At 42.0% G+C, this 106,667-nt stretch overlaps 3 protein-coding genes and 1 non-coding gene across 5 annotated transcripts; 2 read left to right on the top strand and 2 right to left on the bottom strand.

Moving 5' to 3' along the window:
* Positions 1-7,987: 7,987 nt before the first annotated feature.
* On the bottom strand, positions 7,988-29,273 carry rab8b (RAB8B, member RAS oncogene family). Its single transcript, XM_071897412.2, has 8 exons — positions 29,039-29,273; positions 17,346-17,406; positions 16,418-16,478; positions 12,396-12,473; positions 11,113-11,202; positions 9,569-9,634; positions 9,416-9,466; positions 7,988-8,643 (listed from the first exon to the last, which is right to left on the bottom strand). Exons 1-8 carry the CDS (start codon positions 29,160-29,162, stop codon positions 8,551-8,553), a joined length of 624 nt encoding a protein of 207 aa, XP_071753513.1. The 5' UTR covers positions 29,163-29,273; the 3' UTR covers positions 7,988-8,550.
* A 2,111-nt stretch (positions 29,274-31,384) lies between these two features.
* Positions 31,385-42,278, bottom strand: LOC139910188 (isocitrate dehydrogenase [NAD] subunit alpha, mitochondrial-like). The gene is made up of 11 exons (XM_071897410.2): positions 42,198-42,278; positions 40,985-41,047; positions 40,495-40,578; positions 39,597-39,711; positions 39,329-39,516; positions 36,807-36,940; positions 35,905-36,007; positions 35,023-35,087; positions 34,550-34,634; positions 33,791-33,943; positions 31,385-31,998 (listed from the first exon to the last, which is right to left on the bottom strand). Exons 1-11 carry the CDS (start codon positions 42,222-42,224, stop codon positions 31,915-31,917), a joined length of 1,101 nt encoding a protein of 366 aa, XP_071753511.1. The 5' UTR covers positions 42,225-42,278; the 3' UTR covers positions 31,385-31,914.
* A 2,518-nt stretch (positions 42,279-44,796) lies between these two features.
* LOC139910193 (calcium and integrin-binding family member 2-like) lies at positions 44,797-58,206 on the top strand. Of its 2 annotated transcripts, XM_071897414.2 has the most exons (6): positions 44,797-44,847; positions 45,303-45,337; positions 50,924-51,035; positions 54,083-54,230; positions 55,205-55,400; positions 58,026-58,206. In XM_071897414.2, exons 1-6 carry the CDS (start codon positions 44,797-44,799, stop codon positions 58,045-58,047), a joined length of 564 nt encoding a protein of 187 aa, XP_071753515.1. In that variant the 3' UTR covers positions 58,048-58,206. The 2 variants fall into 2 exon arrangements, with proteins under 2 accessions (XP_071753515.1, XP_071753517.1); XM_071897416.2 differs by lacking the exons at positions 45,303-45,337; positions 50,924-51,035.
* A 7,075-nt stretch (positions 58,207-65,281) lies between these two features.
* On the top strand, positions 65,282-65,353 carry trnaq-cug (transfer RNA glutamine (anticodon CUG)). The gene has a single exon. It is a non-coding gene; the product is annotated as a tRNA-Gln (tRNA).
* Positions 65,354-106,667: the final 41,314 nt, after the last annotated feature.

Here is a 106,667-nt window from a genome sequence, read left to right as displayed (position 1 = left end):
TTTCTTATTTCTGCTCATTAAAAGGATGACGAGGGCTGGTTTACAGGGACATATTTATCTAAACACCTGATGATGAATGCTTAAAGAACAATGAAGGAAAAAGAACACATTAAGGTTTCCTTTAAATAATTAAGACCATTTATGAAGTATCAGACCGGAGAGGAGTGTACAAACTGGTCATCCATGTCAGAGTCACTGAGAGCTGCACTAATACTGGACAGAGAATTTTGTCTGATCCATCTCATATTCTCCACGCCGAGTACGAGCTCGTACCCTCTGGCAGACGATATAGAGTACCCCAATGTAAACTCAACCGTTTTAAAAACTCATTTGTGCCTACCTCAATTAAAATTTTAAATAATGTTGCTTGAGGCTGCAGGGGTTGTGCGATAGCTTCATAGTGTTCTTATCACTGGTTGTGTAATATGTGCAATATGTGTAATATGTGCAATATGTGTAATGTGCAATATGTGTAATTTGTGGTTGTGATTTGCTACAGTATGTGTTGCTTTGTTATACGTTGTTTGTTTTTTACTATTACTACTATGGAGGCAGTTATATGTGTGCAGCATTTGTGTCCAAGACAAATTTCCCCATGGGGACAATAAAGTATATTGTATTGTATTGTATTGTATTGTATTGTATTGTACAGACATTCACTGTTACTTTTTTCAGGACTTTGCTAATGGCTGCTGGGTCTTTGATGGAGGGTTTTTGTGTTGCGGTTAATTCTGAATAACAACAAGTTTCCCATACCAGACATTTTACAATATTTGAATTGGGAAGAAAATCCACTTCTTCAATTGCTAAAGTTGAAATTGAATTCAACCTTGCTTTGGTATACTGTTGGTACACTGTTTGGTATACTGTATACTCTGGATCATTGGTTCATTAATCACACGGTTGCAACATAATTTTGTGGGGTCACAAGATGATTTATGGGATAGCAAAAAAGTGGTGCAGCTGAGTCGGGATTGGCTCTCCTATTAATAAATGACTTCTGATTGGTGGAGCTGATTTCAGGCTCTTAGGACTCTCCTACCCAGAATGCCTCTGTTGTGTCAGGAAGTTTGTCAGGAACTAACTATAGAGAGCCTAAGTCCCTCCCCTTCCGCTGTCCCCCATGGGACCTTATTTCGGAAAAAATATGTACGGTAGTCAACGGCGAGAGACAAATAATTGTTTGATCCCATTTGAATTGTGCCATGAATTACACATATGATGTTTTGTCAATTTAAAAGATAATTTTGCAAGTCAAGAAAGTCGCAGTTTGTCGTAAAACAGTAAAGTAACGTTTAGTTTTGTGTGAAACCGCTCAGTGAACTACATCTCTCGTCTCGCACGATATACGTCACCGACACAAACATGGAACGAAACATACGAAACACACAGGCATCGTTAACGTTAGCCCCCACTGTACTAAAACTATTCTAAACCAGTTTAAATCCGTTCTTGCTGTCTACCTTCCAGGTTGTGTATAATACTCCTGCTATCTGAGAGGGACTGAGCTTCAGCGGCTCTGGGTAGCTTGTGGAGAGAGAAAGTTACGTCACTTTTGGGTGTGTAGTCTTTCTAATTACGTATTTTCACAGTCTTATACTTCAACAGTCTTACGACAAACTGCGACTTTCTTGACTTGCAAAATTATCTTTTAAATTGACAAAACATCATATGTGTAATTCATGGCACAATTCAAACGGGATCAAACAATTATTTGTCTCTCGCCGTTGACTACCGTACATATTTTTTCCGAAATAAGGTCCCATGGTGGTCCACCGGAAGGGGAGGGACTTAGGCTCTCTATAGTAGAAGGCTGAGATTTAGGAACAAACAGAGACTGCATCTAGGCCTTTTTCAGTGACCTGTGTCTGACCTCTGACCATCCTGTTGAGAGGGGTAGGTGAGAAGATTCATTTCCCCCTCAAGGATCAACAGACTATCACAAAGAATAGGGCTTTCATGTGACATAATCCTGTCTGTGGAAGCCATATTGGACGTCCTCGATTTGTGAAGAGCTGATTGTGTTTGTAAACGTAGCCTACAACATCTCAACAGAATCGAATAGACACGGTTAATTTCTGTGCTGTGTTTGACTGGGAACTGATCATTTCATCACTGATCCATCTGATTGATTTAGTGTTTAGATTAGCTTGTTAGCTAGCTAACCATAGTATCTGGTCAGCTAACCATCACTGTCTTGTTGTTAACACACATGATTAGCACACTGGGTAACGTATCTTGTAGCAGCTAGCGTCTTTGCTAACTAGCTAGCTCTCTGTTTCTAGCCTGGTTGTCAGAGATTTAGGCCTTAATTGTCCACACTAATCTGGTAGTAGTCAAACAGGCTATATATTTTCCATGACTTTGGCAGTCTTGTAGTCGTTCAATTACTTTCAAAAGCAGCTCAACTTTGTGGTCTGTCCAGATAGAGAAGTCTTGCTTACTTTTGTCGTGATTTGGACATCTTGTTGGCGCTTAAGACTCTCTCTACGCTGCAGTAGCTTAACAACACTTCTGTAAACAGTGGTATGCTCAATAGGGTAGATTTCACCGTTTTCCTATCTTTTCAGTGTGGACGGGAAACTTTTAGAAAACGGCCTGGAAATGCTAGTGTAGACGGAAACGCAAATGACAAGAAAACGCCGTTTTCAAATTTACCCGGATTAGTGTGGACAAGGCCTGAGACTTTATTGACAGACAATTCTCCAATGTTCCTCCATGATGGCGTCAGCTGTGGATGCTGGGAGATTTGTGACGCAAGTACAACAGGTAAGAAATAGAAAAGACCCATAAGAAGTCTTCATGAGTCAAGAGTCACAGTGGATAGAAAAAAACAAGTTATTTAATCATTTTACAATCAGTTGACACTGCAATAATGCTCAATACGACACAGAGTAGACTGAGCAGAAAATGGAAGACGATATGAAAGCTGATGGTATGGTACAGATCTGAGAGGAATGTCAAAGCAATGGGGTGCTTTCATTGTTACAAAGCCATAGAAAATATTCTTTAATTAACAAGTGTATGCATTGTCCTACACACATGCGACTTGATGGTCCTGGTGGTAACTGATGACGTTATGATCATCACTGCATGAAAGAACAGGTCTATCAAACACACCAACAAAATGTAACTCAGGCAATCGTGTCATTCTTTGACGAGACAAGCTGAACATTTCTGATTCATAATTGCATACAAAGAAGTTAAGACCAAACATGACATGAAGGTCCACACTGCAAAAAACAGCCATTTTAGCAAGTTTGATTTCTTGTAATCTTGAAGTCTTGTAATCTTGTTTTTCAAAAAATAAATGGATAAAAGCAACCAAGGGAATTTTCTTCAAACATATTTTTTCACTTTCTCAAAGACAGATTGTCTGACTTAATGAGTTGAAACTGCTTGTAAATTCTGAATGAGATAAAACAGAATATAATTTTTTTAATGGATCTACCAGGAGACAGTACCAGATATATACCAAACATCTGATGAAAGGGCAGATAGAACATTTAGGAGTCGGCTTACAATAATAATAACTAATGATAACTATATTTGCATAGCACTTTTCTTAAAGTTACAAAGTGCTGTAAAATAAAAGGAACAAGACAAACATTTCAACATCCCATCGGCTATAATGAAGGGAAGTTTTGCACTGCCGGCTCCACTAACACCCAGAGCCTGTTAAAGCTGACTCAGCAAAATTCAGAAACCGTATTGGACTCCCAAGAAACAAATTAACAATACTATAAGTATAATGAAAGCTGTAACAAGTTATCAGTTAAATGCAAACTTATAAAACTGAGTTTTTTCAATTGTGCCTTCAAAGAAGATACAGAGTTCGCTAAATGTATTTCCTATTTTTTTTTTTACATTTATGTAATGATTTCAGTTTTATGTATTGAGCAGTGGAGCGCTGTGGAATAACACAGGGTTCCTACACAGATTCAATTAAAAAAAAATCAAGACTTCTTCCACACCTGAATTTCTGGATTTGATTTGAAGATTTTGAGTATGATTTACACACACAGCCGTCTTCAACAGCTCTACAAACCATATCACACTACAGATGAACATTATTCTTCACAGAGTTTCAGAATATGTAAGATGACAGAGGTCTAAGGTGCACTTTTTTGTATATCATGACAATACAACAATATTTTTCCATATATTTCCAGACTTTCCAGACCTGTGTAGGAACCCTAAATACAATACTGGATGGCTTTTAAAAACGACTGATCTCTTTCAACGATCATTACTTTAGCAAAATCTCTGGAAAATGCCCGCTGCCATTTGGACTCACAGTTCTCAGTCCTACAATCTGAAACTAATGACAAGTTTTGATTTCCTTCATTTAAACTCTGATTGACAACTGATTGATACTTTGCGTGTAATATGTATTTGTTAAAAGCACCTTTTATCAGAAAGCACATACGCACATACAGCGCACACACACACACACACACACACACACACACACACACACACACAGAGGACATAAAGTGCAGCTGGAGGAGGGACTAATACTGCTGCAGTGGGTTTGTAAACAATACACAATCGTTTAACACTAAAAAATGGAAGAGTAACAGAAGAACGAGAATTCACACACAGCGGCTGTATAGAATTCCTCTATGAAATGTAACAGAAATTAGTAATACACAACATATCTTTGCCACTGAAGAGCAAACAAGCATGCATCGAGTGGTTTTCCTATGGTTTCACGAGCAGAGTAATACGCCAGTCTGATATTTTCTAGGATAAAATACAAAAATAGAATACCATACTTAACTATACCAAAGTCTGCATTAACACACAAAAAGAAACAACAGAGGTTGTTTGTCTGCTGCCGCTTCATTAAGCACTTCATGAGTCCGCTCTTAACAAGGACGAGTCGTCTTCAACACATCAGTCTGCACAGACACACACCTGCAGTCACGTTTCAACATGCCAGTGACACACTGACACACTTTGTTATCACGGGTTTTGTTGAAAAGTGACACAGATATATGTTGTTCTGACCAACACACACCAACTGTAGCATCACTAGCCCAGTAAAGCTCATATTTAATGTCTAGCATCTCAGAAATGAAACAGATGGGGATTTTTTTTTTTTAGTCATGTTGATTCTGATTGTGTCGGATCATACATCATATATGTAGTTTAGTATAGCATAACTGTGATGAACTCTTTGGGAGTTTGGCTCACTGGTCTCCTTACCCAATATGTGACGAGAGGATTATGTGTCTCTGCTCTGTCATGCTAACACTTTAGCATACAGTATGTTAAGTAATCGTAGGTAACTAGCATTATCCAAACTATGAAGATAAACCTTTTAGTAATTTAAAGTTGGTACTGGTTTTTATTCTCTGGCCTGTAGATTCATAACTTCTGAAAACAAAATCTTAATCTTCATCATTAATGCAGTCCATTACAAATCAACAGCACAAAAACTTTAGTTGTCTAGCTAACTTTGTTCACTGTGTGAACAAAACAAGTTATGCTTGAAGTCTCGCGGGAAGAGAGATCTTCAGCCATTTAAAGTATTTCCTAATAGTTCATTCTTTTTGTGTATTTTACCAATTCAATAAACAAGCCTGGCAGGTTTAGATGTTCATTAAAAAAAAACTTAGAGCTGCTACAACTTCTCATTTTCTCACTCTTAGGATAATGCTAGTCATCTAAGATTACTTAACACACTGTGTGCTAAAGCGTTAGCATGCGCTCCAGACACACAGAGGATTTTGGTGCCGATCCTCAGATATTGGGTAAAGAGACCGATGGGACAAACTCCCACAAAGTCTGTGTTAGTCCTGTGATATCTCTGAGATCTGCATCATGGGCATGTTGGTGTGAATTTGCACTGTGCCCTCGCTGTGCTGAAAGTGACACATCATTTTTAAGAGTGTATCTGCTACCAAAGGTTGTTTGTACTGCTGACTCCGGGAGCCGAGGCAAGGCCTTTTCAGTGAATGGAATGCAATAAAGTCTTGGAGTCAAACACAAAAACAACATTCTGCTTTTAAGAAGACACTTAACGCCGGTTAGAAAACATCACTCAGCTCCCAAACTCACAGCTGTTAAGCGGATGTGGGCTGCCAGTGGTTTTAGCTCCTGTGAGTCTCTGATTGAGCGGCCTGCGGTCAGGAAGACTTGGACTTGTCTTTTAGTATTGCACGTTTTAAAAAACATCGGCTCTACAGTGTTTTATAGCTCCTGTTCAAACAGCTGCTGTCGGAATGAAAACCTAGCATCTCCAAAAAATAATTTCTCAGGAATTAAGATTAGTCATCTTATTTTCTGGTTGATGATTATACATTTTTGAAATTACACAATGGGTGCTGGTTGAGTTTGGTGAGCCGTCATTAAAGGTCCCATATTACAGGAATTCAAACTTTCCTCTATTGATATACAATTGATATATTGATCAAAGATGTTAAATGAAGACATCGTTAAATTGGATTTTGTTTGAGTGATTAAATTTAAAGTTATTACATTTTCAAAACCCCATCCTTTTTTTCCCAGTCAGTTTCAGTCTAACTCCAGGAAACGCATCACAGCTGGACTCGCTCCTGATTGGCTCGCTCACTAAAGAATGACTGAAATCCGGGCAATCAGGCCAGTTTGCAGCATTTGAACTGGAAAGCCTCCACTCAGCAGGTTTACCTCATTTGAATTTGGAGCTGCTACTGTCGGCCAATCAGGAGCCAGTATTGTGAGACTTGGTCTTCACATTCGTTCAGTTTAACTCAATTCAATTCAACTTTGAACTAAACTACTTTATCTGCAGAACATCATGAAGAACATTATTCTGATCCTGAGACAGAGGGGAGTTGAAAACTAAACCATGAAAACTGAATAATATGGAACCTTTAAACCTTTAAAATCACATGTAATCTGACCCATTAGGATAAAACATGAGGAGATACGAGGTTTGTCTCCTGACAGCAGCCAAATACAGTGCAATGAAAATGTGATGAGCAAGAAAATGCTTCTCATTTTCTAACATGGAGGTCAAATTAAAATGAAACTTCATATATTCCTACATGCATTCTGACAAAGATTTGAAATAACGACCGCAGAAACACAAACTGGTCCAAAATCTGAAGAGGTCATGAGTTCAGTCGAGGAAACCGCATCAACGTCCTCTACGCTGTTCTGACAGCAGCGGTTCTCAAGCTTTATGGATCATAACTAACCCTAAAAAAACAACAACAAAAATGTGATGCCTGCCCACAACCCCCCTGTTGTGGATGTAAACATGCTTTGACACCAAATGATGATTTGTTTTCATTTTACTCGATTAGGCTTGACACCACAAATATTCATTATTTCACAAGGAAAAGGCTTTTATCACAAATATTAAAAACACAATAGTAAATTTGTTGGAAAGTTAGTTTTTGCATCCCCAGGTTGAGAACCACTGTAACAGACTGATTGTGTTTCTGGGTTTTTCCACCAGGATCAAACTGACGCAGGTTGATGTGTAAAAGCCACACATTCACTCACTGAAGGGTTTCACTCCAATATGCTAGATATTTTTAATCCTTAACTTCTGTTAAGGATTAAGGATTTGTTCCACAAACGGGGTCATTTTTTGGAAGCAACGGCTACTTTAATAATATTCCAAAATGTGTTTTTTCTTCCTGCCAGCAATCATTTCATCAAGTTTCACTTTTTTCAAATAGTAGATACTCTCATTTTGGAATGAAACTCTTCAGTTGAATTTTCATTTCTAAGTCTCCAGTGCTATTGCAAAATGTAAATGATTATAGAAAGTTTATAGAAAATACACGAACACGCAAAAACACGAAAGACAGTTATTGACAGATATACTTCACCTCAACAAGTGGTTCGATCGGCTTTGGTAGAAAATAAAACCAACGTGACGTTTTTTCCCCTCTTGGTTTTTTGTCCCGTCAGATGGTTCAGTCCCCAGCTGCTGCTCTTCTTCAGTCTTTATCACGCATTTTCTTTTCAACAAGCAGAATTACGATATTAATTAGTACGTTGCATCTGCCGGGGTCATTTTCTTTTTGCTGAAATGACGGCAGTGGGAAAAAAAAAAAAAAAAAAAAAAAACAAGAAAGGGAGGGGCAGAGAAAAAGTGTGCAAAAAGTCAAAAAGTTAAGTAAAAGAGGCAGTTTTAGCTGAATGAAAAAGCACATAAAGACTTTCCTTAAGGGTTTTAGCAAACAAACTGGAGAGTCCACCGCCAGTCAGCTGATCTGGAGGGACACGGGGGGGGGGGGGGGGGACGATGAAACAAGACGGCGTTTGGGGTTCATTCCTTCTTTTCATTCCTTTTTTTTTCCGGTTCTCTGTATATTTATTTTTCTGTTGAAGCGGGAGTTGTAATACTCGTTCCTCTGGCGTTCGGAGCGGCCGTCCGCTCCGCCGCAGGGCGGGGGTCCTTCCCGGCCGGGGGGGTTCGCTCTGCGGCAGCCAGGCAGGCGGGAGGAGACGAGGAAGAGGAGGAGGAGGAGGAGGAGGAAGAGGAGACGGCAGCGGTCCGTACAGAGGCTCCGCCCACAGAGGCTCCGCCCACAGAGGCTCCGCCTACAGCAGCGAACACCGGAAGAAGCTGCTCTTCTTGGAGCGGCTCTCTGTGATTTTGACCGGCCCGCCGCCTCCTGACGGGTTGTTGTCGTTCTGCAGCGAACACAAAACACCAAGAACACGTGAGTCACACGCTTCATATGACAAAGAAACAAAACATTAAAGGTGTAATAACTAGGATTTTTATATTCAAGAGAGGTGCCAAGACAACTCTTCTTTGTGACAAAATGTTATGTCCATTACAGGCCACCGTACACTGAGCCAGAGAGCTGTTGCTGTTGTAATTCCTACTGGTCGCTGACAGAGGGCGATTAAAGTCATACATTACTTTATGTCCCTTTAAAATATTCTAAAATAAACTGTTCAATCTGACTTCAGCAATCAGAACTGTCAGATCGGATCTCAGATCAGGTCATTGATGTGTCCACATGACACTTGTATGTGAGTTCTGTGGTCAGGTACCAGATTGGATTTGTTTTTCCTGAAACATGTTGCTGTTTACATGACAAACTCTCCTTTTGTTCTTGTTTTTTCACATTTTTAGCAGTAGAACTCACAACAGGCGGCAGCTGTTGAGCGCAGATTTATGCGTTATGCACAAATCATATTCGTCAGCTCTTATGGTCCCAGAGAGGGAAATATGGTCTGAGAACGCAGCCAACATTGGTGGAAAAGCATTGCCTCTGAGGTCTTCTCACTGAGTGGCTGAATAACTTTCATAAGTGGAAACGTGCTTTCGACTTTGTCTGCCTCCAGTTTCCACGAGGAAATGAGGAGGCTTGGTTGCCATGGACGACAGAGAGAATGACACCTAGTCGCTGGTGGTGTGAACGGTTCATGTTTCATTTCTCGTGTAGAAACTCACCATTTTTCTGTTGAGTCTCGTCATGATGTCTCGTCCGAGTGTGAAAAAGCCCTGTGCGACAACACAAAAGGTATCAAATGAACATCAAACACTGAAAATCCATGAAAAAGCAGGAACAGATCGGGATCATCATGAAGACGGAGACTCACTCACCTCTTCCACATTGATGCTGGACTTGGCGCTGGTTTCCAAGAACTTAATCCCATAATCTATTGCCAACTGCACAAAGAAAAGACAAACTGCGATTATACTCAAAGAGTACAGTAATGAAATTCTTCATTTGCAATATCCATTGTTCACCATTTACCATGTTACATTATGTGCCTTATTATTTATGTAATCCGCAAAGTGTCTGGCTGAACTGCAAAGCCATTGGTGAACAGTTTTAAACCTTCATTTGTCCAGGAAAGAGTTTTACTGAGCATGCAGCTTCTTCTTCAGCACTGCTGTGATTCAGAATTAACACACAGGACAGGAAACCAGCTTCATCACCTGGCTAAAGACTGTAACAGCCCTGTCACTGTTTTATCAGCCAAAATGCCTCTTAAAGCAGAAAGGACGCTGGTTGGTGGAGGAACTAACTTCCCAGGCAGAGATCAAATTTACCAATATTTGGCTGGTGATAAATTTCCAGCAACAACCACAATACAACCACAGTCTTCTACTGTCAGTCAGTAGTAGCAGTTGGAGTTTAAAGTCGAGATGAAATGAAAAATGCCTTTTTAACCCTTTTAGATCACATCCTCATATTGTGTCATATTGTGCACCTATTTAACAATATATGCCAAAAAATTGTATTCTTATATCAAAATTCAATCATGTTTTCTTCCTGTAAAACAAAATATTCCGTGTGCTTACGTAAGCATGACTCAACCAATTTCAACCAATAATATCATGACATCCACCCATCAATCAATCTTCAACTTTTAGCGCACAGAGCTAAGATTCATTAGTTAGCTAGCTAGCAGCAGCACGGTACTTCGGTGTGTCTTCGGGTGTTATGACACGCCCACTTTTCAACGTTCAAATCAAATTCCTCCCAATGTTACGTCCCGCCTGTCTTTCCTGTTTCACTCGGAAATACGTCACGATACGGAAGTTAGATACTCTCGAAATGCCGTTTCATCTCGACTTGAAGTGCCTTGCTCAAGAGCATCTTGAAGGTAGTTGTTGATGGTTACTCATTCATTTTCCCCACACAGATTTTCTTATCTGGGGTTTCCAGCGGTGATCTACCAGCCACAACGCTGCTGACAATTCATATAATATTCAAAGTGTTGGAACTTCTCAACTATAAAACCACAGGTGACCCAGAGCTTCTGTACCAGACTGGGTTCACAAAAAAAACGAATGCACTAATGTAACTGAACTCCACCAAATGCCTTAAGAAAAAGGACACGACGATCAAAACGACGTAACTGTGTCCAAAATGCGTTGGAGTTGCAGCAGCGCGTCTGTCCAGGATCGGCTGAACAAAGAGAAACCGGAGCCGCTGGCTGACGGCGGTGTTTTCTTTCTTGTTGGGGACGTGGAGACATGAATTTCCCTACAGCGACACTAAAGTCCTGGAGTTTTCAGGCATGCGGTCGTCGAATAAAAAGGCACGTGGAAGGTAAGCGTGAACCAAGCCCTGTGCCGTGTCACGCATGTTCCATACAACACGGACAGGAACAGACGGCAGACAGAAAGCCACAGACCTTTTCTCCTCTCTCCTTGGACACTTGTCGCTTGTCGTTCATGTCACACTTGTTGCCGAGGATCATTCTCTCCACGTCCGAGGATGCATGCTGGGAAAACACAAATACAGGAAAGGGAATGCTGATACTGTTCATGCAGCTCTTGTGTCTTTTGCTAGAACTTTTCTATTGAATCATTCCATGATCATGATCATTCTACAGGTTACAGGAATCTACTCCATCCACCTACTGTCAGGGTGCTGTGACCTCTGACCTTTGACCTTTACTACTGGTTGCTTGTAATGTTGGTGATGAAGGAACTGAAGCTTGTTCCACTGTTCAACCATCGGAAGTTGCTCTGGATAAGAGAGTCAGATAAATGTCTAAAATGTAATGAATTATTTCAGATGACATAAAATCAAGCCGGCTCTTTCTCCTTTAGGAAAAAGAGACAGCATTCTTATATATCCTATAAAATACATAAATACATACATCCAACACGATCATTTGGTATTTCTAAGAAAAGTAATATGATTCATGTTTGTGTCAGCATGCTACAAACGTTTTAGGGTTTAACATCTGTCAACAACATGAAACTCAATCAGAACCACTTTAGTCACCAAGGACAATACATGCAGAGGGATTAGTCACATCGGCAGACATGTATAATATGTACAAAAACTGTTCGATAATTTCGTCATTTCATATCCAATCAATTGTGTCTTTGGCAATATTTTAGTTTTTACTTAAACTACTTTGTCATTTTTTTTCCTAATCTATATGCGCTGTTTGCTTTGTGGTGAACTGAAATGCTTTTTTGTCATTTTCTGTTCACACATTTAAAAAAAAAAAAAAAGAAAACTGACAAATTTTAAAAAAAAATGAAAAATTGATTACAGCTCACATAAAATCTAACCAACTCCTTCCTTTTAAGGGAAAAACAAATAAGCTTCTGTAAAAATATCTTATAACAGGCATTCAACATGTGCTATCATCTGGTGTTTTGAAGAAAAACAACTTTCAGGCTGTGTGTGTATTTTTGCAAAACCCATGCTAAACACCCACCGACCACAAGATGGCAGCACTCTAACATGGAATTTGCATCAGAAGTTATGACTACTTATGCAACCATTAGTCTAACAGGAATGTACGTATATGACTGCTCAGTATATGGGGAGAGCAAAGAGCAGGTTGGGGGTTCGATTCCCACTAATATCAGGAGCTTTGGATAAAAGTATCTACAGATGCTGTTGTGTTGTGTTGTGTTGTGTTGTGTTGTGTTGTGTTGTGAAACCTCTGCCTACCTCCTCGATGTTGCGTATCCAGTTCTTGATATTGTCGAAGGACTTCTCGTTGGTGATGTCATACACCAGCATGATGCCCTGGAACACAAAAGACAGGAAGTGATTCCAGAGGAAGTGACATGCAGCTTGACATTAGCAGGAAGCGCCCGGCCTACTGGCATTCACCTCCTGACCCCCGTTCAGAAAGGCAAGCAGCTGTCTGTTAGAGCTGCGGCTGGAGGTCGAGCTCACACACTGACAGAGACTTACATTTACATTTAGATTTTACATTTAGGCATTTAGCACCCGCTCTTATCCAGAGAGACTCACAATGAGGTCAACAGTAGAATAAGTTCCAATTCCTTGCTAACATTACAAGCAGCCAACAGTGAGTCCCAGCACCCAGTGAATGTAACCAATGTGTGATCAGGAAAAAAAACCAGAGGAAAAGCTGAAAACTCCCACCCTGAAACAGATGTTAAAAGTTATCTTGGACTATCTCACTTTAGCTTTAGTACACATGCATCACATACTTCAACTAAATTTAAAAATCAATCAAACAAAAGCGAGTTTTACGGTACATTTCTGTGTAGTATTTGCATAACCTGACTGGAATAAGAGTTGAAGAACAGTGAGAGCATGGTGAGGCGACACATGGTGAGGAGGAGCAGGCAGGGGGCGAGCAGAGCAGGGCGGGACGTCCCAGAGCCTGAGACAATACACACTGGCCTGGATCACAATAACACTAGATCCAAGGAGAATGACTAGCTACACAGCGCCAAGCCCAGCGCTCAGCTCAGACAGGAGTAATATACTGTATTTTATGTATGTATGTATGTACAGTATGTGTGTGTGTGTGTGTTGTATGTGTGAATGAAAGGGTATTTTATTTATGTGGAGTGTATTTTATATATGTGTATTGTATTTCATTATCTGTTCCTTATCCTTATCTGTCACTATTTTTGTCTTTTAATGTGAAGCACAGTGAGCTTACCTGTGTATGACATGCTATACAAATAAAACTGACTTGACTAGTAGTAGCAGCAGTAGTAGTAGTAGTAATAGTAGTAATAGCAGTAGTTGTAGTAGTACTAGTAGAAGTAGTAGCAGTAGCAGAAGTGGTAATAGAAGCAGTAGAAGTAGTAGGCAGTATTAGTAGTGGTAGTGATAGCAGTAGTAGTAGTACTACACTAGTAACAATAGTAGTAGTAATGGTAGAAGTAGTAATTGTTTAATCGTAATGGCAGTAGTAGTAGCAAGTGTTATTATTATTAATAGTAATAACAGTAGTTGTATTAGTAGTAAGTACGGTAGTGGTAGTAGCAATAGTAGTTATAGCAGTAGTGATCGTAATAGTAGTAGCAGATGAATAACCAGTAGTAGTAGCTACTAGTAGCAGCTGTAGTAGTAGTACTGCTACTAGTAGTAGTAGTAGTAGTTGTAGTAGTTTTTGTAGTAGTGGTGGTAGTGGTAGTAGTAGTAATTCTTGTAGCAGTAGTAGTAATAGAAGTAGTAGTAGCAGATGACTAAGCAGTAGTACTCATCAGTAATAAGTAGCAGTAGTAGTAGCAGACAGTAATAGTAGTAGCAGTAGTTGTTGTTATAGTAGTAGTAATACTAGCAGCAATACTACTTATATCAGTGAATACAAGGATCTCACTGTTGAAAATGCTGCTGTTCTTGCGGATGAGTTTGTGCTGCTGACCCATAAAAACACAGAGAAACAATCAGGTTCTCCCACAACAGGCTGAAGACAAAGCAGTCCCAGATGGAAAAGAGATACCAAATCCTTGTAGGACGCCGAGAGTGGAGAAACCTGACGGAGGAGTCAGGAGAGTTTTCCTCATGTATTTTCGGCTCATGCTGTTACACGTTGTGTCCAAGAGGCTCTCCAGGTGAGGCTGAAGAGGTCGACAGTGATCCTAAAATTATCAACCTGACTGAGACCTTCATGTGTGATCCTAACCTCAGTAAACCTCATGAATTAAGACTAATTTATACTTCTGTGTCAAAGTGTCCCCGTAGCTTACTGCACCTCCCCAAAAATGTAACTGTATGTACGGCAATGCAAGACCGCAAGAACTGTGATTGGCCCGCTTGGGTCACTTCGCTTTTCCTCCTACATGTATCTGTTTTGTGCCCGCCGATAGTGAAGACAACATGAAGCAGGTCGAGGAGAGACTAGATGAGGAGGTTTGCATATATGTTAATTTGTAGGACACCTCATCCCAAAATTATAAAGATTACCAGAATTCATGAGAAATAACCCAGAACATGAGTTTCAGAGAAAGTAAACACTACTACTTCTGTTGTTGTTACTTCTGCGCTAACAAAGCACCACACTGCCATCTAGTGTTTCAGTGGTCTAGGCGCAGAATCACCAACGAAGAAGTGCTTGCACCGCCGTAGACACCTACGGCGTAGCTATAGCAGAACCATAAATCAGTCTAGGGAGCAACTGATCGCTGAGCAAAGGAGAGATTCTTCACTGTCCCCTCTGTATGCTGAGGTACGTCCAGAGTGTGATGTAGTGGCTACAGGTGACTGTGATGGGGATGGTGTTTTGATGAGGAAGTGGTCTTCCTGTGCCAGAGAAAGATGACAGGTTTAGAGTATCTGAAATTGCTTTTCCTATGAACCTCCAACATCAGATATTGAGGTTGGCTCATGATGGTAGAATGGCAGAACAAAACCTATGACCGTATTTTGTGGAACATTTTCTGGCCTGGGTTAAAGGAATAGTTCACTATCTACTCATCCTCATGCCAGCTGAAACACAGGTGAAGTCCCTGTTGTGCCAGCACAACTCTGTAGCAGCTTTCTCCAAAATAACTGAAATTATTGGGGACCGGTTCTTTAGAGTTCCAAAAAGGACCATAAAATTACATACAGCTTGTGCAGCATAATCCAAGTCTTCTGAAGCCAAACGATTGCACAGTGAGTGGAAATTACCTATATTTACACTATCATTTGGTGCAAAGCTTCACTACAGCTGTTGTTTCTTTCGAAAACGTTCACGCTTGCGCACACGCAGACCTTGCGTGTTCATGCTCTGCTCGACGAGAACGCACAACCTTCCCCACTTCCATATGTGCTTTGTACACAGACGATGCAGGAGAAGTTCTCCCCGTCAAACTCGCTACTTCACCATCGAGAAGGAGACACTCGCCTTGATGTGTCGAAGTTTATGAGGTTTATGTGTTGCCTCTAGCCCTCTCATTGTGTACACAGACCGTTATCCTCTTGTCTTCCTGCAAAGGAATAGCTCTACAAGTCAAAGACTCTTCACTGGAGTCTTACTCTGCAGGAGTTTCCCTGGAGATTCGACACATGCCTGGTGGGGACAACTTGGTGGCTGCTGTCTTTCGCAGTTGGGCAAATAATCAAATAATGTTTTGCTTATACTTATGTAAATCTATGGTTGTGTTTAGTTAAAGGCAGCTGTCGTATTTAATGTGATGTAGTGTAATCTGACAGCCAAGCTTCATTGAGTCATGCGGTGCCCAGGGCAGCTTATAGAGGGATTTTGAGTTGAAGACATGTAAAATATATTTATTGTCCTAAAGGAGGGAGGTGTTATGGGTGCAAGTGTCGCTGGCTGTGCTCACAGGTGTGGAAGCTACCCCATTTCTGTGGGAGGTTACCTTGTTGGTGTGGAGGTTACCTTGTTGGTGTGGAGGTTACCTCGTTAGTGTGGAGGCTACCTCGTTATAGGCAATAGAGAACAGCTGGACAGAGGTTAGATAAGCCTCCTAGTCGTCTCTGGTCAGACCTTCTGAGATGAAAGAGAGAGAGCACACAGTTTCTGTGTTCTCCCTAACTTTCCTTTCCTTGGACAAACTTTCTGTTGATCTCCCTGCTCTTCTGTTGTTTTTTCTGCCTTTGTCCACTTTATAGGACAGATTAGTGGGCACACATTGTGTGTGTCTTTCAGAACCCCTTTTCTGGTTAAGCAATGTGAGCCGATTATCATGCATCTCTTCCTATTGACTGTTTGATTGACACATTGTCGAATGACTGAGAAGGAAGGGGGAGGGTCTTACCATGGCCCCTCTGTAATAGGCTGTTGTGATGGTCCTGAACCTCTCCTGGCCCGCTGTGTCCCTGCAGGGAAGAGACAGACAGGACCAGAGCTGAGTCACCATCAGTACCGTCAGCCGTCCAGTCACAGGACTCATATAGAGAGATCAGTGCCAGCAGAGACTGGATTTGAACTACATAAAATTTGATTTGCCGTGCTCATATTGAACTGTTGAGTTCAAACAATGAGAGCACCAGCTTGAAATTGAATACGATTATTACTGAATTTAACTTTTAACTATAATTTCAAATTCAGTTTTCTGAATCCAGTTTTTTCAATTCAGATTGAGCACACTGAGACACATCCGGGGTCTTAGGAAAGTTAGCAAAAACAAGCAAAAATTCAATCCAATAATCAGAGAGCTCAATCTGAATTGGGAAAACTGAATTTGAAATTATAGTTTATGGAGTTATAGGTTCAATTCATTAATAATTACATTCAATTTCAAGCCATTGCATTAAATTTCAAATTGTGCCTTACAAAATTCAATTTTTGAATTGATTTATTAAAAAAATTATAATTAAATGGTTCAATATCAGCTTGACAAAATGCAAATGTATGCAATTCAAATACAATCTCTGCTGGCACGAATCCCTTTCCATACACACTGACCCGTTTCCACCTGACATTAACATAACATGTATTCTGCTTGTTCAGATTGTGTTCAGAGATAAAACATAAAAAAACAAAACAGGTTTAAATGCACAGTGAAGATCTTAATGGCCAAACCTCCGCAGGCGCCAGAGATCCATTTGGCCTCTTTAACAACAAAGAGCAAATGCATTCCTTCTCCAACATACAACTACACAGACAGAAAGGCACTCGCTCTCTCTCTCTCTCTCTCTCTCTCTCTCTCTCTCTCTCTCTCTTACTCGTTCGCCCAGGCTCACCATATCTGAAGCTTGATTTTCTTGCCATCCAGCTCTATCGTCCTGATTTTGAAGTCAATTCCTGAAACAGAGGAGACAGACAGGACTGACGTTAGAAAACACATTTAAACCAAGCTGACCGGCTGTCAGTTGGCATGTCAGTCATTTTCTCACAGTGTCTGGGTCTGGATGGATGGATGGATGGATGGATGGATGGATGGATACTGTTAAAACTCACATGGCCTGTGTCTTCCTACTGAAGCTGTCACAACCTCTCCTGTATTCCCACAATAAATAAATATGACATCTTTGTCCAACAAGGGTTTGTATCCCGCCTCCATCCTAATGAGGTGGGAATACTGATCCTATGTTGTTTTTTGCCGCTGTCTTTGTTTTTTTTGTCTTTTGTTTGTCTTGATTGTGAAGTGCTTTGTAAACTTTGTTATACAAATATATTTCTTATACAAATAAAGTTATGAATCTATTACTGTCAGTCACATGTTTTGTTCTTTTTGAGAATCAAAAGCATTAACATTAAACACATTCGTCATAAACTGTTAAAATGGTAACTGAATGGTTAACGAACGCTGGTCACATGTGACACAATCATATTTCTTTAATATGTTATCTGTTTTTGGAGAGTTTTATGTAGCGGGAAGCATTTTCAAAATTGGACCCACAAAAAGTTGGGGGGTTCGTTAGCTTGTCAGTTCTCATTTTGACGTCATTATCATTTGATGTCAAAACTCTGCACCTTACTTCCTGTTGTGACCCTGAATCAAGTCACTTTTTATGGTTGAACATTTATCTGACGACAGAAACAGAAAGATGTTGATGAAAACAAGTTTCAAACTCAAAACAAGTGATGACTGAGTCAGAGGTACAGATATGAGTCTCATTTTTACTGCAGGTTTGCAACTGCTGCTGCACTTTGGCTCCGTTCCAAAGAGGAATTGTTTGAATCTTTTCAGCTGTTTAAGATAAGATAAGATTAGATTAGATAAAATAAGATAACACTTTATTAATCCCTTGGGGAAATTCAGTTTGAAGGTACAGTGAATAGTGTAGCAACTAGCTGGTTGACAGACACTAAAGTTTTTGTTACTTCGGATTGCACCATTAATTATAGATAATTGTATATCGCAATTTTATGTTTACATGATTAATAATCATGTAATCCGGTGATATTGAAGTGTTTGCTATATTTCCTGGTGTGCATCAAGCGCTTATTACAGCTGACCAATCACAACCTTTTGAATGCCCAACATGCATCATGTGACCAAAACCAAAGTTGAGATGAAGCAGCAGAGAAACCTGACGGAGAATCTGTGGGACAGAACGGATCGGAGGAAAGTCCTGAAAGTTCCTGGAAGTGGATCATCGTCTCATCTGGAGACTCTTTGGCTTGAAACCAGAAGACAAACAAAAACAGATTCTGGACAGTTTGTCTTCAGGTTGTAATTGAGCAACAAAGTAAATTATTGATTATTTGAATTCTGTAAACAAGGGCACAGTTGGGATTATGATTGTTGGTTCTGCTAGTGTGAATGCAGAGTAGATGGAGGATAAACAGATTAAAGTGAACTTCATGCTTGGCTGAAGCTGTATGAGGTTTAACTACAGAACTCTGAAGTCATGCTGACGGTTTCCATGCTGCAGGGAGGCCAAGAGAAGGCTCATATAACACACACACACACACACACACACACACACACACAGAGAGAGAGAGATCAGTTACACACCAGAGCTGGCCAGGCCTTGATAAACACTGAACATAACGTATACGCAACACACACCCACATAAACACTGACACACTCCCTCCCTCCCTCAGTCACTAGTAATAACGCTCTCCTCTACATCTGCCTGTAGGGACACCCCCCCCACACACACACACACACACACACACACAGGGAGGTCACAGGTCAGTGTCTGGAGCTGGTGTGGATCCAGTGTCTTGCTCAGGGACACTTCAGCAGGGCGGAGGTTTGAACCCGAGTCATCCTGCTGCCAAGTGGTTTCCTTACTTCCTCTCTCACTCACTTCCTCACTCATCCACTCTCTCGATCGACCGCTCCCTCCTTCTCTCTCTCTCACTCTGTCAGTCTTGGTTTCTTCTCCCTCTCAAAAAGAATGAAAAAAAAAACTTGGCAAAAATTCAGTGACTGTTTTAGAGGGAAAACTCAACATCTTTGTACTCCACAGCCTTTCCCAGCATCAGTCTGAGCTTCACACACAGAGACAGGAGCGCTCTATGGTTAGTGTGGTGCTTAATGCATAATCTATCTATAATCTATCTCATAACCTAACTCCTTCCTGGTTTGTTAATGTTGTTCCCTTCCTGTTCTTCCCTCTCAAAACTCCAGAAAAAAAGATATTCCAGAAATGTCTTGACCAGTGGGAACGCTGTTGAGGAAATCAACCGGTTCTGTTTAAGACTCTGATTTGTTAAAATAAAAAAAAACTGGCAAATCAGAATTAAAAACCTCATGTGATTCTTAAAAAGTTCTCTTAAATCAGCTGGTTTGGAATATTTCACACATTTTAAAAGGATCTTTACAGCATTAACGTCCCGTTTTAATTTATTGTTTCATAATGCGGCGTTGCGAAGCCCTTTGAGACTGTAACTTGGATTAAGGGCAACACAAATAAACTTAACTTAACTTAAACACAAGGTGAGAGTCTGCAGGTTACAGCAGTCGGCTCGTGATGCCTAAGAGACGCAGGTTTGAATCCCAGGACCGGTTGGGGAAAATATGAGTGATGAAAGTTTTAGTTAATACTGAAAGCTGTTGTTCTGTCTCACCTTCCACTCCTCCACACTGAAAGCAAAGCTGTGATGTTCAATAGATTCCAGCAGTTATTTAGTCATGAAGTGTTTACTTTACTTTCCCTCAACCTGCCTCGTCTTCTTCTACTGCAGTTAGTGGCTTCCTACATTTCCCAGAATGCCTGTTGACTACCACAATTCTGAGGGACTGACACCAAAACCTGACGTTTACCGCTGATGTTTCAGATCCTGAAACATTTTCTCATATCAAACTCCACTGTAGCTGCTGGGAAACATCTGGAGGTGACGTCACCTCGTCTACGATTGGCCGGTTATCCAAGAAGAAGAAAAACACAACAAACTGCTGGATGGAGCCAGAGTTTAGTCTCAGATAAATGAAGCGATGCAGAACCTGACACACAGAAAGCATCAACTCAAACACAAGTGATGAGAGAAGAACAGAGAGAGAGAATATACTGGATATATTCAGATTTTAATGCATTTCTGTTGCTGCCATTCTTTTAGCATTTTCTTTTGTCAGTTTTATTAACTTATTATCATTATTAGAGAGAGAGAGGGAGAGAGAGGGAGAGAGAGAGAGAGAGGGAGAGAGAGAGAGAGAGAGAGAGAGAGAGAGAGAAAGAGAGAGAGAGAGAGAGAGAGAGAGAGTCTATGTAATATTCATCACAAAGCCAACTGAATTGAATAGTAATTGACAGACAGAGCTGAACACTGCGGCCTGCATCCCAGAGCCGTCTAAGGAATTATTCAGAGAGTCGGTGCGGCTCTTTGCGTGCGGTAATCTGCAGGAGAGAGAAGAGAAGAGAGAGAGGAGCAGTAACCCAGACCCAGATCCAGATCCAGATCCAGATCCAGATCCAGAGCAGCCGGCTGAACGCTGACGTTAAGACGGGAAACCGGAGACGACAGGCCGCTCCGCTCGGCAGGTTCGCTATCTGGGCCTGGAAACACGGCATGCTGGGTAGCAAAAGACGATACCTGTCAGCACTATATTGATGTTTGGTGTTGGTATTGATTTGATGGCATCAGACCAGTCAAAACTGTAACACTGTGACCCTGATGCAAAATTCCATGACTTTTTTCCATGACGAATTCGTTCATTAATGTTGTTGAACAGTCGAGAAAAAGCATTTCCACTCCAGATGGGCTGAAAACCCAACGAGTGACACATGTTGTAAAATACACTCTGCTGTATTCAAGTCATATTTCCCCGACTTCCCTGGAGAATTCATCTACTTCCCCGACTTTCCCTCTCTGGAATGCACTTCTCAAAACTCCATGATATTTACCAGAAATGACTTCTACATCAGTGGGAATTCAGCTGAGGGAATCAGCTGGTTCTGTTTGAAAGCTAGATGACATGTAAGGAAACACAGAAGCAGGCTGCTGTGTTGCGTAATGAAACAAGACGCCGCCTGATGAAGAGCTTTGAGTTTGAAAGGCGTCACACGGCTCGACTGTTCATGTTCGTCCCTCGTTTTTTGCATTCAAGGAACTCCCATTGTTCATATTTATTTGTGTGTTTGGAAGACCTTTCCCCGCTGTGTTAACATGTCTGCTGATGAAACTGCTCAGCAGCAGCTGTCAGGTCAGTCCGCTCTGGAAAACAAGTGTCTGCATTAAAGCGTAATGAGGCGTCCTGCTGGGCTTTGATGATGCTGCTGGTGGAGAGCGGAGCGCGCTGACAGGAAGTGATGACATCACCGCATCTTTCAAACGCTCACAGGAGGCCGGCGTTCTCCGTCAGAACCTGCTCTTCTACAACGCGGTTCCCCCAAGAGATCAGGCTGAATCCCTGTTCTCGTCCCGGCTCTTCAAGGAAAGTTTTTCTTTCCACACGGCGCTGACATGTACTGAGTGATTCAACTGTAATCACATACTGCAGCACAAAAAATGCATAAAATCCAGGTGTAAATGCAGCCAAGACGCTTTTAAGTTCTGATCATCAAAACAAGGTCAGAGATGCATTCAACAACATTAACAACAAAGTGGAAATGAGAGTCTCCGGTCCACATGCAGGAGCCGAGTGAACAGAAACAAACTTTAGCACGTGGATCCAACCAGGAAGCGGTTCAGATGGTTCATACTGGTCAGACTGGACTGTCAGGACACTGGTGGGGAACCAGAGAGACGAGGCGTTCACTGTCAGTTTTAAAGGATGTTAATATTATGAGAGGAAGGAACGGACTGTTTTCAGCCTGGCTCAAATTAAAATGTGCAAATAACTCCCAGGTGTTTGTTTTAATCCAGTTCTTCAGTCCTGCACGTCAAACCCCACCCACCCGGTACTCCAAGGAGTTTAAAACAAACACCCGAGAATTATTTGCACAGATTCCATCTGACCCAGGTCTGCTTAGCTTCTAGCGCCGCATGCTAATGCTAATGCTAGCTAACCAGCAGGACTGGGTGTTTCCTTCTGCCTGGTGAACAGGAACTGAAAGATATTTTTAACAAACAAATGTGACCAACTTTCCTTCCTGCCTCCGCAGAAAGAAAATCAGTTTTCAAGAACCTGCGGATACGGCTGCTAGCTTTCTGTTTCCTCCGTCTCTTCCTGCTGCGCTCAGAGCGGCGGCTCGCTGTTCCAGTCCAACACAGAAGTTACTGCTGTTACTGTACTGAGCTGCTTTTTTGTGTACTTGTACTTTTTTGAGTATTTTTTAAAGTCAGTAATTTTACTTTTACTTAAGTCCATTTTTACTGAATTATTGTAGTTCACTACATTTTAAATCCCATCCATCACAGCAGTGATTCTCAACCTTTTTCATATCAAGGACCCTAATTTAGTCCACATTAAGGACACAGAGCCCATCTGATGAGATTTTGTCTCTCGGACCCAAACCTGAGAATATTTTTATTGTCAGATATGATTTTGTCCAGAACTCCAGACTGTCTGTGTTGCAGGTAGAGAGATAACAGAGAAACTGATCAGAACATCATTCTTTTATATTCTCTAACTGTGTTAACTTCTAGTAAATTAAATAATGGTGAAGTTTAATGATTCAACTGGGACCCCTGGTGGTCCCCGGACCCCACGTTGAGCACCACTGCATCACAGAACAGATTGAGTCTCTCCATCAGCAGCAGAAACTGACAAACTGTGGATCCATTCACAGTGAGAAGAGGAATCTGACTTTACTTTGTTTCTGCACTTTATTTTCTCATTTCTAATGTTTCCAGTGAAAAGAATCCAGTTTGAACTCTGACCTCTCTCCTGTTAGAATCACATGGAAAAGATCACAGCTAACAACGCTCTCTGTTCTAAAGAGGAACTCAGGAACTTTTACTCTGACGACATTTTAAATCACACACTTTGTACTTTTGCTGCAGTAGATTTCCGAGGTTCGATCCCAGGTGGAAACATCTGAGGAAGAATCCCTCAGTAAGACTCTTAACCCCGGACTGACCCAGGACCGCCTCGACCAGAGGATTAATAAAGTTTATCAACTTACAAAAACACTTTCCCATATTCCTCCCTCTCTCTCTCTTTCCTTTTCCAGGAGTCTCTCCTCTTCCTTCCCTCACTTCCTCTCTCTCTTTGTCTCTCATCATCCATCCCTCTCTCTTTTTAATCTTATTTGCTCTTTCTCACTCTGTCCTCTCCCTCTCTCTCCCTCTCTCTCCCTCTCTCTCTCTCACACCAGGAAGTGAAACCAGGCTGCTGCTGGTCGCTACGGAAACGTGCAGCAGAGCAGGTCAGTGACCTCTCCTCCCTCCATCCTCCAACACACAGGCAGACTTACTACAGCTCAGAAACTCAGAACTCAACTCATTTTTATCCTCCACAGATTCAGAAAGTCATCCAGGTTTAGTCTCTCTCTCTCTCCCTCCTTCTTCTTCTTCTCAACTATTCTGATTCTTGTTGAAAGTATTGAATGTTTATAAAAGTGAAAACACACAACAGCATTGAAGTAGTATCGAAATTTCGGTTACAGCGACATCATGACAACTGAGAAACGAGTCGTTTTTATCCTCCACACATCTGGAGACGGCAGGTCAGTTTTCACCTGCAACTTTCAACCTCTTTTCATTTCAGTGTGTTGAGATGTGAGCGAGCAGCCGCAGAGACATTTAGACTGACGTGAACAGGAAAACACATTACACAGGCTGAAAACACCAAATACCACAGACACACACACACACACACACACACACACACACACACACACGGTCTGCAAAGCTGCAGTGCGTATCCGAAGGCAAACTGATAGAACGCTTTGAACAATAAGTGATTAACCTTTAATAACAAGGTCACTAGTGCTCAGGTAGGAGGTAGTGTGTGTGTGTGTGTGTGTGTGTGTGTGTGTGTGTTCTCTCTCTCTCTCACACACACACACGCACACACACAATGGCATTTCCATATGACTGACATACAATTTGCTGGCCATGGGCAAACAGAAAAAAACCTCTGCCACTTCCCCCTTCTGAATGTCCAAAACACACACACACACACACTTACACACACACACACAAACACCATGACAAACACACACACACACCATGACAAACACACACACACACCATGACAAACACACACTCACACAACAGCTGGTCAGCTGACGCTCACGAGACTCCAGCAGCCTGGTGACAGTGCGGCCTCTGTCCGGACAGAGCAGTGGAGGATTGTGGGAGCTCATTTAAAATTCAGCCACCGTCCAGTTCCCAGCAGCCAAACTGGGAGGGGGGAGGGGGCGGGTGTCTACTCATAACCAGGGAGGCCAGGGTTTAGCATTCATTCATATTCCATACTCGCTTATTCCTATTCAGGGTCACGGGGGGCTGGAGCGTATCCCAGCATGCACTGGGCGGAAGGCAGGGAGACGCCCTGGACAGAGAGCCTCAGCCTGAGTGCAACGACTGCAAGTCAGTCAGGAAAGTCTGCAGAATTCTGTTTATTTCTGAGACTCAAATCTTTCTAGCGATGCCATTGGCTGCTAGAATGTAAACAACAATTTAAAAATGTCATTACAAAGTGACAATAATATAATTTGGATGGAGAGCTTGTGAAACTGTGATGGTCAAGAGTCTCATTAGTGATTACTACAGCAGAATAACATGGAGCTGATATCACCATTCATGTTCCTGACAGCAGAATAACATGGAGCTGATATCACCATTCATGTTCCTGACAGCAGAATAACATGGAGCTGATATCACCATTCATGTTCCTGACAGCAGAATAACATGGAGCTGATATCACCATTCATGTTCCTGACAGCAGAATAACATGGAGCTGATATCACCATTCATGTTCCTGACAGCAGAATAACATGGAGCTGATATCACCATTCATGTTCCTGACACACCAGACAGACTGACACATTTCTGTATTGAGATGTATTGAGTTTCAATACATCGTCCCGTCACTACCGGCGTTGGGACTTCAGCACCCAGCAACAATGGTGGAGATTTTGTCTGACAGACTACGGGACACCTCATTAACTATGCATACTGTCGGCCAATCAGAGCATTCATTAAAACCCGGGTGTACTGGAAATCTAAATCTGTTTGATTCGTCTGAAATGTGTGATTTGTGATTTCCACAATGCTGTTAAAATAATCTGTTAACTTTACAGCTTCTTTGTTAAATTCTACTGTGAGATTGAGAAAGCAGTTTCTCTTTGCACCGGACCTTTAAACTTCCTACACTGATCAGCAGGTCGACATGACGGTGAACCGGTCCGTCATCACGGTCCAGTCTGACCGCTGACAGCTCGCCACGCAATACTTTTTCTCCCAAGATGCCGCTGTGTTTTCAGAAAAGTTCAAAGTTCAGGCTCCTCAGAAACACACAGGATGAGTTTCTCCTCTCAGTCTCATCAGCAGCACTTTGAAAACTCAACACACGTGTTTAGAGTTGAAACAGTTTGAACTTTGGTCGCAGCGGCCGGAGGAAACAAACACAAAGCTGCATCATGTGTAGAAACCTTCAGAGTCTCCAGTCCAGCTGACCTGCTGAGTTTAACAGGAGAACAAGAGGAGAACATCTAAACGCCACACCGAGTATCCTGGTAAGACCGTCCTGATCCTGATCACGTGACCTCACATCCTGTTTCGCTCCAGGATCAGTCTGGACTTCCAGCCGCCCACAACGATTTCCTGACATTACAATGTAACCGGGCCAATCAGGGACTGCGTCGTAGTTGATGACGTGAAATACAGGCCGCCGCGTCTCCCGAAGCAACGAGCGGTAACGTTAACGTCAGCAGAGTAAACACAGCCATAAGTGCAGTTATTGCAGAAATAGACTCAATAACAACAATTAAACAAGAACCAGAGTACGCACTAGCGGAGTTTCTCGGCGGAAAAGACGTTTTCGCCGTTCTTCCGACCGGATTTGAATTTGGATTCGCTGATTGGCTGAAGGAGTTTGTCTGTCAAGGCGAGTACTCCCGCCCACTGAAATCGATGCGGGCGGCAGGAAGTCCGGACTGATCCGTGGAGCGAAACAGGATGTGAGGTCACGTGATCAGGATGGTCTTACCAGGCTGCACACAGAGAGGAGCGGGGCTGAGATTCAAACCCACAACCTTCGTGCTGAAGGGACAGTGTGAACCACTGAGCCACCATACCCCCCCCCCACCCCCCCCCCCCCCCCCCCCCCGTCGGGCGTCACCACCATTCAGGAACCTCTGCTGATGTTTACTGGTCATATTACGCTTCAGTAAAGCAGAAATATTACACATTTAACCTTTTAATGTAGATATGTTTTCTTGGGCAGGTCCATCTTGTAAAAGAGATCTTGTATCTCTATTCCTGGTTAAATAATGGTTAAATAAATAAAAACATATAGAGTGATACACTGTAGAGCGTCCTGATCGTCCTGGTCTCTACCAGCAGCCAGCAGAGTGTTGTGTAGCGTAAATAAAGGCCGGTCTGCAATAAAAGTCAGATAAAAAAAATCCGGCAGAATAACCAGTCTAAATTCATACAATATTCATAACCTAAAATATCATTCCAATCACTAAAATATCACAAACTACACCAAAAGCGGACGCAGCATGCAGTGGGACACGCTGACATGTTTATCTGGTTGCCACGGTTACAGCTGCACCAAACAAAACTGTCCCGCTGGATCGCTGTGTAACCTATTGTTCTGTGAAGCTCTTTCACTTTGTTTTGAAAAGTGCTCTATAAATAAAGTTTATTATTATTATTATATCATCTGTTGTCAGGGAGCTGTGACCTCTGACCTCTGACCTCCTTGTTGTCCTTGTTGTTTGTGATGTTGGTGATGTCAGAGCCGTTCAGTTCACTCTCCCTCCACTGTAACAGGACTGCCGATATCTAATATCTAATCTAATATCTCACTCACGGCTCGACAGATTTTATTTTCCCGGCCGTCTGTCTGCGTCAGGAAAATCTAAAGTTTTTCACTCTGATCGGTTCTGCTGCTGTCAGCCTGCAGCTCATCAATACTGCTGCTGTGTTTCTGTTTAACGAATGAATCCATAAAATCGAGTTGTTTGCAGTTCAGCTGCCAGCAGTTCTTTCTGCTGAATTTCAGCGATACATCATCTGTCAGCCGGTGGAGGATTTTATCAAACACGTCTCCCATGCTGTGCAGCAGGGAGCTGAACCCTCACAGAGCCAGGCAGGGTGACTGCAGACTGACACTGACCGGACGCTCAGTGTTTACTGTTCCTTCTCATAAGCACAGACAGCAGCAAACAGGTCTGTGGTGTGTGTGTGTGTGTGTGTGTGTGTGTGTGTGCAGTGTGTCGACCTATAGAGAGAAAAAGAAAGACAGTTTCACTTCCTGTTTCCATCAGGAAGACTGAAGAGCGACACACACTCTGCCCACTCACTCTGACGCACAGGAAACACACAGGCTCCGTGTGTGTGTGAGTGTGTGTGTGTGTGTGTGTGTGTGTGTGTGTGTTTGTCAGAAAAGGCACAATCTAGAGAGATTAAAGTGAAAGTGTGTGTGCAGTGAATCTCCCAGTGACTCGTGTCAAACATGAAGCCATGCTGGACGCTCAGCAGACAGAACTGAGCAGGGATCAGATTCTCTGTTCCTCATCCAGACAAACAGCTTCAGAGGTTCAGAGCAGCACTGACCCCAGACCAGCCGCTCTCCTCCCTCTCTACTCAGTCACTTCACCTCCTCAGCTCTTATTTCCTTACTCAGCACTTCTCTATCATCAGGAGTATCTGATGCATCTGTGACCTCTGACCTTTCACCTCTGTGCTCCAGTTTGCAGTGTGACAAAACACTCACAGTGTGTTGCTACACGTGTGTATGGATATTAATTAGTATTACAGTATTACAGTGTATTAACAATACTTTGTATTAACAATACTAAAGAGAGATAACTATAGTTATCTCTCTTTTTGAGGTCGCTCCCAGCTTATTGAATAAACAGATGTTAATAATGGATTAATAATAATTAATAATAAAAGGAGACCAGGTGACACCTTCATGTCTCCTGTGTACCAAAAATTACTTTTTGTTCATATTTTGATTAAGTACTAACAGTATTATTAAGTTAATAGGGTCATTTAAAGAAAAAACAATACTGCTCCGAAAATATAATTGATTTTCAACCAGATTTTCATCCAGAACAGTGTTATTGAGCGTTAATAACACTTTTCCACAAGTTAATAGAGCCATTTAAAGAAAAAGAAAGAGTGTGTAATTGGTTTTTGTTCATCCTGGTGTTTGCTCAGTGGCTGCAGGTCAAAGGTCACCTGGCTGTGATGCGATGTGGCTGTCAGTCTCACCCACATCTGTACCCCCCCCCCCCCCCCCCCCCCCCCCCCCCCCCCCCCCGCCATCCTTCCTCATGCTTTCAGTTTCGCTGTCAGCTGCCAGCATTCCCCAACACTCTCCACTAACCCACACTGTCTGTCCGCAGCTCGCTGACAATAGAACCAGTCTCTACTCCAACAGTAGAAACGGTATCCTCCAGCAGCGGGACTCACCTATCGTGGAGATGAAGGTTGTGTTGAAGGCGTCTTCGCTGAACCGGAACAGCAGGCAGGTTTTACCGACGCCGCTGTCACCGATCAGCAGCAGTTTGAACAGGTAGTCGTACGTTTTGGCCATTTCCCGCCTCTGTCCGTTATCACCGGGAGTTTCCCTGAACCTCCGACCCGCACAGACACGGTGAGACCCGCTACAGACACTGGGATCACTGGGCAGACTGGGTTATGCTGCTGTAACGGTCCGGACGGCAGGAAACGCTCCGGCGTCAGCAGCGTCAAGCTCGACGGAATGAGCGGCACGACACTTCCGGGCGGCGTTTTACAAAATAAAAGTCTTACCGGAGAACAGAAGACAACGTTCCTGGGGTAATATACCAGTGATGGAGTGGTGAATAATAAGTGTAAACTATGACCTCCAGTGTGTGTGATCATCATCAAGCAAACATCCTCCCATACAAGGAAAAAGTTATCGGAAAATTAATTAAGCTTTCATTTAAAAGGCCCCATCCTCATATAAATTCCTTTTGACACCACTCACTGTGATGTTTGCTATGAATTTATGTCAATAAAATTCATGGCTAATAAAAAGGAGGGTAAACTGACCTAAGGTGGTGTAGCCTCTCCTACATTCCTGGGTATTAAATGCGTAAATGAGAAAGTGAAAATAAAGAGCCTATTTGAGGAATATAGTAAATGAGAGTAGTTTTCTCTCCAAAATGTTCACAGCATATATTCACAGCCATAACGACTTGTGTAAAATGACATACAGCCATATGTAGGGCTGTCAAAATAACAATAATAATAATAATAATCCAATGTTAACATAACATTGACACAATTATGCCTGCTATCAAGTCAGAATAGCCACCAGTGAAACAAACTGTGATCGTCAAATACAGTAGATTGGACTAACAACTATGAGTCAAAATTGACTTTTGTAAGATAATACATCCTGCCAGGTTGACTGGTACAAGCTTTGTGTTTGAGTCTTGGTTTGTGGATTTATGATAATCAAACATTAATCACATGGCATTCCAGATGCGGCTCATTCTGGCCTCAAGTGGTGGAGCTTTTATTGTGAAGGTAAAACCGCCTATCTTCCGGCCTTGTGCTGCCTCTGTGTGGCAGCTTGACGCAGTGAGGAAACGGGGAGGCGTGGGCCTGTGACGTCAGCTCCAGGGCGGGGAGGACGGGGCGCGTCCTCTCTGACGGGTTGCCAGGTCGGTCGGACAAATCCCCTCTTTGGGACGAGCAGCTTCTGTCCATATCAGAATACACACATGCCGTGTCTGGATTGTCCCGCTAGAGGGCGCAGGGTCAGAGGTCACAACTAGACCCTACTGCACTGTACTGTACTGTACAGTGTACAACTACTAAAGACAGGAAAGACGTCATATATATATATATACTGTATATATATATACATAAATACATGTATTATATTCATGCATAACTGTCTGTCCTGCTCCGCTCTCTGCTCTAACTCAACAGCGATCCAAACTATATTCAGTTCATAAAGCTTTTGTGAGTTTGTTTGGAATAAACAGAAGAAGAACTGGGTAGTTAGTGTGAGCAGCGACAGCCACCGTGACTGAACAAAGAGAAGAAAAACTCAAACTGCAGCAACAGAGAATAATAAGAAGAAACAAGAACTGTCAGATTTCCAGTTTAAATATGAAGCGTGTCTGTGAAGCCGGGGCTCTCGGTCCCTTCACGCCCTGCTGCTGATCAGAGCAGCAGTTTAGTAAAGACTCGTTTCAGATGCATCATCCTGCCGGTCTGAACATGCTTCCCTCTTCTGAATCAGGCTCAGCTGGTTTCAGACTTCAGGCTGTGATGTTCTGAGGGACGCCGTCACAGGATGAAACAACACCCAGGAAACATATCGAACCCCATGAATGCTGCAGAGTTTTAGTGAGGCAAGAAGTAGAAAATCTGTTTCCTTCATGTTTCTGGACCGTCTGCAGCAGGGAAACAGGAAGAGGAGGAGCTGTTCATCGGCGTCTCAGATTTTGTGCGTGACGTACAGATAAGTAAACGCTGTGGCGCCCCCGTTAGGACAATCAGTGTAATTTTGAACGCGGCAGAACACAGCAACAAGTTTCGTGAAAATCCAATCAGCAGCATCTGAGATACTGAGCGAGACGTACAGACAGTTAAACAAACGTTGCAGCGCCCCCCTTAGAGCGTTTAGTGTAATTTAAAAAACGCTGCAATGGACGAATGAGACGCATCATTCCCCAAAAATTCATCAAAATCCAATCAGTGGCGTCTGACCCACAGCCCCTCCCCTCATATCATGATGGACAGACTTCTCTGAAAGAACTGAGACACGGAGGACAGTCAGGATCTAGCTTCCTTTATATATGGATCTCAAACTGAAATGAGCTGCATGAGACGACATCCACCGACAGGAAGTAGAAATAATAAATAGAGGAACATTAAAGCGGGTTACATTGATTTACCATTAAAAAAATAGCAAATATCCAAACTGTCAGACAGCAGGGTCGGACTGCGGAGCGGCTTGAGCACGAACGCTCTGAAATGACTTCACTCCATCTTGGTAATGTGGTGGAAATTTGTGCGTATGTTTACTGTGAATGTGACTTTCTGCTTGATCTGTTGAATGAACTACACTGGCAGCCTCTGTAGAAGCCCCGCCCCTTCATGCAGTCGCCGCCCACCTGTCCCTTTAAACACAGCAGACATTATCTGTTACCAAATGTTATACAGCAGAAACAAAACCAGAATACTGTAACAATAAACTCTCTGTTCCCTGGAAGTCCAGAGGACAAAGCTGGATTTCTCCACACAGTCGGACAGTTTGCAGCGGCAGCAGACACGCGGGGAGCGGCAGGACTTCCACAGCGGCTTCACTCCTGATCCAGAACCCGGCGGCAGATCTCAGCTGTAAACTCTGAACACTTGGAGTTCCCGCCGAGGTCCTTCGTCAGCACCTGGGACACAGACAGACACGCAGATATCAGGAAGGCTGCAGGATACTGTCCAAATTAAAAGTTTTAGATAGATTTACCATTAAAAACAAAAACACAAACATCCAAACTGTCAGGCAACACATGGAGAGCGCATATTGTAAGAACATGATTCATATCACTTTAATTGTTAGTTTAACTGATTTTGTGAGCCTTAGGATTTGTTATCAAGTCTCATGCTGTGGCCGGAATGGATCACTGTCTGTGTTTTAGGGCACTGATACGTACGTCAGACAGTTTTTGTTAGTGTCCGAATCGTAAAATGATATTGTGGAATGATTTTGAGGGCACTACATATTTCCCACAATGCACTGTAATATCTAGCGAACAAGCCCGGTCACTAAAACGGTGAAAGTATACCACAATGCATTGCGAGTCTGTCGTCACCTGGCCGTTACCAAGCAACGAAGCTGTAACCCTTCCGTGGTTTTATAATGACGGCATCCTCTTCTTCACCAAACCTCGTTTACAAATGCAAGTAAATAAACTTTTTTTGGTACCAAAAAGATGTCAAGCTATTCTAAAGATGTTTTCTTTTAACTGCCAATTCATAACTAATTATAAGTGCACGTTTTGTTATGCTAATTTGAGCTCGTTAACGCTAACATTAACATTAAGGTCTGCTGTTCAGGAAGGTTTTTATCTCTAGCTGCAAGTTATATGGTACATAGCTTATTGTAACGTGTGTTTTTAATGTCAGCTTTGAAGGAATATTGGTAACTTGTCAAATGTTACTTGAAACATTTATTTATGTGACTGGTGAATGCAGACGCAGGTCGATGATGAATGATGATGAATTAAGTGTCCGAATTCACTCATTAATCATGTGTGATTTACCGCTAATTAGTGCACTAATAGAGCAGCACTATGTAGGGAAATACAGATGAGGGAACAGCGATCCATTCCGGCCACAGTCTCTGTCTCTGGTAGTTTCAGAGTTCTGGCTAAAAAACGATAATCATCTAATAGCAGAAACCCCAGATCAACACCAAAATCTAATCAATAGTTTCTTGGCTCAAGGCCGATCTGTCCACCAGATTTCATGGAAAAGTTGGAAAGATTTTTCTGGATGTCCTGCTGACAGATAATACTTTAACTATCAGGGTGAGAACAGAAGGTCCTTGGTGAAGGTTCAGTATTTAAGAGGCAGGACATTTCCTGTCCTGTATCACAAACAGACCATAAAATATCTGTAGAGAGATGATGACTCAACGATAACTTATCCAGGTGCTGAGATCAAACATACATTTTATACTTTTATAAAAGTATAAACGGCTTCTCAAGACACTTACTGATTTGCTTTATGTAATTACTCTTCTTGTTTATAATCTTGTGTTGTTGCCGTTCATTTTCCATTACTGTCTGTGGTTTGTGTCTTGTTTCTCTTTCTGTCTGTTGAGCACTTTGTAAACTCTGTAAAGTTTATTATCAGTTATTTAAGTGACTGACAGCTCAACATTAAACTAAGTGACGACCAAAATAGTTTTTACAGGATCACAGATAACTGAAGACAAAATCAGAATTCTTCCACACTGGATCCTCTGGAGTTTAGAGACACTGACTGGATTTTTATTTCCCCAGAATGGATAAATAGCATCTTGGAAATGAACTCTTCATGTATTTACCACCAGCACATCTGTGGTAAATCCTGTATAAGAATGGCTGCCGGGTTTCACTGTCGTCTCACAGTCAGTTCGACACAGACCGACCAGGCGAGTCTCCTCCGGGTCTCGTGTGTTTCATCAGGAACGCTCACCTTCTTCTCTCTGATGGTGTCGAAGCAAGCCGTCTCGATCTTCTTGCCGTAACCATGGAGACCCATGTGGCGCAGCATCATGACGGCGCTCAGCAGCAGAGCGGTGGGGTTCGCCATGTCCAGGCCGGCGATGTCCGGCGCCGTGCCGTGGACCTGCGGGGGACGGACAGACGCTCGGTTACCTGAGAGACCGAGGACCGGGGAGGCGGAGAGGCGGCTTCTCTCTCACCCGATCCTTCAAATACACGAGGCAGGCTCACTCTGTGATGTTTAATACGCCGGGAGTTATTTAGTCATGTGTGTTGCGATTTACTTTTCTTTCCCTCAACCTGCCTCGTCCTAAAGACCTTTTCTGAATCAACAGGATCCACTCTTCAATTCGGCAGATATCAATCCACTAAGCTTATTCCAATAATATTTCCACATTTATGACCCGTTTGTTTCTTATTCCTTCAACTTTTTACACCAAATACATGAGTAACAAGGAACACAAATCAGTTTTACAAGTTGCTGAAGGTAAACACAAGGTGTCATGTACAGGAGGACAGACTCAGGACAGCGGCTCTCCTCCCATTTTATAACACAATTAGGAATTCTTCTATGCGTTTAAATTCTGGAGACCCGACCAAGACTTGCAAAGCGTAGATGAGACCAAACAAGAGCTTACACCCCCCCCCCCCCCCCCAAAAAAAAACAACAACAGAAAGACTTAAACTCACAACACACCAGAACAGAAAAACAACAGAAAAGAACACAAACCGATTCAAAGATGGCGACGCCGTTGGCTCCGATGTTCCCACTGGGAGTCACACCCAGTCCTCCAATCAGACCGGCACACAGGTCACTGCAACACACACACACACACACACACACACACACACACACAGATGAAGAGTTAATCAGATATCCATTGTCTGAAAAAAGTGACACTCAAGGACTCTAATAAAAGATTGAGGCCACAAAATTTAGAATAAACACTTTTTAAAGAAAAGAAAGTAACTCAAGTCCTTGGTTGACCAGGTGAGAAGGGATTCTCTGGATTTTAAAAATATTAAATTATAATCTTCACACGTGATTTAAAAAATGAATAATCAGTTTTGTCCCCAGGGGAGTGATAACTGTTCAGGGAAACGAGTTTAAGAGTCTTCAGAGTGAATTCACACAGAAAACTAGGAATGACTGTTTGATATAGATGCAAAGAACAAAATAATTTATTGACAGTATAAACCGACCTCAGAATATCACCGTACAGGTTGGGCATGACCAGCACGTCGAACTGGGTGGGATCCTGCACCATCTGCAAGTCAAGAGCAACTTCAGTGTTTACAGAGAAAACCTGAACAGCTCAGGGAAGAAGATTTAGGAAGATCTGAGAAAATGACTCTGAAAAGTAGAAAAGAATCTTAAAAGTAGAATACTGCTGTCATGTGATGTTACAGCCCGTCTACTACTGCGTCTACTTTACATTTCCCCCCATCTTTTAGCATTTACTCGTTTTTAAAACCCAAACTTTCCGGTGTCAAACCTAGAGGAGACGTAATGCAGCGCTGGGATGAAAACACTCGACTCAGCTCAGTGAAATGAGGAGAAAACAGAAAGTTTGGCTTCATGTTTCCTGTGATGGATTCTCTCGCTCTGTGGAAGTTTGTTCTTCATACCGGACGAGAAGGAACGAAGGAGGAGAACGAGCGCTGATATCTGAACTACGCTGACTGAGAGGAGGCTGGAGCGCTGACTGTAAAACAGCGGTATGATCCTTTATCTTCTGCATGTGCACATTCTTTCAGTTTCATAGTCGGCATGAATGTTTTAGTTTTTGTAGGATGATATGCTGCCTGACTGGAAACACCACTGAACCTTGTTTGTTTACATTCAGCAGGCATTTAGCCGACGCTTTTATCTACAATGACGTCCAGACAGACACAGCGTTGGGCAGTAATGTGATTACTTTTGTCAGTAACACTAGTGTAAGGGATTACAATCATCTTCAGTAATTACATTCCAGTTACTAATCCCGGTAACGCTCCGTTGCTTCAACCTGAACCACTGCAACCTTTTCTTTTCTCTCCTTTGACATTTTCAACGTTTTTTGTTTTTGTTTGCCGTCTACTTACATTGAGACACACGGTGTCCAGGTACATCTCAGTGAACTTGATGTCCTTGAAGTTCTCCGCCACCTCACGACATTTCCTCAGAAACAAACCGTCTGACATTCGCCTGGAGAGAGAGAGAGAGAGAGAGAGAGAGAGGGAGAGAGAGAGAGAGGGAGAGAGGGAGAGAGAGAGGGAGAGAGGGAGAGAGAGAGGGAGAGAGAGAGAGACAGAGAGAAAAATGTACAGTATTTGCTTTTTATCTTTCATTTAGACAAGAGAATTTTGTACCACAGTATCTCACAATATACAATATTATTTTCCACTGAAAGCCAATAAATAAAATTGAATTATGGCCCAGCCCCATTTCACAGTGCTATGACTCAGGTTTTCAACACAGAATGATAATTTAAACCTGGAATCCGGGACTTTCTTCCAGTAATAAATAGTTATTTTATCCATCTGAACTATTGAAACTATTGAAATGTTTGACCCGGTAGGACGAAAGTCTGCTAACTACCCAGCTAGCTAGTTAGCAGACTAACTTACAGAGCTTACACTGAAAATAGTTTTTGGCCAACCTGACTGATAAGCTGCAGCACACTGTCTGTCGGCTGCTGTTTCACACCATCAGTGATGTTATCGCCTGATCTCTTTACAACAGTTACAATCATTGAAAGTCAAGACCAGGTCCGGGGAAGACATTTTTACTGAGGTGGGGTGGGAACGGTTTACTGGTGAGCCAACTGGCTGCTGCACCCTCTCTGATAACATATTGATAATATAATACTTCTGTGGTTGTTTGGTTGTAGTCCGAACATTATTTCAAATACTTTCTGCCACCAGAGGGGGAGACGAAGCAAGCAAAGTGCTGAGAAGAGAAATGAAAATGAGAGCAGAGTTAAATCAGAGAAGCTCATGCTTACATGATGTTGGCTTTGTGCACGGCGGTCACGCTGGTTCTTTGGTTGTTCCTGGCGTATTCGAAGGCGTACTCGGCGATGCGTCTGCTGGCGTCCTCGGTGATCAGTTTGATGCTCTGCACCACGCCGTCCACGATCTGCAACATCCAGCACACATCCGGCCGGGGTCAGACACACGAACGGGCGTGGGCGATATCCAAAACTTAACATCGCGATGCCGTCCCGCCTAAATATCGCGATATAAGATCGTGATCTAAGCAACACAGGGTGCCGCGGCCGGTCGGGCCGGGGGCGATGTTCCATACTGCGGGAAATATCGCAATATTCACAAAATAGCGTGACATTCAATATTATCGAATATCGATAATATTAAGGCACAGAGACAAAAAGCGGTCGATTCCACTCAGGGAACAGAAAGGAAAAACACAAAAACCAACAGCCAGGTAGGACAGAGGGTCGAGACGCTCATCACAGACGCCAGCTACGATGGGACAGTGCAGGAAGTGACATCAGACGCACGCCGGAGGGAGGACTTCACTGCCAGCTGAACTCTGAACAGATTTCAGCTTTTCTTCCATTTGTTAGTCATTTAGCCGACTCTTCTCCAGAGTGACGGACAGGTGGCGGTTCAGCGTCTTGCTCAAGGACACTCTAACAGGAACACAGCTGCATGCTGGGATTGAACCTGCGGGGCGGTCGCTCTCTGCTAGGCGACCCCCAACCTAACTGTTATTTACTGTTAAATTATTGTAGTTGACTTATTTTATTTTTTTATTTATTAATATGTTAAAATTCTTTGCCTTTGCAATAAAAAAGGAATTCTTTAATGTCATTTTTTGTGCTTTATATTAAAGAAAGAATCGGTTCAGGCACCGGTCCGGTTTAAAGTATCGTTTTAGCACCGGTATCGAAAAAAATCTAAACGATACCCATCCCTAATGTCAGCAGGGTTTCCTAGCAGTTAGAGACATCGTCCTTAAACCAGAGGATCTGACAGCAAGCGTCCTCCCTGCTTTAGTGTCCTCGAGCGAGACACTGAACCCCTCCCAGCTCCAGACGCTGACCTCTGACCTCCCTGTGGAAGGGAAGCGAGTTCAACATCACATTATCATTAATGTGCCACACAGGACGATGCAGTGAGTGCCAGAAAGTTCGGACAATCTCAGGAAAGGATGTGAAATGTGTTGCATCATCTGACACCATGTGCATCGTCCTGATGCAAAACAGGAACCAAAGATCTGAATCACTGAGGCTGACAAGCTTCCAGACTTGAGCTGACAGTGTAAACGCAGCGCCGTGGCAACACAACAGGAGGCTGGAGAGAGTGATGGGCATGTGGTACATACAGTGAGGGGGGGGGGGGGGGGGGGGTGTCTTCCTCCTCATTCTTACCCTGAAGACAACATGGAGGAACAAGGACCGGACTGTCCTGTCCGATCCAGCTAGTCAGCCTATGGGAACAGAAGTTAAAGTCCCAATGAAACGTTTTGAGAGAATCTTTCTTCCTTAATGTGCCGAATTTCGATGTTGGAGCGGGACAGAGCGCAGGGAGGGATCGTTCAAAAGTCTAAACCAATGGGATACTGGTTAGGGAGAAAGAGGCAGTTTTATTGGATGGGAGGGGCGGGATGTTTTCTCCTGGTGCAGCGTGATGTCACCATTAAAGATACTCAGGAAGGAAAAGTAAAGGGATTCTGATATAAAAATACAAGAAAATAAAAAAGTTGTAAATGTTTTGGTATTTATTGTTTAATAGGTGTATATTATGACATGGACAAAGACCTAATGAGGTGAAAAAGTCATTTAGTTGTGACTTTAATACAGCAAAGGAGTTGCATAGAGATAACAGCAGCTGCAGCCTTGAGACTTGAGTCTTATCAAGAGTCGAGGACCAGGAGTCAGAATCCAAACAAATCCTCAGAGCGTCCAGAAACCCTTTTAAACCCCAGAGACTCCACATCTGAAATGTTCTGCAGCAGCGTGATGCTAATAAAGACCGTGGCGTTGGTCAAAACAGAAATCTCACTTTTTTTACAGATAGAAGACACTTGGTCACGTTCTTGTACCTTATTACAAATTCTGCTTCAGTATTTTACCCATTTTGTTGACGTTTGATGCTTTTGCTGCTCTAGTTTTTTAGGACTTTTAGGAAACCAGAACTACCGGCTGATTCTGGTGGGGTCGTTCTTGTTGGAGAGCCGAATGTTCCGGCATCGCCACTAAAGGTTTCAGGCTGCGGTCGCCATGAGAAACATGAGAAGTGTGAATGTCACGGGTCACGGGGGTCACGGACGACACGTCTGCAGCTGCCGCACGTCCAGCAAGCCTGCAGCTCTGCAGCTCTGCAGCTCTGCAGCTCTGCAGCGCACTGCGACCGACTCCGCCCGCCTGCAGGGAGCGCTCTGCAGCTCTGAGGGCATTTGTCATTATTTTTGACATTTTATAGACTAAATGATTAATCGAAAAAATTATCAATAGATTAACGGATAATGAAAATAGTTGTTCGTTGCGCACGGTGCACCTACCACGTGTTCGATGCCGCTGTACTCGCCCTCGGTGTTCTCGCGGATGGTGACCAGGTTGACGTCGGTGTAGGGAGTCCTGTAGCCCTCGATGGACACGCAGGGACGCACGTTGGCATAAAGGTCAAAGGTCTTTCTGAGCAGCAGGTTCATGGAGGGATGACCTGCAGCGATGGGCGTCTTCAGAGGTCCTGAGAGAGAGAGAGAGAGACTTTAGATGAGTTTTCAGCCGAAGCGGACAGACAGCTACAGCTACTGGAACACAACTTACCTTTCAGTCCAATCTTGCTCTTGTCCATGGACTCTTTAGCGTCAGGAGGGATCATCCACTTCCCTCCCGGCCCCTTTATCGCCGTGACGTTCCTCTCTTCCCACTGGATCGGAGCCTACGGTTAAAAACAATCACATCAGCAAAGAGTTAAACAGAATATTGTAAATAACCATGCAACAAGTAAATGGGCTAAAAAGACAATTCCAAACTATGAAGAAGAGTAGTTTTCAATTGATGCTGCGTTCCAGAGATGTCGGAAAGTCAGACATTTTGACTTTCTACTAGAAAAATGTAACAGAACGGCCCTTCAAGTCAAAATTCCAGCTATGCAGGTATCTGTCGTCACGTCAACATGGCGGCAAACACTGTAAACTCTACACAGCATTACTGTTAACATGTTTAAAATCCTCAAAATACACGCAAGTTTGATTTTCAGCATCACGCGACCTTAAATCTATCAAAACACCTGCGTGGTAAATGTTTAAAAAGATACATTTGAAATGTACTCGCACTTACACTTCCTAACGTTCTATGCTAACTAGCTAGCTAACGCTGCTAAAAATCATTGACATAACATCAGCTGTTGCATGGGGAACAGGATTTTACGTTGGGCAAATTAAATCTTGTGGACAATTTCTGACTTTGAAACGCAGCATTAGTCCCAAGAGAAAAGACCTGAACACTGACAAAAGTATTTTTTACAATCTGATTAAAAGATATCCCAAGACTGAAACAAAATACGGTGCTTTTAAAGGGGATAATAGATAACTTAAGTCCTTGGTTGACAGAAGTTTATCATTCAAAACCAGGAGGATCCAGTCTGTCTGTTAATGGATAAAGAGTCTTTTGTAAATTAACTCTAAAATTAACTCTTGAGTTTCAGATTTATCAAACTTACTTTTGCAGCCTCAAAGATCTTCATGACGGCGGTGGAAATCTCCGGTCCGATTCCGTCTCCAGGAATCAGAGTGACAGTCTGCATCTGTGGAGCCAACAGGAGCTTCACATCATTCACCGCCATCAGGTCACACTGCCCAAGGTCGGACATTTTAACATGAACAGTCACAGTCCAGACGGAGCTAAACCCCATTCAGAAAGACACAGGTCCAAGCAACACATGCTGTACTGTAACTGTTGGGTTTACTGGTATAAAATCTAATGAAAAGTCATTAGTATTCCTATAGGGACTAACAGTGTCTGTGGCAGGACACGCACTAGTGAGTTTATAGTGACATACTGTATTCTTATCTCCTATGGGGTCTCTATAATATTCCTACAGGGAATAGGTACAGGGAACAGTTTTGGTATGATATTTGTATTGTATCCTAACATTTATTATAGAATGACTGTACTTCTTTTAATAGTTTGTGGTTTTCAGAGCTACTCACCCCCCTGGAGAAGGATCTGGACCCCAGACTGGGTCTCCTCACCGCCCCCACCACCTGGGACAGCTGGAGGAAGTGACGTCAAGGTTAATTAAGACAATTAAATCTGTCCTTTACAGTGGTTTCACAACTGTTATTAAATATGAAATACTGCTAATCTTCAATAAAACTATGATTGTATTGATCATAGTTAAGATAGTTAAAATATGCCAAAAATTAAATGTTATTCTCCCATCATGCAGTAGGCTCTAATTCTTGAACAGCAGCTAAACGAAGCGGTTGCTAAGCAACACAGTGTTGTATTTAAAATAACGGGTATCTTGTCACAGATTTGCGTTCATCTGATAGTTTCTAACGGCTACAAGCCTAGATACATGCCGTTGTCTTGTGTAGAGAAATTGTTCTGCGAAACTCCATTCAAAAATCTGCAGTTTTATGTTGCTTCGCTTATCAACAAATAAACATACCTCCTAAATCAGAATTTAAGATCTTTTCTGAATGATACTGTCATTCTTCATTTCGGCATACCAAGCAGCACTTATTTAATTAAATTCTAACATTTTACACCTGGTTCGCCTGTTAATTCCCACTATCTTCTTCCACTAAATTATACTGCGGAGGGCGGTAGCGAGCAGGGTAAACCAATTATAAAGTTGAAATGTTACTGAAATTAACTGATACATGGCGGATCATATGTATGCCGAATTTACCAGTGGACACTTAGAATTCGTTTAAGCTCTTACATCATGTTATATGAGGTATGTACATTTGCCAACAAGCAAGGTAACATTAAATTGCCAGATTTTGACTGGGGTTTGGCCTAACTGTCTCTGCACACCAGAGAGAACGGCACGTATCAGAGCAAGTAGGCTTCGAACGTGTGTCAGCCAATCAGAAATGGGAAAAACAACCATCCGTTTTTAAACCAGAAATTACTGACACCGCGGTAAATCGATTTATTACAGCCGCAGATGGTTAGAGGACGGCGGAAGAGCTGAAAACACGCGGATAAGCTTAATGATAAGGTCACACTGCGGAAACTGTAACTGTACGTTAGTCTCGCTGAAGGACACACACAGCAAGGCCGCTTAGAAAAGCCTGATGAGAAAAGTAGAGGAACAGCAAGACAAGAGACATTCAGCTCACACGGGAAACAGACTTCGGTCAGAACGAGCGTCAGACTCGTTTCTCAGTTTGTCATCTAACGTTTTCTCACCATTGACCTCCACGCGCTGCCGGCCATGCTGGTAGATAAATTGGTCCCGCACTGATCTGCTGCTGAGGACGAGCCGGGACGAAGATCATCTACTGAGAAGATGAGTCACTCTGTAAGATTTGGGTCTGCCTCCCTTCCACTTCCCGTCTACAGAAGTGGGCGTTAACCCTCACACATGCGCTGTCCTTCTGCAGCTTGTGCGTTCATGTGCTATCAAATGTATCGGAAAAAAACGAATTTCCTACTTGGTAATTTCACATGATCGCCCCCCCCCAAATTCGGATGATTAAGTCGCAAAAATGTCAAAGTTTAAAAGTGAACTCCCACTGTCACAGACCAGAAGGCGGACCAGGTTTTTACTACTGCGTGATTAATCTTCCCACGTATAGACGATCTTCGGTCCCGCACTGCCGCTGGGGGACGAGCATGAGAAGTGAGGACGAGCCAGGGAGGAAGTGGATGACGTCACTTGCGGAAAGAGTACCTCACGGCGACGATTGTCAAGGTTGCCAGGTCTGATGGAGATCGGCCAGTTTGTACCGCTGCTGGAGAGTTTACTTTACTTCTACTTTACTTTTACTTTACTTTTACTTTTGTTCGAAATGTATGAGAGGTGGAAATAACAAAAACTGAATGATACATATAGATGTCACGGAAAAGAAAACGAGTTGAATATGATGCTTTGGTGGTAAGATAAGAAGGTTAATGAGGTAATATTCACTTTCTCTTCCCTCACTGATGGACAGAAGCATCGTATTTCTCACAGGAAGAGTCTGTATCTGTGATCTTGTAGAGAAACATTCAACACTAAAAAAAAACGAGCCAGCAAAACCCACATGAAGAAGAACTGCAGTAATCCTGTGATACATTTTATACTGTAGAAATATCACAGCAAAGACACAAGTTCCTATAGGAATATGATATTATATTACAGTGATACCATAGGAGTTCAGAAATACCATCAAGTTTGATAAAGTCACTAGAAACTCACCACAATATATATACTACGAGTCTCTACAGGGATATTGTAAATATTAGTATTGTATATAATAATGTATTATATTTCGGGCAGAATGTATTGTATTCCAGCGGTGTGGAGACAGTATGCTCTGTGTGAGCAGATGACGCCACCTGGCGGCAGTGTGAACTGAACCTGAGCTTTCTGTTCTGCAACATCCTGAACGATCCAACATGCTGCCTTCAGGTGCTGCTGGGAAAATTAACCGTAACATTTAGTGCTTAGAAAGAAATGAAGATGGTCACTAGATGCTTCTGAATATTCACGTGATATTCACAGTTTCATTATTCACTGATATTGTCGTTCATGTGTTTTTTGTGTATCTCGTTTACTATGTAAAGCATCTTTGAGTATTTAGAAAAGCACTATACAAAAAAATATATTCTTATTATGATTGTTATGATTATGATTATTATTATTAGTGGCTAAGATCGCATCACATCCCGGTAAATACTGGAGGAAATAATCGCACCCACACACTCTGTCCTGATGAGGTTTATCAAACTCTACAGATGTTTCATCTTGACGTCCTGCGAGCTGCAGCGCTGCTGTTAGTGCTGAGTCTGCACTATTCATTAAAAACATCCAAAATCTACAGCAACTGACACTCCCCTGTCTGTTGTGTGTTGATGACTGTGACACTGTTGTTGCACTGTGAAAGTCTGTGTTGTATATGAAGCTACAACTGAGAATAAAAATGAAATTAGAAATAGAAAGGATGGAAACCATGTCAGCAGTGTAATATTGTATCACTACAGCTTATCGCTTCTGTGTAAAACAAAAAATCAGTATTGGTGTATGTTTCAGATTTCTTTCTTTTAGTGTCACTTTTGTCCCAGTTGTCCTGTTGCTGTTGAAGAGACTCCAGCTGCAAACAGGATCTAACTTAGAGTTTCTTTACATCGCTGCAAAAGATGTACAGCAAGTTTTGTCTAATAAATATATCGAAACATGAGTCACATCATGGCGTCATGCTGCCGCTGTCTGCAGCACCAAGTCGCTCTGTGGCGCCTGATTTCTAAAACAAGAAGGTAAACTTTATTTATATCACACATTTCTAAATTGTGGCTACAACGTGTTTCACAATGGATACCAGGAATATAACACACAAAACAGTAGAATTGTAAAAACATGAGTAAAACAAGGAGAACACATAGAACAAGAAATAAAACACCAGAAAGTAAAATCGATCTTACGCCATTGCTCAAAAATACAACAACAGGCACCAAAAATACTTTTATTCCACGGTGGGTCCATTACGTTCCTATTTCCAGCCTCAGACACTTGAATGCGGCAACAAGTCACACTCACCACCTGCCAAGGATTTTACGAGCGGCCGTGAAGGCAGCACGCTGCCCCGCACCGCCTCTCTGATGCGCACAAAGCTTTTTTCTTCCTGCGCTAAAACAAAAAAAGCCGCTCGGCGCCTGGAAGCTTTACTGCGACCTGGAGGAAAAGCGAGCAGCTGGTCCCAGATCAGCTGCGTCCAGGAAGATGTCGAGCTGAACGAACGGAACAGGAACCAGCAGCAGGAGCCTCCAGTGTAATGCGGCTGTGTGATGGGAAAACCTCTCGACTAGGATGGGTAACAAGCAAACCACCTTTACCGATGAGCAGTTCGAGGCATACCAGGTGAGAATCTGCTGCGGTTAGGAGCTGAAACCGGTTTATTTCCCCATAGGAAGATAATTAACCCAATTAGGACTCATGTTTTGCTGGGGAACAATATTACAGAATATGGATGTTCTGAAGATGTGGAGAGTTTTAATAAATCAAACTCATCAGTGAAGATAACAGGCTATTATGAATCTTATTTCCCTTGAAGGCAACCTGTTTGTCTCTACCTGACCAGCAGAACAGAACAGAATAGAACAGAATAGAACAGAATAGAATAGAATAGAATAGAACAGGTCATTCAGCGTCTCTCTCTCTCCTGTTGCTGATTGGCTGCGCTCCAGCCTCTGCCTCTCCCGCATGATGCTGCTGTCCGGCTGACTGATGGGCTGAAAGCAGATCCTCCCTGTGGATCGGCTCACAGATGTAATTCCTCTTCAGTCTGACGCTCTCTGTCTCTCTTCTCTTTGCAGGACTGCACCTTCTTCACCCGGAAAGAAATCCTGCGGTGAGTTACCGGCATGTAGTCCGTCTTCTGTCTGCAGGTTTTCACTCCAACCAAGTCACAGCAGGTGTCCGTCCCCCATGATGAAACCTGGGGAGGGGCTGCAGGTCGGCCCGGTCCGTCCGTCCGTCACGCGTGAAACTTCGGGGAAAGATGCGCGTCATTGTTCAGTTTCAGCGTTTTAAAACATTGCACTGACTGGCCTGAGGAGGGCGCTACAACATCTGGTTAACTGTCTGTATGTCACGCACAATATTTCGGATCTTATTGGATTTTCATGAAACTCAAGGGAATGAGGCGTTTTCATTGGTCCATCCAAAATTACATTGGGTGCTCTAAGGGGGGCGCTATAACGTTTGTTTAATTGTAAGTCGCACAATATCTTGGACGCTGCTGTACAAATTTTCACGAAAGTAGCAGAATGATCCGTCTCTTTGCTCCGTTGCAGCATTTTCAAAATGACACTGATTGCTCTGAGGGGGGCGCTACGTTTGTTTAAGGCGGCGTTCACATGAGCATTTGTGATACGTCAAAAAACATCCCATGTGTTTCAATGAGGCCGATGTGTTGACTGGACTGACGGAGCGCAGCGACCCAGTCCGTCAAAAAAGTTGAAACGAGTTGAACTTTTGACGGAGCTTCAGGTAAACGTCATCTGCTAACGGACTTCATCAGCCAATGAAATTTGTCCAGACTGCTTCAGAAGGTTTGGAGCCCCACCCACAACAACACAGACCGGCTGGTTTCAACACAGTCTGTCTGTCAACGTGACGGACGCCAGATGTCCCATGTTGAACGCCACCTGACTGTCCGTATGTCACGCACAACATCTCGGACGCCGCCGATCGCATTTTGACGAAACTTAGTGGAACGATGCGTCTCGCTGCTGTGCTCAGCCATTCTCAACATGACGCTGACTGTCCTAAGGGGGGCGCTGCAGCGTTTAGTTATCTGTACGTCACGCACAAAATCTCAGACGCCAATGAACAGCTCCTCCTCTTCCTCTTTCTCTGCTTCAGACAATCCAGAAACATGAGGAAACATACTTTCTTATTGCTTCACTACAGTTCTGCAGCGTCAGTGAGGTTCGACATGCCGACTGTTTACTGGTTTCACTGATTAACAACCTTCAGCCAGAGAGGACGAAGTGACCGGTGACATCAGCTGCTGTAGGGTTTGGTTGGAGTGAAAACCTGCAGACTCTCGGCTCTTCATGGCTCAGGTTGCCGATCTCTGATCTAGTAGAGCTGATTGGACTGCAGATGATCCGTGGCAGCTGATCTGAGGACCAGGATGCTGTCCGGTGAGGTTTGACAGGTTTTCAGCAGGTCAAGAAGAGGAGAAATTCCTCAACGCACGGAGAAGCATAGAGTGAAAACATGAAAATCACCAAGATTGGAGCTACAAGGTTTTCACAGGACAACAGCGATATGAGTGATTGTTTGAGGTCATGAATGTTGCCAATAGTGCAGGCAACAGGGAGGGAAACTAACTGAGACAAAGACTGACCAAACAGCTGCTGGTTTCTTCGGGTGAATCGTACGACAACATTACACAGCAGTGGACACCTTCACACTAATTTACTGTGGCATGAAAAAGCCTTAAAAAACATCAAGGAGCTAAGAGAGCAGAAAGAGTTCTTGAGTAGGACAAGGTGCTCAAAAATAGCAAAGTAGTGAAGACTAATTACAGCAGGCGTTTCCACCCGTCAGGCAAAGATCGTTCTTGAAGAGAATCAGCATGAAGAAATCCTGTTGCTCAGAGCTTTTAGAGTAAAATGTTCTTTTCCTCAAAATGTGGCTCAGGTGTCACGGACCTTTGGGTTGGTTGATTCGCTTCGGAGAGCAGCAGGGTGGTGAGAGTCCGTGCTTCAACCTGAGGAGCCGGTTATGGGTCAAGTTTTGATCCTGAAGGAGAAATAGTTTTCAGCGCTTTTCACTTGATGTTTCTTTACTTTGAGTTTGATCATTGTGATGAAAATTTCTTTGATACTTTGATTTACTACTATAACGAGTTTGATATGAGAAAATGTTTCAGGATGTAAAACATCAGCGGTAAACGTCAGGTTTTGGTGTCAGTTCCTCAGAATCAAAGAGCGAGGGCTTCTTTCTAGAGCCGCCATTTTGCACCAAGAGACGTTCAACAATCATACAGGGAGAAATCCATCGTAGAAGAGGAGAGAGACCAGTTTCTCCACCACAGGAGCAGGAGAGAGACCAGAATGCACTGCAGCAGAGAGACAGGTTGGGGTTTGAGGAAGAGGAGACTCACTTTTTCTCGCCTGGACAAACTTGCCATCTCTCTCCACCTACATGCAAAACCCAGAGCTGGATGCAAGAAGTTCCCGCCCCTTCTCTAGAGGTTGTTGAAAGGCATTCTGGGAAACGTAGGAAACCACTAGCTGCAGTAGAAGTAGACGAGGCAGGTTGAGGGAAAGCGGGTTCACCAAAAAAGAGAATTAAAACACTTCATCACTAAATGACTCCTCAGTGAACATCACAGACTGGTGAGATCTGACAGTGGAGGAGTTTTCTTCTTCTTCCTGGTCGTACGTCATCAGATCCACTGCCTGTGAATCTGCTGCTCTCAGATCAGCTCTCCTCCTCTAACCTGGAGTTCATCCAGACCTGCTGAATCTCCGTCTCTGGCTTGTTTTCGCCGCCTCAGTCCTCTGAAGCTATTAAACCGCTGCAGCGTTGCCAGCGGCTGCCAGACAGACTTATGGGATGAAATCTCTCCGACTACAATTATAAACCTGGAGGGCCGCTGGGGTTTTTTTTCCCTTCGGCCATTTGTTTTGCTGAAGCGTACAGTAGGTCAGGGTTATTTCAACGGCGCTGTCCAAATGGCAGCGCTATTTCCCCAGCATTGCTCTGACTGAATGAGATTTATGTGTGTTATTAACGCTTATGGCTTTGTAATGAATACTAGATTGCGGCGCATGGCTGGCACAGGTAGTTGTTACGTTCCCTCGGTTGATCAGCTCAGTGTTTCCTCCTGCACTGCTGGGGTGCGTTCAGGTTTACACTCGTATATCGATTAACTCGTCAATCAAGATGATTACGGCAAAGTAGACTCTCCTCCATCTGCACACAGCCGCACTGTTTGAACTCCATTCAGTTCCTGCTCTCTGTCTGACAAACCTGCACTTTGCTGGACTTTAAAGGAAAACTCTTCCACTGTTAGATCTCATCCGTCTGTGATGTTTAAGACATTCCAGGAGTTATTTTGTGTGTAAATTATCATTTTGGGTGAACCCACTTTCCCTCAACCGGCCTCGTCTATTTCTACTTCAGTTAGTGATTTACTATGTTTCCCAGAATGCCTTTCAGCAACCTGCAGAGAAGGGGAGAGAAGCTGTGGGTTTTACATGCAGGTGGATAGCAGAGCAAGACTCCAGACCAGTCGAAACAAAGTGAGTCCTTACTCAAACCCCATCCTGTCTCTCTGCTGCAGTGCATTCTGGTCTCTCTCCTGCTCCTGTGGTGGAGAAACTGGTCTCTCTCCTCTTCTACGATGGATTTCTCCCTGTATGATTGTTGAACGTCTCTCGGTGCAAAATGGCGGCTCAAGAAAGAAGCCCTCGCTCTTTGATTCTGAGGGACTGACACCAAAACCTGACGTTTACCGCTGATGTTTTACATCCTGAAACATTTTCTCATATCAAACTCCACTGTAGCTGCTGGAAACATCTGGAGGTGACGTCACCTCGTCTATGATTGGCCGGTTATCCACCAAGAAGAAAAACACAACAAACTACTGAATGGAGCCAGGAATGCAAAGTCCATCACCAGTAGCTGTTAAGAGTTAAAGTGTTTTAGGGCGGAGTTTTCCTTTAATTCACACTCTCAGTAACATGAGTGGAAACATTTTCAGATATCAGTCCAAATCTAATCCTGAATACGACTCTATGGGGAAATGCAGTAGCATCTAGAATACTTTCTGCATTTAAACCCATCCACCAACCAGCCTGGTGAAAATACTGCACACATCTGTTTTCCAATACAATCCAAAACGACAAATCTGATCCACGTCCAAATTCCCCGGTGATAACTGATGTCAGGAGCAGAGAGAGCTTGTACAAAACTTGCCACAAAGTGATCCATGTGCTGTGATTGTTTTGTTCCTGCATCTGCTACGGAGATTTATCCTCTTATGGATTTAGTATCAGGCAGCCCGTCTGCCAAGGCACCCACAATGCCCCGGGGGCCTTCCCATGCCCGGCTGCTTTATTAGACAGACAGCGGTGCCAAATGCTATGCTAATGCCGGGCCAGAGAGCTCCATCACTCAGCTTTTACTGCTGGAAATCACTCACCTTGGATCACACCGCTCTGTGCCTCTGGTTGGGTTTTGCATAATGTGTTGGTGTCGGTCCCAGTCAACAGGAGCCGCTTATTTTACCGTTGGTACAGAAAGTGCCATCCAGCAGCATGAGCAGACAGATAATCAGGGGAACTGAACCCCTGACTGCGTGGGACAGCAGGCTGACTGGACCTGGAACAGGACTTTTGTAAAAACATTAGATTATGGCGACTTGGACAAACACTGAATGTACAAAACATTCGTAACTCTCCCTCTTTTCCTGAAGTCGGCTGATCAGGTGAATCCAGGTAAATCTTTTGTAACTGACCAATCAGACGGTCCCACTACTACTACTTCCTGTTTCATGTACACCGACACTGGCGAGGCTCTGACAGGTGAAATGTCTGTCTAATAAATTAGAGTTTGATCTGCAGAATTCCTCCTCTAGACAGATTTTTGAAGTTTTATGATCCACTTTGATGCTTTTTTATTGATACAGATACCAAAAAGTATCCTATATGTTATCATATGAAGTGCCCACCTCCACTGCCAAAGTTCCCTTGAGCAACACACTGAACCTCAAAGCTGTTTTGTGGTTCACTGAAAGACAGTCTGAACCCTCTGAGGAAATACATGTGTGTAGAGAGTGTGAGTTTATCTGGTAGGGATAGATTCCTCTTATTTTCTGGTGTAAATTGGCCAATAAAGTAATTGTCATTTCCTTCTTCTTCTTCTTCTTCTTATCTTCCTTTGCTCCTTCATCTCAAGTAGTTTGACTTCTCTACACTCTTAAAAAGAATGTTTAATTTTCAACACACTGCTGTTGTCGGGTGAAGAGCTCGCATCGCCAAAATATCAACTTCTCAGGAGAACAGAAAAATAAATAAATAAATAAATAAATAAATAAATAAAAGACATTTTATTTAGCTTTTATTTAGCTTGACCACCATGAATTTAATAAGTAAGAAGAAAATAATAAGACCAAAGGCTGCAGAGTTTTCTCAACCCATAGAGGAGCATGTAATCCTTCAATTCTTCAATTGAGGTTTAAACATGAAAATCACCAAAATTCAACACATATTAACACAATGTCTCATGTCAATATGCATTTCTATTAACTGATATTGTTTTAATAGTCCTAAACCACATACAAGGATGATAATGTTAAAAATGACACAGTTGTCAGTTGTAATGTCCTTCTGTCTGGAGAAAAGATGATTGAGTGTGTGTGTGTGTGTGTGTGTGTGTGTGTGTGTGTGTGTGTGTGTGTGTGTGTGTGTTGCAGGTTACATGGCCGATACCGTGAGTTGGCTCCACATTTAGTGCCACTTGACTACACCAACGACCCGGACATCAAACTGCCGCTGGCTCTGATCGTCACCATGCCAGAACTGAAGGTACCGAACTGTTCAGCAGAGGATGCTACTCTCTCCTCAGCTCCTGTTTCCTTATCTACCACTTCTCTATTATTAATTATCCTTCTTGGGTCAAAGGAATATTTTCTTCCATCTGTTGTCTGGGTGCTGTGACCTCTGACCCTTGACCTCCTTACTGTTGGTTGCTTGTAATGTTGCTGACCTAATGAACCAAAGCTGATTAGAATCAGCTTCAGTTGAGCTCATTGTACAGTGAGTGCCTCACAGTAACATCAGTGCGGGAAACCCCTAACTCTGGTAATGGTAGGGTTGTCATTACCATAACACACCATGTGGCGGCCATATTGGAGGTCCTCACCTCTCGGTTAACAGTGGCTGTGAACAGCTGGTGGTGTTTCTAAACATACAACTTGTCCGTCTCAACAGAATTGAACAGACGGTTAAATTCTGTGCTGTTTTTGACTGATAATTTCATCAGATTTTTACTGTTTTTAATGTGTCTAGAAGAAGCTAGCGTTAGCAGAGGCTAGTTGTCGGATGTTAACATTGCAATGCTGCTTTGCTAAATTAGTTTTGGCTTTCCCACATACAACTTGTAGTAGATTGGAGTATTGACTAGTTCCAAAGAGACTAGGGCTAAAGACAAGGCAGTTTCCTGTGTCACAGTAACCTACATTTGGAAACAACTGACTAACGGCACGCTGTCATGTGTGAAAAGGAGCCGGTGTCAAAATGCCAGTAAATCAGTTCTGCCAATTTAACCGCTCAAGGCGTTATAATGTTACAGGTATAGTTCCGTATTGACCGTGTGTGAACAGCACAACGTTTGGACGCCCTTTACTTTTTTGATGGAGAGATTAGCCTCCGTGTTTTCAAACTGCCTTAAACGTAATTTCCAGGAAATGACAACAGTGGAATTTAACGGTATTGCCAGTATTGTGTGAATGGCAGCATTACGTTAAAAAAGCAGAAAGGCATGTCAAAGGCAGTGCTACCTTTACCGGAAAATTAAAACAGCAATTTTAGGGGTTTCATGTGTGAAAGGGGCTATTATTTGGGCATTTGTGGAGCCAGATGTGGCTGCTGGGAGATTTGTGACAAAACAGCAAATCCTCTAAACAGTAAACTATAATTTTACACAGAGACAGAGTATGGTACAGAGACAACAGGACATCACACAGTGCAAAAGGCCTGTGCAAGATGTATTATGAGTGGTAGATACATATAGATGAGTTTCCGAGCAACGTCACATAAAGTGTGCGTGTGCATCTCAGGGGCAATCAGTTCATGTTAGTAATCTGAGTTCCCAGAAGTGATAGCAAAGATTTTAGTTTAGTAAGTGGCCATATATTTTAACATCATGCCTCGCAGTTGCTAGTTGCTAGTTGCTAGTCACAGTTGCACCCTAGACTGGAAAGAATAAAAGCAACCCCCGAAATCAGCAGTTACAGTAGAGTCCAGCTGCAGCCCCGGAGAAGCCCCAGGCCTGGCAGCACACTCACCCTAACCCCGATCCCTAACTTCGCCTGTCCTGGCCAGGGGCTTCTCCGGTCTGCAGCTGGGTGCTGTTGGAGTAGTGATCCAGCTACCTCAGTTAGCTATCTTCATAGTAAACCCCCTGGTTGACACTTACCGGCCATACGTGCACAATTTGTTGTCAGGATGTCGCCTTTTTCAGTCCGTACACCCAGGCATCTCAGGGCTTTGCCTTCACACTTTGATGCTGGCTGGTCAGATCTCTGCTCTGAACACACAAAACTCACCAGAGATGTAATGTCTAATTTGTTGCACATGCCCACATAGCTACTATGTAATTTACAGCATCGAGAGATGTGTATGCTCGGAGGCTGTCTGTTGTATACGCTAGGCTTTTCAATCAGATACAGATATGTCTGGCCATTGGATCGGTGGCCACTTGGCCATGTCTACAAGCCATTCATCAACTGGGGTTGAATAAGGGTCCGGCAGTCATTCACCAGAACTTAAAACAAGTTTTTCTATATAATCTGCACGATCAGAGTCTGACAAACTAGCCCGGTACGCCGTTGTTGTACGTTTGTTTGTTGTTATCAGTGTGAAAATGACAGCCAAGCCATTGCTCCGATAGCCACAGCGGCTTTTCTGCCCATCCTCGACTGTTTGTAAACGGGGAACTCATCTGTATCACTGCACACTGTACTCAACATTTCAGGACTACATACATGTAGAGGCAAAGTGACCCGCTGTGTCCTTTAATAATCTTTGTAATGGGATGCAGTACAGCCACAGTCTGCTGGTGGCCACTGAGCAGTTTCATTGGAGCAGTTGTGCCCTAAATGCCTTGCTCAAGGGAACCTCAGCAGTAATTGTTGTGGGAAGGGAGAGCATTTTAAATTTCCCACGCAGTTCTTCCCAGATGTCGGAAGATTCAAACCAGTGAACTTCCAATTGCGAGCCTGCTTCTCTAACCTCTAGTCTGCTGCCGCCCGTTCATACCAGAAGACATGATCGGTGTGTAAATCTGTAAATCCCCCGTGTCTGGCTCACTGCGGTGACTGATGGTCCGCCGACGGGCCAAACTGGCACCAAAGGCCACAGTGTTGTAAATCTACATTTCACCTCCACAGAGGCCGGCATTAATTAACTTAGCATAGTGTAGCCTGGAACACCGAGCTGATTTACGACAGGACCGAGTCCGACGGCAACCAAACAGACTGTGTAGAACCACAGATGACTCTGGGTAATGAATGGAGTCTGGGTCACTGAGTGGGGTGTGTGTGTGTATTTGACTGGGTGTGTTGATGTGTGTGCCCATACAAAAACTATTCATCTACTGTCCGATGTATATGGGCCATTAGGACATATTCTCTCATTTTAGGGTTAAGAGCTTTTTTAATTTTAATTGCTAGTTTCATTTATTTTATTCCCCTTTTTTGTTATTCATGAATTCTGTTTTGGTTCCACTCTCCTCTGTGTTCAGTTTTGATGGCATTTGGTCTCTGTCCAATTCACAGCATCCGGCAATATGTTGCTATATTGATTCTGTAAACAAGTAATCCCAGTTCTGTCCTCTATGTTGTCCCTCGTAGGAAAATCCGTTCAGAGACAGGATAGTGGAGACGTTCTCGGAGGACGGCCTGGGGAACCTGAGCTTCAGCGACTTTGTCGACATGTTCTCTGCTCTCTGTGAAACTTCCCCGAGAGAGCTCAAGACGATATATGCCTTCAAGATATACGGTAATTCACAAGTTTGTGACGTGTCATGTGATGCTGTATTGATCCCTGAGGTAGAAATCCTCTGTTCATTCCCCCTTCACAAGGAGGAAACATTGGTTGCAATGGCAGTTTGCACATTTTCGCTTTTCAGTTGTTTGAGCTAACAGCACAGAGTTTTCATCTTATTCACCAAAAGATTTAGGCAAATCACGTTGTAGCACAAACAAGCCATCGAATAGAGAACTGTGCAAGCTAGTAGCCTCTTTATCACCAATTGCAAGTGCAAATGGCTTCAGCTGTAAGACCAATCCACCAAGGCTGCACCCTTGTGCCTGAAAGCCCCTTTGTAACTGGAGCGGACCTGATCTGATCTGAGGTTCCTGGCCGGTGATGCAGCGTCTTGCAGCGATGACAGCAGCCAGTCTGGATGGACAAACTCTCAGTCTTCATGCCACTTTTCAAAGGATCTTATGGTCCACAGTAATTTGTGGGAGTTGTGTTCAAGTGTCAGTGAATTAGGCGCAATCTCGATTTGCATGGCCTCGCCTACAAATAAATATTATGTGGGAAAAATAATAAGGTATATATGCATGACAGGTACAGAGGCTTTATTTTTTGACCAAAGCTATTAGGAAGCTTTCCACTCATGATTTGGTCTTTTTGTGCGCTCTTCCCTGCACAAACCTTTGGTGAATCTGTACTTCAGTGTCTTGCCCAAGGACACTAACAGGGTTTCTGCTTGTCAACACAAACCTGGTTCCTCCAGGTGAAAGGCGGTCTCCCTACTCACCACACCACCTGCTGTCCCAAATCATACTTTACTTTGTGTGACATTACTATATGTAAAATGACTTAGCTAACATTAAATGAAACGAAGGGGTTTATAAATCAAACAAACTTCAGACAGAGAGAGACGGACTTCTGTCACATGTATTTGGTAGGTTCTTGTGTGTTCATCGGGTGTTGCTGAATGCTTCTTGCTTGTTCTTGTCTAGACTTCAACAGGGACAGCTTCATCTGTAAGGAGGACCTGCAGAAGACGCTGAACAAGCTGGCCAAAGGGGAGCTGACTCCGGAGGAAGTCACGCTGGTGTGCGACAAGGCCGTCGAGGAGGCCGACCTGGACGGAGACAACAAGCTCTCCTTCGCCGACTTCGAGAACATGATCTCCAAAGCTCCCGATTTTTTAAGGTATGGTGACGCCGTTAAAGGCAGATAAGAATTGTTTTCATTTATTTATCTGGTTTAATGGATTCGATTATTACTTGGCAGATTAATATGTTAATTTTATTAACTGTAATGTGTTTTTGTACTTAGGTGATAGTGAAGTAGAACTTAAAAAGTAAAACTTGTGAGTGCCTTTAGAAATGCAATCAGCTGTTCACAGCTGTTGTCGCCCAAAAGCTGAGGACCTCCAATATGGCCGACAGAGGGTGTGTTACATCACCTGAAAGCCCTCTGCAGCCTACTGTACATTCAGGCTGTTCACCAGCTGGTAGATCACCGCTCCACACTGATGTTTTAGGTTTTGAGCAGAAGAGCGAAAGAAGCCGGTGAGTCTGAGAGGGGAATGGAGGTCAGCTGAGTCCTCGTCTGTGTTCTGCTGTTCTGCATAACACTGCTGCCCACAGAGAGATAAAACCCACAAAACCAATAGTGCTTGCTTGATCAAAGTCCTTTTATTGCCGGACAATCCATCACTGTGTGGTAAACGGTTTTCATTCGACTTCCCAAACCATGCAGAAAGAACACGCCCGTAAAAAAGTTCCCTCATTTCTGAAGGCTTGATTTAGCCGGCCAATGATTTCAGTCATAAATCCGTCTATCACACTGGACCGGCTGTAGATTGGCTGGAACGCGGTTATTGGTTGATAGGGTTGCCTTGGCAACCAGGTCAGATAAACTGTAATAATGGTCTGGACTAGATAGTGTTGCCGTAGCTGTGTGTGAGCGCTGATAGAGGCAACAGCTCGTCTATCAAATCAGGATTAAGGTTGAGAATACATGAGGAAGGACAGTGTGATCTTCTGTGTAATGAGGGGGAAGGAGTATTCATTCATTCACTGTCAGAGTCTGAGTGGTGCTACATATCCTGTACCTCATGTTTCTGCCATTATATATATATTTTTTTACTTTTTTACGATTTTAAATGAGAATACCGGTGTCATTTAGAGTTTCCACCAGTCATTTGGCAATGCATGCAATATATAATAACATTTTTTACTGAATGGCAGCAAATGGCTTCTTCTGAAGGGAGGAAAATGAGTGCTGATATTTCCAACTATGCTGACTGTGTGCAGAAACAGAGAGGAAGCTGGACAGCTGCTATTAACTTAAAAAAAACCACTGCAATTATCCTTTAAATTGCATCATTAACTATGGTAATGCAACATAAGGTTATTTTTCCTTATTACAGAAACAGTACAGTATACTCTTGTGTCCTGTCCTCAGATCTGGTCACTGCACTTTTCTCCCTCTGAAGCAGCTCATTCTAAATATCGTCATCTGCCAGTAAAGCTCCTGCCATGCTGTGAGGTGTGCTGCAGTGTGACACTTACAGTGTAATAGTCTGCTGCCCAGCCTTTGTTAAATGGCAGTACAGTGCCACTATCTCACTTTAAGTAGCACTATTAGCAGCACTTGTAGGCTGTATTAGAGAATATTAGAGGTCTGCTCTGTGTTACAACCACAGGCTTGTACTGCTGGACACTGAGCAGCTCCACTGGAGAAGTTGGGATTTGAGAACCTTGCTTAAAGGTTAAGTTTGGCGATTTTGGACCTATGAATAATGAGTCTCTTCCATAACTGTAGTACTTGGACCCACAGACAGTATTGTCTGTAGTTGTTGGACCCACAGACAGTATTGTCTGTAGCTGTTGGACCCACAGACAGTATTGTCTGTAGCTGTTGGACCCACAGACAGTATTGTCTCCAGTCAGCTGTCAGTTGAAGCTCCACTGCCTCTTGCTGCAACAACGAGTCCAAACTGTTTGTCAGAATATCTCCAGAAAAGCCGTTTGTGAAAACGATCCGGAGAGCGACCGACGTATTTCTCTCCGCGGCCCGGAAAGCGGCGGCACCGACCGTTTCCGCTCGGCGGATCGTCTTCTACCGAACTCTACCGTTTACGATCTGACCCGACCGTCCGGAACCAGATCACTCCGCCTGGAACCGCCTTTCACCCCACAGCGCTCTGTGCTGCGCAGAGAAAAATGGTTCTGATTAATGGAGGAACTGAGTCTGTTTCCTCTCGACTCTGTGGAGACACAAACGGCTTTTCTGGAATATTCTGACAAACAGTTTGGACTCGTTGCAGCAAGAGGCAGCGGAGCTCGCTGCTTCAACTGACAGCTGACTGGAGACAAGACTGTCTGTGGGTCCAACAACTACAGACAATACTGTCTGTGGGTCCAACAACTACAGACAATACTGTCTGTGGGTCCAAGTACTGCAGGGATGGAAGACACTCATTATATATAGGTCCAAAATTGCCAAACTTATCCTTTAAGGGCATCTTGGCAGTAGTCAAGGGAAGGGGGAAGTTCATTCAGTATTCATTCACTTCCCTCCAACCAGATTTTCCCGGATCGCCTAGGGTGGTGGTGTCCAATCATGTGTCATGGAGGGCCAAGAGGCTGCAGGTTTTCCTTCCAACCAATCACTATACTAGAGGATTTCACAAGTTTCTGTGTGCTAATCGGTGAAATAAGCTGGTGTAGTGTTTGGTTGGAAGGAAAACCTGCAGACTCAGATAATTCTCTAATATGAATGTAATCAGTGTTTCTTCTCACTGTGTCCTGTGTCTCCTGCCTCCAGCACCTTCCATATACGAATCTGAGAAGCGTCCCAGCAGCTGAGGTCCTGTAAGGGAAGGACGTCACGCTTTGTCCAGTTCCCTGGTTCAACCGGTGTTCATCTTCCAGATCCTTTGGCTCGGGACTCTGACTTCAGACAGACCGGAGTCAGACGGAGCCCCCCCCGATAACCTCAGCCTCACCTCAACACAGTGCCTGTCCTTTCCAACACTAGCGGAGAGGTTTCTCCAGGTCGTATCTTCAGTGGAACCCCGGAGCCGACTCCAGCGGCCGTGCGCTTTGGATCCGGTTCGGAGTCCCGTCTGTACTATGTGGTCTTTTTCTCACAGAAGCACAGGCGTTTCTTGCCAATTTGCATCTTACGGAAAGTGACAACCGAGACGTTTTGAAAGAGAAAGTCATTACTGCATGATCCTTTTCTCTATAATTAAGTCTAACTATTTGGAGTCGGACAGCGAGGAGCTCTGTCCAGCAGTGAAGGAATGGGTGTGATAAACCAAGACGGGCTAATTTTGATACCAAGAGAGCTTATCTGCACCGTGTGTGATGTCTTCTGTGGTGGAGCTGGAACGTCTTTGCGGATTTTCTGTTCCTCTGAAATACGTTTCGGTGCAGAAATCAGATGGATCCTGGGAAGAACATGACGAGGAGGAACAGATTAGGGCTTTTCTCTCTGAAGTGCTTTGCGGAAAAGAAAGGCCAGATCCGTTGACAATATTTTGAAAAAGCACAGTTTTAGTACTAAGGGCAAAACAGTCAAGAGCTATGCAATCTTTCTTCATGAAGTGCATGGGTGCAATGTAAATTGCTTCTAGCTGTTGTTAATTTTTATCATCCGGTATTGTGAAAAGTACTGGTGCATAATGACAATCATAGTTAACTGTTGTTCAGTTGATGGAAGGGCTCTCTCATCTCCACCGTAATGTTACGCTTTGATACCTTTTCCTGCCTCTAAAACTTGATATAATGGCTTCCGCTCATTTAAGAATAATGTTTTCTGTATGATAGAGCGTTTGGCTAGGCTTGAAATAAATGATTTTTCTGTTGCTCGATGCTCCATGAACCTTCTTACCAAAGCAATTGATTCTCCTTACATTTTGCAGTTTGGGGTAATGGCTTTGTCTTGCAACATTACCTCACTGTAGGTGAAACTCAAGAAGACAAAAGGCTCCTCCGCAGTGGATAAGCTGAGGAAAACTTAATCAGATCCATCACAGTCTGACTCTGTTCATCTCATGTACCATTAACTGTCTCCGAGTAAGAATATGTGGCTTCTGCTTTTATGCATTTCTATAATTCATGAAAGTTCTCATATTCTAATCTATTCAGTGTGCATATAGGTGCACCACATTTTGAATTATGCATTATAAAAAAGTGCCTTATCTCTGGGATGTGTTGTCTATGCTATTCATGCCATTAGGAGTCATACTGCTAATGCACGCTGTAAACTTATCTCCTGTGAATTACCTGAGCACTTGGTGTGTGTGCATTAAAGCCATTAGAAATAAGATTTCACTGAGCAGTGCGCCAGTAAATCTCGCTCTGCTGAAACCTCTCCTGTCTATAAAAAGCAGAGAGGGGCGTCATGTAGCTGTAAAATATGAACTTCCCCTGTAGGCAGCGCAGTGGAAAAGGATTGTAGTTTGAAAATGAACAATAAGCAAATTTCTACCAGGACGGCTCTTAAAGGAAAACTCCTCTGATCCTCTTCTGTGATGTTCAACACATTCCATGATTTATTTAGTGATGAAGTGTTGTGATTTACTTTTTTGGTGAACCCACTTTCCCTCAACCTGCCTCGTCTACTTCTATTGCAGTTAGTGATTTCCTACATTTCCCATAATGCCTTTCAACCACCCTCAGAGAAGGGGCGTGGACTTGTTGCATTCAGCTGTTGGTTATTCATGAAGGTGAATAACCAGAGAGCAATAACGATAGTGATAGTAACAGTAAGACAGTGAGAGTTTCCAGTCGCCCCTTCCTCAAACCCAGCCTGTCTCTCTGCTGCAATGCATGCTGGTCTCTCTCCTGCTCCTGTGGGTGGAGAAACTGGTCTCTCTCCTCTTCTACGATGGATTTCTCCCTGTATGATTGTTGAACGTCTCTTGGTGCAAAATGGCGGCTCTAGAAAGAAGCCCTCGCTCTTTGATTCTGAGGGACTGACACCAAAACCTGACGTTTACCGCTGATGTTTTACATCCTGAAACATTTTCTCATATCAAACTCCATCGTAGCTGCTGGAAACATCTGGAGGTGACGTCACCTCGTCTACGATTGGCCGGTTATCCACCAAGAAGAAAAACACAACAAACTGCTAAATGGAGCCAGGAATGAAAAGAACAGAGTTAAAGCATTTTAGGGGCGATTTTTCCTTTAAATATAATTGAACAGATTGATCCTCAGGACTTATAGATATGACTGGAGGATAAAGAGTGGGATAAAGACATAATAGTAAAGAGGGAGAGGAAACTGTTCCAAGCTGCTCCTCCAGCATGGCTTCAAACAGACTTAATTCTTCATCTCCTGTATGAGCTCCTGTCACACAGTCGGACCTGGACATCACACCGATGCTGTCGCTCCTGTTAATTGCCTCTTCTCTCCCTCGGCGAGCATCTGACGGGTTTAGGTTTCTTTATCCGGCACACAGGCGGCCGTACAGCGGCGGGCCGGGAGGCAGAGAGCGCCGCAGCACTAAAACACCATCAGGACATTGATTCTAATTACGCCGGCCAGCCGGGTGTGGTGACGACACCGTGTTCCCGCTGCCGCAGACCGCCGGCCCTTTACTGTGTCACTGTCGCTGTTGGCGACTGTAATCCACCTTACATAAGGTCCAGCAGAGACCACTTAGGGGTCTGAGGAAAATCACTCCTCAAGGAGATATCCACAGTTTCAATAACCTGATTCCAATATTGACAACATGATTGAGAGTGAAAATTGTGGTACCTGTGAAGGATAGTACTGTAGGTAAGAAACCTTGAAGAAACCCTTTACAGACTGCATCCTCTAGATTTTGGAGATATTGAATGAAAAAGTTCAGGTGAAGATGTTTTTAGTGATTTGTGAATGCCTTTCGAAATAGAATCAGACCGCTCTCACCTTTCATCAGTGCAGACGTCTATACAGCCAAAAAAGCCTGAGATATATAGTATAGTGGACATATGGATCTATAGTCTGTTGGAATATTGAACTGAACTATACTGACCAGACTTTCCATTCACTACAGCAGCAAAGTTCTCAAAATTTTCATGTCACCAATCCTGAAACACACACACACACACACACTGCGTATGGGAAGATTTATCTTGTTAATTTAGCATTTGAATTGTGTAACTGTCTACACTGCACAGGGAGAGATAACAGTGGTGAGAGTGAATCTAGGATTACAATAAGTCAGTTTTATACATTCTCCAATTGGGATAATTTCTAGTGAATTAAATTATAGTGAAATTAAACTCTTCCTCATTTTGCTGGGGACCTCCTGGAACCACTTCAAGGACCCCTATAGGAGTCCTTGGACCCCGTTTTGAGAACCACTGCACTATGGGAACTGGAATAACACACTAATGAAGTGCAGGTGATGTCTGAACTGCAGAGCTGACGCCTCTGAAAGCGTCACTGTCCCTAAAACCATCTGTGAATGTTTCCCGTCACTTCCCTGCAGATCGATCACATTACGGTCTGATGTGATCGACACCCGGCCGCTTCCCAGTCTGAACTCATCTGTGGAATTGATTCTGGGCTTCGGTTACAACTGAATCCAATATCAGCCACTTTAGCCTGGCGATGTGCAGTGTAAGGTGTGTATATAAAGAAACAGAGGCAGCGGCTGGTGTGTGTTCCTAAATCTCAGCCTGTAGTTTGTTCCTGACACATCAGAGGGCATTCTGGGTAGGAGAGTCCCAAGAGCCTGTAGTCAGCTCAGCCAATCAGAGGTCATGTACCACCACAGGATAAGTTTGGGGATTTTGGACCTATATATAATTTGTCTCTTACACCCTGTTTACACTTGGTTTTAAAATGCGTCTCGGGCGATCGGATCACAAGTGGACAGCGCTGAATACAAGTGTAAACGACCACCAAGACGCATCGTGATCCGATCACTCAAACCACTTGCCGAGGTGGTCCGGGACGCATTTGACCACATATCTTTTGTAGTGTAAACACTAATGCGTCCTGATGCGTCCCCGACAAGGACGTAACAAGAAAATACGTCATCAATGCAGGACGTGGCGGTTGTTTTGGTGACAGGGCGCCAACGGTCCTGTCAGTCTCAACAGTTGGAAGAGCCCGTACATGTATATTAGTTCTTGAAACATTGTTGTTTTCTTAGCTAGCCCGTGCTAAACAAATCTGGCTCTGGCTCTGGATCTGACGTAATAACTGTGCGCGGCGCCCTTTGACCTTCTAGCGGAAGTGACGTAGGCAGATCTGAACACAAGCGGTCAGCCGGACACCTTGGAGACGCATGATAAACACAGGTGTAAACGGCGATGTGTCTCGGCTGTCCGCTTGTGATCCGATCGCCCAAGACGCATTTTAAAACCAAGTGTAAACAGGGTCTTACATACCTTAGTAGTGAGGTAGAGGTAGTACTTGGACCTGCAGGCAGGTTGTAAATTGTTGGTTATTCTTCATAAATGGGTCATCATGAGTTTAGACTTGAATCCTGATGTAGCTCATCACGCAGGTTTTACAGTTTTTTTTCTACACGGATGGAGCTTAAATCCTCTTATGCCCTGCTGGTTCTACCGGCGGATCCGTCATTACAAATTCAGGTTGCACGGCCGTGCTTTGTTCAAACCCACAGAACGTAATTTTAAATTCTAGTCAAGATCTCAAGGTTTGTCATGCCGAATTACAGGGAAACGTGTAGAAAATGAAGCACAACACATGTCGATTTTTTCCATTTGATGTAATGTTGCAGCGTCTTGGGTTTGAACATTTCTCTCAGTATCAGCAGCTGGAGCTCCAGTGAAGAGTTGAACAACAGAGACACAATATGGATGTGAGGTTGGTGTACAGTATGGAAGAAATGTTTTTCTAACTTTGAAGCTTAAGGGTTATTTTCCCCTTAAGTAGCTTCAAAGTTAGAAAAAACATTTCTTCCATACTGTAAAACAACTTTGTAGAGTGCAAAGAGGTTAAAAAAAACATAGAGAATAGGGAGTTTCCCAATGGCGATCAATAAGGTCTGGCTGTCATTCATATCATGGACTTTTTTTTAATACCAACACTACTTCCAATATTTTGATTTCGATGCCAGTTGTTTAAAGATTATTTTTTTCTGTGCCTTTCTTTGTTGAATGAACGCACTTTCATTTCAGTTTGCAACACATTAAATGATTTGCACTTTAACATGTGAACACGTCATGTGCTTCTCTAAATGTAATCAGACCACACAGCTGATTTCCAAGGTAAAAATACCCCTAAACAAGAAAACAAACTTCAGTTCTTGTGGTAAGATCGACCAACACCAGCCACTGTTCCCAAATCCTGGATGACTGATGCAAACGTTCAGCTCCATTTTAGTGTTTTCTCTGTCTAGCTGTGTGTGCAGGTTGTGTTTAAGGAGGAATAGCTGTGTGTGCAGGTTGTGTTTAAGGAGGAATAGCTGTGTGTGCAGGTTGTGTTTAAGGAGGAATGGCTGTGTGTGTAGGTTGTGTTTAAGGAGGAATAGCTGTGTGTGCAGGTTGTGTTTAAGGGGGAATAGCTGTGTGTGTGCAGGTTGTGTTTAAGGGGGAATAGCTGTGTGTGCAGGTTGTGTTTAAGGGGGAATAGCTGTGTGTGCAGGTTGTGTTTAAGGAGGAATAGCTGTGTGTGCAGGTTGTGTTTAAGGAGGAATAGCTGTGTGTGCAGGTTGTGTTTAAGGAGGAATAGCTGTGTGTGCAGGTTGTGTTTAAGGAGGAATAGCTGTGTGTGCAGGTTGTGTTTAAGGAGGAATAGCTGTGTGTGCAGGTTGTGTTTAAGGGGGAATAGCTGTGTGTGTAGGTTGTGTTTAAGGAGGAATAGCTGTGTGTGCAGGTTGTGTTTAAGGAGGAATAGCTGTGTGTGTAGGTTGTGTTTAAGGAGGAATAGCTGTGTGTGCAGGTTGTGTTTAAGGAGGAATGGCTGTGTGTGTAGGTTGTGTTTAAGGAGGAATAGCTGTGTGTGCAGGTTGTGTTTAAGGGGGAATAGCTGTGTGTGTGCAGGTTGTGTTTAAGGGGGAATAGCTGTGTGTGCAGGTTGTGTTTAAGGGGGAATAGCTGTGTGTGCAGGTTGTGTTTAAGGAGGAATAGCTGTGTGTGTAGGTTGTGTTTAAGGAGGAATAGCTGTGTGTGCAGGTTGTGTTTAAGGAGGAATAGCTGTGTGTGCAGGTTGTGTTTAAGGAGGAATAGCTGTGTGTGCAGGTTGTGTTTAAGGAGGAATAGCTGTGTGTGCAGGTTGTGTTTAAGGGGGAATAGCTGTGTGTGTAGGTTGTGTTTAAGGAGGAATAGCTGTGTGTGCAGGTTGTGTTTAAGGAGGAATAGCTGTGTGTGCAGGTTGTGTTTAAGGAGGAATAGCTGTGTGTGCAGGTTGTGTTTAAGGAGGAATAGCTGTGTGTGTAGGTTGTGTTTAAGGAGGAATAGCTGTGTGTGCAGGTTGTGTTTAAGGGGGAATAGCTGTGTGTGCAGGTTGTGTGGAGGAACAGGCTGTAACAGGCCTGTCAGCCTTTGACCCGGTCGTTTTGGTACAAATGGCGAGGGAAGCGGTTACGGTAAGAGATGAGAAACGGTCCGGTCCTGCCTGCTGGGGGAGAAAATAACACTTCACACACCTCACTGCATCCCTGCCACCTCATCTGTGTGTGTGTGTGTGTGTGTGTGTGTGACCTAATGTGTTTTATTACACTATGTTTTATGAGCTTGTGTGTGTGCATGTGACAGTTCAGCCCCAAACACACATCAGCCTGGACTCAGCAGTAGGACTAAACCTTCATTTCATGCGTTTATTTTCTTTCTTTCTTTCCTTTTTCTCTTTCTTTCTTTTCTCAGAAGGTGTAGTAGCTCCACTGTCCAGCAGGTGGCAGTGAACATATTGTTCTTTCCTCACGTTTATTTCCTTGTTACTGGAGCTGATTTACTGTCCAGAGAGCATCTGCCGGTCGGATTTCACATTGTAAATTGGTGAAAAGAATCACATTGTGCAGGGGGAAAAAACGACAAAAACATATAGACTTATTTATAAGTGCAGTGCAGTTATAATTAAAGTCCTTACTTTTTGCAGAAGGGGTCACATGGTTCCATGGTGTAATGGTTAGCACTCTGGACTCTGAATCCAGCGATCCGAGTTCAAATCTCGGTGGAACCTGAAGTTTTCCTTCCGTCTGTTTTGTTCAAGATCAATCCAACAATGAAAAGACCGTGAAAGAACACGACTAAGATAAAGTAAGAGTAAGATAAAACGAACCCATATTAACTGGGTGAGGTAATAGGACACAGCAGGGAACAAAAGAACAATAGAATTTAAAAAAACAAAAAAAACGGAATATAATGTACATAATAAAGACAATAACAACACTACAAACAAAAGCAATAGAAGTAGGCCATAAACACTTGGGGTTGCATATCGTTGCAGTCGGGTAAAAACCTTGCATATGCAAAATGTCAACTTTTCAAGAGCTAAGAAAAGTAGCCTTGTTTTTAGCTTGACCACCGTGTATTTGAGTTTATTCAACAGAAAGGGCAACAGCGATATGAAGCCGTCAAAATCTACTGAAAGAGTGGCAAGTATGGGAGAATATGGTTTAATGTCACCTCAAAATATTTACTTAAGTGTATCTGGTGTTGTAATATAACAATAGTTTATATAAATAGCCATTAATACAATTTTCAATATAATTATTAGGCTATCAACATCATGCCCTGCTGGAACACCCCCCTGATTTAGCTGTGTAGAAAATGGTTTAGCCCGGTGTAGGTGACGCGGAAACGGCTTTTCGGCGGGAGAATCGACTCAGTAGAAAATAAAAGACCAGTAAGAGAGAGTCACATGAAATAAAACTGACAGTCGTGGCATCATGCCTCCTCCAAATAAGCCTTGTTTTCAGAAGAGAAAACAAGGAAAGGAACTAGAGGAAAAAGAAAAAAGGAGAGACTCGGACTTACATGCTAGTTTTTCGCCATTAAAGGTGAGTTGACGTCCATGCTAAGCTAGCTGTCCTACTTTCCATAGACTAACGTTACACAGCTACAGCTAGCAACTGTTGGCTTTCTGTTGTTTCAGTTGAAGTGTTGCTGCTGAAAGGACTTCATTCCCAGTAAGCTGACTTCATTCCCAGTAAGCTGAATTTTCCCAGCAGATTCACATAAAGCAACGACCTGATGAGGTGAGCTCAGTGTGATGGGAGTTTATTTTGAACTCTATAGGCTAAATGTTAAAAATAAGATTTTCTTAAGAGATTAAATAAATCTCTGCAGCAACATGGTGTAACATGATTTGTTGACCTCTTCATATAAACAACTATTCATTAAATTGTGCTAGATAAACACCTATCACTAAAATAATTAAACTGTGATATATGGCTTGTAGTAGCTTATAATAATAATAATAATGATAATACAACTTGATTTGTGTAGCACTTTGCAAAACAGTTGTTACAAAGTGCTTTACAAAACAAATATATAAAATACATTGATAAAACAATAGAATAGTAACAGCACAATAAGAATTAATTGACAAAATGAGAATTAGAGGACATACAAGAAGAAAAGGAATAAAAACAACAACAAACACAAGGAGTGTTTTAAAAGTTGAGTTTGACAAAGGTCCTGATGTTGCTAAACTACTTTCCATAATATTGATGAGAGAAATCACATACTGTGCATGGCTCTGACCAAATACTTGCCCTCTCTGTGATTTTCTGCATTTTGTACATTTGTCACATTTAATTTGATCAGTATGTTGTCATGGGGCCCAGAATTCAAAACGGCTACACTGTTATTTACAGTATTGATTGCTTAATTAAAGGTAAGTAAAATTTTCACTTTAATCGTGCCTACGCACTTCTCAGTAGGTGAAAAGATATGGTGGAAGGATAAACTTCTAATCTCTTAATCCTACATTTGGTTTGTTGTTGTCCCCTGTATTCAATTTAGTGTATTTTTGGGGCTGTAAACAAGCTCCTCCCCTATTTCTGGAGCCCCTCCCACCCCTTATAGCTGTTCAGGCTCCAGCTCCTACGACAACAACAGGTGTGGAGTGCAAAATATTGCCGAGGAGCAGCCAGTGGTAAGACCAAAAAATATGCCTCCCACGTTGACTTTGATAGAGCAAAACAAATATAAACATTGGTATTGCTGTTGAAAGATGGAGGAACCTGAGACAGGCCAAAGGAATGAGAGCTGATAGAGTTAAATGTTTTTCTCCTAGACAGGTAAGTACAATCTACTTTATCTAGGCTAACGCTAGATAGACTATTACTATCTGGGAAACTGGTCTAGCCCTGCTAACTAGATCTAATAACTCATTTCCATTACTCAGATCCACAGCTGTGCCAAGCTGTGCAGGGCTGAGCCTGATAAAGGCAAAGCCCAGTTGCTTTGTAGTGTGTTTCCATTATATACAGCGCTAACCAGGCTAATGCTATCTTTGTTGCCATGCTGCACCGCTGCAGTGGCAGGATGCTGCTAACATGATAAGCTGTTCACTGTTACGCTACCTGTGGCTAAGGTTAGCTGTCCGATTTTTTGAGAAATTATGAATCAAGGACTTAGATTTGGTGTAGTTTTATGTTGTCTTCTGTATTCTGTGTACAGAGAGCAGAGATTTAGTAAAGTGTATGTGCTAGCTAAAGTATTGTCAATGTGCTAGGTTTGGAAATGTACTGTAATGACTAATAGATCATACAGTGTGCTATTGTACTTAGTCACAAAAGTTAGTCTACATTATGTTTGCTAGCTAGGAGAAAAAGACTGGGGCTGTGGCCGGAATGGATCACTATTCCCTCATTTGTATTTCCCTATATAGTGCTGCTCTATTAGTGCACTAATTAGCGGTAAATCACACATGATTAATGAGTGAATTCGGACACTTAATTCATCATCATTCATCATCGACCTGCGTCTGCATTCACCAGTCACATAAATAAATGTTTCAACTAACATTTGACAAGTTACCAATATTCCTTCAAAGCTGACATTAACAAAACACACGTTACAATAAGCTATGTACCATATAACTTGCTAGAGCTAGAGATAAATACCTTCCTGAACAACAGACCTTAATGTTAATGTTAGCGTTAACGAGCTCAAATTTGCGTAACAAAACGTGCACTTCTAATTAGTTATGAATTGGCAGTTAAAAGAAAACATCTTTAGAATAGCTTGACATCTTTTGGGTACCAAAAAAAGTTTATTTACTTGCATTTGTAAACGAGGTTTGGTGAAGAAGAGGATGCCATCATTATAAAACCACTGAAGGGTTACAGCTTCGTTGCTTGGTAACGGCCAGGTGACGACAGACTCGCAATGCATTGTGGTATACTTTCACCGTTTTAGTGACCGGGCTTGTTCACTAGATATTACAGTGCATTGTGGGAAATATGTAGTGCCCTCAAAATCATTCCACAATATCATTTTACGATTCGGACACTAACAAAAAATGTCTGACGTACGTATTAGTGCCCTAAAACGCAGATAGTGATCCATTCCGGCCACAGCCAGGGTTTAAAGTTTTTGTGACATCACCCTGAGTCGCATTTTGTTTATTACTATGTTCATTTTACAATCCTCCTTCTTTCCTCCTTTCTAGGGAACAACTGTCTTGCTCTCTAAGCCCTCATGCCCTATCAGACGGCTTGTGAAGGTAAGGTCTTTGGGCAGCATGAAGCTGTGCTGCTTAGTCTGGAGGAGATGGCTTCATTTGTTTCTTCTGACACGCAAACAACTGCAAGAGGGCTGCTGGCCTGAATTCAAAAGGGCACACAGTGCTTGCCTCTGAAATCCTCAAGGAACTAGAGTGCATAAATCTGTCTCTACAGAATAAAACTGGAGTCCTTACAGACATGCTGACAGCAGTGGATTGTGTTAAGAAAACACTGAAGACGAAGAGGTCGGATCAGAGGTTTCATCAGATTTATGTGAAAGTCACTGGCATGATCACTGAGACAGGTGTTGAGGCAATCCAGATGCCTCACATTAGAAGACCACCAAACGCTTCACAGGGAATAGAGCTGTGTTCATTCCAGCATCCTCTGAGGAACACCACAGGGTAGAAGAAGACTGCAAAGTTCTGGATGCTGTTGATGTGCAGTTGAGAGCGTTTTGACCAGAGCGCCCTACACATTCTAGAGAGGTTAGAAAAGGTCTGGAAAGGGTAATCCTCACTTGACACATGGAGGATGTTATTTATTATATACCAGTACTGAGAACTGGATCTTAATTCACTTGAAGGGTAGCTGGCAGTGTTCAAAATGCATTATGAGTGTGGCACCACTACTGAAGCAGCAAACATTTTCAGAATAGGCTGTGGACTCTTCACGCAAGTAGAAGAGTTAAACTTTTTCTGGTTGTGCTTTCTTCCTCTGCTGAAGCAGAGAAGTTTCAGTGCTGTAAGAAGACTGGAGACATGGCTCACGATTACAACGTGGCGATTTGTATCCATCAAAACAGATCGGTCACTTTAGACCCTGCAAAATTTGGTCAGTTCTTTGTCTCTGCAAATGACTAAGGGAAATATGTTTGGGCCCTTCAGTTAGGAACAGGATTAAGAAAAGAAGTAGGGATGGTCAGTGATGAAAGAGGTCCATAAATCCTTTACGTTTTTATTATACATTTTTTATTTGAATCTTTACTCTGCATACATCTACGTTGACGTGTCCTTGATGAATAATTGTCTTAGCATGAGTAAAGTGCTGTAAATAAATAATTCAGTGTTAAGAGTAATGTGATTGATTGAACATTTATTTAAACCTCGGAAACACATTGAGTGAAGACATCAACATCAGCAGCAGTAACAAAAGAAAACATTTGTTAAAAACATTTACAATCAGAAAGATTTAAGAAAGATTTAAGATAAAGTCCTGGAATTGCCGAAACGGCAACAGTGAGTCCATTTTGCAAGTGCAAGCAAAACGCAGTCTTTCCCAGTTCAGAATTAAATTTAGGAACCTGAAGTATGAGCCGGTCTTGAGAGCGGATATGCTGAGCACTAACACTCCAAACCAACAATGATGAGATATAAGATGGTAATTTATTAATTTATTAAGGATTTTTTGTGATTATTGCGGCCAAAAATGCTTGATTTTGCTGCGGCTTTTCTCAAAAATTGCGATACAATTTGCGAGGTTTTATGTGCTCTTTTTGCGGTAAAATTGTGGGAATTGGGAAAAATTGCAAGCAAAGGAAAAAAAAAATGTTTTCTCTCTCTCACTCACACACACACACACACACACACACACACACACACACACAGCCTCCCCTTATTCTCTCCCACTCTCTGTTTAAGCCATTAACTCTTCCAAGAGCTTGAATTTTGCACTCACCTCGATTCTTGCTGCTTTTCTTTTGTTTTGCACGGTCTATGGCAGTAATTTTTGTTGGCAGGTGAGTTTTGTTCATCTTCCACCTGAATGCGCGCTGCGATGACGTCAGTTACCACGCCACCGAATGCGACAATTGGTCCAAATCACAAGCGGTCTGTTGATTTGGCCATTTCATGCGGAAAAGTTGCGGCAATTTTGCAAAACTGCAAGCTCTCGCAAATATTGCGGAGATTTCTTGAATTTGCGTTAATTATTGCGATCGCAAAATCGCAAGTTCCTGGAGGGACTGCATAATGCACATAATGCAGACAGTGTGTACTGATTGTTGACTAAACAGAAACACACTCCAAATAGAGATTCAAAGCTACAGATTTGTTCCAATGTAGCAGGACAACTAGGTTTGACAAATAGCAGAAGATACATACATAAATACAACTAGATTCATAAATAATCAGAATAGTTTCTTAAAATGTCCTTGTGCAATCATCAGTCAGTCTGTCAGTCCCAGGTGTGTGTTGTGTGTGGTGAGCAATAGTAGCCTAAGAGTTTTTTTCAGGAAAGTGGCCCCAGATCCAGGTTAGTTTGGGCAAGTCCAGTTGGTAGTCTGATGTCTTTTGTACCAGTTCTATTGGTAGCCTCCACACTTAAGTTTCCTACATGGTCTCTAGGAGGGCAGTTCTATGGTTTCTCCATATGAGGTGCTGGTTGGTTTATGTGTTGCTTCCATCTGGTGGCAGCACAGAGAATTGCACGTTAGGAGGAGGAAAATTACTGAATCTGTTACATGTTCTTATCTGCTAGGTAGGATATTGCATTTTATATGAGTCAGTTATATAATGCCATAATAATAAATAATATTGTTTGACTGATCTCTAAGCAAAATTTGCACAAAATGTTATATTTAATATTTGTGTAATGATTTTTTTCAAAGGTGACACTGACTTGTGACTATATAATATCGCTGTGTCTGTGGGCTACAGTCAATCTTTTGAAACAGTGTTGTTTAGCTTTATATATATTATACACATAGTCATGAAATAAGTGGCAGTCGTGTTCATTAGCCCACAAATGAGCAGCAGTTTTACCGTTTTCATTTTAGGATAGAGGTGATTTAGATATGGCCAACAATTATGTGCTTGGCTTGCTAACTTACTGGTAATGTTTTGTGAAACAAGTTAGCACCATGTAGTTTAACAAAAAGGAGGATTGAGAGCCCCTTGTTACATGGAAGTTGGAGATTTTATAGAAATATTGAGGGACAGTTGATACTACGTTTTGCTCTAGCCGCTATCTTGATTTAGATTTTTCTAGCAAAACGACATGGCATGCTTTCAGAGCAGAGCAGCAATGGTCATGTCAGTAGTCACTAATTCACTGATACATGTAGCCCACTAGTTGATAATGTTAATAATGTGATAATCATGTTTTCCTGCTAATAACTTTCATTTACAATATCTTGGATGTACTGTACAGACATAGTGCGGAGCAAATAGTGAGACAGGTCCGTGAATGTAAGGGAATGCCGCTATTCATTTTGAACACCATATCCACCGATAACCAGTTGTTTATAAAACCTATCGCCCCCAATTAATCGGCCAAACTGATAAATCGGTCGACCCCTAGTTGGTGCATTACAATATTGCTAAGTGCATTTCTTTGTTTTAATCTTCGGACAGCATGAAATATGCCCAACATTATGTGACAAAAACAGTACTAATCAATTCTTGTGAATACTCTCCATTTTCCCGGTGGCTCTTTCTTTTTTCTGATGTTTAGGAAGCCTATTTATTGGCTTCAATCCAGTTGATGGAAACACACCTAATTCGCTTTTTTTTTTTTTTCGAAATTTGAGAACTTTGCTCAAAATTAGCTTGAGTTAGATGGAAACAGAGCTACATGATTACCTGATTGGCCTTTGGTGTATCCAGGTCCAGGTGCCCATTGGCTGCAACACTTGGGCTCCGTCTCAAACTCAAAGAAGCTTCCTGTTTAGGCAGCATTTCTAGGTAGGAAGTCAAAATGTTCAAGTTATAGTACTGTCTCATTCGGTTAGGTTAGATTTTGCTGGTGAATAAATTAATTGGTTATGCAGTATCCAGTGTATATATAAAAAAGACACAGCTTATTTTTCATAGCCAACAAGTACAGAAAGCTAGCCATCATATTTTTATAATTTCTTTTAATCTGTTTTGAAAAAACACTTTGATCATAGTGGCTGTTAGTTGAGTGTAACATTAACTGCAGTCACATGACATTGCCTAGCAAGGCTGTCTGTCTCACGATCTATTTCTCTGCTACCTACAGTCAAACAAGATATCTTAGGAAGGTTCCTAGTTGGGTATCAAGGAAGTAGGAAGCTACCTTCTGAATGAGACACAGCCTTGGACTACCTTGCCTCTTTCACTTCACCCGGCCTGAGCTTGAGGAACTGTCCTCGGTACTGAAGTGGTTCTGTGTTGTTGAAGTGGTTTACTATTTCCCCAAATGTCCGCTGCCAGCCAGATAACCAATTAATTAATTCTATGGGCCGTTCAGCATTGTTGTCACACATTGCACAGACCTATCTCCACACTTCATTTTAGCACTATGCCATGCAGGAGAAAGGAACTTTGCTTTCTGCTACTGCTTTCAGTAGCAGTAGAGTGTAGCATTCCTCACCCTGTGAGTGAGTAAAATGGCTTGCAGCCTATAAACAGAACAGTGATTCAAGACAAGGGGAGCAAAATCTTGATACTGCAGACATGTCTGAGCACCATTTGTTGTTGATGAAAAAGCAAACACCATCTCCCTTAGCTGCTGAGTTCTGTATCTTGGTTGGCCTGAATTAGGTGGAAATCCTGCAGTTCCACTGCACTGTCTGGGATGGCAGGGGAGAGCAAGATTTCAAATGAAAAAAAGAATGAATTTTGGAAGAAGTCCATGTTGGTCAGAAGTTGAAATGCATCCATTTGGCACTCAAGAGAGTAAACATTGGAAATAGAGATGAAGTAGAGCTACATGTCTTCCAGAGATGGATCTTACACTCAGAGTGCAGGGGGAAAGGAGTTCCATTGGCCTGAGGCATGAGGAAGCTCGGAAATTTGGCATGTGTGGTGTCTCTTATATTCAAAAGCATACTGTATCTTAACTGATGGAAAAGCACTGATTCACACATAACATCAATATTAACACAAATGCAAACAAAACACGAGTGCTTTCGGGGTTTAATGTGTCATCCTTGACAGTTTATAGATGCATTATATGAAACAGATCAAAGTACAAAATTATGTTAAATTTGGATTACGGTCAGTTCAATTCCGAGTTTTGAAGCACGCAACATAAACTTAGACTAAGACACAGTGTGCTAATTAGGGCTTCCACAAACAAGATATTCCTTCATGGATTAAAAACTTCAAAATTACAATAAAAAGAAGAAGCAAATGTCCCATTGGAACTAATCTTGCTTTATTGGGCTCTGTTCTGCAAGAACATAAATGTCAGAGGTTCATGGGAAGTATGACAGGCTAATCAAACTGTCATCAGAATTGCCTCTATTTTAAGTTGATTCAAAAAGAGTGTGCGTGGTGCATGGTGTGCATGTGCAGAAAAAATCTCAGTTTTAGTTTGATACACAAGCGTTCCCGTGTGGAGGGCCAAATGTGACATAATAAAATAAATACATGTGCCTTAATAAAAAAAATAACTATAGAAATAGATGTATAAATGAGAAAGTGAATTGGTAAATAACTAGAGAAATAATATTTCCTTTTTATCTCTAAATAATAAAATAATACCCAATTTGCTATTACATTTTATTTCTTGACAATTTTCACAGTAATATTATGTTTAAGCCAGCCTATACTCTGTCAGCACCATGGTGAAAAGTGTCATAAATGGGGATAAAGGAAAAAAGGGAGGAAATCCAATTGGTAGTCTGATGTCTTTTGCAAATCTGTCATTTGCAAAAGTATCATTATGAAATGAAAATAGTTTATAACAAAAAGCCATTTGGAGATTAGACCTGTTAATATGAAATCAAAATGAAATTAGATAAAATCACATTGCAGCCAGTAGTAAAGAGTGTAAGGGTCAAAGTCACACGCCATGAAAATACATGGAACAAGTTTTCCTATGTCCCTTGAATGATCTTGTAAGATAGAGGTGTTAAGAAAGTACTAGGTAAAGAAATAAGTTCAATAAGTGCTATGGTAAATCAACCCAGTGTTTCCTGAATGTGCAATGAGCTCCGGTTGTCCAGTCCTATATTCTTGTAGTGCCAAGTGTATTAGTTCATCTACAGCCAACTTTTCTGTGCCAGCAAATGAGGAAATGAGGTGTTGAACATCGACCCATTGTTTCTCAGGTCACAGAAAATGGACAGAGCTCTAGTGACTGGTCTGTTGTTTAAGTAGTCACATTTAAATTTTTGTTTAGTTTGAGTCAGCAAAATCAGATTTTTTCTAGTTTTTGTAAGATTCATTTCAGTCTATATTTTTGTCCTATTTCTCTTGTGTAGCATCTACAGTATATTGGCTGCAATAGGCCCACCGCTCCTTAGAGTGGGTGTCACTGCTTTATGAGAGAGGTAAGAGCAGACCTGCGAACAGCTTGAGCTCCATTCTTATCAAAGCCTCGAATCAGTTCATTTTCTTTGACGAGGTTTCTCTCAAGGCTCTGGGCTGACAGGGATTTGGCCTCAGCAGGAGTTGGAACAAGTCAAGTGAGGCGAGCGCAGAGAAAGTGGGGGGATTATCATTTGGAGCGGACAATAATAAATTAAGTGTGCTGTGTGTGGATTTGTGTGCTTGTTGAGTGTGTGTGAGAAGGAGAGAGGGAGAGAAAGAGAGAAAGTTCAACCCTGCCTAAACTCAGTGACACGGTGACAAGGCCAGCTAATATTCCTCAGTGCTTAGAACAATGTGAGTTATTTCCATTGCTTGGCTTAAGTAATAGGCTGGGGGATAGTGGGCAGTTACTGAGGCTTCTATCTGTACCAGAGATTTAATCAAGGGGAACGTTTTGACTCCTCTCATTCTCAATGGAATCAAGCTGGATTTCCTTCAGCAGTAGGAAATCCAACACATGAAGTAAATACAAACACACATTTGGTAAAATTTCAATACACACACTGGTTTGTTTTGTGGATGCCAGTAAGAAGCTGCTAGGTTGATCACAGGGGAAATGTGTGTCAGCGCTGTACTCCCATGAACCTGCTGACACCACAACCCACTGACATCATTGTTCTGGTCACTGGCCATGGGACATTTGAGGACAGACACCTGCTTTTATCAAACTAACTTGCATAATTTCATAAGAAGTACCAAAAAGAGCTTTCAGATAAGATACTGGGAAATCTTAATGATCCCTGTGGGGAAACTGGGTCTTATATAAAAGTAGGCAAGCTGGTTTTTGTTGATTTTTGAACATACTTGGAATCTGTGAGACATTTTCTTTCTGTTTGCTACATAATTTCTGTGCAAAATCTGGAGGAAAGTTTGGGTGCATGTGTATCCATGAGTGTGCATGTTTCTTTGTGTGTGTGCATTTGCATATCACTGCTGTCATGTGAAAACCCTGTAACTCCAATCTTGGTGATTTTTCATGTTTAACTTGAAAGGATTCCATGCTCCTTTACGGGTTGAGAAAATTATACCATCCTTGGTTTCAAAACCCTACCTGATAAACTCAAAAATGCATTGTGGTCAAGATGAAAAGTTGACATTTTGGTTGTCAATAGTATATGTGCCTTTGCATGCATGTATTCATGTGCATGTGTGTATGCGCTTGTGCATGCAAATGTGTTTGCATGTGTGTGTGTGTGTGTTTTTGTATAGGCAGGTTGGTCAGAGAAGATGAGGTAACCGAGGCATGAGTCTTACCGACCTCAGCCTCAGACTGCTTAAGGGAATTTATAGTGAGGAAATCAGCTGAGCATTGTCTTATGGCATGGCACAATGTCCACAGACACTCTATTGAATAATAAAATGTGCTTTTCTTAACTCAAGAAAGTATCCAGAAAAGGTATGGTTTTACAACCAGAGCGATGATAGCAAGCTTTAGTGGTGACATGTTTTACTCCATCAGCATGGCTCTTCAGTTTTTCGTGTGACTGAGATGGAGACCTGAGTCACTGAATCATCTTGTAATATCGAGTTAACAGCCCACTAATCCTACTGGCATTGCAGTATTTCATCACTACTGTATGCCTCCTCTCTTTAGTACAGTTGACCATTTACTGCAGCTCCAATTTTATCTGGTTTATCAAAGCCACAGCCCGACATCCCCTATCCCTTATCTGATCTCAGACACATACAGTAAGGGCTTGCAAAGCCCAGAGGAAGGAAGAGGTAGGCCACGGGGGACTTTAACAAACAATGTTCAGATCCTCTTCACATTTTCCCCAGGAAAGAGCGCTTTCCAACACAAATGCTCTTGTGATAAACTGCGGTTGATCCCAGAGGCCAAAGGAGGGGTCCTGTGCTTGGGTTGGACTGCAGAGAGCTGAGCATTTCCTAAACCTTCAGTGTTTGTCAGGATGTTGAACACCATACAGCAACACCAGAATTAAAACACCCACCTTGATTTGATACAAGATTAAAGATACAATAATGGTCACCACTTTTTGCACAGTTGTAATTTTGTTGATATGTAGATTTTTTCTTTAAGGAGTAAGAATCAGTGCATGAGGTAATTGACTCCCTGCTAAATTAGAGAGTGAATTTTTTTTTTTCACATGAAAGCACAAAGTAAACCATTAGCATAACAGTTTGTGTCAATATAACTAATTACATCTAATGACATTTTGAATGACAAATTCTACATTACATTACATACATTGTACATTAATAATTACTTCTGAAATATTGTCAGTCCAAATAATTAAACTTGTTGAATAAAAAATGTTTTGTCACCAAAAGGCAATGGGTTCCAATAATATTGAGCAGTATCTGCATTCCCTGACTTTTGTCTGGCTGAATAGGATCATGAATGCTTCTAGTAATTTGACTGTTTGACAATGAACAGTATTCTGCTTTAGATCAAATGCTCCATGGAGAAATGGGAGAGAAGTGAGGCAATTAAAAAGGACATGTCGTAAAGCTGAACATCAGTGGAAGAAAACAAAACTTCTGGATCACTTAGACATCTATAAGGATTGTCTTGCTAACTACTATAAAGAGCTGAGTAAATTCAGGAAATCATACTTTTCAAAGATCAGAACTGACCACAAAAATAATGCAAAGATCCTATGAGGAATTTGTCTTTTTTCATAACAAATGCTGGTATTAGGCTTAATATTACCCAGACTATCGCTGGCCAGAAAAAATAAGTTCTTTTGTTGAGTCTACAATGTTCAAGAAAGTTTTGACTCGTTAGATCCTCCACCTGCTATCTGGACACTATTCCCGCTTCATATTTTTTAACTGTTGCCTCTCATATGATCTTATATCTTATCCATAGTCAACTGCTCCTTTAGCCTGGTTCCAGACTCCTGAATCGCAACCCGCCCACTCTCAGATTTGGTCGAGCGATTCAGAGAGTCTGGTGTTGCTCTATTCAACGGCAATTTCTCGATCGGAAAAACGATCGGGCCTTTGTGGGCAGGACTAAAGTTTGAACTGTTTGTGCAACGTTTTTTTATTGGCGTTTCAGCAGAATAATATTTGTTGAAATCATTCCTTAACCAGAACTGATTTACTGGCATTTTGACACCGGCTCCTTTTCACACATGGCGGTGTGCTGTTACATTTACAAAACGGGTTGCATGTGTGAAAGGAGCTACTGTCTCTGTATCTCCCTTTGTCTTCCTTTTCTACCGATGTGGCTGCTAGCCAGTGTTGGGCAAGCTTGGAAAATGGAGTGGAGCTAAGCTACCAGTTACTCTACATTAAATGAAGCTCCGCTACATTGAAGCTATCCCCCAGAGAAATGTGGCTAGCTAAGCTACAAGCAACATGGCAAAAATAGTTTGCTACATCGAAGGTACTTTTTTTATTTTTTATTTTTTTTACATTGAACCAACTTAATGCCAAATCAATGTTATCTCAGTGATCAAGAAAAACTGTCAGTCAAACAAATAGGCAGGCAAAAAAATGTTCAGTTCAATTGTTTATTATAAAACAAGTAGTGCCTTTGCGAGCAACTGATCTTATAACAATACCAATTTGGCAACAAAAACAAACAAACAAAAAAACATGTGCTCCACATTATAACATAAAGCAAAGTGTTGTATGTTCATCTATGTTTGTTTGCATGTGTGCGTGTGTGTGTGTGTACACCTGTGTTTGCATGTGTATGCTCAATCTAGTGGAAATTTGGGCACATTTGGATAAAGCTGTGGAGACTTTAACAAACTCTTAACTCTCACGTGTTAACTGTATTCCCCTGCACCAGAGACGTTGTAGGCATCAGCCCAAGGATTGGTATGTGATGTCACCGTCATATGGAAGTGCTTCCGTCGGCTACACATACACAATTCCTCCATGTATGCCGTGTCACATACCTATCCTTAGCAGTTTTATTCCAGACCACAGCAGAAATCCTCCGCTGCGCTTGAGCTTTAGAAATGCTGGGAAAATGTAGCTTTTGTGGACGCTACCGCACTACTTGATCAATAAAACAGCTTTGCTACTGAAAACGCTATTTGATTCAGAAAACAGCAATGCTACCACCACGCTACTGAGAACTGTAGTTAAACTAGTAGCGCCGCTACTTGTAGCGATGCCACTGCCCAACACTGCTGCTAGCTTAGCTAGCTAACAGTAGCTAGTGCTTCAGAAAGCTAACGTTTTAGTGGGTGAACCAGCAAGTAGCCTTGTTTGAGCCTAAAATCCTATCTTACCTTTCTTTATTATTGTGAAAAAGTGACATTGTCATTAACTTTAAGAAAATTTCCTATTTCCTGGCTTGTGTGCAATTATCACTACTCATTCAGGACGATGTGGCTGAAAGGTAGATTTTGATTGGTCGTTACTGACACATTGACGTTTGTGATTGGATGGGAAATAGAACCTTAGTGCCAAGCTGAAGTGTTCTTTGAGATAGAACTTTCCTTTTAAATATTTGACCCCAAAAGGCTCTTTTAAAAAAAAAACCACAAGCATAAACATTCAAAGATTAAGAATATATGGATGACTCTTTTGATAATAATAAAGTCAGATATAATTCCTAGTACTGGTATGTAATAGTTGTTTATAAAGGACTGGAGGTGGAACTGCACTGTCAACAGCTATAATGTTATCACTGGCTTGATGCTTTGGCTTATTTTTGAAGCTTGTAAAATCTGGAACAAAATGTAAGTATGTGCTTCCAAAGAAAATTTTTAAAGACATTCCCAGACCAACCCATTCACCATATGAGCAGCATGTGACCTACTGAGTGTTCAACCCTCAGTTAATAGCTTTCCTCACCCATCACACTCTTATGTGAAGAGAGCAGTCTTTAAAGACCGTGCTACCACTTAATGTATTCTTGGTAATGTTGGTAACCCTGTACTTTACAGCCTCCTAATAACTACACAATAAGAGTTAGAATTGGCGACATATCTCTCTCGTAAACACATACTGAATGTCCAGGGGTAATTTCCAGGATCTGCACATAGTCTAGTTACTCACTAACAATTCAGGTTTTGTCTACTACCACGACATGCACATAGGATGCAAGTTAAGTGCTTGTATTGACATGAGCCTTACTTATATTCCAGCCCAATTCTGTCTTGGACCATCCCACATGTATAGAGTGTGTTTTATCAGATTTCTTCAGTTGTATTTCTGCTGGCAGTATGACCATAGTCCAGTGAGCATGTTATAGGAAACAGAACTAATAACAGAAGATCAGGGAATGGGGAAAAAGGTAAAAGAAAAACCCAGAGAAAAAGAATGGAATGGAAAAAAGGAATAAAGACAATATTATCACACGTCACCCCTGTCTGTCACTAATGCACATAACTGCCGCTATTCTGATCCACTCAGAATCAAACTTCACAGATATCTTCATAGTTAGGCAAGGACGTGCACTATTGTCTTTTTTTTCCCAAATTGGGCAAAGATTGTTGATGCAGTCCACCAAACTTGTAAGTAATCTTATTGGACCAACGCAGCCATGTTGTTTCGAGGCATTGCCCCATGATGCCTTGCACATAGTGTTTTAGCAATGTATTGAGGTTAAAGGTTTTGTTGTTGTTGGTCTAACTTAGGGAGACCAGACGTCCCGTTCCGGGGACAGTCCCCAGATTTGGTGCTTTGTCCCTGACTGACGCTGTTCCTGAATTTCCCCCTCTGTTACTATTACCATGGGTGTCTGGTGATTGTCATTTTTACATCAGAACTACAGGAATTTTATTCTGCCCGGCTGTCTGGATGATTAGTATTGCATTATTATTTTAATGCAATCTGGTCCGCATATATGTATTAATTTGTTTCTCCTATAAATTACAAAGAGGGCGTACCATTTCTGTCAGATTTCACAATATGCTTATGTGCAAAGTATTAGTAATTTCTGAATCACATAGCATAGACGATAGCCTACTAGAATTGAGTTTCCTGTAAAACACAGGGTTATTATCCACACAGGATTGAAATCCTGTTAAAACCTATGTTACAAGACCTAATATCAATTGTCAGTATCTTTTCTCCAGCTCCCCTGGTAAAACTTCCATCTGAAATTACCTACCAACTGTATTGTATGAGTGAACGCTGACATCCTGGGGTAATTTTAATCCCATCTGGATTGACGTTGCACATGAATGACATTTTTATTCCCAAAAATCTGGTCACGGTCTAATTATGCTTTCCAGTACTTCTGTTTTAGCATAGTATAATCCTGTGTATTAGATGACCAATGTAGTGATTGTTAAATCATTGTTTATACATTTTACACGTTGTTTTGTGTGGGCTACCAACCTTTCACAGACTTGCACTATAATCATAATTTACAGGCCCTTTACTTGCGGTGGCAGCTCGTTCTTGGCTCGCAAAATCTCCTCAGCAGTGTATTGTGGTTCATACAAGAATGTCTGAAGTGTAGACTCTGATAAAATGTGGCTGAGAATGTTGTCAATACATTTTCAACAGTGGCATTCCTCTCTGCAGCCATAGTTACCTCGGCTTTTGGAAATAAGCAGAGTTTACTAGCTAACTGGCAAATATGCTAGCCTTCAGTTTTTGTACACTCCCATAAGAAAAGAGCCCCGCCCCTGAGAGGGGGAGGCTTGGAGCCAACAGAAAGCTGTCCCCTAACTGCCTTTTCAGAATCACTGCACTAGGATTTGTAACCCAATGTTGGCAAAGCAAATCCTGAAACCCAGCAAAAATAGCAAAAATACTCAAGCAGAGTTGGTATTTCTAATCGGAGCGTTTGACACAGTCAATCATGATGTACTGTTGTCTAAATTGTCAACATAATATATCACCAAATACAATGAAATGGATGACTTCATACTTTAACAACAGACAGTATTGCACTAGAATTAATAGACATTTATCTCCTTTCTTAGAGTGTTACATAGGGGTTCCTCAAGGTTCCATTTTAGGTCTGCTTTTGTTTAGTATTTATATAAATGATTTACCATCTGTTGCTCCAGAGGTTAAAATACAGATGTACGCAGATGACTCAGTGATCTATGTACATGCTAAGTCTAAACATCAAGCTGCATCTGTACTCACAGTAGCAATGGAGAAAATTGTGAATTGGCTGAATCAATCTTGTCTAACACTGAATATCTCCAAAACCGTTAGTATGTTCTTTTCTATAAGAAAAAATGACACTCCTCCACCTGACATTATAGTGAAAGGACAGCGGGTGGAAGTTGTCCACCGCTTTAAATATCTAGGTGTCATTATTGATAGTAACTTAACCTTTAAAAAACATTTCAAAAAAATTATAGGGACTGACAAACACAACTTAGCTCAATTCAAATTTATTCACAACCAACTAAGTACTCTATGATACTATCCCATCTTTCCTACTGTGTCACAACTTGGTCTCAGGCAAGTTATACAACTATGCAACCACTTCATAAACTCTATAAACAGACATTGAAGGTACTGGACAAAAACCCCAATTCCTATCATCAGTATAATCTATTGACATTTGAAAATGTTCTGTTTATGGCTAATGTCTGTTTACTATACAAGATCTTTTATGGCCTTGCCCCACCACCGCTTAAACAATTTGTAACCCATTCTAACACTGGTACAATATCAACAAGATCCTCCACAAGAGGAGACTGTTATGTAAAGTTTCGGTCCACAAAGTTTAGCAGGACGGCTGAAAGCATCCGAGCTGTGGAACACCTTGCCGACTAGTACCAGAGAGTGCAGTACGTTTAAGAATTTTACATTTTGTATTAAAAAATGGCTGAAAGGAAAACAGTCTTGCAGCCATTAGTTACTGTATGTAATACAGTAATAATGTAATAACCCCATGCAATGATATGATTTCTGCTTATTGCTTGTGTGTGTGTGTGTGTGTGTGTGTGTGTGTGCATGCAGGTGAGTGTGAAATGGATTGATGATGTATGTGATCGAAATGTTTTATCTCATTTATTTGATTCTGTGTTTTTTTGTTTTTGTTTTTGTTTTGTAATGTTTGCATTCTAGATTGTAATTTCATTGTGCCTTTTAAATTGTTTTTGGTGTGCGACTGACGACCAGCCCAAGGACTATGGATGGAAATTAGCTTACAGGTACAGTATATCTGGCACAATATATTTATTGAGCATTGTCCCTTTCAAATAAACAAATTTAAAAAAAACAAAACACTGATACTCTATGGTGTCCCAAGTACCTACTAAATTAGATGTATGATGTTTTTCCCATAGAAATAAAAGGCAGAGAGTGAATAGTGACATCTGTTGGTTTAATCGTAAACAGCTTTAAAAGATTAACTCCTTCTAATGAATACAACTTTTTAGCCTTTCAAGATAAAGCAAGGACACATTTTCTCTCGGAAATATACTTTTATAGTCACATATGGTATGTGACAGTAGAAATGTTTGGACATCAGAAAGAAAGAGGAAAGCAAGCTCAGTTGGAGTTAAAAATGTTTGAAAGTACAACAAACAGAGGGGAGTTTCATGCAAGAAATGACAGTGATGGAGAAAAGTAGAACACAACAGCGATCAATAGACTGAATGTTCGCAGTATCCTTTGTGCTTCCTGTGGCATGCTGTTCTGTTCTTATGGACAAGCACACACAGACACACTTTGGTCTCTCCTGCTGGGTCATAATGAACACAGCAACAATGGGAACGCTTGGTGAGAAGAGTGGGTCGGCTTTCCCAAAACTCTTCTGGACAATGCCTCGCGGGGCATCACAGCGTGTTCCTTCATCTGTTTGCTTGTCCACTATAACCTCTGACAATCCACACACCCCACAGTACATTACTACATCTTCCTCCTTTGCTGGTAAACCGCACTCCCTGCTGTGATATAGTCAGTAAGAACTTGACTTCAAAATAATTCAAGTGAAATAATGAGTGATCTAATGAAATGAAAATTAAGTTTCAGGGTAATACTGAAAACTGCAGCAGCCAGTCAGACCGCTAACCATTGTTCTCCACATGAAACCTAGCCACTCCTTCACATGGACGATGTATCATCTAGTGTTCCCGCACAGACCGCCTGCTTTGTGGTTTGTGCTGTCCTGTGGGAGTGGGGTCCAGATGTACAGCCTGTGAGAGCCGAGGGGAGCTTCCAAGAAATATGCAGACCGCACAAAACTAACTTTGCACTAGTTTTTCTCAGCTGCCAGAGTTCTGCGAAATTTCTGGAGCCAAAGCAATCAGATTTTTCCCACCTCATCTGCAACCATTGTCACTTATAATAGCAAAAATATTCACTGATTCAGTTTTCCCATAAAATACACTCAGTTCACCTCGCACATGTCCATTTCGGAGCAGGCATATATTTCTCTGTAGAGTAAGCTTCTCAAAAAGGAACCACTAGGATTTGCCTTGGGCTTTCCTTTCCTCACACATCTATTAGTAATTTTCCCCTTTTAAACCATAGAGGAGAGCAATCTTATAGAAATGGCTGGAATACCACAAAACCTGGTTTCTGCTTAACAGGTCCTCTGTGGCTTACCCATAACCCAACATTAGGGGGATGCTCTCATTTGATTACAGTGGAGGAAAATCAGCTGCCTTGGTAAACTGTTCCAATTCTCCAGGAGTGCCAGGATCTCAGTCCATGTACTTGGTATGGTCTCTAGGGCTCTGTAAGCCAGGCCTTTTGGCAGAGGCAGCACGGCAGAGCGTCTGCTGTACCCTGGGCTTTCAACAGGCTCTTCACACTCTACAGACATCAAGGAGCTAGATTTGATCACTTCTGTTAAGCAACTTAACGAAAAGGAAGCTGTCAACAGGAGTTTCATGGTTAGCTGTCCAAATGTTGTGAAATGATTACATGATTACCAGGGGGCCCGGTCAACAGAGTTTATGATTCCCTGTGCATGGGTAGCTGTTTGGATCTGGGATGGGATGACCTCTGTGAGGACATTGTCATGAACTGAACAGTTTTTACAGACCAGTTTAACATGGCTTGGACAGGCACTATGGATAATCCACAGATGTTCAAATCAGTCAGGACGTTTTTAAGCACAGATCTGTTTTTATATAACTCAGTTCAAATGTTATGGTTAAAGATGCATTGCAAAGCATTTTCTTTGAAGGAATTCTACATGCAAAGAAGTTTAACAAGTTTTTAGGCCTTTTCAGGAAAATAGGAAACAAACAATTGAACAGCCTGTGTTTATTAAATTTTATGAGATTTTTTTTAGAGCTGGTTGTGTATATACTAGTCAGACGTGATTGAAAAATTTCAGCCCCCGTGTCTACTGAACCTCTTTTTTAGAAACACTAAGCAGTTACTGAATGGCTCCTATGCTTGCTAAGAGCCTATTAAATACCTACAGTATGTGAAAGGTAGTGCTCTTTTTCTACTAGCTAGTGTCTAGTAGAAATTTTTCTAAATTTCTTGTGGCTGTGGCTCTTCGTGCTGTGGTATTGTGGTATTCTAGCAATTTTTGTCCTTTCCATTGGAAATAGTAAAGAGAGGTTCCCAGTAGACACACAGCCTTAATGATCATGATCATTAAACTATGTGACTTGAATTGTGTCCTGCCATGTCATTCCGCCCCGTCAGCCCCTACCACCGCCAAAACCCCCAAACTTTTCAGGTCCAGTTTCCCTGGGTAGACTGAGGCATCCATGCTGTGTTGACATGTTTCAGTTGCCCATGGCAGAAAACAATGTAGGTTTTGTCTAATGTTCATGATGCAGTTTACTGCCCGGCATGGCACTCCGTGCCCCACTGTGCACTCTGAAAAGGTTGCTGTCATAAAAGCTGTGACCACGCCACATTGCGGCGGGGTCAGTGAAAAGAGACAGCTATGGTAATCAACTGTCCCTCACTGTCACACATTGGCCACTGCTTCCAATGTCCGAGAGGCCTGTGTCAGTAGGAAAGCATGCAGCCTCTGTGTTGATGCACTGAACATTTTGTCTCTCTAGTCTGTTTTGAACTGAATGCTGCGGAACGTAACCTGATTGTTCAGTGGTAAAGGAGGCAATGGGAACAAACATGAATGGCACGCAAACACAAAGACATAGGGAAGCGCATGTGAGAGAGAGGCATTGGAGAGGCCGTGAGAGTGAACCATCAGGTTTACTAAACCATAGTGTGACACTTTAATATTGTGAAGAATATGTAAGTTTATAAAATGTTTTGTGTGATCTAATGTCCAGAGCCTAGCCAGCCAAATCAATAACACAAAGAAACGTCGACATTGCAGGACATTGATCCAGCTGATGACTCCATTACAATAATTCTGACCTTGCCACGGTACCAACTCTGACACTGCATCACTGATGGATCTTTGGCAGGATCAACATGTTCTCTTGACTTTGAGACTTTCCCTAGGCCAGGGATTTTGTCTTCTTAGCATTCTTCCTCTCCGTAAGTTTTAAGCACAAGGCTGCAGCTGGGCCTGAAGGTTTATAGCTGGCTAGGGAACTTGACTGGGGGGCGTGTGAGGACAGCCTTTATACCTCATACCACGGTGGGAGGGCTGTCAGTGTGGTTTTATAGGGCAATTAACTTTTGAAGTTCAGTCTATTGTTGTATTATAACAGTAGGAGCCATCACAGATCTACAATACAGATGTAAACAACTATATAGACTAACAAACAATGTTCCTATAGTTTTTGATTAAGGACAATCAATTTTCTTTTTTAAGTATAATCTGCATGAATCATTAACATTTGAGCCTAAAACAATAAGGTGATGAATGGCCAAACTACAATTCAATATGCTTTGGGTTGAGGACTTAACCTCTTATGCTGCATTCACATTGTGGCCTAAAAAATCCTTAATGGTAAGCTATTCATCAGTATTTTGACTGTTAATTTTCAGTGTTTTATTTCAAATATCTATTAGGTTATATTTCCAGAAATAATTAAATATGAGTCACACCGTAATTGAAAAGGAAGCCAGGCAGGGAAATGGAATATTTTTTCCTGGAAAGTGGCACTTTACACCAGCGTTGGCAGAGTTTACCATTGATCTCCTATCGAAAACAATGAGCATCCAGTCTACTGCATACCACCACAATGGTGGTATGCGAACTAAAATGTCAAATTCCTAGATTCAAATGATTGGGAATAATAAAGACTGCATTTTTCCAGGAAGGAAAATGATTTGTTATGTCCTTGTGGTGGAACAAGCTCATAACTCATTAGTTCGGCTTTGAGAGCTTGCATCCATTACAGAGCTGGGTGAGCATGATTGTCATCAGCTGCCCATATCAATCATTGTTTGTAGCTGTGAAGCAATGAAAAGAGCAATTTTAACAGAATGTTACAGCTGTATTTGGTAAAGTTATTTGGGGTTAGGGTTAAAACCTCTCTGTTCCCAATTATTTTCTTGGAAGGGCAACTTGGCATCACAGAGGGACAAGAAACACTGGATGATTGGGGTGAGGTTTTGTCCAAAGCTTAACCCTGTGTCTAACTCTAGCCCTAATGCTAACCCTAAAGGATCGCTGGATGCTTACCTACTGGCTACCTGCACATTGACAGGGACAAAACTTTCCTGAAAAAAATGTCATACTGTTGACATTGATACATATCTGTACCTGTACCTTACTGTACCTAAAATTATTTAAAAGAATCAAAACTTATCTTAGTTAACTTAATATTCTTCACTTTCTGCTGGGATCTTTCATGTCTGATATACAGTATTTGTCATATACATACACTTTTATTAATTCTGATCAACATTATCATAATTGTGTACACTTTTGCACCATCCTGAGTGGTTTGAGATCCATTTGGAGAGATCGGAGAAAGCTGATGTTGTTTGCCAATGAAAGCTGCCGATGAGAGCCTCTCAAGCCTCACTTTGTTGAAAGAAGATACAGAACAGCATGCTTCCAGGGAGAGGCCCCCCTTTCAGTTCTTTTATTTCTGAGTCACAGTGACCCAGGTAAGTAGCTAAGAGCCTAATCTCCATTCAGATGAGGCAAATGGACCCATTTCAGTCTTCAAATGAAACCATCAAACCAAAGCTTGGTTCACCATCAACATTAGTCTTCATTCAATGTCCTTTACCAAGGCTGCAGAGCCTCTCTCCTTATCCACGGCTAGTGAACTTCTATGGAAGCTAGCTGGCAAAGAAACGGCAGATACCACAGTAGGGAAAGTCAAAAGGAGGAATTTGGATGTTTTTGTTTTCACAATGTGCTTACTTAAAGGGGAACCCCTCTGAATTTCAGTATTGGTATGTTTTTCCTGCCTGAGGATTCTTCTGTCTGCATTAGCTTATATTACCTACCTTTTGTGTTTTTGCCCTGTGCTTCCTATTACTGTCTGTCTTCTGTATTGCTGTCTATTGTTATTATTATTATTATTATTATTATTATTATTACTGTCCTGTATAGCCAGCAACAGCAAAAAATAGCTTTTCTCATCTCATTATCTGGAGTCATATCCATGTACAGATTCATTGAAAATAGTTGGGAGAATATCTTGATGGTATCACAGAGGAGAGTCATGGTTTTCTGGTTTCTTGCTTAGGGGGAAAGTATAAAATGTTGATATAACTGTTCTAGGCCACAGGAATAATATAATGAAAAGTTTGGTTCCAAAATGCAAATTTAACTGCTCATATGAAATAATTGATGGCACAAAACACAAAAGACATTATAATAATTTTAAAGGATAGCAAGTAAATGACATAACCAGTGGAGATACTTAGTGGTGAAGTTTTTCATTAAGTTTGTCTACATCGCTCCCCAACTCAAAAAATCCAAGGCACTCCATGTGTAGATAAAAGCGCTATAAAGTCTTCGTTATAGTGGCGACAGTTAAAAACCAAAACCAGTGCATATTGCCCAAATGTGAAGTTCTTCAATGAACTGTGGGCTGTTTGGACCACCTGGGTCTGAAATGAGTCCTGGCTTATCCCCTTGGACGGGCTTCCCTACCTTACTGTGTAATTAGCCATGTTTCCGTCCATAAAAAGGGATCTGCTCCAGTGTAATGGAGCCTCATTTGCAGGAATTTTTAATAAAGGCGCCAGATGGTCATACCATCCTAATCCCATGAAAGGCTAATTATTACTAGTAACATTTACAGGGGAGCACAAAAAATTCAGAGAGAAAAGTTTCACCGCAAATGACTTTGCTGTTTGTAACAGCTGGAACGTAAGTCTGAATTGTAAAAATATCTTTCAGGACGCTTACATGTTGCAGATCTTGCAGTTGTGTGTATTTGTGTATCTGTGTTTCTGCGTGTGTGTGTGTGTGTGTGTGTGTGTGTGTGACGCAGCGGACGGTTTGTCTGTCTCAGCTCTAATGCTGCTAGCTGTACCAAGACAGAACCACAACCACAACGTAACCCTAAACCCTAAACCAACATCCACAGCAACCAGACAGCTCCAGCCAGGGCCTAAGAAGGCAAAGCTACACACACACGCACACACACACACACACACACACACACACACACACACACTCTCATTCTCTCACTCTCTCTCTCTTTTCTTTTTTTTCTCTCTCTCTTTTCTCATCCCCATCTTTTCACACATCTCCATTTGATATCATTCACCACCATACATGTTTCTGAAATATAAGTAAGCTATTATTAAGTTCATGACTGCATTGAATTCTAATGTGTAAAAACAACGGTAGGGTATCTTCAGCTGTGTTCTCCTGGAACTGCAGACAATTCAAACAAACAATGGTTGTTGTGTACATGCCATGTGAAAACGTGTTATAGTATACTTTGGTTCGATCACTTTGTTAATCTTCGCTTAACAGGCCTAACGGTGTTGTGACAGAGATTTATGTATTATGCTGTTCCATGAAATATAGCATATTCCTGGCTTATTTGCTCTGAGGACGCTCTTGCTAATTTCCTTGGATGTCAAAATTACTTCTTTATTATCTTTGTGAGACCAGAAGAAGAAGACAACATTTTCTGTGTGTTTCCACCGCCAGCAGCTCCAGAACCCAGTCACCAGATGTCCATAGTGACCGATTATTAAATGAATCCATGTAAATCGGGTTATGAGAGAAACAGCGTTACTTCGAACCATGTAAACATTGTAATCTAAATATTGCGTTGAACTCTCAGTAGACAGTGTCGGTGTGCATGTAAACGTACTCATTGCCTACAGTTAGTGATTCTGTGTAACTGAAAATGATGGCAATACAAATGTCTGCAAAACATTGTTTATCCTCACTATATAATAGTAAGCGAACCTTAAAAAATACTTTATGGAATGATTGAGGCATAATTGCACAATTCCCCATAGCACTCATTTTCTCTATCTACTATGGCCAAAGTTTAGTCTTCAGCTGGGATCAGTTTTGGATTCCTGTTGCTGCTTTGTAACATATCCTTAAGTTCAAGCTGCTTAGTGCTAGTATCAGCTATCTGTAGACCTGTGGTAATACAGGGGGATCAGAGCAGGGCAGCCAGAGAACACAGCATCTGCTCTCAATTATCTGTGTGTGTGCGTGTGTGTGGTGTGTGTGTGTGTGTGTGTGTGTGTGTGTGTGTGTGTGTGTGTGTGTGTATGTGTGTGGACTAGGGTGGGGGCAGCATTGTAGATTATGAATGAATGTGCAATCAAGTGTGACTTCTGGAACATTGTGCTTGTGTACTTTTTGCAAACAACACACACACACATGTTCCTTGGGAATGACGCTGTGTACACACACACACACACACACACATCTGCAGCTTTCTGGCATTTTGTCATGGAGTAACTGCATGTGCGTACGCGTTGGAGAGTCTGAACTTGTGCTATGTAACATGAAACTATGTGCATAGAGCACAAGGAGTAAACATCCCAAGTCAATTCCTGTCAGTGGGAAAATGAATCAGACTTGACAGTGACATGAGTGTGTTGATGTTTATGGTGATGAGAGTGCAGTAGTCTGTACACGTCTCTATGTTGTGTTTACCATATGTATTATGTTAAATATCACATGCCTCGCCACAACATGACCTCAACAACATTTTCCCAGGAGGAGAGTAAAGTTAATGAAATAGTGATGTCACTGATATCAAAGAAGTTCTGCGTCTTAATGGAGAAATCCACCCTAAAACACGTTAACACTTTAAAACAGATACTGGTGATGTACCTTGCATTTCTGGGTCCATTTTGTTGTTTGGTGTATTTTTCTTATTCCTGTGGATAACTGGGAACAGGGAGAAATCCATTGTAAAAGAGGCAGTGACCACTTTGTCCAACTACAGTAACCTTAACAGACTATAGGGCATATGGCCATACACCATATGAATATACAACTATGAATATACATACTATAATATACTTTACTGAGAGAGAGGAGTGATTGGTTACCAACTGGACAGGGGTTGCTGCGTCGCCTCTAAACCCTGCAGCTGTCCCACACCTCCTCTGCTGTAAACTCTAATACTACATGTCCTACATATCCTGGATAGGTCCTGTGCAGCTCAATGTGTAGAGCAAGGCACTAACACCGCCAGGGTTAGGGGTGCTGTTATCACTGGGGCCACCCACACTAAAAATGTATGCAGCCATGGGCACTGTAAGGCAGTTTGGATAAAAGCCTCCACCAAATGTCAGACGGTCGACAGGCGGGTTGTTTTTCTCCTGAAGGAAGAATTCAACCCACATGAAAGAAAGATATGGCTGTTTTCACATGCATGGCCTGTCTCTCACCTGCTCTGTCATCCGTGGAAGGAGATGAACGGTGGATGGTACGCTGCTGAGAATCTGGGCTGGGGTGACGGTGGTGGTTAGAGGGGAGTGCAGCTGAAAATAGAACATATCTTTCTCATCTCTTCTGTTGTTTTGATTTCCAGGACAAGTTTTGGCATTGGCTGGTTGTAAAACAGCTGTTGACCAGCAGTTAGCAACGGCTGTTGATGTGTTTGTTAGTGGAAAACACACCACCTATTACCCCCTTCAGTTTCAATTACTTTATTGGCATGGCTGTTGAACACAAACAAAAAAGGTTTAATAACACTTTTTGCTCACGGTGGATCCATGTATTTACATTTATTCCTCTGCAATGCAGTTTTAGCATTTTTATTATTTCTTATTGGCTTTTTTATAATTTATTTTGTGTTTATAAAGCATCTTGTGTTTGCTATAAAACTAGATTGCTATTATATTCAGGTAATTGCCAACAGGAAGGAAACAGCAGCATAACGTGTGGTAAGGACCTTTGTGTCCCCCAAGACCGGGACATACATGACAAATTTAATTATGTCCTGTTTAGTTTGATTATGGAAAATACTCTCTCAGTGCTGTCTCTCATATCAGAATCTTCTACAGGTGTTCAGGTGTGTGATATCTGGTCATGTATTATAGAGGAAACAGCAAAAGTATTGCATGCCAAGGCTTTGCTTTGGCTAAGGGTCTGTAGAGCTTTGAAACTCTAACAAGCCTGAGTTTGTTAACTTACACACAATCAAAAGACAACACCCGCTCTGATGTTGACTGCACTAAAAATGCCAATCAGGAACCAGGTTTTTTTTATACATAATTGAACATGTGACTGTCATCAAATCCCAACCATCCCCGTAAATATGTCACAAGCCTCCTCTAGCTGCAGAAAAGTCTAGGAGGTAGAGAGGATCTAGAAGGTCAAGGTGTGTTATAATAAGTAAGGCCAACTGAAGCCTGGGCCTAACCCAAACCCAAACCATAGACACTGGCTCACCTCATTACAAACTAAGCTAAATGAAAGCAATGCCACACTGACTAACTGGCCCTCACAGAAGATCTAAGTTGTTAGTTCATGTTTGTAGTTATAGTGGAATCTGAAAGTTATTTTTCTTTAGTGAAACCGGCCCTGAAAGAACCATTATTGACAAATTCCCAAAAAATCCCGGATTGGGCCTGTAGACTGTAGTCACTATACTTTAAATTTTCAGAGCATGTGATTCGTTTGTTCTCAGGTTTTCTGTAATGTGGTTCAAATGCTTTCTGATGTAGATGAATCCTGTGGTGTATTTGGGTGGATTTGTTCCACTGTATTAGAGGCCAGATGAATGGACTCGGCTACTCTCTGCCTCATTTTCTCGTCCACAGTCAGCTGAACATTTTGGAACAATTAGCACATTATGATTAGGATTATGGTACATAAGAGGTCCATAATGCCATTCCTCGTGCAAACTCATGATCAGTCGTATGCGGGTCAGAATGCTCAGTCCAGTAGTTTAACAGTGTCAGGTCAAGGAGTGATGGAAAGGAGAGAGTGGCTTTTCAAATGTCAGCTGCCAAAAGATCCCATGACATTACTAAACTTTTATTTATCCAGAGATCGGTTGATGAGCATGCACGCTCTTTCATCACTGCATTGCTTCACATCCATACCTGGGAACTCCCCAGCAAAGCTACAGGCTTCTACTATTGATCATTGAACAGTTTTAGGGTTAAATACCTTGCCCGAAGGTGCTGACAGTAGTTGTTGAGGGAAGGAAAGCGTTACTCATGTACTTTTTCTCCTTGGATTTTCACAGACATGGATTATACTATATATTATATTACTGGCAACCCTCCAGTCTCGAACCTTTAGGCTACGCCACCCCCTCTCTGTTAAGGCGTCTTTGCCATTTACAACAAAGTACAAGGCTCTTTTTTTAAGTAATCCATATTGTTTACCATTGATCCTATTCACAAGTTAGTGTTGTAATATGGAATTGTGCCTATCTCTGGCTCCATTTACCCAACACATTCACACACAGTCACCAGGTGCTCATGAGATTTTAGCACTCAGTTGGGATATTACACACAGTCTGTTCAGGAATTAAAGGAAAAATCCACCCTAAAACATTTCAACACTGTTAAAAAGTGTCAATTTACCTTGCATTTATTGGCTCCATTTACTAGTTTTTGTTGTATTTTTCTTCTTGGTGGATAACTATCCAATCGTAGACGAGGTGACGTCACCTCCAGATGTTTCCAGCAGCTACAGTGGAGTTTGATATGAGAAAATGTTTCAGGATGTAAAACATCAGCGGTAAACGTCAGGTTTTGGTGTCAGTCCCTCAGAATCAAAGAGCGAGGGCTTCTTTCTAGAGCCGCCATTTTGCACCGAGAGACGTTCAACAATCATACAGGGAGAAATCCACCACAGGAGCAGGAGAGAGACCAGAATGCACTGCAGCAGAGAGACAGGCTGGGGTTTGAGGAAGGGGCGTGACTCTCACTTTACTTGACTGGAAAAACTCACTGTCTTGCTCTTACTATGTTGTCGCCATCACTATTTGCTCTGTGAAACAGAGCTGAATACAACAAGTCCAGGCACAGTCTTTGGGGGTTGTTGAAAAGCATTCTGGGAAACTTAGGAAATCACTAACTGAAAGAGTAGGTGAGGCAGGTTGAGGGAAAGTGGGTTCACCAAAAAAGTAAATTGCAACACTTCATCACAAAATAACTCCTGGCATGTATTGAACATCACAGATTGATGATACATGACAGTGTAAGAGTATCTGAGCGTGGTCTTTTCCTTTAATTTCTTGGCATATCAAACCATGTCTCTAACCACCAGTCTGTTCTGCTGCCAAATGTGAAATAAATACAGTATATTTGTAATATAAAAACATATGATCATATTTGTGATAAATGTTTTCTTTGAAGTAATTAACATTTGCAGCCACTACGCCCCCTTGAATAATTAGTAAGTGAAACAAACTGAAAACAACACAACAAAACTCATGGTGTCAATGTTTAAAAGAGTCAGTGTCCCTGGTCTTACTCTGTGCTGTATATTTAAAAATACCATTTTCATCCCAAAATATTCCCCAAAATTACAAGGATTCAGTGTTTCCCCCAAAATGTTATTCTTGCTAAAGAAATTCTGGGGTGGGTTAGCAGCTCCTTAAAGCAGGTGAGACAGTTTTCAATGCATGTTTTACAGACTGCAACTCCTGAAGTTGTGGAGTAAAATCATTTACTCACCTGTATCATACTGGCAAACCAACATATTGGCAATATGTTTGTAACCCTAGTATACAGGAAATTAAACAGGTAGGGTCATTATGCTACTCTACTGAACATACCTGATTTGGAGTGGGATTATTACACCTCTGCTATGCTTTTATAGTCCTGAATTGGGGCTGTTCCTCCCAATCCCAGGCGGCTCACACGGTGTGACATACATGAGCAGCAGGCAGGTTGCATCACATGGCTCAACACGCCTGTCAAACTCAAAATAAGGCTATTTTTCTAATTTTCTAAAAAGGCTTTGTTGGCTGGTTTTGACCACCCACCGAGATAAAATATGTCTGCCATGATGGCCATATGTAGATTGTGTTTGTATTTCATTTGTGTAATTATTAACATTTACGTGTACACTTTGTTATACAAACAATGTTTTCTCTACAAATACACACACACACACACATGCACACACACACACGCACACACACACCACAATGTAAACAGCAAACCTGTAATCTTAGCTCTTTCTACATACTGTAACTAAATGCCCCTATTAATCCATCTCCATGTCATGTGGTGTGGGCCCCCAGCACTGCCCCCCACCCCCACCCCCTCCCTGCCCTCCCACCCATCCCCACCCCTCCAAGGCTGTTCCAGAGACACGTTTCAGCCCCACAACAAACTGCTGTTCAGATCATGCCCGAGCCAACAGTGCTTATGTAAAGTGTCGGCATGTCACAGGAAATATACAGTAATAAGATTAATGGGGTGCGCATGAAGGTCTTGCACAACCAGACGTTCAGCTAGTGGCAGCACTTGGTATAAAAAGCCTGAATAGTCAAACTTTAAATACTGACATAGAGAAAGGAGTGTTTTGGTTATAATCACTGTGTTAACAGCAGAAATTATAATCCTTCTGGATGTTGTAAGTGTTTATCAGCAGTGGTGGAAATGGGCCGGAGCATAAACTGATTCCATCTTTCAACTATTAACTATTTAAAATTTAAGATTTTGAATGAAAGAGATCATTGGAAACCTTGTGCATTGTTTTGTTTCCTGAATGCAAAAAGCCAACTGGAGGGCAGCAGCTTGTCTTTAATATTGTTGTATGTATTAATCATCCTAATGTCTGCTAACCCAACTACATGATGGCCTTCTGGCCTTCCTTTACTAACTGACTGTCTCTTTGGCTGTACTTGTTTGAGAGCTCCCAGGACCCTCATGGGCACGTGTTGGTGGACATCGGCAAGGGCAAAGGGTACTTCCATATTGTGGAAGTATTCAGTGAGTGACTGTATTCATAAAATAGCAATATCAGTATATCTATAGAATATGTACACAGCTTTCTTATAAACTCGAGAGAAAATGTATTTTAACAAGTCAAGCGATAAGGAAATATACACAGACTGAATATTTCTTTTGCTGCATTTGTCCACTGATTCCAATCAAGAGTGAAATAGAGCAACACGGTCAATACAAGACAAAACAGTGCAATGCACTTCTACAGGTGTTCAGGTGTGTGATGTCATGACTTGTTTGTGACAGTTGCGACAACAAAACTAGAGGGATTTTCAAGTTTAGTTGCACAACGTATTTGCACCTTCTTTGCCCTTATTAAAAATAGACAAGTGAAGCATTAGGTACACATGTAGGTGTGTGAAATTAACAAAATTAGCATGGTTTTGGGGTCAGTTTGATTACGTATAATCCCATACGTAATCGTACGGATAAACGTCTGAGCAGAACAGGACTGTGCATGGGTCAGAAAGAAACTACAAAACCCTGCACAGTGACATGGCGAGGTGTGATGCAGTATGTTCTTATTGTATATCCATAGAAGCTGATGAGTGTTTTAGGACATGTTGACTTCTCTGGTATTGAAAGTGCTGCTGTTCCTTCTCAACAAGAGAAGAGGTGTTGGGGTCCTAAGTGAACTGGCTTCCAAGGAAATTGAAGCTGCTCACTCTCTTCATTGCGGTTCTGTTGAAGTGTACAGGTTTAACAATCAACTCCTTTGTTTTGTCGATAAGAGGCAGACTTGTCTGCACACCAAGCTTCAAGGTGTTTCACCTCCTCCCTGTAGGCTGACTCATTACTGTCTGTGCTGAGCCCACCACTGTCGTGTACTCAGCGAACTTAATGATGGCGTTGGAGTCATGCACATCTCAGACATGTGCCTGGGATGCTAGCCTTGATGTGTGTTGGTGGTCTTGAAGCAGGTGTTGACAACAGCCTGGGCAGGGACCAAGGTTATGATTTATGGTTTGACTGATAAAGGAAATAAGATGAACCTTATTGATCCTCGAGGGAGGATATACTGTAGATGGCATAGAATACAGTAGTTAAAGAAATGTTGAAGATTAAAGATGAAAATCCTCCTCATCATTATGGTAACACTGGAATCCTATTTGCTACAAAGAATTCTTGCTATGTTGACCACTGACACATTTACGGATGTTTGCATTTTACAGATTTACAAATCTACAGTCCAGTGGAAGGGTACATACACAGAATGTGCAAATGTACGTTGTTGGATATTCACATGATCCGATTTTAACAAAGGAATGCCTGAGACTCTCCCTGGTTCACCCTGGGGTGAACACAGTCTCATAAAATATTGTGAAATGAGCACGAGCTCTTGAAACGCAGATTACGTGATGTGGACATGAATAATGTGAAGATTATGCTCCTCCACCATGAACTGGATTATGTGACAACAGCATGCATTAGACACGCCATTTTCACCTGTTCATCAAATGAAAGTGTAAAACATTTTAGCTGAGGTCAGGGTAAGGCTTTGGTCATAGTTAAATAAGAAACACGCTAAAAATTACCGCAGGAAACTTGAGTTGGGAACTGAACCCAGGTCATCGCTCATCCACCCCCCCGACCTCCACACCTTTACTTTCCACCGCGCTACTTCAATGTCAGTCTACAGCCTGTTTCTTGTGTCCTTCACCTCCTTTTGTGGTGGGAAACAAATTTCTCTCATTTTTCATATATAGAGCACATACTTGCTAAAATGTAAGCATATTTCAGGGCTTCTCAAACTCCGGACCAAGGTCCGGACCGGACCTTGTGTCACATTAGACATAAGTTAATAATGTAGGAATATATTTTCTTGTGTCCGACGTGTTGTGTGATTGAACGTGCATATATTTACTTGTGTGCGTGAGCCCATGTGTGACACGCATTGCAGAGCGCAAGTTAACCATGCGTTCACTCTGGTCCAATCACACGAAGCGTAATGTCATTGCTATGACAACGAATTGTTACTGTCAGTCAGAGACCCGGGACCTGCGAACGTTATTGCTATTCCACATATCGATGTGAGTCTGGATTTTCCACGATGAACATTGTCATACTCCTACCGCAGCAGTTTGACCAATGAACACTTGGCTCAGTGCCTCCGCCTGGCAACCACAGCTTGTGCCCAGGTTCAAGGCAGCGGTTACAGGCAAACAGCCATTTCTCCCACTGATTCAAGCCACCATACTGTACTATCGAATGTGTGTAGTTGAAGTTATGTTATGGACAAGTTATGAGCGTTGATTTATCTCGGTGCGTTTTACTGGCATTGTTCCGGACCATTGAACTTGTGTAAAATTCATAAGTGGACCTTTAATAAAAACGTTTTTGTACCCCTAGCATATTTGCTCAAATATTTGCCAGCAAAAAATATTTTTTGTTATGCACAGACTGAATGATCACCTGACTGACCTGAATTTGGCTGCTGATAATCACGTCTTGTGCCGTGGGAAAAAGAACTCACATCCTTACGCAAGTGTATTCCAGTCCCATTATTCAGTTTGTATTATGATCATTTCACTTCACCTCTTCTGTATTTGTCTTCTCTCTGCAGTATGCCGGGGGGATTTCATGCTCTTAAATGCACAGCTAAAATGCAACTAAACCGGAACCAGTGTGACAACACAAATGGAGGTCTTGCGCGTGTTGCTTACTTGCTGCTGGCGTGTCTTGTCTGGTGTAGACTATGGGTTAGTCATTGTGATCGACCACAGATCTGTAGCAGCACTCTTCTTTTACGTCTGTTTTTCCCAAAGCGTCCAGAAATGTGCTGAACCAGCTCTGGGCAAGTCTGGAAGAATAGCAGCGCTTTTGTGTGGTAGAGAAGGTTGTGAAGCAACATGGATGTCGGTCTGACAGAGCCTTGACACATTTCCAATTGCTGCTGCAAGCCTGTATTAATCTGTTGAACATGGGATCACACTGCTCATTCCTTCAACATATTGTAGCATAACTGACTTCATATGCTTTCTCAAACAACATAATAAATGCACCAAGTTTGTCTCGTTTGTGTATTTAAAAAATATAAAAAGCCTTCAGCTAATAAATAACCATCTGGAAAGTGACATTATGCTCAACACAGTCTCATTAACAGCACAAACTATGAAAGTCAGATTACATGTGATGTGAATTATATCAAAATTACATTCCTCCACCATGATTTAGATTATGTGACAATCTCATGCGCTGGACATGCCATTTTCACCTATTAGCTAACAGTTAAGTTTAGGCAAGTAAAGCAACTTTGGTTAAGGTTTGATTTAAGGTCTTGATCAAGTTCAAGTTTGTTTATTTATATAACCATTTATATAACCAACCACCACAGAGAATGAGCCTAACTAGAACAGAATGATATAGGACAAACATAAAAGAAGCTGAACAAAGCACAATTAGCAGATTTTAGCAAGACATAACAGCCTATCCTAACATATCCTACCTAACCTATTCTACATAGCCTAACCTACCCGACACCACCAGCCTTAGACCCTTGAAGCATACAAGGAAAAATTTCCAAGAAAACCTTATTAGGAAAAAAATGGAAGAAACCTTTGGCGGGCCAAATCAAAGAGGAATCCCCCACTGGGACGGCTGTATGCAATCGGCGCACCTTCATGTGGTCATGGTTAAAAAAGAGAAACTCTGAACATGAAAACTTCCTTCCCAGTAGAAAACTTCTTGTCATCAGTTGGGAATTGAACCCGGGTCGTTGGAGTTGAACGGAAAATGTCTCCGCCCCCCCTCTGACCTCCACCACGCTATTTCAATGTCAAACTACTGCCTGTTTCTAGTTGTGTCTCCTTCATGTGATCCTTTCCTGCTGGGGAAAGGTATTTCTCTCACTTCATGCACAAAGCACATTATTTGCATTTTAAGACATTGTGCTTATTTCATGACATTTTGGGAGACCAGGCTCCTTGATATAGTTTGTTGCTGTAGAAACTTTGCAATGACTAAGCAGTCCGTGGCATTTCCAGCAGCACACATGTGCAGACTGCACCTTCTGCAGTCTGCACATGGACAAAGGCCGGATTTGTTCAGCTCTGCCCCGTGCTCATCCCAAACACAGCAGTGAGGGGGCTTCGGAGGAGCGGGGGGGGGGGGGGTCTGTTCTCCCAGTACACACTGTTCTTCAAATGTGTGTCAGATACTCTGCTACAGTGTAAATAATGGAAAGCTGCCAGTACTGCTCACACCTACTGCCAACACGGAGAAACAGACAGAAACACTTAAATACTCAACTGTGGAACCCAGTGGAATACTCTGTAGACCCATATATATTTCTGTTTATCATCATTATTATTTTTTTCTTCTTTCACTTCTTCTTTTCACTGACTTCCATAGCTTCCCATAAGTGCAATCAATCAAGGTTCCAACAGCGAACCAGGTGCATTCTATATAGATAAGAAACCTATTATTACATTTCTATTAATTTTTATATACTACCTACCTACCTACTACTGATATATTACTTTCTTTATATAGGCTACTACCTCCAAAAGAGACCTATTCCCTAGTTTATACTTGCCACTTTTTAACATAACAGTGTGTTGTTTTTATGTCAAATGTGTCTTGACAGAGCAACTGTATGTGCAAACTTACTTGGTCAATAAATCTTGATTCTGATTCAAATGCAGGCTTATAGAAGCATGCACGCTTATGTGCATAGTTGTGGGCTGGCATACATTTACAGACAGACACTTCTACAAACCCATTCAACATCACACTTTAACATATTCAGCCTAACAGCCTAACGGACACACTACTCTACCTCCACCACACCAGCACACACGCACACACACACACACACACACACACACACACACACACACACACACACACACACACAGAAATAAGTGGAAAGAGGGAGAGGGAACACACACAGTGACAGAAACTTGGCTCGGTCGACCCAGGAAGTGATTGTGAACTGAGTGTTCTCCAGCTCTCCAGATTTGGCTAATGCAACAGAATCCTCTCCCTCACCTACTCACATGCTTTCTGTCAGCTAGCACAGAAATAGCTGGGAACAATTCTCACAGAGCCTTGTTGTCCACACACCACCTGACATGGCAGCCACCAAATCTCTTTCTCTCTGAGCTACATCAGTTGTTTGACAGCTGAAGGCGTGCTTATGATTTGTGGTCTAACATATGCATGGATTTCATTATTGGATTGGGGATAAATTTACAGAACGTTAGTGATGGTTCCAAGTCGTGCTTCTATCCGTTCCAGTTTTGCGCTGCTGTAAACGTTCACTGTGACCTTAAATGCACTTCAAAAAAGTACAAATCTTAATCCAAATGTAGCTACCAGCAGCGACACCAGAGTTCAAGTCATTATAGGAATGTTAAATATTTAAGCTTGTATTTAATATAAAGCTGTATGCAAATTTTAAAGACAGAGGTTTGAGTTTATCTACTCCTGAATCGTGTCCTGCCTACTCTTCAGATTTGGTCGAGCGATTCAGAGTCTGGTGTTGCTCTATTCAACGGGGATTTCTCGAACGGAAAAATGATCGGGCCAGTCAGCGCCTTTGTGGGCGGTACAGTTTGAACCATTCGTGCAACGTTTTTTTATTGGCGCTTCGGCAGAATAATATTTGTTGAAATCATCCCTTAACCGTCATATTGTTTTTGCAAAGACGATATTTTTGTCAAAACTGACCGACATTCTTGGTGAAGTTAATAAATACGCCCAGCATCAGTGTAACTGAAAATAACGTCAGAGCGGCCGGATACCAGTCACTAGTGATTGGTTCAGATAGGACAGTCACTAGTGATTGGTTCAGATACGACAGTCACTAGTGATTGGTTCAGATACGACAGTCACTAGTGATTGGTTCAGATACGACAGTCACTAGTGATTGGTTCAGATACGACAGTCACTAGTGATTGGTTCAGATACGACAGTCACTAGTGATTGGTTTGGGGAAAATCAACCCCCCCCACGGCTCACGAGGAGGAAATTTCAGACTGACTAATAGAGTGGTAACAAAATGGCCATTCAGTCTGAATATCAGGCTAGGATTTTTACAAATGAAAGGATAATTGTTTACAAATGAAAGGATAAATGAAAGGAAACTTGTTGTTGAGGGGAGTGCTTCTAATACATTTATGTGTTTTCCACTAGTATGTTGATGGATATTTTAACACAAATACTGCCTCTATTCACTTTTTGTATTCAGTCTCCTTTAGTTGTATATGAAATTCAAAGTAGAGCTCCTAATGTGCATATCAGAGATTACGGAATCTGAAAACCACTTTGAGTTGGAAGTCATGATGCGATAGACAGACTTCATGAAATACATTGACTAATACCAAGACCAAATTCCACGGCATGTGGTCTAGAAGATTTGGATATATCAGATAAAAGTCCAATATTGTTCTTGAACAGCTGTGCAAGCGGTGCTTTAGGGACAGACGTGGAATGGACAGACCTGCAGCTTTTATTTAGAGTATAGACCTACATCAGAGAGGCTATAACAAATGGGCTACAGTACGATTTTCTTGCTCATTACTTATTCATAACTACGAGTCCTAGGCTATACGAGGAGCTCTAGTCTCGTGAGCGCTGCTCCTCTCTGTACCTCAAACTACTTCTATTAACTCTTGTTCTCAGTCTTTATCATTTCACGGGAAAATTTTAAAATATAATATTGATAAATATATCAATAGCCTACTTATTATACAAAATAAAATATTGATAAACAATATAAAATGTTGCAGTGTCTGGGCGGGCGCTACTTTTTCACCGCAGTAAGAAAATTTCAGTACCGTTCCAGCCCTAGGCTCACATGGTAAACTTGCTAATGAAATTATGATAGAAGCTGTAGTTAGGATGTCAGTAGGCCATTATAGGCGTTATTTAGGTAGTAACTTCACCCTAACTTTAACCCTAACTAGCCTTAACCCTGAAAGATGAAGACAGGCTGTTATTTTTAGCTGTTATGTGGAGATAGGAAACAAAAGAGCATGCTATGTGTTTCTCTTTGAGTTCTAAAGTTTATTTCTTTGTTTTAAATCGATAATTTAAAGTTGTTTATGATTCAGCTGAAGGGAAATCTTTCTATACATTGCTGATAAACATGATTCAGGCATTAAAGGCATTCTCAACTTAACAGTCTTTGAAACAAGTATACAGTATACCAGTGATTCTCAACCTTTTTCATTTCAAGGACCCTAATTTAGTCCACATTAGGGCCACGGACCCCCATTTGATGAGATTTGTCCAGAATTCCATGACTATCTGCAGAGTAGGTAGAGATAACAGTGGAACTATGAAAAAATAGTCATACTTCTACATTCTCTAATTGTGTTGACTTCTTGTAAATGAAATAATGTGATGTTTAACAATTCATCAATTTGCTGGGGACCCCCTGGAACCCCCTCAAGGACCCCTGGTGGTCCCGGGACCCCACGTTGAAAACCACTGCAGTATACAACTGCTTTTATTTTGAAGATGTATAAAGGCTATAAACTTTGACTACTAGAAGCCTTGCATACCGAGTTTAGACAGAAGTAGAAAATTAAGTTTATTTTCCATCTACAAAGTTATACCCTTCTATGTGTAGAGCCCACATGGGTATTCAGTGTGTTCAGACATCCCAGAGTAACAGTTTATATACACTGACAGAGTCAATACGCGGCTCATGGGGTAAAATTAGACCCCAGTTAAATGTTCATCAGCCACAGTGTGACGTCTAGGATGAGAACATCTAATTAATGTCAGACATGTGATTTTACAACTCTTACAACTACAGACACGTGAGGCATCCTCCACCTTCAGTGTGTGTGTGTGTGTGTGTGTGTGTGTGTGCGTGTGTTTGTGGGCCACCAATGAACCCCAGAGCTCCCAATCAGCTAAATCTGTTCCCTGCTGATTGGTTGGGTCAGGGTCAGGAGGACACGGTGTTCTGTACACACACTGAGAAGGAGCTGACTGAAATCACCCAAATGCACCCCACACACACACACACACACACACACACTGTAATCCTGAGCCATCTCTGGCAGCCCAAGCCAATGGTTTCAGCCACATTCACAGTACATTGAGTAATTAATAAGAGAAAGGCATTGTGTCTCCAGTGATTTGATTATTGGACAGCGTTTGTGGTGGAGTGGGGGGGGCGGGGGGGTTGGGGCTCTAACAGGAAGAGCTCCAGTGATTTCTTCACATTTAGGTAATGTTTTGTTACATAAGACTAAAAATGTTCATCATGGATTAGTTCAGTTAAAGTGCAGTTGAGACAATAAAAGTCAAACATTTACATTTTATTTTTACACATTTGGCCAATCCTCTTATATAGGGTGACTTATAATCAGTGCAACATTAGAATAAGCTTTAATTCCTAGATCACCAACATCACAAGCAACCAATAGTAAATACAAGGGTCAGAACCACAACACCAACCCCATTTTAACCCCCATTTCAATATATAGAAATGCAATACCTACAAAATGTACTTGACAATGGTAATTTTTTTTTAACCAAAGACCATACATGGTAGTGGCCACTTTACTAGGTACACCCACCTAATTCTGGAATAAATTAAACAATGTTCCAAGGGGATCTTAGTCCATGCTGACTTGATTATATCACTCGGTTTCTGCAGATTTTTTGGCTGCATGTTCCACCTGAACTCAAAGTTTATGGACTCAATAAAGGGTCAAAAAGATTTTAAGCTTGCATAAAAGATTCTGAGCTTATGAAATGATTTTTGCAAATAATTTGAGACTTGCAGTTGTATATCACAATTTGTGAACATGTGAAAGAATTTTGCATGAATGTATTGAATGTGTAAAAAAGCAAAAAAAAAAAAAATTGTAAATGTGTAGAAAAGATTTGTAGTTGTAAACAACATTTTGTGAATGTGTAAATAAAATTTGTGCTGATTTAAAATGTGGGTTAGGTGAGTTTTGTGAATATGTAATAAGGATTCAGAGTAGCAAACTGCGTGAAAAATGTCACTCAAAGTTAAAGTCTGTTTGTGTTACCTCGAGGTTACAAGCACAAATTTTGACCCTGTTTTGCCTAGGGAGTGTGACTAGCCAATGGGAACGCTACTCGTTTGACTGTCCAATCAGGGAGTGAGTTAAGAACAAGCGCAGCCTTCCGCTCGCTGTCGGAGTTCCATATGATGAACACTGCCGATACATCTTCTGGGACCCAACTGGGTTAGGGTCGAGTAACGTTCTCTTCAATCATCCAATTTTGGTGATCACATGACAACTGTAGCTTCATCTTCTTGCTCTTAGCCGGCATATTCATCTGCAACTGCAGCCCCTCCATCATGCCCGTCTGCACATCACTGTTGTTCTGAGATGTTATTTTTCATATTTGTGGCCCACCTGCTAACTTCATTGAGTCTTTAAATCACGCGTTTTGCCCATGCTAACATTTAGTTGAGGTCTTTCAACCCTGCCTGTGTGCCTTATACACATGTGTTATACTGTCTGGAGAGTGAGCTGTTTGTTTAAATGGAGAGGTGTACCTAAATAAAACGGCCAGTTACTATATAACACGGTGGATGAGGGTCTTGTTTTCCACAGTGTGTTTATCCATTCTTAATAGCAGTGAGGTTTAGGTCAACCTGTCTTGGAATGGCCTTGTTAAATCCTGCTAAAGCGGTCTACTCTCTTGGTACACTCCATCTCTGTTTGGACTCCTGTTGCAATTAGCTACCAGTGCCAATCTTCTTAACGGCTTGCTTATTACCTCCTCATCAAGAACATTACGTTTGGAAGAGTAACCAGAAGTTGTATTTCCACCCCCATCCAAAACAACAACACACGCCAGAACAACTTAGTGTAGGTATTTATGTAACTCTCCAGTTGTCCTTGGCTTTTAATCCAATAGTCTCTTGCTGGGAAGGTCTTGTTTTCACAGCAGCTTATTCAAACCTGTTTTATAACAGTGAATGAAAACATCACTTTGAATAGCAAATAAACATTTATTCTCATGCTTACTTTATTATCTAATTAACTATTAACTATAGTAAAACATAAATGTTAAAAATACATATATCAGATTTTTAACAGTCTCATAAAATGTTGTGAAATGAGCTGAAATGCAGATTACATGTTGCGGACACAAATTATGTTAAGATAATGTTCCTCCACCATGAAAGGATTACCGTATTTCCTCTAATAGTGGCCCGGGCCTTTATTTACCTCAACTGCAGAGGGTACCAGGCCTTTATTGGAAGCAGGCTTATATTAGAGACAGGCCTTTATTTCTAATTCCCTCTGTTTGATAAGTATATTTGCTCATATTTTAGTACGAAGCCTCCTTGTTTTCTGATCTGCTTCTGTTGGGGTACGTTAGGTAGACGTTTTTTTGTTACTGCAATGCATTACGATAATTACGGTAATCGACGACGGCACGCTCCAGAGACTTCCACCGGCCGAGCCGTCTTGTG

This window comes from Centroberyx gerrardi, chromosome 1 (genome assembly GCF_048128805.1).
Source record: "Centroberyx gerrardi isolate f3 chromosome 1, fCenGer3.hap1.cur.20231027, whole genome shotgun sequence".
Classification (NCBI taxonomy): Eukaryota; Metazoa; Chordata; class Actinopteri; order Beryciformes; family Berycidae; genus Centroberyx; species Centroberyx gerrardi.
Note: the sequence above shows the minus strand (reverse complement) of the source record. Positions and strands in the feature narration are given on the sequence as shown.

Excerpts from the sequence above, each read along its gene's own strand:
- rab8b (XM_071897412.2), bottom strand. The coding sequence starts at position 29,162 with ATGGCCAAAACGTACGACTACCTGTTCAAACTGCTGCTGATCGGTGAC. Across the intron at positions 12,474-16,417 it reads CCTATTACAGAGGGGCCATG|GGCATCATGCTGGTGTATGA; the intron begins GTAAGACCCTCC and ends TTTGTGTTCCAG. Across the intron at positions 8,644-9,415 it reads CGAGACTCAACAGAAAAATG|AACGACAACAACCCGTCAGG; the intron begins GTGAGTTTCTAC and ends TGTTCGCTGCAG.
- LOC139910188 (XM_071897410.2), bottom strand. The coding sequence starts at position 42,224 with ATGGCCGGCAGCGCGTGGAGGTCAATG. Across the intron at positions 41,048-42,197 it reads GCAGCGCGTGGAGGTCAATG|CTGTCCCAGGTGGTGGGGGC; the intron begins GTGAGAAAACGT and ends CACTTCCTCCAG. Across the intron at positions 39,517-39,596 it reads GAGCAAGATTGGACTGAAAG|GACCTCTGAAGACGCCCATC; the intron begins GTAAGTTGTGTT and ends TCTCTCTCTCAG.
- LOC139910193 (XM_071897414.2), top strand. The coding sequence starts at position 44,797 with ATGGGTAACAAGCAAACCACCTTTACCGATGAGCAGTTCGAGGCATAC. Across the intron at positions 54,231-55,204 it reads ATATGCCTTCAAGATATACG|ACTTCAACAGGGACAGCTTC; the intron begins GTAATTCACAAG and ends GTTCTTGTCTAG. Across the intron at positions 55,401-58,025 it reads AAAGCTCCCGATTTTTTAAG|CACCTTCCATATACGAATCT; the intron begins GTATGGTGACGC and ends TCCTGCCTCCAG.